General features: G+C 50.7%; 10 protein-coding genes and 1 long non-coding RNA gene across 14 annotated transcripts; 4 read left to right on the plus strand and 7 right to left on the minus strand.

Moving 5' to 3' along the window:
* The first annotated feature begins 1742 nt into the window (after window positions 1-1742).
* Window positions 1743-14881, plus strand: NBL1 (NBL1, DAN family BMP antagonist). Its single transcript, XM_036396242.1, has 4 exons — window positions 1743-1841; window positions 11991-12185; window positions 12360-12471; window positions 13645-14881. Exons 1-4 carry the CDS (start codon window positions 1819-1821, stop codon window positions 13894-13896), a joined length of 582 nt encoding a protein of 193 aa, XP_036252135.1. The 5' UTR covers window positions 1743-1818; the 3' UTR covers window positions 13897-14881.
* Window positions 14882-19406: 4525 nt separating this feature from the next.
* Window positions 19407-24338, plus strand: HTR6 (5-hydroxytryptamine receptor 6). Its single transcript, XM_036396145.2, has 3 exons — window positions 19407-20986; window positions 22498-22656; window positions 22899-24338. The coding sequence occupies exons 1-3, from the start codon at window positions 20261-20263 to the stop codon at window positions 23289-23291; spliced, it is 1278 nt and encodes a 425-aa protein (XP_036252038.1). The 5' UTR covers window positions 19407-20260; the 3' UTR covers window positions 23292-24338.
* A 1760-nt stretch (window positions 24339-26098) lies between these two features.
* Window positions 26099-63591, minus strand: TMCO4 (transmembrane and coiled-coil domains 4). The gene is made up of 13 exons (XM_036396144.2): window positions 63161-63591; window positions 62587-62761; window positions 58696-58723; window positions 56710-56842; window positions 49777-49874; window positions 49112-49255; window positions 48495-48614; window positions 47019-47183; window positions 46397-46533; window positions 44856-44940; window positions 41132-41249; window positions 38151-38268; window positions 26099-26812 (listed from the first exon to the last, which is right to left on the minus strand). The coding sequence occupies exons 1-13, from the start codon at window positions 63565-63567 to the stop codon at window positions 26480-26482; spliced, it is 2061 nt and encodes a 686-aa protein (XP_036252037.2). The 5' UTR covers window positions 63568-63591; the 3' UTR covers window positions 26099-26479.
* A 5139-nt stretch (window positions 63592-68730) lies between these two features.
* RNF186 (ring finger protein 186) lies at window positions 68731-69651 on the minus strand. Its single transcript, XM_036396150.1, has one exon. The coding sequence runs from the start codon at window positions 69649-69651 to the stop codon at window positions 68731-68733; it is 921 nt and encodes a 306-aa protein (XP_036252043.1).
* Window positions 69652-73439: 3788 nt separating this feature from the next.
* On the plus strand, window positions 73440-83095 carry OTUD3 (OTU deubiquitinase 3). 3 transcript variants are annotated; one of them, XM_036396146.1, is made up of 8 exons: window positions 73440-73635; window positions 74605-74753; window positions 75485-75597; window positions 79068-79208; window positions 79899-80024; window positions 80621-80717; window positions 80957-81138; window positions 81470-83095. In XM_036396146.1, exons 1-8 carry the CDS (start codon window positions 73463-73465, stop codon window positions 81641-81643), a joined length of 1155 nt encoding a protein of 384 aa, XP_036252039.1. In that variant the 5' UTR covers window positions 73440-73462; the 3' UTR covers window positions 81644-83095. The 3 variants fall into 3 exon arrangements, with proteins under 3 accessions (XP_036252039.1, XP_036252041.1, XP_036252042.1); XM_036396148.1 differs by having other exon boundaries at window positions 79086-79208; XM_036396149.1 differs by lacking the exon at window positions 73440-73635 and adding an exon at window positions 73696-73725.
* A 2454-nt stretch (window positions 83096-85549) lies between these two features.
* LOC118694977 (basic phospholipase A2 caudoxin-like) lies at window positions 85550-86878 on the minus strand. Its single transcript, XM_036396336.1, has 4 exons — window positions 86822-86878; window positions 86529-86676; window positions 86209-86315; window positions 85550-85692 (listed from the first exon to the last, which is right to left on the minus strand). Exons 1-4 carry the CDS (start codon window positions 86847-86849, stop codon window positions 85550-85552), a joined length of 426 nt encoding a protein of 141 aa, XP_036252229.1. The 5' UTR covers window positions 86850-86878.
* Window positions 86879-90408: 3530 nt separating this feature from the next.
* Window positions 90409-91258, minus strand: LOC118694980 (uncharacterized). Its single transcript, XR_004981494.2, has 3 exons — window positions 91188-91258; window positions 90734-90790; window positions 90409-90558 (listed from the first exon to the last, which is right to left on the minus strand). It is a non-coding gene; the product is annotated as an uncharacterized LOC118694980 (long non-coding RNA).
* A 301-nt stretch (window positions 91259-91559) lies between these two features.
* Window positions 91560-92434, minus strand: LOC118694979 (basic phospholipase A2 homolog). The gene is made up of 4 exons (XM_036396338.1): window positions 92392-92434; window positions 91978-92122; window positions 91761-91867; window positions 91560-91684 (listed from the first exon to the last, which is right to left on the minus strand). The coding sequence occupies exons 1-4, from the start codon at window positions 92429-92431 to the stop codon at window positions 91560-91562; spliced, it is 417 nt and encodes a 138-aa protein (XP_036252231.1). The 5' UTR covers window positions 92432-92434.
* A 2351-nt stretch (window positions 92435-94785) lies between these two features.
* Window positions 94786-96813, minus strand: LOC118694978 (phospholipase A2, membrane associated-like). The gene is made up of 4 exons (XM_036396337.1): window positions 96777-96813; window positions 95946-96090; window positions 95620-95726; window positions 94786-94931 (listed from the first exon to the last, which is right to left on the minus strand). The coding sequence occupies exons 1-4, from the start codon at window positions 96811-96813 to the stop codon at window positions 94786-94788; spliced, it is 435 nt and encodes a 144-aa protein (XP_036252230.1).
* A 4170-nt stretch (window positions 96814-100983) lies between these two features.
* UBXN10 (UBX domain protein 10) lies at window positions 100984-106918 on the plus strand. Of its 2 annotated transcripts, none has more exons than XM_036396196.2 (2): window positions 100984-101018; window positions 104738-106918. In XM_036396196.2, the coding sequence occupies exon 2, from the start codon at window positions 104743-104745 to the stop codon at window positions 105622-105624; it is 882 nt and encodes a 293-aa protein (XP_036252089.1). In that variant the 5' UTR covers window positions 100984-101018; window positions 104738-104742; the 3' UTR covers window positions 105625-106918. The 2 variants fall into 2 exon arrangements, with proteins under 2 accessions (XP_036252089.1, XP_036252087.1); XM_036396194.2 differs by lacking the exon at window positions 100984-101018 and adding an exon at window positions 101295-101369.
* An 894-nt stretch (window positions 106919-107812) lies between these two features.
* On the minus strand, window positions 107813-120262 carry LOC118694885 (ATP-dependent RNA helicase DDX19B). The gene is made up of 12 exons (XM_036396193.2): window positions 120150-120262; window positions 119159-119207; window positions 118692-118745; window positions 117690-117825; window positions 115786-115878; window positions 115101-115203; window positions 114055-114169; window positions 113721-113898; window positions 112460-112697; window positions 111320-111482; window positions 110054-110245; window positions 107813-109650 (listed from the first exon to the last, which is right to left on the minus strand). The coding sequence occupies exons 1-12, from the start codon at window positions 120204-120206 to the stop codon at window positions 109589-109591; spliced, it is 1440 nt and encodes a 479-aa protein (XP_036252086.1). The 5' UTR covers window positions 120207-120262; the 3' UTR covers window positions 107813-109588.
* Window positions 120263-123893: the final 3631 nt, after the last annotated feature.

A 123893-nucleotide genomic window follows, 5' to 3' on the forward strand; every position in this document is an offset into this window, starting at 1 on the left:
CCTCACTCCTGGTTCTGGCTGTGATATCCCATTGCCAAGGAGAAGGGAAAAAGTCTTGGCCCAGGGCTTTGACAGCTTTTCAGCAGCTGCTTTCATCCCCCAGCCAAGGCACTCTGTCCTACAGCACCTCTGCTTGTTCCTCCTGACACCAGAAAACCTGAACCCTGCTCCTCCTGCCTCCCCACCCCCAGATCCACTGATTGCTGCTTCCCTTTCATGCTGTTTACAGAACTGGAACAGGGATGAATAGTAGGAAGCAGTGAATGAACTGCATGCTGGCTCACAGCTCCTTGCAGAGCAATCACACCCCAGTGCTGAGGATCCCACAAATCCCACCCAAATACTGAACCACAGACCCCAAACACTCGGCTGAATTTCACCACAATGCCCATGGTCTGTTGCTGGGTAGCTGGTTGCATCTACATCTTAATTTTCCTTGTGAGAACTTGCTTCAAAGTTTCAGATGTCTCTTATTTCACTCATATTATTCAGAATAAAGCAGGAGTTTACTGCTGGTCAGGCTGGCCATGGGGAGCAGGTAGAGCATTGGTCAAAGGCCTGGGTTCAGCAGTGGGTGAAAATGCTGGGAAAACAGATTTTGGCTCCTGTTGGGGTGTGTGGTCGTGGCTAGAGGCTGTTCCTCTTGTTGGCCTTTTTGGAGTTGAGCAGTGCAGTCCAGTTTGGGGATGGGTAGGTTGCATTTAGCAGGATAAGAAAGCGATTTTGGAAGCAGCTTTTTGCCACCCTGTTTACAAATCCTGTTATCTTGGAGCCGGAAGGAACTGGGCAGCAGGAAACCATTCCTTCAGTGGCAGCCTGCAGCCTCCTCCAGCAAACAGCCAGCCCCAAAGCCTCTCCCCACAGCTGCTGCCAGGGCACTGCCAGCACTTCTCCCAGCACAGCTGCTGCTTCTTGCCATCTCCCCTTCCTGCTTCTCTGATCTCTATGCAAATCCTCGCACCAAAAGCAGCCAGCAAAACCCAGCCAAGCCTGGCAGGTATCTTTTGATTTGGGTAGTGTTTAATGTGGGGGCCTCTTCAGATTAATTGTGCCTTAACAGAAACAGAGCCCTCGGTCTCCAGCAATTATCCTATCTGAAAGAGCCGGGAATGGGGCTTCACTGGGGTTTGGCTGTTTTTTAATGGGAGAGGAAAGAGGGAAAGAAAAAAAAAGAGAAAAGGAGGAGAAAGAGGAAGGGAAAAGAAAGGAAAAGAGAAAACCATCGTCTCTAGAGCTGGAGAACTTTCCCAGTCTTTTCTGCAGCCGGGACTCTGCCCCACGGATTCTCTATCACGAATTTTGTTTGAATAAGAGTTGTTGGCGTTCAGGGAGCCCAGTCCAGACTGTTTATGCCACCGCAGGAGCAAGTGCTGGGACATTCCCTTGGGCTCTCCTGGCCGAGAGAGCCCCCTGGTTTTGTGTCCGGGCGTTTCCAGTGGGCTCTCCCCGTTAGCTCGAGCATTTGCCGGGGGTTCCACAGCGCAGGTCGGTGGGAGAGCTCCGTACCCGGGTTCCTGGGGTCCCGGCTCTCCTCTCCGCGGGGCTCTCGGTGCGCCCGGAGCCCGGCGGGGCGGGCGGGCGCTGCCGCCGCCGCTCCCTCCTCCCGCCGGCCGTCCCTCCCTCCTTTCCCCTCCTTTCCTCTCCCTTCCCAGCCCGATTGTGCAATCGCGAGCGGCGGGGCCGGCGGCACCGCCCGGAGCCCGGCACCGGGGGGAGGGAGGCGGCTGCTCCCGCCCGCCCCGCGCCTCCTCCGTGGCCGCCCCGCCGCGCCGGGGATGCGGCAGCCGCCGGGCACCGCCGGGCCCCGGACCCCATGGGATGCGCCCGCCGTTCCCTGGCTGGTGAGTAGCCCTTGGCTTTGTGTGCCCCCCGCCCCCGCCGCTTTTTCCCCGCACCAGATTTTCCGTCTCTTTTCCTCTCGCTTCTCTTCTCCCCCCCGCCGGTGATGGATGGCCGGGAGGATGAGGATGTTGCCACGGGCAGAAATCGGTTGCAGATGAGGCGGACTTGGGGGGATCTGCTCTGCAATCGTTAAACTATTTCCACCGCCGCTTCAGCTCGAGTAGAATAAAAGCCTGGGAGCCGGGGAGCCGCGCTGTGTCGGTCGCACATCTGTGGTACAGAGTCCTTCCCTCCTTCCCATCCCTGTCGGGGTTTGAAACAAAAGTGCCGAGGGAAGAACGGGAACGCTCAGTATCGATTAACCACACCACCAGCGGACGCAGGGTAGTTCAACGATCATAAAAGGAAGAAGTTTTCCCGATGGCAAGGCAGTAAACTTTTGTTCCTTGAAAAGTTCATCCCGGGGATTAATTTACATCCTTGTTTCATGGAAATACTTTAGGCACTTACTGTAAAAGCTTATATCCAATATATCCCTACCTGTTTTTTGAACCCCAGCATAGCATTTCAATTTGTATCCGTATTTGCAGCAGTTTTTATTTGTTCCATACAATAGTCTCTGCATTTTAAGATCTGTGGGGATTTCTCTTTTTCTCTGGTAGGTGTTTTGGAAACAGAACATGCTTTAGCTTGCTTTTGGGCTGCATTACAGTTGATCTGGACAATCCCTTATTTCCTACTAACATTTCTCTTACGGGGGCACCAGCAAGTTCTGCTCCACTCCACAATCCAACTTTTACATATAGGATTAGCCCCATCAAATTAAAAATTCAGCCTGTGTGAAGTGTTGGTGGATTTAGGAAATGGTAGCTTTTCCAGGCAGGGTTTTTTTGGGAAAAATCTGAACCCTGCTGAAACAAGTGGGAAAGATCCTAGCGAGATGGAGACACACAGATTTTCCCTTGTGTTTTTAGCTGAAGAACTCGGTGCCTTCTTTGCAATGTCCAACCAGTCAAAAATCAGCTGCATCCACTGGGCACTTCTGCCTTTTGAAGGCAGGCTCCCATCTCGTAAAAGGCTGCTCGCCTCAAATTTGCAAACCGCAGGATGGGAAATGGAATTTGCCTTCAGTATAAAAATCCCAAGTGTTTGCAAACAGCCCTGAGAAGAATCCGGGCTCTTGGCGTGACCTCCCAGCGCTGGATTCCAGCTCGGGGAGTTTGCGGTCTCACAAAAAGGGCAAACGAGCAAAGTCCTCCCGAGTGCCCGCTCGTCTTTCCGGAGCAGGGAAAACAGTGGAGCTGGAGGGAATTTTGGGTGCTCTGGAGGTGCAGGATCAGGCCCTGAGCCAAAGGAGCCTTGAAGAGCTGCCCGTGTTGGAGTGACTTTGCTTGCGGCGTGCGTTGGCATTGCCGAGGGCGGATTCGGCTGGTGCAGCCATGGGAAAGCTGCCCAAGGAGCAGAGGAAACTCCTGGGCAGTTATTCCTGCCCTAACTCCGTGCTGTTCCCATTAAAGCTTTAGCAGCTCCTCTGCCAGATCCCATATCCGACCACGGGGCGGGCAGAGCCAGGTTCTTGCTCTGTCCTTGGGCCTTGCTCCTGCTCTTTTTGTTTTGAAGTCCGCTGGAAAAAACCACCCTCCTCTGTGGTTGCACGGGCTCGGAGAGCCCCTGTGACAAAACAAGGAGCACAGTAACAGGGGTCCAGCATGGCTGAGGGCAAAGAAACTTCACACCCGCTCAAACTGGACTCTTAAAAACCTGAACAGCTGATAAAATTGTCCTTCTGGGGGAGTTCTGCAGTGAGAGTCTGGGGTGGTCTGTCCTGTTAGCCCTGGCAGGGCTGTGCTCGCTGCTCTCCAGACCTTTGTTTCTTGTGCAGCGCTGTTTAGGGAGGGAGGGCCGTGGGGGCCAGGGCTTTCCTGGACATAAATTAGCACCGAGGGTGGGAAGGGAACAGCCCAGCACCCATCACAGCAGTTGTGGAGCTGGGCTGGGCTGGGCTGGGCTGATGCCCCGTTCCAGCCAGGATCGCAGCCCTGCAGAGCTGAGCCTTGGAAATGGCGTCAGGATGGAGCCCTTGCCAGGGTCACTCTTAGATGTGGTTTAAGCCTCCTTCTTCTCTGACACAGAGCTCAGGCAACCTGTCCAGAGGGGGGAAGGGAGTGCTGTTGGGGTCGCAGTGGGATTTCTTTGTGGGCCCAATCCTGCAGGTTTAGGAGAAACGGTCTAAATGTCAAGTGTGAGGTCAGCCCTGGTACCGACTGAAAATACCAGCTGGGCTGTGGGCTGTTGCATTACCTCCAAACCCCCCTGGCCTTGCACTTCCATGTGTTTTTCTGCTTTGGCCAGTGCCATGGGTAAATAACACAGACATTGGGTTTGTGCCATCAGAACTGAGGAGGCTCCTGTGGTGTAAAGCAGAGACTAAAAGAGGGCAAAAACGCATCAGGTCAGTGAATTTCTGAAGCTGCTGTAACCAAGATATGGCCCAAACGGGTATGAAGGGAGAGTGAGACAGCAGGGAGGATCCTGAAAGATCCACAGCTCCATCCACAAGCTCTTTTCTCCTTTGCTCTTTCCCCTTCTTGCTCCAGCAGCTGGGAACCTGATCCTGCAGGCGCAACCCCGCTGTGCTGGGATTTTATGCAAGTTTGGTAATGAATGACCGAGCCAGGGAAAGCCAGCGTGGTTGGCATCCGAGAGAGCTCCCCTCGCTGCCTGCAGGAATTAAAAAAATCATCATCCTGGTGGCCACTCTGCACTGGAACTGGTTTTATCTGGTTCCAGTTAGGCTTGTTTTGAGTAAGACAAGCGGTGCCAGATTCTGATCTCATTTGCACCAGTGGAGTCATTTGGAGGAGCCGGTCCCAATTTACCTCACTCTAAGCGAAAGCAGAACGGGCCCTGCTGGGAGAAGCTCTCCCTCCCGGGGCAGTGCCCGGTGCCTGCCCGCAGATCCACCGGGGAAAAGCCGCGGCTCCCGCAGCTCCGGGGCTCTCCTGCCCTCCTCAGAGCTGTGCTCGCACAAGGACGGGCCAGGCTGTGCCTGCGGGGACCCGACTGACCGAGCCCGGTGCTCTGGGGGGTGCTCGGGTGAATGGGGAGGACGGGGAAGAGGAGGAGGAGATCCTCCTGTCTACGCTGGGTGGGGAACTCGCAGGGGTCAAGGATAGCATTGGAGAGAGCAGCACAATCCCTGTTACCCACGGGATTTCCGAAGGAGCTGTTGGACACTCTCGTGCCCGTTGGGCTGCCCTCGGCCCGGGCTGGCTCCGGGCTGGGCCCGGCTCTGAGGGAGCACCAGCCCCGGCTCTGAGGGAGCACCAGCCCCGGCTCTGTGGGGAGCACCAGGCCCGGCTCTGAGGGAGCACCAGCCCCGGCTCTGTGGGGAGCACCAGCCCCGACTCTGTGGGGAGCACCAGCCCCGGCTCTGAGGGAGCACCAGCCCCGGCTCTGAGGGAGCACCAGCCCCGACTCTGTGGGGAGCACCAGCCCCGGCTCTGTGGGAGCACCAGCCCCGGCTCTGAGGGAGCACCAGCCCCGACTCTGTGGGGAGCACCAGCCCCAGCTCTGTGGGGAGCACCAGCCCCGGCTCTGAGGGAGCACCAGGCCCGGCTCTGTGGGGAGCACCAGGCCCGGCTCTGTGGGAGCACCAGCCCCGGCTCTGAGGGAGCACCAGGCCCGGGGAGAGCAGGAGGCAGCCGGGCCCCGCTCAGGCCCGGGCATGCGAGCGAGCCCAGGGCTGGAACGCTGCTCCCAGCTGGGCTGGATCAGCTGCACCGGGCCCGACCTGGCTGGGAATGCTCCAGGCACGGCTCCAGACCGGTCCTGGCCCGTGCAGGGCTTGGGCAGAGCCTGGACCCCCTGCCCAGCCAGCTGGGGCTGCCCAGCCTGCTGCTCCCGGAGCCGCTGGAGGCCGGTCTGGGCTCATTTTCCAGCTCCCCACACAGCTGATCTGGTCCCGGGCTCCTTTTCCAGCTCCCCACACAGCTGATTTAGTCCCAGTCTCATTTTCCAGCTCCCCACAAAGCTGATCTGGTCCCGGGCTCCTTTTCCAGCTCCCCACACAGCTGATTTAGTCCCAGTCTCATTTTCCAGCTCCCCACACAGCTGATCTGGTCCCGGGCTCCTTTTCCAGCTCCCCACACAGCTGATTTAGTCCCAGTCTCATTTTCCAGCTCCCCACAAAGCTGATCTGGTCCCGGGCTCCTTTTCCAGCTCCCCACACAGCTGATTTAGTCCCGGGCTCATTTTCCAGCTCCCCACAAAGCTGATCTGGTCCCGGGCTCCTTTTCCAGCTCCCCACACAGCTGATCTGGTCCTGGGCTCATTTTCCAGCTCCCCACACAGTTGATTTAGTCCCAGTCTCATTTTCCAGCTCCCCACAAAGCTGATCCTTGCTCCCATCCCACTCTTCCAGCTGCTCTTGGGGGCTGTAGAGCCCCACGTGCCTCAGGAAGAGGGGCAGTGGTGGTGTGGGGCCAGGATGTGCTCCTGAGCTTTAGGTTGATGCATTTTCCTGGCCATGATTGTTCTTAATGCTGAAGAAATGAAGCAATTGAAATAAATGACCAGAAACTGTTTATATGACTCTTGCCTCTTCTACAGGCCATTAGTGGGTCCCTTTTCCAGCAGAGCTCCTTCAGGATCCCATCCTAAAACCAAGTCCAGAGGTAGCTTTCCAATGACTTTTGTAGGCAAAGCATCTTGGATTTTTTTTTCCAGCTGCAAAAAATTAGTTTCCCAAGAGCTTAGTTGAGGAGCCAGATTAAAACTCCCAGTGTACCAACATCTTTTCACATTCTGGCCAATGTGGGGAGGGCAGAAGGCTTTAAAAATGCTGCACTGCTTTTCTTTATTTCTGCAAGTTGCCCAACCATGCTTGAGTGGAAATTAATATGTTACAGAAAGGGAAGCTGTAACATCTGCTTCTGAAAGGAGCAGACACAGCCAGGTCTGCAGTGAGAAACAACACAGCTTTTGCTCCACTATCAAAAAGTTCTTAGGATAGATTCTTGTGGTTGTTAAATATCAAATGTCTTCCTGTGGTGGTTCCCTGTTTATTTTTTTGTAATTTCTCCCCAGATTTTGCAGCTCAGCGAAGCAAGACTGGGGCTCTGAGCTTGGAGACATTTCTGTGCTCAGTTAAGCACTCTTGTGTCCTGCTGTCCTGAAGAATTAGCTCCAGACATTCTCAGTGCAGAGTTCTCTTCCCTCTCCCCTGCCCATATCATACCTCAATCAGGTTCTTTTGGGCTGTTACAGTCACTACAGTAAGAGTCCCTAAAATTGTAAAGTTTTAGCTAAATGCAAATTTCAAAAAGGGGGAAGTATTTAATAATAGGTATTAAGTAACATCTGTTGTTTTGATAAATGTTTTTCAATACACTGTGACTTCTCCATTTTTTGCAGTTGAGATTTAAGCTTTCTCTTTTAATAATGCTGGCTTATAAGTTGTTTTGTTCCATGTAAGCAAATATTATTTGAGTTGAGTTTCCTAAGAGCCAGTCCCCAGTGGTGTTCAGCAGTTACAGACCTAATCCTGCCCCTGAGGAGAGCCGTGCCCTGGATCTTCCTGGGATGTTTCTTTCCAGCTGCCACCAAGCAGACACTCTACTCTGGCTTTGCATCCTTTTAGGTGCCTCCATAATGATTTTCCTTTGAGCATTGCCTGCAGTGAGATCTCTCGTGCACACAGAGCAGTGATCCCACAGGGTCCCTGCAGAGCTCCCTGCCCTGCCTGCAGTGCTGTGTCCCGGGGTGACTCCCCCCCACCTGGCTGTCCCCACCTGGCTGTCCCCACCTGGCTGTCCCCACCTGGCTCCCACCTGCCCTGTGCCTTCCCCCTGCCCTTTGCACCCAGGGATGTGGGCTGAGGGCTCTGGCACCAGCCCAGCCCTCCCTGCTGCCCGGGCAGCCCCTTCTCTCCAGGGGAGTTGGGCTCTCCAGACACCTCCCTGTGCTTCCCATCGGCTCCCCTGCTCTTGCAGCCAGGGAAACTGAGGCACAGAGCATCTTTGGGCCCTCCTCTGCTCCGTGTGGCAGCTCTTGTCAAACAGCACAAATAACCAGAGGCACACAGAGGGCTGTGGCTCCTGTCCCACACCAGCCTGGGGTCACTCCTTGGCCCAGCGAGGGCACAGCTGGGTGGGGAGCTGGAAAGGGAAGGACAGGGGAGGGGATCCCAGCTCTGACCCAGACCAGGAGCCAAAACCTTCCCCTTGTCCATCTCTGCTGAGAGCTCATGTGTAAGGGCTGGGATCCCTGAGGCACAGCAGGAGAGGGCCCCATGTCTGTGCTGTGCTCACAGCCTGGGAGCCCCAGTGGTGTTTGGAAAGCTTTGGGGGTTCTTGTCTCCCAGAGCCTGCGGTGCCTCGTGTGTGGCCCTGAGCACAACCTACCTGCGTTTGTGGTTCTCTGTATTTGGCAGAATTGCAAGATTCTGGATAAGAAAAATACCTATAAACACATTAAACAACTCATGAAACATTCCCCATGTCCACCTGCAAGCTTGTCTTGTGTTATGGTGTAAACTTCCCACTGGAAAAAGAGGGTAAAACTGATTAGATCTGTTTTATTTTCCTCCAGAAGTGTTTGGTTTCCAAATGTCTGGGAACAGCTGTGGGCTGGATGGTGGGAACGTGGCCTCCGAGGTAATTCCAGGGATTGTCCTCGGCCCATGGAACGATGGAGATTTTCCCAGCTGCTCCCAGGCGCTGGTGCTGTCCTGCTGGGGGGACTCCTGAGAGTGCTGGGATTGCTGGGATGGGAGAAAGAAGCTCTTCAGGTGACACAGAACATCTGAGGTGGTTCCAGAAGCTCTCCATGCCGGGAAGCTGTTGGTGGAACTGGGGTGGAACCAGTTTGGGGGTGCTGGGGTGGAACCCTGGCCCCAGCCGCCCCTCAGCTCCTCGGGCACGGCTGGAAAAGGCTCCGGAGCACGGGGCTGCAGCTGTGCCTGCGCTGAGAAGTTGTTTGTGCCGGGAGCTGGGATGTGCCAGGTTCAGGGCTGAGTCATTTATTTCCCAAATGCTGCCGGAGGGATGGAGGGGAAGCTGCCATGGGCTCCCTGCAGAGGGAGCGGGGGGAGACCCTCACGGGCCGGTGGCTCTGCCGGAACTGAGCTGAACTTTCTGCTTGAAGAGCTTTGACTAACGGGGAAAAAAATGTGCCTCGGTTCGGGGGAGAGAAAGAAGCCCCTGTGTGCCGGGAAGTGGCTGCTCCCGCCGGGTCAGCCGGGGAACACACTTGTTCCTTTGGGCTGCAACGTGTAATTTAGCTTGTCACGGAGGAATGTGCTCAATGCCTTTATTTAATCGGGAGTTTGCAAACCTGCTCGGGTGCCTCGTCTTCCTTTTTCCCTTCCCAGGCTGGGGGGGAGAAGGAACACGGTGCTTTTGTCTCCGTGGTTGCTGTCAGATGAATGGTGCTGGTGGCAGCTCTGTCCGCATGACTGGTTTGAGCTATGGACACGCTACTCCCAGCCCCGGCTCCCTCCCAAACTCAGCTGCATCAGATGTTTTCCTAGGCACCGGCATAAACCTCGTTACTTACTAGAAAAGTAGCCCTGCGGGTTCCAGGACATTCCTGGGAGAAGGAAAACACCATGTGCTGGGGATGTGGTGTGCTCGGGGCTGCCCGGCAGTGGGGGATGGCAGGGCTGGGGCCAGGGTGCCCTGAGCGATGGGGGACTCTTGGAACTGCTCCAGCTCCAAAGGGGCGCCCCCTTCCCCTGCTGGGAATTCCCCAACTCTCCCCCACCCCTTGCACACGGACAGCAGCCGTGGGGCCCTGGTTACAAACACACCCTGCTCAGGAAAGGAGAAGCTGCAGCACATGTTTAAGTGCTTTCCTGAATCCAGGCCAGGTCCCGTGCTTGAGCAGAGCACAGCCTCACTCATCTTCACAGGATGCTGGGAGAGGATCCCCTGTGCCTGTGGGTCTGCTCTGAGCAGCAGAAGCACCTCCATGGAACACAGACCCCAGGACTTGCCAGCACAGACAGGAATTTTGCCTCTTTGCAGCTGGGTAGAGATGCACAGAAACCTGGAAAAACCCCACCTTTCTTAGGAAAGAAGGAAATTGCTCTCTAATCGGGCATGTGGAAGTGAACTTGTGTGCTGACTCCAGAGGAATTTGGGTTGTTCCCCGGGGGGTTGTGATTGCTCTCTGGGTCACATCCCAGCTCTGATCTCGGACTTGCCTTTGGGAGCAGGATTCCTCAGCACAGAGCTGCTGGCATTTGAGGAATGAGTGATGCTTGTTTCAGAAAGCAAACCAAGTGTGTGTGAGTCTGTGTGTGCAGCTTAGCCATGTTCCTTCAGAAATTGCAGAATTTCCCCCACTGAAATGGGAAAAAAACCTCAGGCACAAGAGTCCTCTTCGGTACAGATGTATTTAACCCCACAACTCTCATTACTGGCAGTGCAAGCTCAGGAGTTAAAACCCTCTGCTTATCTCCAGCCAACACCTGCAAGTCTCCTTTATGCAGGTATTCCCACCAGGGAGCCGTGGGATCCACATCCCACAAGTGCTGGGAGGATTACAAAGCCAGGGCTTTGCAGGTGCTGCTGCATTATATTACCGTGGTTCTTGTATCACCAGAAAATGAGGAAATTTAGCAGAGACCCCACAAGATTCCTCCAGAGATCCCATGAGTGAGGATGCTCTGTTCTGTGTGCCATGGGATGGAAGGCAGGGAAGAATCTTTCTGCTCTGTCTCTTGATTCAGATCCAGGAGGTTGAGCTCAGTGGAGGGATAACAGGGCAAAATCCCATAATGACCTTAAAATCCCTGAGTGCTCAGGAGGTGTCTCAATCATTTAGATAAATCTGATGGTGCTGCAGCCCAGGGGGCGTGGATGAGGGCTCCAGAGGAGCGGGGCATTTTTCCTCTCCTCCCAGCAAGAGTGAGAGGGCTGGGCCCAGGAGCCATGGGAATCAATAGCAGCCTTTCCAGTGTGGGCTGTGCATCATCGTCTGGATAAATAAATAAAAGGAAATAACAAATAACATGGTTCTAACAAATATTTTAGGAAGTATAAATGCCTTTCACCATGACTCCATCCAAACCCCACACAGGAAAAAATCTCCCTGTTTCTGTGCTGCTTTTCCATCTGCCTTTCCCCAGCGACTTGGGGGTGTCAATTCAGGCACCTCGGCTGGAGAGCAGAGCAAGGAAACCTCGGGGGGATTTCTCTGGGGGTGGGCAGCGACCTCCAAGCCCACCACCTTCGTGTCCTTGTGACAGGGCCCCCCCTTGTCCCGTCCTCGGAATAACCCTGAGCAGAATTTGAGTGGCTCTGGATAAATAAACGTGGTATTGTTCCTCCCCGCGGGTTCCCAGCCCTGGGCTGAGGTTTCCCCGTGTCTCTGCTGCTGCCTTGCAGCGACACCTGCTGCGCGCTCCCAGGAGGAGAAGGGTCCCCCACGGCTTCCCAGCTGGGAGAAAAGGAAGGGGAAAGCTCGTTCCTTCCTCAAATAAAAACATTTCTGTGGTGCGGGACTTCCCCAGCCCCGCTCGGCTCGTGGCGGTGACACTTTTGGTTTGCAAAATTCTCCCAGCCCAGCTTTGGGTGGGAAATGAGGAAAAGCCTGGGAGAGGCAAGGCAGGTCTCTGACCAGCCCAGAGCTCATTTGAAAGAGGAAAGAGGCAGAGCAGCACATCCCACTCCCCAGGCAGAGTTCTGGGAGCTGTGCAGGGGGATCATAGGGATCTATCCAAATTGTCTGTGAGAGAGTGCATTTTCCAGATCACAGCTGAAGACATTAATTAAGCCTTCTGCTTAAAGCCCCAGGCAGGCTGACAGAGGAGCAGGGCCCTTGGCGTCATTAAAGAAGGGAAGCAAAAGAAAGTGAATAGGTTGATTAGCAGAAGTGAGGAATTGGTCATACATACAGCAGTGTGATCTAATTACAACAGACTTTTACAATGAAACTTGCAGTGCTGAGGACATAACATTAGGAAATAGCATTAATAATGTGCAGAAAGAAATCCAGTTTGCATGCTGCAAGACCAAACCAGGACACACCAGGTCCAGTGGGGCTGGACCTGTGCTTGTAACACCCAAGAACTCCCTGGGGTAGGAGAAATGGGCTGCTTGGCCAGTTTTCTTTGCTGCTAACGTTGTGCTCTCCATGTGCAGGTGTAGGATTTTGGCAGAGCTGGCCATGATGTTATGGTTCCTGGTGGGGGCCCTGTTCCCAGCGCTGCTCCTGGCTGCCCCACCGCCCATAAACAAGCTCGCCCTCTTCCCCGACAAGAGCGCCTGGTGTGAGGCCAAGAACATCACCCAGATCGTGGGGCACAGCGGCTGCGAGTCCAAATCCATCCAGAACAGGTACAGAGCTGCCCTCAGGCCAGGGCTGGAGGCAGCTGCTGGCACTGCAGTGCCTCTGGGGCTGTGGCTGGCACCAGGCACCGTGTCCTGCCTCTGTCCCAGGGAAGGTCAAATCTCTGCCTTGGCTGGGAAGGGCAGCACCTCCCCTGAGCCCCTCTCCTGCTGTCTTTGCAGGGCCTGTCTGGGACAGTGCTTCAGCTACAGCGTCCCCAACACCTTCCCCCAGTCCACAGAGTCCCTGGTTCACTGCGACTCCTGCATGCCAGCCCAGTCCATGTGGGAAATCGTGAGTATCCTGCTCTGCTCCATGGGGCCCCAGCTCTGCTCTGACACCACCTCAGGGCCCTCCTCCTCCTTCTCTGGGCTTTTCCCACTCAGAGTTTCCTCCCAGGGCATCTCTCAGGTGGCTGTACCATGTCCTGAGATGCCTGGGTGGAAGGAGCTGCTGGAAGCTCTGCTGAATAGTCCATTATCCCTCTATTTGCAGCACCGTCCCCTGTCAGTCCCTGCATTATTTATCCCTATGCTTATCCACATTCCTGCTGTCTCCACTGCTCTCTTTGTCCACCTGCACCCCCTTGGGAGATCTGTCTGTGTTTGATGTCCAGAAGTTCATCCTTAGATCTCACAGTTCTGTGTCACCTCTGATCCTGGCAGAGCCATAAACCCAGGTCTAAGAGCAGCCCAGAGCCCAGGGAACTGGCTCTGCCCTCTGCTTCCCCTTCAGCTCTCATTTGATGAGAGGGTTTAGCCCAAACTGGGCTGCTTGGCATCAGCTCTTGTGGGTGGCCTTTGCTGTCTCAGGGATATTCCAGTGCCTGGGAGCTGAGTCCTGCTGGAGTTGGTGCTGAAGGGTGGGAGTGAGGTGGGGGTTGGTCTCTCCTGCCATGTCTCAGGTGAAAGGAGGAGAGGAAATGGCCTCAGGTTGCACCAAGGGAGGTTCAGATTAGATATAGATAGATACAGATATAAGAAAAAAAATGTCACTGAAAGGTTGGTCAGGCTTTGGAAAAAGTTCCCCAAGGAGGTGGTGGAGTCCCTGTCCCTTGGGGGTGCCCAAGGAATGGCTGGACAGGGCAATCAGTGCTCTGGGCTGGGTGACGAAGTGGGGACGGGTCATAGGCTGGTTTTGATGGTTTTGGAGGTCCTTTCCAATCTTAATGATTCAGTGATTCCATGGTTTAGAGATGACTGTGGTGGTGCTGGGTTGATGGTTTGACTTGATGAGCTTGAAGGTCTCTTCCAGCCTTGATAATTCTGTGATGTTCCCTGAGTGTCTGGAACAAGACATTCCCAGAGAACTCCCACCTTGCAGACTGGCCAGGAGTTTGTTTCTATGGATAGAAACCCATCACATCTGGCCTAAAACCACCCCAAATCTGCAGGGTCTGGGGCAGGTCACACCTCCCACCAGGGGAGCCTGAGCGCTGACCCGCCGTGTCCTTGTCCCGCTGCCCAGGTGACTCTGGACTGCCCAGGCAACGAGGAGATCCCCAGGGTGGACAAGCTGGTGGAGAAGATCCTGCACTGCAGCTGCCAGGCCTGTGGGAAGGAGCCCAGCCACGAGGGAGCCCTGTTCAACGTGTACCTGAACGCCGAGGAGAACATGGCCCACGAGGGGCCCGCGCCCCACCACTACCCCCACCACCAGCAGGAGCTGGAGGAGCCGCCCTCCAGCCACCACCACCACGAGGAGGAGGGCGAGGAGTGACCATGTGGACTGTCCTGGCAGGGCTGTGAGGGCTGGGCCGGGCTTTGGGGAGGGAGGGGGGTGCTGGAGTCTTTCCTGTCAAATCGCTGCCCTCGCGTCGCCCCCGACCCTGCGGGGCACAGGCAGGGCTGAGGCTGGAGCTGCAGGCTGAGACACCAGGGCTTGGCCTTCCCAGATGCACATAATAATAATAATAATGATGATAATATATTGAGAGGAGTGGCATGAGGGGCTCTGGCTGAGAGCAGGGACTGGGCCGGGCTCCTGGGGCTCTCCACAGGCTCCTGGCCCTGGGGGGATCCCTCTGAGTCCTGCTGGGTTCTCCTCATGCCCAGCGTGGAGGAGGAAGGGAAGCAGCCTCTCCACAGCCCCAGGAGGGATCCACATCCCTCTGGGGTGGTGGGACCAGCAGCACCCTCCTGCCTCCTCTCCCCCTGCCTGCCCACAAGGGCTCAGTGTGGACACGCTCCTGGCACCCACAGGATCTTGGTCTGAGCCCAACCCTTTGTATCAGGTGGCTCTTGGGGAGTGTTTTGCCCAGGAGGTGCCTCTGGGGCAATGGAAACCATGGTGGTGCCAACCCTTACCTTGCTGTCCCCAGGGCCACCACGTTGCTCCCTGTGGATGAGGAACTTGGATCGTGAGCACTGGGACTTCATGTTTTGGGGCTGCAGGGGAAGGCCAAGAGCTGAGGGGGGTCTGGGGGCAGTTCCACCCCTGTCTCCCCTCTCCCTGCTGCACTTTCATGGTGGTGGAGGGAGAAGGGGCTGAGGGCTGGAATGTCCCTGTGCAGGGAGTGCTTGGGCAGGGCTGGGGGTTGAGGTGGGCACGGCCTCTGCTGCCCCTCTCTCTGATGTATAAAGCTGATCCCTTGGCATTGTCCTGACAAGAGCTTCCAGAGCTTGTAATCGAATGCCTCCCCCTCCTTTTGACAAGTTTTGGGTTTTTTTTTCTTAAATAAATTAGTTCTGACTTCCACTGCTCAGTGCTCTGACGCCTGTCTGGTTTTTGGCAGCGCTGAGGCCAGGACAGGCAGGAGGCTCCAGGGCAGGGCAGAGCCATGGTTCCCACAGCTTTGAGCCACGTTCCAGCTGGGAAAAGGACGAGAGAGCTGCTGGGAGGAAAAGCGAGTCCAAATGCTGAGGGTATGGGCTGAATGTGCTGGGGGAGCCCGCCCGGCAGCCCTGGGTCCCTCCCGCCTGTGCGGGCGCTGCGGCAGCCCTGGGAGCACGGGTGTGACCGAGTCACAGGGGCTCGAGGATGAGGGAAGAGACCAGGATCTGACTCCATGTTTCAGAAGGCTTGATTTATTATTTTATGATATGTATTATATTAAAACTTTACTAAAAGAATAGAAGAAAGGATTTCCTCAGAAGGCTGGCTAAGAATAGAAAAAGAAAGAATGATAACAAAAGTTTCTGTCTCGGACAGAGAATCTGAGCCAGCTGACTGTGATTGGCCATTAATTAGAAACAACTCTATGAGATCAATTACAGACCCACCTGTTGCATTCCACAGCAGCAGATAACCATTGGTTACATTTTGTTCCTGAGGCCTCTCAGCTCCTCAGGAGGAAAAAATCCTAAGGAAAGGATTTTTCATAAAAGATGTGTGTGACACACGGGAGCCTCCGGGGCTGCTGCTGCCGCTGGGTGACAGCCACTAGGTGCCAGCCGCTGGGTGACAGCCGCTGGGTGCCAGCCGCTGGGTGCCAGCCCCTGGGTGCCAGCCGCTGGGTGACAGCCGCTGGGTGACAGCCGCTGGGTGCCAGCCGCTGGGTGACAGCCGCTAGGTGCCAGCCTCGCTCCGCCGTGTCCCCGGCATCCCCGTGCTCACGGCCCCGGGATGCTCCGGGAGGCCGGCTCGGACAGCACCGGCCACCCCTTCGGGGGACGGAGGGGCACCGTGGCTGGAGCCTGCGGGCTCTTCCCAAGGGGGTTTGGATCGGGCATTCCATGTGCCCATGCAAACCTCTGGTCCCACTGATGCCAGCGTGGATGTGCCCTGAGCAGTGATCAGTGATGCTCTTTGGTCTGAGCCTGGCCCTGAAGGGGCCAGAGGCTGTGCTGGGCCAGCAGACGGCTCTGACTGTCCCTCACTGAGCTCAGCTCTGACTGTCCCTCACTGAGCTCAGCTCTGACTGTCCCTCACTGAGCTCAGCTCTGACTGTCCCTCACTGAGCTCAGCTCTCACTGTCCCCTTTATTGAGCTCAGCTCTCACTGTCCCCTTTATTGAGCTCAGCTCTGACTATCCCCTTTATTGAGCTCAGCTCTCACTGTCCCCTTTATTGAGCTCAGCTCTCACTGTCCCCTTTATTGAGCTCAGCTCTGACTATCCCCTTTATTGAGCTCAGCTCTCACTGTCCCCTTTATTGAGCTCAGCTCTCACTGTCCCTCACTGAGCTCAGCTCTGACTGTCTCCTTTATTGAGCTCAGCTCTGACTGTCCCTCACTGAGCTCAGCTCTGACTGTCTCCTTTATTGAGCTCAGCTCTGACTGTCCCTCACTGAGCTCAGCTCTCACTGTCCCTCACTGAGCTCAGCTCTGACTGTCCCCTTTATTGAGCTCAGCTCTCACTGTCCCCTTTATTGAGCTCAGCTCTGACTGTCCCTCACTGAGCTCAGCTCTGACTGTCCCCTTTATTGAGCTCAGCTCTCACTGTCCCCTTTATTGAGCTCAGCTCTGACTGTCCCTCACTGAGCTCAGCTCTCACTGTCCCCTTTATTGAGCTCAGCTCTGACTGTCCCTCACTGAGCTCAGCTCTGACTGTCCCCTTTATTGAGCTCAGCTCTGACTGTCTCTCACTGAGCTCAGCTCTCACTGCCCCTCACTGAGCTCAGCTCTGACTGTCCCTCAGTGAGCTCAGCTCTCACTGTCCCCTTTATTGAGCTCAGCTCTCACTGCCCCTCACTGAGCTCAGCTCTCATTGCCCCCTCCTTGAGGCTCTGGGGACTCTGCACAGGTTGGGAGAGCAGGTCTGTGCTTTGGGAAGTGGGAGAGGGTTTGCATTAGGCAGGAATTGCCACAGCAGAGGGGCTGGGCTGACCAGGGAGGGCCTGGCAGGGCTAGAGGTGCTCAGTGTGTTACTGTAATGTTTTAGGCTGTGAAGTGTCTTCCCAAGGAAGGGAGCTTTACCTGAGAGCCAGGCAAAGGTGGAGAAGCCTGTGGTGGTCACTGAGCACCATCACGGGGCCCCTTTGCTGGTGTACAGAGGAAACAAGCTGGATTCAGCAGGGGGCTGTTCCTGTAAACTCCAGGAGCTGCAGTTCAAGGTGTTTGGAGCAGGACGTCTCCACCTCCATTCCACACAAGCCGAGCTCCAGCAGAGGCAGGCAGTGAGGGCTGCTGTGCAGATGAAACCATAAACTGAGGCAGTTAGCCAGGCTCTGCCCAAATTCAAACACAGGGAGCCATCCCAGACACAGCCTGGAAGGACATCTCGAGAGAGCATTACAGGGTTGGATGTTTCTGTGCTCAGCCCTGGACTGCTGGAGACTCACTGAAGTCTCTCAGCTCCCAGTTTGACTCTCCCTTTTTTTTTTTTTTTTTTTTTTGCCCTGTTGACACTTGGGTGGCTGTTGACAACCTGGTTTTGCTTTCCCTGCTAGTGGTGCTGGAGAGCAGAGCTGGTGGAGTCCATGATCTCTGCAGATGTGTCCAGAAATGCAGCACAGGGAGAGAGCACAGACAGGCCAGGAGAGCTGCCAGCACAGAGAAGCTTTTGCAGGGACAATGGTAGGATTTGGTCTTCATTTTAAGGCAGGTTTTTTGAAACACATTTTGTTTCAATCAGTTCAGATTTGCTGCCCCAGCCAACACATCCAAACCAAATGTACAAAACCTCCCATGCATGGAGGATGTGCTGTGGATGTTGGGAAGAGGCTGCTCAGAGCAGCTGTGGCTGCCCCTGGATCCCTGGCAGTGCCCAAGGCCAGGCTGGGTGAAGCTCAGAGCACCCTGGGACAGTGGAAGGTGTCCCTGCCATGGCAGGAGTTGGGAATGGAATGAGCTCCACACCCAAACCATTCCAGGACTCCATGATTCTGATCCAGTCTCCCCCTCAGAAGCAAAAGGAGACAATCTGGGATGTTGCTGGTGTGCAGCAGGGCTGAGAAGGAAGGCTGGCTCTGCACTGGGACATCGCTTCCTCCCTGTGCATCCAGCTGGGATCAATCTGAGCTGCTGCCTTCACTCACCCTGCCTGGGGAGGATGCTCAGGGTGGGCTCGGGGTGGGGTTTCTCTCTGCTCCCAGCACAGATGGGAGGTGAGGCTTTCCTGGGGCAAAGGCTTTGCTGAGGAAACCTCCTGCTGCAAACAGAGCCTCACACGTGGTGCTGCCTGGGGACTGCTGCCAGCACACTGTGACACGGAGGTGGCCAGGGAGGTTTGGCTGGGGGCATCCAGGGAGAGGGCCCTGGGCAGAGCCTGTCCTGGCACAAGTGGCAGCAGCTGTTTCCCAGTGGCAGCCTGACCCAGAGATCCTGGGGGGATAACTGTGTGTGTTTGGGCTGGGTCCCTGCCTTCCACCTCCTGAGCCTTGCTCACAGATGGTTTCCAGGCCTGGAATGCCCGTTCAGGCACTGGGAAAAGCACAACAAATGTGTTGGAAAGGTGACTGGAAAAGCAGGACGTGGTAAAGAGGCTGATTTCTGTCCCGGGGTGGGTGGCTGGGGGTGTGGTGTGCACAGCTGGCTCTCACCCACACATCTGCAGCACAACTGCCCAGGGAGGCGTGCCAAGGAAAGCTTTAGTGGGCACTTGGGGAGGGCAGGGCCTGGCCCTGGGAGCACAGGGTGGGTGCCAGGAGCACACCCTCAGCTCTGGTCTGTGCTGGAGCCACTGCTCTCAGCCCCAGTCTCCCCCAGCAGAAATCACAGCCACTGGTTGGGAAAACCCCACCTTTGGGCAGCTGGGTAATTAAAGAACCCCAAGCTGTCCCTGCCCAACCCCCTGAGGTTTTGCCCTGAGTGTGGAGGTGGCAGCGTGGAATCCCCAGCAGCACACAGAGACTCAGAATTTGCTGTGGGGCCATCCAGGATTGCCCCTCAGGCAGGGAGCTGGGCTGCCCCAAGCCAATCCAAATAACCCCGGGGCAGAGGGCCAGGCTCTGCCTTGTCTCTGCTCCTCCATCCCTGGCTGCCGATTGCTGCAGTATCTGCCAGCGAGTCCTCTGGCTGCTGCCTGAGGGCTCTTGTGGGCAGCTGTTTGTTGCTTTTTTATTTGACTTTGCAAAATTTTGCTTTTTATCGCCCAATGTGGAGGGTGGAGCCTGGAACTCGAGCTGCCAGCTGGGTTTGGCCACTGACCTGCTGGCCCAGGTGCCTCCAGCCAGGGCTGCAGCGCTGGCACAGATGGCAGGGATGGCAGAGCACGGGGCTGTCTCTTTAAGGCAGGAACGGGAACTCTCTGGCTGCCACTTTGTGGAGTTTAGCCCAGATCCCCGTTTTCATTAGTGCTTCCATTTCATCTCCTCCTCTCCCCCCCAGCCCCACCTCCTCGATCGGCATTTCTGCATCCTTTGTGTGCATCCACAGCAGCAGGTGAAAGTCGGGCTGGCACCTGCACACACCCACTCCCACCCCTCCCTGTGGGCTGGACGCTCCTCTGCCGCGGCAGAGATCCCTTCCATACTCCGGATCTTCCTCCTCCCGGGCGGGCTCGGCTGGAAGCATCCCGGTCCTCCTCTCCTGAGGCTGCTCTGCCGCTCCTGGCGGCTCCGGCTGCAGCGGCTGCAGCAGCGGAGGAGCTCCGGGACCCTGGGGACAGAGCTCTGCAGGGAGCCCAACACAGCTGCGGGGCGGCGGCTGAGCCTCGGGGGGCCGGAGCATCCCCAGCATTTGGAGCATCCTGGAGTCCAGAGCATCCCCAGCGTCCAGGGTACCCTGGGTACAGAGCAGCCCTGGCATCTGGGATATCCTGGGGTGCAGAGCATCCCCAGCATCTGAAGTGCAGAGCATCCAGAGCATCTCTGTGTTGTATTATTCCTTGGTCCGGTGCATCCAGAGCATCAGGGTATCCAGAGCATCCTGCCATCCCTGGCACCTTGGTTTCCCTGCCTTCCAGCTCGTCCCCAGCGTCCAGAAGCAGCATCCAGGGACACCCCAGAGCAGGGGGATTTACAGGAACTGCTGTGAGTAATGGGGAGGAAACCTTGCTGATCGGCTCCTGGGAACGTCACCCTGCCCTGAGTGCCAGTGAGGAGAGACAGTGGGGGAAGAGAGGGAGAGGAGGAGGAGAGGAGAAGGGAGGACAGACACAGAGCGGAGAGATGATCCTCGTTCCCCAGCCTTGGTGATGATCACGTAGCACGGGCCACGCTGGAGAAGGTGCCCAGCCCAGAGCCAGCCCTGCCCCCGGCTCCTGATGGAGGGGGACCTGGGGGCCCCCAATGCCAGCGTGCTGGGGGAGCACTCCCTGCTCGTGGGCAGCAGCTGGGTGGCCGCCTTCCTCTGCTTCATCATCCTGCTGACCACGGCGGGCAACTTCCTCCTCATCCTCCTCATCGTCACCCAGCGCTCCCTCCGCAACACCTCCAACTACTTCCTGGTGTCCCTGTTCATGTCAGACCTGATGGTGGGGCTGGTGGTGATGCCCCCGGCCATGCTCAACCAGCTCTACGGCCGCTGGGTGCTGCGGGGGGACTTCTGCTCCCTCTGGGCCTCCTTCGACGTCATGTGCTGCAGCGCCTCCATCCTCAACCTGTGCCTCATCAGCCTGGACCGGTACCTGCTCATCACGTCCCCGCTGCGGTACAAGCTGCGCATGACGTCCTGCAGGGCGCTGGCGCTCGTCCTGGCCGCCTGGACCTTGGCGGCGCTGGCCTCCTTCCTGCCCATCAAGATGGGGTGGCACGAGCTGGAGTTCCAGGTGCGGCCCCTGAACGTCACGGGCCGGGGGGACGAGGAGCAGTGCCGGCTGCTGGTCAGCCTGCCCTACGCCCTGGTGGCCTCCTGCCTCACCTTCTTCCTGCCCTCCGCCGCCATCTCCTTCACCTACTGCCGCATCCTGCTGGCGGCGCGCAAGCAGGCCGTGCAGGTGGCCTCCCTGGCCTCCAACGTGGCCACCACCGCCGACGAGGCCACGCCACAGGTAAGGAGCCCACAGGGACGTGACGCCTCTGGCGGACCCCACAATTTGGGTGCCTGGGCTGTTTCTGCCTCCTGGATGGCCTCGGGACTGGAGCCAGCTTTGACAACTGCAGGGAGGGAGATTTTGGGCAACATCCACCTCCCTGACATCCTCTGAGGTGCCCCGTGCCTTGTCCCAGCAATGGAGAGCTCTGAAGCTGCTCATGAGCACAGAAACAGCGTGAGCAGAAGCAGAGAAATAAATAAGATTCAGGTAAAAATGTTCAGCAGTGCAAAATAAACACAGTTTCCCCCCTCTCTTGACTGGCGTCATCCCCGAGGGGTTTAATCTTATCTGACTTTCCACTCATAAATCTTGGCCGTGGTGGGTGTGAGACATACGGGGGAGAAGGATTTTAACTAATAGCAAATGCCAGATTCCCGAGAGCACCTTATTTTGAACAGAAGCTTCTATTTTTGTTACCTGCTCTATAACAGGAGCTGCCAAAGCCCTCCTCGTGTGCTCGCCGGTGGAACCAGAGTGTGTGGGTTTTATAACAAAAACGTGGCTGCACTTGTTTGTATTTCTCCAGGAGAAGGTAATTGCCACTAAATCTAACAGCCTTAATTCCCTGTAATAGGCTTTATTGACCTCATATCCTACAGGGAAAAGGCAAACTTAATTGCCTTTAAATACCTTGATTGAGTTTATTCTCTCCAAGAGCAGAGCCAGAATCCGGCCAGCTCTCCCACAAGTGATAAGCTGGACCAGACTGTCAAAAAGAAAAGGAGAATTAAAGAATAAACACACAATATCATAAAGTGTTTATTTCCTCGCAGGATGCCAGGTTTTTGGACTCCACAGAATCAGGGGATGTTCAGGGCTTTGCTGTGCCATGCAAGAGCAGCATCCATCCCCCTGTCTTTCAGCTGAGGCCCAAAAGGTTCCTTGAAGACCCAAATTGGCTGAGGAACAAGGTGTCAACCAGGGAACCCTCAGATTCATCTTTTAACCTTTTTCATCTTCATCTAATTTTAGAGATTTTTGTTCTCTTTTTGGGCTGGAAGCTGAGTTGCAACTGGGCATAATTTAATTACAGGGGAGGGCTGAGATAATCACTTAATTTTAGATTGCAGGAGGGGACAGAGGGCTGGGTTATGGTGTTTGGAGGCTGAAATGTTTTATGTCCTCCTTTTAAAACCATAATTAGTTTGCTGCTGTAATCAGCAGCTGGAGCTGCCTGTTTAGGGTATGGACTGAGCTGGGTTTTTCTCCAAAGAGCAGCCTAATGACAAACACGCTATTTTACAGTAAATAAAATCATACCCTCAGTGCTGAGGGTTTCTGTTGCTTTCCCCTTCCTAATTTGTGCCTCAGGGCTCGTAGTGTGTGCCCAGCTCCTGCCCCTCGAAGAAGGGAATTACTGGCAGGGGTTTTTGCAGGATCTGGAGCACCAAATGCCACTTTCCTTGAGCAGAGGGCAGTGCTGGTGCCAGGGAGAGCTGCCCACCACTGCCTGTCTCTGGCTGCAGGTCCCATGCGCCCCGAGCCAGCCCCTGGCCGGCAGCGAGAGCAGGAGGTTCACCAACAAGCACAGCAAGAAGGCTCTGAAGGCCAGCCTGACCCTGGGCATCCTCCTGGGCATGTTCTTTGTGGCTTGGCTGCCCTTCTTCATCACCAATGTAGCTCAGGTAAGAGCCTGTGGGGGCTTGATGTTGGGTTTCCAGAAGTTCTCCCTTTGGAATCCAGCTGGGTTCAATTGGAGGCACCAGAAGGTCTTGCTGGACCTCCGGGACCAAGGATGCAATTCCCCAGGGAGGAACAGCAAGGAAAAAACTCTTCAAAAGGGATTTGAAGGTTTCCTTTGAAAGGGGAAACCCCTCTGGGTTGGGGCTGAGGTGGGAGGCTGCTGATCCCTGCTGTGTCCCCCCAGGCAGTTTGTGACTGTGTCCCGGCCGGATTCTTCGATGTGCTCACCTGGCTGGGCTACTGCAACAGCACCATGAACCCCATCATCTACCCGCTCTTCATGAGGGACTTCAAGAGGGCCATGGGCAAATTCCTGCCCTGCTGCCGGCGCTCGGCGGAGCCCCGGCCCAGCGCCATCTCCCTGTCCATGAGGAACTCCAACAGCGGGGCCCGCGCTGCCACCTCCCTCAAGAACGTGCTCACCCTGCAGGCTGAGACCGACTCCATGGACTCCGGGGCCCCGGGCAGTGAGCCCAGGCTGCTCCCGGTGCCGCGGGGCCCTGGCGCTCGCTCCGTCAGCCTCTGGGACACAGAGCCCCCGGGCACGGAGCTGCAGCTCGGCACCCCCGTGGCCTGAGCGGGCACACACAGCTCTGGGTGCTAGGAAGGATCCCTGGGGCCCAACACAAACCCTCTGGGAGCTGATTTGCCACGAGCCATCTCCCCAGATCCCTGTTCCAGCACACGGTGCAGCTCATGGAGGGGATGGTGGCCCTGGCACTACCACAAGGAGGATCAAACCCTGCAAAGCCAGGTGTGGCTGCTGAATTAATCTGCTTTGTCTCTCTCTTTTGTCCCTCCTGTGCTCACCATCACCATCCTCTAACCCTTCCTGTGGCCTTTCCATCTCTGGTGAGTCTGAACCTCGGATTCCAGACTCTGTGTCTCCCTAACCTCAAGCCAAGTCTTGGCTTTGCACACACAGAGCTCAGCAGATCTCCTCCAAGTGCACTGGGGGAAGTGGTGGAAAAACGTCCTGTGGCTCATGGGCAAGAGGTCTGGAGCTGCTTCAACAGGAACACTGAGGTTTGGGGCTGCTTCAGCCCATGAACATCACATCTTCCTGGAGCTGGGGCTGGATCTCCACCCTGGAGCTGGGGCTGGATCTCCACCCTGGAGCTGGGGCTGGATCTCCTCCCTGGAGCTGGGGCTGGATCTCCTCCCTGGAGCTGGGTCTGTCTCAGGTTGCTGTCACACAGTGCACTCCAGCTCAGCGGCCCCGCCGTGGTTTGTCACGCAGAGCTGCACTGTGGGGGCTGAGCTTGGTGCAGAAGGTCCAACACTGATTTCTGGATGTTCAGTGGGGGTGTGGGGTGTGACTCACGGTGGCTCCATGCGTGTCTCGCAGTAGCAATGGGATCAGCTCCTCCCACAGGATCCCCCCATCCCACAGTGCCCACTCCTGGCACACGACCATCTCGCTTCCCTCTGACAATCCATCACGTCCTTGATGGTGCAGTTAGAAATTACACTTTTTCCCCTCCTTCAGATAAGAATCTAAAGGAAAATTGTATTTTAAATGACAATGCCAGCCTCCTCCCCAGAGCCATAAGCAGAGGGAACACTGAGTAAATGTGACAAGTGGGTGCTTCAAAAAGTCAATAAAAGAAATTATTTTAGTAAATTCTTTCTCAAGTGCCTTTGGGCTGGAAGTTGGCTGCTGTGCCCTCCCTGGACCCTTCACTCCAAGTCTTCTGCCTAATTCCAAGACTCTTCTCCTGGAACCTCCTGATACCCAAATGGACACAGCATCCCTGGATACAGGATGCTGGAAGAAGCAGCCACATGCCAGGCCACTTTCAGTTTTCTTTCCATGTTGCCCACGGATGTTCCCGAAATGAACTGGAGTTTGTATGACCAACCCAGCATTTCTTTGCCACAGATCCCTTGGGAGCCAGGGATGAGTGACCAGGACACGCCAAGGGCCAAGCACAGGCTCAAACCTCAAACTGTTCAATGCATTTTGCCACAGATGGAGCTTGGGGCTGGTGTTGAGCACCCAGATCAAGATGTGCATCTTCCCATAATGGTTTCACATGAATACAAGCTTGGACTACAACCCGAGTTAAAAAGGAGCAGAAAAAGGTACTGTGAAGTCTGGAAGTTTGTTAGGTACCAAATCAGCCTTGGGAGACGGACAGAAAGAGAGGGAGAGTCACCTCTTCAAGCCAAATGTTCAAAAGCAATAATTCCTTCCTGTCTCATGCAGGCAGTTCAGTGTAATTAGGTGTTTGCTTGTGGACAAAGCCTCGGATGAGCAGAGGAATCCCATCCCAACCCTGCAGCACCAACAGCAGCTGTCTGAACAGCCCCATCCCTGTGGGATCCCACAGCCAGTCCCTCCTGTCTCTGCAGCAAGGCACCCCTCCAGGCAGAGCTGGCAGGTCTGAGCCCCCTGGGATGCTGGATTTAGGGACAGGAATTGCCAGGCACTGCATCCAAACCACGGTGCTTTGCTGGGTCACAGCATCACCCCCAAACCCAGCCACGTCTGACTCCATGAGGAACGATCTGCAGGTAAGGTTTGCAGGAAGCTGGGAATGGGAGGGGGATTAACATGGCTGTTGGGTCAGTGGGGAGGAGGAGGGGGAGAAACCTGTGTGAACCAAAACTGGAAGGTACAATCCCAGTATTTTCCCTCTCATGAGTCAACAGGAGTCCCCAGATGGAGGTGGGAGAGTTTGAACCCTCCCTAGTGGCAAAGCATAAAACCCCAGAGGGGGGTTACCCTCCTGCCACACTCCTGCCTGATGCACTTGCCTGGGCTCAGCAGCAAAACTGGCCAGAAAAGGGGCTTTTATGGAAGATGTGGATCATTCTCACAAGGCTCTGGAGCTGTGCTGGCAGGGAATGTAGGGCCTGGGTTCTTCCCTCTGCTCTGAGACTGGGGATGAAGAGAGTGGAGCCAACTCACTTTTATGGAAGGAGGCAGAAATCAAACAGACCCATGTTTATCCTGTGCCAAGTATTGGTTTTGTTCTAAGCCAATTAAAAATATGTCTGGATGGAGCTTTTAAGGCTGGAGATGTCTGTGGGACAGAAAAGGAAAGTCTCAGTGGGTTGCTGGCTTGGAGAATCCAGAATTTCATAAACCATCCAAAACCCCTTGGTCTTCCTGCTGCTTACCCCCAGGGTCCCAAACATGTTTCTAACAGGAATAGGGCCTCCAACACCCACCAACCTCAGCCTGGAGACAGGGAAACCATCTTGGAGATGGGAAAGTGCCCGAGCCCTGGCAGTGAACCTGCAGCAGGCAGGGAAGGAAGCCTGGCAGCCTGAGCCTTTCCCCTCCTGGTCAGCAGAGCTGGAGAGCAGATCCAGATCTGTCCAGAGTGGGGCAGGTAGAGCCTGGAACACATCTGAGATCCTCAAACCAGACTCATCTCCAGTGGAAAATGGTTTTAATTTCCTAATAATGAACCCTTCTCTGTGAAATGTTTAAAATCCCCTCAGAGCCACCTGCTTTCCCCAGTCACAGCAGGGACACGGTGCCGAGGGGTGCAGCTGCTTCCTGCAAGGATTTGGATGGGATCTGTCGGATTCCTTGGAGCAGTGCAGACTCCGGCAGGAATGTGCCCTCTCTCGCCTCGGGGAGGTGCCGTGGGCGGCTGCTCCAAGTGCTTTGATCCGGTGCCGTGCCAGGGCCACACTTTTCTCCGGAGGGGCTGGAAACTGCAGCTGCAGCTCCGCCAGCTCCATCCTCTGGGAATCCCCGAGCCACGGATGTGCTGACAGCGGTTTTTGTGCTGGCTGAGCAGCTCTGCCCTAATTTGCTCCCTTCCCCGCTGCCTGGTCCTTGCTGTCTGTGCTGTGTGAGCAGTCTGGGCAGGGAGGAGAGGGTTCTCCCAGGGCAGAGCTGGAGGAATTCTGTCGGTGAGCACAGCCAGCTGGGAGAGCCTCACTCCCAGCCTCATCCTCCTCCTTCCTGGTGTCTTCCTCTCCCTGAGCCTCGCTGCCAGCTGCCCGCTGGGATTTCTTGGCTTGAGGGGAAAAAAGACTGCCACTGCCCCTCTCTTCCAGCTGGCAGTCCTTGGTTTTAATGCCCACAGCTTTTAGGATCGTGTCCATCTGCTTCATGTAGTCCAGGTGGCCCTTGACCTGCAGGGAACAAGGATCCTGTGAGGGGGAACCCACAGGAACCCAGCTCAGCCAAATCCTTCATCCCAACAGCCACCACCACCGAGAGACTTGGGTTTGGCTCTGACAGATGGAAAGAATGAGGTTGGAAAAAATCACAGAATCATGGAATTGTTAAGTTTGGAAAAGATGTTTACGGCCATCAAGTCCATCAGGCTGAGGCCACCACTAACCCATGTCCTGAAGTGCCACATTCACGTGTTTTTCGAACATTTCCAGGAGTGGTGGAATCACCACTGGGTAAGTGTCCATTGACCAGCCTGAAGTGGCTGCAGTGTTTGGGGCACTCTGGTGCTGGATGACTTTTCCTCTGAGAGGTTTAAAAGCCTGGGCCTGGCTGAGTTCCACCCCCCAAATCCCGGGTGCCAGGAGGGTAAAGGAGGAGCTCTGCTGTGGGGAGAGACACCCAGGCAGGAGAGTTCTCTTAGTTCAGTTGCCTGCTCTTGCAAAAGGTGTCCTCCAGGTGCCTCAGCTCCCTCGTAAAAGCCAAGATTATCTTATTTAAATTAAAACAGAGTCATTAAAGCTCACACAACTCCCAAGCTGAGATTCTCAGCTAGGAGCTGCACCGATCCATCCTGCCCTGCATAAAACTGGGAGCCCAGGAGTTATGGGTTCATATACCAATTAAAGGTCAATGGTATGTGTAAAAACCCAGGCAGTTTTATTGTAAAATGAATTCCACGACAAGATAACCCCTTCTGAGAAGGATACTGGAAAGTTTCCTTCCAGTCAGGGCACAGGAGGAGAGGAAATCTCCTCTGCATGTGATTGTTCTTGATGCTAAAGGCCACGTGGCTGGAGAGGCTGAAATTCCTTCTCCATTCCAGGTGTCCCAAGCACTGATGTACCAACAGCATCCCCAGATACTTCAGCCTCTCTGGTAAATCCAATTTTTAGCAGTTTAAACCTTCCTGACCCAGCCAGAGATCTGTCTTGGCCTTTTATTTTTCCAAGCCTTACTGGTAACTAGGGAATTTCCACCGCAGGGAATACCCATAACCTCAGTCCAGGATTCCTGCTTCTCAGACACAGGGATGACACCTCCAGGAAGGGATGATGATGGTAAGAGCTTTTCACAGAGCTCTGTACAGACCCCAGCCCTGGGCCCTCTGCTCATCTCCTGCTTGCTCCTGCCTGGTGCCAGAGCAATCCTTCAGCTGCCCCATCCCTGGCAGTGCCCAAGGCCAGGTTGGACAGGGCTTGGAGCAACCTGGGATCGTGGAAGGTGTCCCTGCCCATGGCAGGGGGTGGCACTGGATGGGTTTTAAGGTCCCTCCCAATGCAAGCCACTGTGGGATTCAGGGCTGTGTCAGCACCAGGGTTCCCAGCACACCTCTCCCAAAGCTAAAGACAACCTTTTCCCCACAGATCCAACCCCCAACCCCCTGAGCTGTTTGTGTGAAGCAGCTTTGGAAGGGCACATTTGGCTGCACTGAGGGCTTGGAGCAAACGGAAGGATTTAATCAGCAGATCAGGAATACAAATATGTGACTTGAATCAGTCCAGATGGCTCAACAGGCTCTGGATGTTTTGAACAGATTAGTTAATTAAAATAATTAACCATGGAAGGGCTGGGAGCTGTGGACATTGTCCCCTGGAAAAGTACAACCCTTTTACTTCTCACTCAGGGGGGCTGTAGGAAGGAATGAGCATGGCCTTGGGCAAAGTGGGCAGAGACAGGAAGGAATTGGAGTTACTGAGAGCAGGGGCTGAAGGCTCTTGGTTTGCTGCATTCAGAACCTCTCCAGTCACACCACTTGCCTGCCCTGCCTTGGGAATGATCAGCCTGCTGTTACTGAGTCATTAGTCAGAGAGAACAAATTTCCTCTGCCACCCTAAGGACTGATTTTCATTACTCCTCAGTATCCAGCAGCTTCCACTAAAACAACAGGGAATTCCTCTTCCCTGAGCACCATGATCCCTGAGAGATGCTGGGTATGAGCCATTCTGAGGAGCTCATGCAGCTGAAGGAAAAGCTGAGACCTCGTGAGAGTCTGTCCCTCTTGCAGCTCTGCTCAATCTCTTCCAAGGAAACTCACAGCTGTCTCTAGGATAGCAGAGGAGAGGATTCCATAAAGCTGGACCAGAGTAACCCCTGAGAAGTGTAGAAGGAGGGAGGACTCTTCTCTGCTGCACTGAGCCACCAGCAAAAGAACAGCAAACAAATTGCCTTGCCTCTTTAAAGGCATCCTGGTGGGAAACTCCAGCAATTCCAGCTCACTAAAGCCTGTTTTCATCTTCAATCTGAAAGCCTGAATTCCTCTGCTGGGCTGGTGGTGCTGGAGATGGGAGGGGAACACCTACAACATTGTCAATAAAAACTTAAAAGGCAAATAAAGAACTATATTTATATTGGTCAGGACAAAGTGCAGGAGGAATTTAGGACAAAAGGAAGTGTGCTTGCACCAGAGCAAATACATTTTTGCTTGTTTTGAGGAAAGCAGTGGGGTGAATTTATTGGGATTGTTTAGGTGACTTGCCCCAGACATATTTGGTTGATTGATCCCAGTCAGCCATTTGACTTTATGGTTGCTTTGACTCACTGGGAGCCACGAGGCAGCTGCCTCTGGCACTGCTGCTGCAGGACTCCAGTGCCACACTGGGGATCTCCAGAGGACAGAGCTGATGGCTTTGCCCAAGGGGATCCATCAGCCAGTCAGCTCAGCATGTTTGGAAAGGTTTTCAAGTGCAAATCCACCCCAAAGTATCAAAAAAGTCCCTGAGAACAATCAGCTGTGATGATTAAACTGCCAGGGCAGTGTTGTTGTTGGATACAGAGGATTAAGAATCCTGGTTTCTCTCTGGTTTGACTGCCAGGAACCCAGCATGTCCTGGAGTGGGTGCTGCCAAGGGAAGGGCAGAGGAAGGACAAGGAGAAAGGAGACATTGCCCGGGATCCTGGAACACCATTGACTCAGGCACAGGCAGGACTCAGTCACAACACTGATATCACAACCCTGGTACCACAACACTGATATCACAACCCTGGTACCACAACACTGATATCACAACCCGGGTATCACAACACTGGTATCACAACACTGATGTCACAACACTGGTATCACAACACTGATGTCATAACAATGATGTCACAGGGACAAGCTCAGTACAGCAAGATAACACTTCATTGCTCACTCCAGAGTCAAGAACCTTCAGATCCCTGTCCAGTGTCCTTCAATAAAAGCTCCTCCACCCATTCCAAGCAGCCAAGACAGGAGTGCACATGGCTCCAAATGCTCTGCAGGGCTATGGAACTGCCAGAGCTCAGCTGAGTGTGCCTCACCCCTCAGCTCCCTGTGGGCAGGGCAGCTCAGCTGGGCCTTCCTCCTGCTCCCCCTCACCAAAGCCCCCTGGATTCACAGGGAATCACTATGGAGGCAGGCAGTGTGCTGGGGAATGCACAGGTTACTCATACACCCAAGAATTTCACTGCTTTGATGTGGTTTAAGCCCATCAAGGTCCACAGCAAAAAACCCCCTTAAGTTCAAACACCTCTGCAGAGCTTGGTTATTTCAGCAGGAGCAGCAACAACCTTGGAGGGGATCCTTCAGGACTCCCTTTTGGCTAGTACTGTCTGTTTTCATAGCAAATGGCATTTTATGGGGGCTGAAGGAGTTCCTGGAGTGAGCTGAAGGTTCTGGAGCTCAGTGGATAATCACAGCTCACCTCCCAGGAGCCCTCACCTGCCCTGGGTGTCACTCAGAGTGAAACCAAAGGGCACAGCCAGCTCAGCCTCTCAGGTATTGCTATTTTTCACTCTCCCTTTCCCAAAGCTGCAGTGAAGGGGATGTCCAGGACAAGCACTGGAGTCCAGCCCTGCTCTGAACTGAGCTGCCAGGTCTGGGAGCTGATGGTGCAGAAGGGAAGAAGCTCAGATGTCCCTGATGCTTTCCAAAAACTCCTCAGTTCTGGATGCTGCCTCAGAACCCACACAGCCCAAATGGTGGCACAGGCTGATGGATTGCAGGGCTCCCAAGCTCTGCCAGGCTCTCCCTCAAGCTCCAGTCAGCTGTGCCAAGCTGGGAGGCTCCTCTGGTCACAGATATTCCCACATGTCACTGAAAGTCTTAATTGTGACTCTGGCCACATCCTGCATGACAAAGGGCATCCACAGAATCCCAGAGTGGTTTGGGCTGCAAGGGACCTTGAAGATCCTCCAATTCCACCCCTGCCATGGCAGGGACACCTCCCACTGTCCCAGGCTGCTCCCAGCCCCATCCAGCCTGGCCTTGGGCACTGCCAGGGAGCCAGGGGCAGCCACAGCTGCTCTGGGCACCCTGTGCCAGGGCCTGCCCACCCTCACAGGAAGGATTCCTTCCCAATATCCCACCTAACCCTGCCCTCTGGCAGTGGAAGCCATTCCCTGTGTCCTGTCCCTCCATCTCTTGTCCCCAGTCCCTTTCCAGCTTTCCTGGAGCCCCTTTAGGCTCTGGAAAGAGCTCTGAGGTCTCCCTGGAGCCTTCTCTTCTCCAGGCTGAACAATCCCCATTCTCAGCCTGGCAGAAAATGTCCTGGGTTTCCCCACAGTTTTCTGATAGCTCATGGCAAAGCCCTGATACTGCCTGGGCAGAGGAGCTGGAAAATCCAGAGACAGCAGGAAACAGAAACCATTCAACATACCCTGACACAGGCTGTGCTGAATGAAGTTAGAATAGGAATAAAATTCTTCTGTTTGGATCCTCAGGAAACAATGTCAAAGTGAGGACAGTGAATACACCCAATAATTCAGAAGCTACAATTTAAATGGATTTATTAAAAAATTGATTCAATTCACCAATTGAATTTGGCACCTGCAGCAATGGTGCATCCTGGGCACCAGCAGTCCTTGAGAAACCAATAAAAATATATTTGAGGAAAATTTGATAGAGCTGAATTTATTTTGGAAATCCTGACAATGCCATTTGCATTATTCTTCTTTAATGTTTCTATTTCTGCTCTGCCAAATTGAGGGAATAAAGAATTATTCTGCTGAGGCTCAGAGGCTTTGCTTTCACATCATCCCTTGGCACAATCACAGTCCTTGTGGACAGAATAAGCCACTCAATTCTTATTTTTCTTCTCATTTCAAAACTCACTTGACTGGTAAAAGTTCTCCTTTCATTGCAGTGATATTTTTTGAGCCAGACTGTAATTTTTCCCTGCAATCATCTTTCAGCCACAACAGATTGATCCAGTCATTGTCACTTCTGGGGTGGTAATTGAGGGATGTTCCCCTCAGACACCCTCAGGCAATTCTACACCAAGGCAAGAGTTTTTTCCAAGAGTTTTTTCCATCAAACTTTGATATGTTTTGTGATCAATGTTGAAAATTCTGAGGAATCATTGGCTTTTGCTGGATTCATCCATTGCTGAAAATCTCTGCCAGCTTTATGCTCAATTTACTTTCAGCAATTCCAAGAGGAAGATGGAGAAGAGTAAAATACAGAATATAACAAGAAAACCCAGGAAGCAAATGGAGGAATCAAGTTCTGAAGGTCTAAGGGACAAATGAAGAGCAGCTGTACATTGATGACAACAGGCAGCACAAAACTGGGAATTAATATTCTGAATTAGTAAAAGATCCTTGAAAGAATTTTAAGGGGAACTGTGCCTTCAGAAATGTCCCTCTGTTGCCAGTAATGCACTCCAAGCCAGCCCCCTGAAGGCAACAGCTCTTCCATTGATTTTTCAGCTGTTTGTGGAGCTGCTGTTGACTATTTTTTGTTGATGCTTTTCCCAACAACTGCCACTCATTTATAAGGTAGCTACAATTAAATACTCATTTTTTGGTGCTAATCCAAGTGGAAATTATTTAAATTCAATGGTTTAAAGAGTGTTTTAAAAGACCCAGTATAAACAGTGCATATAATTATCACTGGGAAATAATTTGGACATAATGTCTTGGGCCATGCAGGACAAGAGATCCCAAAAATAAAGACTGGATTGATACACTGAATTGGAGTGTTCCTAGCAAGAGCTTTGGGGATCCAGGTGTCTGCTACTAGAAACCACAGCAGGCCACTAGTGACCCAAAATACTGAACATATTGATCACACCAGGATTATGGAAAATTCTTCAGGACTCCACACAAGAACACTGAGATGAGGTTTGGTGTCCACAACCAGAGGGATGCATCAGGACCAGCCTGAAGCAGAGGGTGACTCCTGCAACACCCAAAGGGGCTGTCACCCTTCCTCTCCCCATCTTGCTCCAGGAATACACAAGATTTGGCAGCTCAAACATTACCATCTCTGCTGCTTTCAAACCAGGTTCTCAGCCCAACCCCACAAAACAAGGTCTGAGATTAACTAAAGGAATTTTTGCTGATTTTGGGGACAATGATCTGTTCTGACTCATCTCTCATAAGCTGATGGCAATAATGTGTCTGGGCAAGAAGTCTTGGGCATTTGGAAAATTCAAGAGCTGTGGAGCAGTGCCATGTCTCTCCTCAGCAATGTGATATCCTATAAATCCACCTCATGGGGATTTGCAGGAGGTTTAAACCTTCCCCTTCCCCCAGTGTCACCAGGGCAGTGACACCTTCGTGGTATTTCAGTGACATTCAGCTCCTATCAATAATTCAGCTGCTCTAATTGCAGCATCTCAAACACATGATGTGCACAAGGTGTCAGCAAAGTCAGCCTTCCCCCTGATTAACACTTCTAATTGGCTGCTGCACTGGGATTTTGTTTCCATGTTAGCTGAGAAGGTCAGAATGGGAGCTCAAAGGGAGCAGAGAAATAACACAGAATCAGTTTCTGTGTTCCAGCAGAAGACAGGAAATGAAAAGCTGAATTTTCTATCCATTACTATCATTATTACTATTATTATTACTATTATTATTACTACTACTACTACTAATAATAATAATATCCTACCTGTCTGGGCTCTGTGTGGCCATTCCTGAAGAATCCAGCTGAACAGCACTTTGGGAAAACTCCCACTGCTTTGCTCCACAAAGGGCTGGGATGGGGAAAGCTGCCTGCAAAGCCAACAGCTACAGACCTGCCCACTGCAAACCAGGAAAGAACAGGGGGTGCAGTGCCTGCACTTGCAGGAACTGTCCCATTTCCACATGCAAAGTGCTCTAAGGGGGAATAGAAAATCTGTCAAAGGTGATTTGTGATGCCAGTTGTTATGTTCCACGGGAGATAGATGTGCTGGCATCACAACTCTGCTGGCTCTGCAGAGGAACAGTGAATTTCCTCTGCTGGACTGGGTTTGATGGAAATACAGACCACCTGTGAGTCACTCAAACGTGGCACTGGTCCCCTCAGCTCCTCTGGAGCTGGAGGAGAAGCTGCAGTCCCAGGAATTCAGCCCTGCCTAGGGTAGCTGGGGGCTGTGAACACTCTACACACTCCACAGCTGATGTGGGAATCCCCTGTGGAAGGATACACACGTGTTCCAGGCACCAAGGGGGAATGGGAAAATCCCTCCTGTAGATCTGCAGGAAACTGTGGCTCTCTGCTTGTTCCCAGTTGTGGGAATTTGGGAATTTGGGCACCAACCTTATGAAATATGAGTCCTGTAAAATGGTTCTCTGTGCCTTAGAAGCAGCTGAGCATCCCCAGGCTCCCACAAAGCACATCCAGCTCGAGCAGTCTGTGTGTGCTGCAGCAAGGAGGGACATCAGCCTTTGAGGTTTGTCAGCCACAAAGCAAAAACAAACTGCAAGTTATTAATGGCCTCCTTTGCACTTTTCTTTTGGAAAAGCTTTTTCACTTTCTTCCTCTGTTCTAACACAGTGACACTGCCAGCACTCTCTGCTTGTGTCCCAAAGGGAAAAACATACTGAATATGTATTTAATGTGGGATTCTTGGAGCTCCCAAATCAACAGCAATGAGGAGCACAGAAGATGAAGCCACTGATGATTCCAGGGCTGTGGAAGCCATCCCTGTGACCTCACAGCCTAACAGACAGATGGAATTGTTTCCACAAGGCCCTGGATGTTGCCCTGAGGCAGAGGGGCTCTCCCAGCTCCTCCAGGCAGCTGCCTGGAGCCGAGTTCTGCTCCAAACTCTTGTTCCTCTGATCCTGCCCTTGGGGAGGTGGCACAGCTCACTGGGAACAAGTGAAACAAAGGAGCAATGACATACTGGCAACCTTTTTTTGCCTTTCCAACTCCCCAGGGTTCTTAATTAATCCACATTTTGTAACCACAATTAATTCTTTGCTGCAAGTCTTGGGAATACAGTGGGAAAAGCCACAATTTAATGTGCTTGGAGAAAAAAAGCCTGACTCACAGAAGTGACAAATCAATTGGATTTTACAAAATTCAGACTTTCCATCTGCTTGTGGTATTGATGTACCTGACTGCCTTGAAGCTGTCTTCCCTCATAATGGAATTTTGGTCCCTTTTCTGAGAGCTGACAGGAGGTTGGATCCAGGTGGGGGGTTGGTCTCTTCTCCCAGTTGACAAGTGAGAGAACAAGAGGAAACAGCCTCAGTCTGTGCCAGAGGACATTTAGATTGGATATTAGGGGAAATTTCTCCATGGAAAGGGCTGTTCAGCCCTGGCACAGGGCAAGGATGGCATTCCCTTCCCTGGAGGGATTTAAAAGCTGTGTGGATGTAGCACTTGGGGACGTGGGTTAGTGGTGGCCTTGGCAGTGCTGGGGGAACAACTGCCTCAAGGGTCTCTTGAGAGCTTTTCCCCCCTCACCAATTCCACAATTCTAAGATCCATCCCTGCTCTCCCCTGGACTTCCAGCCATGCATCCTCACTGCCTCTAAACCTGCAAGTTCATCCCTAACTGCTGCTGCTGTGAAACTGCCCATTCCTGACTTGTTGCTGACTCCTGAGCCTCCCTGAAGGTGCTCCTTGAGCAGTTCTGCAATATTCAAATATTAATTCAGATTGCACTGAACAAACTCCTCTGGGAACAAACAGCAATCAGGATAATCCCCTGCAGCTCCACAGCTTCCTTGATCTCTAACAGGTGCTGTCAAATAAATCCATAGCATAAATCAGCCCCTTTGTAACCATGAGGAAGGATTTTATAACTGCATTTGCTGAGTGGGAGGATATTTTTCTCTCTGCTTTTTTACTGACAGTCAGATAAAATCACACTAATCAAGAGAGACATGAGATGGAGGCCTTGGAGGTGAATTGCTGTTTATACTGAGGGCTCCTAATCCTCCACTCTTTTGAGAATTCTGGTGCTACAGCAAAGAGAACCAAGCTGGTTGGATACAGACCAGTTTTCATTATGGATGGACCAGAGGATGCCAAAACCAATGATGGTGCTTCATAATATTTTCATGCTGAGCCCTTTGCATCAGCTATACTTTATTGTTCTATCACAGCTTGTCCTTCTCCTGGCAGGACACTCACAGGGACCTCCAACAAGGGCAACTGCAGGAGTGGAGCTGGTCTCCATAAAGAAAATACCTGAATCACTATATATCTCTGAATATCACTTTGTATTTTTTTGTTATGCTACTGCACTGTACTTGCAGCAAAATCCATCTTTGCTTTCTTGCCACTTTAAAAAATATTGCCCCTGGATATTTCCTTCCCCATTCCTGTTCCTTTTATTTCTAAAATGTTCACCAAAATGCACTGTATTTCTTCCCATGGTCTGGAAAATGGATCAAGGCAATGACACCTACTTAACATATATTTTTCCTCCCCAAAGCTTTGCAGTGAGATGAAGGAAGTGTCAATTCCTTCTGAAGGAGAGCAGCACTGGGACTGACTGCTGGCAGCAGGCAGCCAGGATGCAGACACATGGCCCTGGGAGATGAGCAGAGAGCAGCTCTGCAAACCTTATTCATTCAGTGAAATGTAAATCTGCTCCTCTGAGGGAAGTGGAGAAGCTGCTGTGATCCAGGCAGGATAAAGTGTGCAGGCTCCAGGGGTTTTCAGCTTCAGGAGGCAGAGAGTCATGAGAAGGAGGGTCTCTGAAGAGAACTCAGAAAGAGAGGGGTGACATGGACTGACTGACAGGAAATGTAACCCCATGCCACCACTTGGCATCTTGGGCCATTTTCATGCCAGCAACAGATGTCAGAGAGCAAATGAGTACTGGCAGCTCTGGGATGGTGAGAAAATGGATGTGGGAGTGTGGAAATGCTGACAACCCAGAGAGATGCAAAGATGCATGGGCCATGTTTAAAAGCCTCCACGAAACCCCCTCCTCCTGGGAAGCCCCTGTTTTGTTCCTCCAAGGCTCCATTCTCTCTGCTCAGCACCAAGCCCTGCTTGTGCTGCCAAGGGCTGTGCAGAGCTCAGTTATCATGAATGAAATGAGTTGAGAACAGTTGGGTATTTATAGGCTTAGCAAGCTGGTGCTCCAAAAAATCTAAAAGCTCTTCAAAGTGCCTTTAGCTCCAGAGCAGCACTGATGGTCCCTGCCAGCTTGTGGGGACACTTGGGAAGAAGAGCTGACCATGGAAATATCCTGAGCTTTGTGTTGGGCATCTTCCAGTTTGCAGAGAGTAAACAATAAATTAAAACATTAAGAAATGGAAAAAATACAATGGCATGCCCAAGATTTCTGTGGATATGGATACACAAGATAAGCTCTGCCTGGTTTTCTGTGGAAGAGCCAACAACATGGTGATGAGTGTAAGATAATTGAGTTGAATATTGCTTAGATATATTGCCAGATGTTCTAACAGTGGCTTATCACTAATGACACCAGACAGCTTTGAGGAAGTTAAATGTTTCCCAGATATACCAGTGAATCTCTCCCTGTTTCCCGGAGACACACTCTGAAAAGGCAGCAGGACCTGGCAAACCAACAGTTGTTATCACAGAGCTTCTGTAATTCCAAAGCAGTTCCAGCTCCTGCAGCCCTGGGGACCAAGGTACAAGGGCCAGGAGCCTGGCCCTGCCTGAACCTGAGCACTGTGGAGGCTCCACCAAGATAAGATAGTGGGTAGCACCTGCCATGTGCGTGTTTGAGATCCACGTTTTCCAGGTGCTGATCCCACCTCCCCAGGATCCACTCTCACAGGGCTTGGGACTCAGCTCTTTCCAACCCAGACCATTCCATGATTCTCTGACAGCAAGGCCCTTCTTGAGGGCTGACAGAATTTTCGATCTCCACTATGAGATATGTCAGAACCAAAAAAACCCAAACATATCCAACAGGAGAGGCAGAGTCTCATTGTTTTGCTCAGTGTTGAGCACTAGCTGGGCCAACAAAATCCAGAGGGAAGTGTGGATAAGTGTTCTCTCAAAGTCAGGAAAGAGGGACAATGTACCTAGAGGGGCTCTCTTCAGTCCCCAGCTTCCCCAGTGCAGTGTGGGGTTGCAGTGCTGCAGGCAAAGAATGATGGAGAAAAAATGAGAATATGAGAACTTACCACAGAGGAAAGGTCCATGTTCACCATCCTCCTGTCATCCAGGTCGACTGGCTGGAGGCCTGCAACATTGAGCTGGACAGAGGAGGTTCTGTAAACAAAGCTCAGCAGCCAGTCCCCCCTGGAAGCAGAGAAGAGTGGGAATAATCTTGTTGCCCAATCAATGCCATGTGGAATCAAAGAATTCCAGAACAGTTTGAGTTGGAAGGGAGCTTAAAGCTTATCCTGTTCCACCCCCCACCATGGGCAGGGGCTCCTTCCAGTAGATCAGGTTGCTCCAAGCCCTTTCCACCCTGATCTGGAACACTTCCAGCGTGTTACTACTTAGACCATGAGAGTGGAAGTGCTGGGAAGCACAGTGATGTCTGGACCAAGACCTGCTGCAGGTCTGTGTGAGGTAGCAACCACACCAGGAATGACTTGCTGGATTCAGGGCAGGTTCCTGGGACACAGGGGTGTAAGTCTGAACTGAATTCTGATCCATGGCTGTTGTGTCTTTACTGCAGTGAGTTTAAAAATCTGACCCTTCTGTTTATTTCTATGTTTGCTCAGGGTTTGCACATTGACATATTTGATGCTTTTAACGTACTGGTATGTTCTCCAGGCCATAAAGCTGCAAAAGTGATGAGACCTACAACACTGATGTTGTGACATAAATATTGACTGTGAAGCTCCTGGGAGTGCTCCTGATTTATAGGTGCTGTAGAAATACATGGCTTCAGTGACAGAACTAGGAAGGGTTTGTTCCCACTCTAAAGCAGTGCCATAAGTCACTGTGACAGTTTCAGGGTAGACTGTAGCATGAAGAGAGAAGGAAATACAATTCTGAGCTGAGCAACAGCATAAAATCTGGGTACCAAAATGCCACTGTACTCTACAGAGCAGATTTAAGTGGTACATGAGTGAGATTTGTGCTCTGTGATGGCAGCAGGTGAAATGCTCCTGGCAAAGGTGCCCATTCCTGGCTACTCCCAAATAATCCACACTAGGAGTTGTAAGTCTATGCAGAGCCCTCCAAAACCTTTACAACACATTCACACTGCTCAGGTGTTGGTTCTTTCAAAAGCTGAGCCAATCCAACTGATTTGGGTGAGGTTTCCCACTGGGAATTTGCAGCCCTGCTGTTTAAGTGGGAGGGAACAGCTCCAAGAGCTGACAGGGCTCTCACTTGCCCTGTCCCCTCATATTCCAAAGCCAAAGGAGAACAAGAACTGAAGCTCAACAGTTGGGCTCAAATCTGATCTCACAGGAATTCTATTCAGTGTAATTCATCCAACCTAAACAGAGTTACTCCTGAAGTGACAGAATGAGGCCACCCTTTGTGCAAGCAAGAGACCAGAGAAATCAGAATCAGGTGAGGCCTTACCACAAAATGTTTGTATAATCTTTCTCTGTACCTCAATCCTCACAGAAATTCCCTAAATCTCTCAATTCCCTCCTCTAGCTGCCCCTCAGGTTGCCTGAATAACCCTCTGGACGCATACACACTGTATTTCATTCCAACAGCACAGTCAGGATTAGAAACTGTAACAAATCTTTTTTGTGTCTCTGTGTGTGTTATAGGAAATGGATACAATAAGCAGTGATACAGTGAAATTTCTTTTTGTAGAACACAGACAGGAACAATATTTTCTGGGTAAACTCAGTTATATGCAATGATTTCTATGATTTATGGCTTCTTGGAGGAACTCAGAGCACTCCCAGGGAGGCAGCTTTTCCTAATGGTACAGGAAGAAACACTGCAAGTGGTGTTTACATCTGGCATCCCTGAAAATCCTGGGATCCAAAGAGGACAAAAGCAACAATTCCCAGTCTAGCTGAGAGATAGGATTGATAATTTGTTGTTTTAACCTTGAATACTTTTAATTAATTTATTTAATTATTCTTTCTAAGTTCAAACATTCTGTTAAAATCATAGTAACACAGCACTTCCCCACCTTCTATGTACATGTGTAGGCATCCATATGGATGCATGCATGGGAAACACCAGCAGCATTTTCACCTCTCCTTGACCCAAGGGCTCACAGCTTTATAAACTGTCTTGACTTGAAGATTCTTTGCTAATTTTCTTGCCTGGTTATTTCTCAATTTATTTCCCCATGTTCTTAGTCTTCCCCGCTTATTCCTTGGTTTTAATTTCCCCTTATCTAATTGTGCTGGTAAGCAGTGTTCCTGCCACAATTATCTTCCAAGACACAGTCATTAGGTTTGAAGCTGTCACTTGACTACTTAATAGCTTTTCTGAGATTGCTTCAGCTGTTTCAGACCTCTGAACCTCCCTCTTCTCACCCAGCAGCTCCTATAACTCTGCAAACACTTGTCTGCTTTTATTTCTAGAATGTTTTTCAATGTGGTTTTAAAGGGCTGGTATTTGTTTTGAAGGCAATCTTTGTATTCTTTCATATCCTTACTAAATTTGCTACAGCTATTCCAGTTATTCTTCCTTTGCAAGTTAAATATCTTGTTCATGTGGACTGTCTTGTCCAGAAACCCACTCCAGATATAAAACCCTTAAATTTGCTTGAGCTCCTTCCCTTCCATTGTGATTTTCACATATTTTTCCCCATAAGCAGCCACAAGTGAACTGCATCTTAAAGCTTTTACAGATTCTAATTCCCAATCTTTAAGTCAGCAAACTTAACTGCTGTATTTATAGTCCTTGACACAAAGCTGAGATTTAAAGGGCCTTCAGAATACATCAGATTACACACACAAACCCAGCCACTTTAGGCTGTGAGTGGCAGAACACTGTCCCTCTATGAATACAAGTTTCCAGTGGCACAAAGAGCCAAGAGCTGCATCAAACAGCCTCCAGGTGCCTCCTGAAGCTGCCATCTCAAATGGATCTGAGGCAGAGGCCTGGAGGGAGGAGGCTCTGGCACTGCTCAATCAATGTCTCACCAGCACTCACAAAGTGCTTGAAAGGGATAAATGCCCCAAACCATTTCCAGGCTAACAAGGCTGGGCACTGAGCTCCCACTGACCTGCAGAAGCCATTTATGATCCTGCCTGACACCACTCTGGTGAGAGCTCTCCAGTGCTTGGCCTCTCCTTCCACTGGAGCTCCCAGTAAGACAACATCTTCAATGATCCCTTGTGAGTCTGTCAAGGTGAAAGCACAACAGTTCAGATTTAGAAGATGGAACAGAAAATATTCTTATGGGAAGTGTGTTCAGATGTGCACAAAAATAATAATTTAGGTGAAAATCAATTTGATTGAAAGATAGAAACAATGGAAAGGAGGATCATAAATAAAACTTTGCATACATCTTAAGTGTCCACAATTCACCTGGAGTTAGTAAATGTGAAAAACTGAGATCCTCAGACAGTGCAAAGGACCAAGCACTGGAAAGGAGAAGTGGCCTGGCCTCAGCCCAGAAAGGTGCTGTTCAAGCAGCCAGCCTCTGGAAAGGTCTGGAAACCCCTGGAAAGGTCTTTCTGCAGACTCACTGATGTGGGTTTGCACAGAGCTTTGAAACAGGTGAAGGGGTCTGAGATCCCACAGTGTGAGCAAATGTTGTCCTACGTGAAGCATGAGGAGCTCTTGCCACAGCTGATTCTATGAAAAACATGACCTGAACATGCAAGGGGAAATCCCAAATTGTTAATATTGATTTGGAAGTAGCAACAATGGAGGCACTTGCCAATACCCAGTGAAGATCCACCAAACTGCTTTGATTTCCTTCTGCTGTAACCTGAATGCCCAGGGCCTGATTTGCTGAACAGCATTGTTAACTTTTAAGCATAATAAATCTTCCTGACTTACCAGAGAGCTGCAGCTGGGCAATTTCAGGAGGAATAATGATGGAATGAGAGATATTGGGCAGCCCTGCAACTTTCCTAAACTCCTGAACAATATATCAGTATCTTCCATAAATCTTTGTAAAGAGAGATGAATCCTCTGATGCCACAGCAGTTAAATGGAAGACTCATGAGCAGAACATTCCAAATCCATACTCGGCACCTGTGGGAGACCAGGCTAAACCCAACATTTGAGGGAGAGGTTCTGCCTGGGCACTTTTCAAATGCAAATCACTTAGCTTCCTTCCCTGATAGCAGTAAAGGATTGGAGCTGCCTGCAGAGCCTGCATCCTTCTCTGCTGTGTAAATCCCGTGCCTGACAAATTCAAATGAGCTCTCCTGGAATTATTTCTTATTGCAGAGCAATTTTTGCACCAATCAAAAAGAGCAAAGAGCAATTCAATTTTGTGAGTGTAATCTGTGAGCAATAAAGCCCTGTACCCATAATTATGGGCAATGAAAAGGAAGCACAGAGTCTTGCAGGAAGCTTGTCCCAACCAAGGTTCTAAATTCCATGTCTGTGGTGTGAGCCAAGTGAATAAACAAGCAGCTAATTCATCAGGATCCTGAAAGTTTGGGCAAGGTGTTGGAAGCTTTTGTTTCTCCAATCCTTTGTCCAGTTTATTGCTTGCTTAGAACAAAAAAAAAAGTTTAGCCTTGGCTGAAAAATGTTCATTTTCTTTGAAATGTTGACAGGATAGAAACCTGGGAACAGATCACTGGCCTGCAGAGCAGCTGAGGCTCAAGATAAAGGAAATCTATTTCACAGTTTGTAAATCTTTTAGATGATGAGGAACAATAAAGTCTGTAAAAGCAGTGAAAAAAAAATTACTTAACCATTTACCCTCATAGAGAGTGGCTAATGAATAAGGAGTTTTATAAAGGAAAATTTCCAACCAAGTCCAAGCAGGTGAGAACAGAGTGAGAATGAGAGGCCAAAATTCAAACCTGATTAAGATGATTTCTCCAGAAAAGGTGTGGAAGAAAGAAGCTGTCCCAGAGATCATAACCAATTCTGGGAGCTGGGCTTTGCTGTACCCTAGGGATGCAACTCACTGGGAAAGGGAAAGCACCTCAGCACATCAGTCCTGACTGGAGGGAGAACAGCACTGGAATTCAGCTCTGGCTTTGTACAGATGTTCCAGGGCAGAGCTGGCTGCAATATTCCCAACATTGAGCACAGCAGGGATCACAGCCCAGTGGGATACTGGTCACATGAGCTGTGATCAGTACAAACACTCAGTGTGTGACACCTCACCCCTGTCACACACAGCTGGGTTTCAAGGTTTGGTCTCTGCTGGTAACAGCCATTATCAATTTGCATTAGTTTGCTAATTGCTAAGTATTTACTAAAAGGCATGGGAATCACGATGAAGAAATCAGAGCAATGATCCTCCCACTCAGTAACGTGTCTCTGATGGCTCATTGACTCCAGCTCCTGCCATAATGGCATTTTCTGGAAACCTGCTGAGTTCTGGCTCCCGAAGTGATCCGTGATGAAGTATCCCGAGGTTGTTCCATTGCTTTGCACAGAAGCATTTGAACAGAATCTGTGTTTCTGCCATGGTGTTTCACTGGCCAATCCATCATTAGCTCTTTGTCCTCAGAAATGCCAGTGCCATCTGGATGCAGAGCCCTGCATGACGAGGCCGTATGTTCCTTTCGTGTGAGACATCCACGTCCAAACCCAAATCAGTCTCAGCTGTCCCAGGTCCCAGCTCTGCCCCTTCTGTGGCTTGCTCTGGAATGTGCCTGTGAGAACGCCTTGGCAATCTGTGCTAAACATGCTGCTTTTCATCTCACAAACAGCTCAGCTTTCAGAATTCAATTAAAGAACTGAAAAATCAGTGTACAGTGGGAGCTGCTCTGATACATCACCACAGTACTTGGATTTCCTTGCAGTGGCAGCCAACCTTCCAGACCCCTAAGGATTTCCTCCCTAAGCTATGGGATCGTGTCATTCCAGAGCCTGCAGACTGAAATAAAAACCTGGAAATACCTCAGCCCTTGGCATTCTCAGGACACAAAATGTGTAGATCTAGGGCCAGATTAGGATCTGGGTTCTGGCTCCAGTGTAACTCCATAAGGATTATTCTGGATTTGATTATATTTATTTTGAGAACAGAATTCCTGTATTTCAAGACTTTTATCTTAAATCACAAGTGAAGTTCTGGCACACAGCTGTCAATCCTGACCTTCTCCATCCTCACTTGACTCTGTTCCCACCTTCTTGGACTTTACTGGACATTTTCCTTTATAAAATTCCCTAGTTATGATTTACTGTGAAGTAAGTGGTTAATGAGTTCAATTGCTACGTGGGGGGAAGGCAGGCTGCACGCACTCACTGCTGACTCAACTCCAAGATACAATTTTCATCAACTGATCATAATGATTTTACACTTTTCTTTTTTTACTAAATTAAAAATAGAAATCTATTAATAAACAGAACCACAATGGGTAATAAATTGGCAGATGGTTTTATACTTGACTTTGGGGGAAAATTACCATGAAAATAGCAGATGACAGTGGCATTTCAGAGACTTAAATGGAAGGCAGAACTCAGGGAATCAGATACAAGAGCTGCAGAGAGCTCCCAAGAAAGGCAAAGCATCCTCTGCTGGGATCAGGCAGTGCACAGGCAGCTCCAGACTGATCACAAATGTCACGTTGTTGTTCACAGACCAAAATGACCCACTGAAACCCCTCAAGTGAAGACAGCAGATTTTTTCTGCTGGACTGGGGGAAACAACAGAAGAATTTGGCTCCAAAGGCACTTAAACCTTGGGGTTTTTAAAATTTTATTCCCATCCTAAAAGAGCCAAGCTGTATTCTTCCTCTTGGAAGAAAAATTTCTCCACCAGGAGTAAGGAAAATAAAAGAAAAAATGGTTTAGAAAGTGAATGTTACCTTTTTCCTGAGCCATTTCCTGCAGGCAGAAGTAAATGACTCTGGCACCCAGGCTGAAGCCAATCAGAGTGACAGGTCTCTGGCCCTGAGAAAGAAGGAGAGGAAAAAATTGCCACCAAATGGTGTTTTCTCTGGAAAGAGATCAGGCTGGGGATCCCTGAGAGCCTGAGACACAGAGCACCTGCTTGTGAAATAGTGGAGGAATTTGGTCGGTTTCAAAGGCATCAGGTCTCCTCAAAGTTATGCCCAGTTCAATATGAAGAATGCTACATATTTGTATTTTGTATGTTTTGATTTTCAGAAAATCAACTGAAAACAATCTAGTGATCAGAAGTTACAACAAAGGGGATGTTTCAAACAGAACCAAAACAGATGCTGTTGTTGGTTTGAAATTTCCAAAAACCTTATTCAAGGAACAAAATTTTCCTAGAAATGTTTCCATACACAGAAGAAGAAGCTGTAGTACAAAAATACTGACCACTTCCAGATTTCAGGCTGAGTGACAGCAGCAGCATGCGACGGTTATAAAAGATGATTTGGCTTTTAAGCTTTAAGCTTTTATTTTGAACAGCCTAATAAGATTTTCTGTAAGATTAAAGGGAGCCTAATCCCAACATCAATGAAAAATGGTCTTTGTAATATCCAGGGAGCAGGTGTGCAATGGGCACCCCAGACTTCTCATTAACTAGTTTTAGACTCTCCAGCATACTGGAATGTGTGTTTTCACAACAGCAAATGCTTAACAAGCAAGAACCAATGCCCCATAGTAAAAGAAAGGGCTTGTATGAAATAAAGTTTATTGAATTTTCTAGGATTGGGTTTTTATGAGAAATCAAGTTTGTTCCTCCTCTGCTGTTCCACCTTGCTGGGACACATGGCTCTGGGGCCACACCTTGGGCTCCTCTATGATCAGCAGTGCCTGGTGTGAGACAAACACGTGGCCAGCAAACACCAGCTCTGGCCCAGTAAATGATGGCAGGCTCTGGGGGGCAGAAATCTTTTATTGAGCCTTTTCAGAGAAACTTCTGTTACTTCTGTCAGGTACCAGCCCGTTCCCCTTCCCTGCAGGCAAAGCCACAGAGCCACTGGGCATTGGCTGCCACCCACTCTTCTCTCCCGTTGTTTTCCAGGTGCCTCTTAATGATCCATAAATATTTTTTAACACTTTGTATTCTCCCTTCCTTTTCACCCATCCTCACCTCCTGCTCTCTGACTTCCACTTGGTCAGTGGGCCTGGCTGTGTTGTGACATGGTTAAGCCAAGGCTCATTTATGACCTGGATCTCTTCTTCCTCATTGAAAAAAGCTTTAGCTTAAATGGAACAAATCTCAGCAGGATTTCTCTGATCCACTTGGGACCTCCTCCTTTTCCCCATTAAGCCAGATATCTGCTGGTCACCTTCACGCAGCACTCTCTGTGTTTTTGTTTTATTAATTTTTGTACCCTTAGAAAGATACCATTTAACCAGCATGAGTATAAAACTTCACCTCCCTGGGCCAGTCCCTTCCAGCTGTTACTCCTGGATAACTGTAGCCAGTTACCTGCTGTCTGCTGAGCAGGATGTGTGCAAGGTGCTTGCCCACTTCAGCAGAGCGATGCAGACACACTCCCCAGGGGTTGTCAATGACACTGGCAACAGTCAGGAGTGATGCTGGCCAAGTCAAGGCTGTCACAATCCCTGCAACACACACAGAGGTTCCTTAGAAAACATCAAAAGCAAGAGAGTTCACTGAAATTAAAGGCTAAGCCTAGGAGTTTATGTCATTTCCAGCTCTTCTTTCCTAATAGCTGTGTTGAGAAATGCTTTGCTGGACTAAAGATAAGAAAGAATCTGATGCTCTGGCACAGGGGGAATGCGTGCAACCCACATGTTGGGCCGTTTCTGTAGAGCAGTAAATGTGTAATAATAGAGGGAAATGAACAGTCCCAGGTGAAGGAAGGTGTTTCCAGCTGTAACTTGAACAGAATGACGCAATGACATGGTGGCTCAGCAGTCCAGGAAAGCACAGTTAAATTACAGGTGTGGTAGAGGAGGTTCTCAGGTCACTTCTGGGCAATGCCAGCACGGCCTCCTCCAAAACATTCCTTCTTCAGGAAAGCTCCTTTAACACTGAAACTGCACAACAGCCACTCAAGCACATCTGACAGGATTTAGTTTCTTACCTGACAAGACAGTGAATTTTAGGGCTTCTTGAGCCATCATGTTCACAAAGCCATTCAGCAGGGAATCCAAGGCGTTGCCAAGCTCCATCAAGTACTTGGATTCCCAGGCCAGGCAGTACTGCTCACTCGAGTGCAACATGCTGCTCCACGGGGCTGTGAAGCTCCCTGGGAAAGGTTGCAAAGATGGAATTCATGTTGGGAGAGAACACAATGGCTGATTCCTGGCAAGAGGAGCCCAACAGAGGATCAGAACAGAACCTGCAGGACACTGGAATATTCTAGCAATGCTATTAATGACAGATCAACACTGAAGGGCAGAGCAGAACTGTCAATTAATTAAAAGCCTTCCCACATTATTTCTTGCCCAAGCAATGCAGATCAGGTTGAGGCTGCTGATCAAAGTGACACAAGATCCCCACTGTAGTCTGTCTTATTATTACTGGGGACACGTTGATTGGCGACTACTTGCAGCTCCAAAACCACAAGGTGGCAAATTCCATAAAACTCCTGTCCTCAGTCCCTCTGCTTGAAGGAGTGTGTACACAGACAGACACTGCTGTAAGGGGGAAAATGGATGACAACCCTAGTTTTGTTCTTTAAAACATTCTAGCAGATTGCTAGTTATGGAAGAAGAATGTGTGTCATCTGTAACTCCCTTTTACGGGCAAACAGACACAAAACGTTCCTGGAGGAACACACTTGCCTCTCTAACTGTGCCTGGGAGCCCTCCAGCTCTGAGGATTTGGACCTCTGGCAAGTGAAGAGAGAAGCCAAAGCATAGCACTGCAAAATGAGATCTTCCCTGTGACAGCAAGCTGCAGCCTGGCAAGTGACAGGGCGAGGCATCCTTCTGCATTAATGATATCCAGAGTTAATTATGGTGCTTCTCAATAAACTGGCAGCTGTTCAGTCAGCTGAAGCTGAGCACATTAGCAGACAGGTGACATATTTTATATGACAAGCTACACTGGAAAACAAAGCACTACAGACCTATCAAGGTTTCCCCTGTAAGTCACCTCCGGAGTGCTGTCCTTAACAGGATTTACTTGACAGAACTTTCTTGCCAATAAACCTCATTAGCTGGCAGATATGGAGAGAGCAAAACCACACTATTTTCTGTTAATTCCTGGTGGATAAACATAAGGTCTCAGAGACACTTTGTACTAGTGCTGGCAATCATCTTCCAGACAGATCTTTTCTGGCAAAAGCATGCAACAGTTCCTATCAGAAACAATCCTGCTAGGGCTGCTCCCAGTCCTGCTACCACCACCAACAGAACGCCCTCTTTTTGTTTCCTCTGTTTGCCTGGGATTGCAGATTGAGTTGCAAAGTCTTATGGTGAGAATTGATGTGGTTCAGTTATCATGCCATGGAAATGTGGGGCAGATATGGTGCATTTGTGAGCATAAACACAGCCTGGAGTAGGACACAGCCACAGCTCTTGGAGCTCCTCTCAGCTTCTCATCATGCTCTTACCATATTTGCCAGTGCACAGCCATCCAGTGATTGCTATGGTGATGTGGAGCTGCTTCCCTTCCGTAAGTGGGAGGAATTCAAACTCTTCTATGGCTCCCACACGTTTCTTCATTTTGTATCCTACACAGAGCCAGGAAGAAACACACGGCTCAGAGATGGCACAGAAAGGACACCCTCTGCTAACAGTAGGAGTTCGTTAAGAAATTAATTGGGTAATCTGGAGAGGGTTTTTTTCCTTTCCAAAACCCTCAGTCAGCCCATGCATTACTTATAGCATAGTAAGGAGCCAACATGATTTTTCTGAGGTTGTGTGATCTGGGGGAATCCAGCAGAAGGATTTTTTTTTTGCTGTAACAGCTGCTTTTCTCCATGGCAGCATCTTTCTAACCCAAAGCAGGAAGTTTTCATTTCCTTCATTAACCACACACCAAATACTCCTTCCCTATTTGGTCACCAGGGGCTACACAGTACCTTAATCAGCACTGAGACAAAAATCTCACAGATTACACCTCAAATCGCTTCCCTCACTCTGCAGAGAGCTCAGTGGGGTCATTAACTGTGCTTGCAGACATGATCCTGTGCCCCAGTGGCTGAGAATGGTGTGGTCACTCTCTTACCAGTAAGACCAGCTCCTGCTGCTCCAAAAAGGGATGCCATGACAGCAATCCCAGCAGTGGATCCCAAAGCAGCTGCTCCAGCACTCCCGATGATCGTGGCAGCTCCCGCAGCAACCAGAGGGGCAGCCAGGCCTCCTGTCAGACCTGAGGATGCAGCAAGAGATATCACCAAACTATTATCCCCTAAAAACCCCAGGCAGGCATTCCTCTGTGCTGGGAGAGTGCTGCTACTGCTGCTGGAAGAGCTTTTTGCATGTCCAATAAAGAGGCTTTCTGAGACCCTCCCCAGGCCCTGAATCTCTGCCCAAATTCTTTGACTGACTTCAGATAAATGAAGAATAATTTCAAAGTCAAAGGAAGACTATGTGGTGATCTGGGGTGAGCTGTGCTCTGTTTGCTCAGGAAACATTGATCTAATCTCACACTTTTGATTTCAGAGTTGAAGATCTGATCCTCTTATAATATGACAGCAAAAAAGGAGAAAACATTTTTAAGGGGTGACAACCTCAGTTTAATACTTCCCCCAGCTAATGAAGCTACACTGGAATAACTTTTCCAGCTAAGGCTTTCATGTTCATTTTTGTGGGGCTGAAAATACTTTTCTTGGAGTCAGACCCCTCTCTGTCCCTGGTGCTGTGTCCCCAGAAGGCCAAGGGCAGCCTCACCAATCACTGTTCCACCCCCAACAGTTGCCAGACCGATCAGCAGGTATCTCTTCAGCTTTTTCCTTTTTTCCTTCTTTTTTCTTGAGACTTCTGCCGTTCTGTGGGGGGATTAAAAGTACAAACACTAAGGGAAAAGTCCAATGGATAACAATGCTGCATCAGAATCTGCTTTTATTCTCCTCAGTGTAACTTCCCTCCCAGGAACAGTAAAAAGGAACATGCAGGTGTGGACTGTGACAGCACACTGAGATTTATGAGCATGGATTTAGAGATTTAAATTGAATGGATTAAATGGACCACAGATTTAAATTGAAACAATTTAATTGCTGACAAAAGCCAACAGATATTACTTACTCAGAAAACCCTTCCTAATAGGGCTGAAGCTTGTAAAAAAAAAAAAAGAAAGAAACAAAAAGTCAAAAGCATTTCATTAACTATATGCTGCCTAAGTGTCCTAAAAAACCACAAGAAAGCTAAGAAGGAACAGGGAAAAGTGTTTGAAATAAAAGGGAATAGGGGTAATTTGCACTAACAAACAGAGATGCAATTAAACTGTTTTCCAAAAGCAGTGTTTACTACAAGCTGCTTTCTAATTGCACATCACAATATAATAATATAATAGGAATTAAACACAGCCATCAGTGTGCATTTAAGCTGTATTTTAACAAGCTTATCAGAAAGAGGTAAATAAACCAAAAAGGAACAAATACCAGTTATTAGCCACTACTTTTGATTTCTCTCCAGTGTCTTTGTTTTCTGTCTTACAAGAAGTTCTTCCATTTCAGAGGAAAGTGGGAGAAACAGAGGATATTGGAATAAGTTGTTTCAAGAGGAAGGTTCCTTCTGGCCTGTTTACACAGCAGTTAATCCAGGCCTTGAAATGTGACATTTATCTTGCTTCCAAACTTGGATATTTTCGTGTTAATCCTAGCCTAATTTTGGATTTTCATTATCTATATAATTGCTTAATCTTTCCTGGAACCCCCTAAGCACACTGTAATTTTGATTAAGACAATTTTACACGAGTCCCAAACAATATGCAGCTTTGTGAGGCGCAGCAGGAGGGGAATGGAGCTCAGTGGGTGAAATCCCTGAGTCACTGCACTCACTGGCAGAACTCCTAAGGACCTGCACGTCATGGAGACTTTGTCTCCACAGAGCCCCTCCAAAAAACCATTGCTCATTACCTTGTGCAGTTGCAAACATGGTGTCTGCAGAGAGAATCACAGAATAACACAGAATCACTAGATTGGAAGAGACCTTCAAGATCATCCAGTCCAACCCAGCCCCAACACCTCAACTAAACCCTGGCACCCAGTGCCACATCCAGGCTTTGTCAAACACACCCAGGGATGGGGACTCCACCACCTCCCCAGGTGGCCATTCCAGAACTTTATCACCCTTTCTGTAAAAGACTTTTTCCTAATATCCAACCTGTATTTCCCTTGGTGCAGCTTAAGGCTGTGTCCTCTGGTTCTGTCAGTGCTGCCTGGAGAAAGAGCCCAACCCCAGCTGAGCACAGGCACCTTTCAGGAGCTGTGCAGAGTGATGAGGGCAGCCCTGAGTCTCCTTTTCTCCAGGCTGAGCACCCCCAGGTCCCTCAGTGGTTCCTCACAGGGTTTGTGTTCCCAGCCCCTCTCCAGCCCCTTTGCCTCCTCTGGATGTGTCTCAATGTCCTTCCCAAACTGAGGGCCCAGAACTGCACACAGTGCTCAAGGTGTGGCCTCACCAGTGCCAAGTACAGGGGCAGAATGAGCTCCCTGCTCCTGCTGGCCACACCATTCCTGATACAGGCCAGGATGCCATTGGCCTTCTTGGCAAAAAGGCCAATGGCATCCTGGGCACACTGCTGGGCACACTGCTGGGCACACTGCTGGGCACACTGCTGTGGCACACTGCTGGGCACACTGCTGGGCACACTGCTGAGCACACTGCTGAGCACACTCCTGGACACACTGCTGAGCACACTCCTGGACACACTGCTGTGGTACACTGCTGAGCACACTGCTGAGCACACTGCTGAGCACACTGCTGTGGCACACTGCTGGGCATACTCCTGGTCACACTGCTGGGCACACTGCTGGGCACACTGCTGTGGCACACTGCTGGGCATACTCCTGGACACACTGCTGAGCACACTGCTGGGCACACTGCTGTGGCACACTGCTGGGCATACTCCTGGTCACACTGCTGGGCACACTGCTGGGCACACTGCTGTGGCACACTGCTGGGCATACTCCTGGACACACTGCTGGGCACACTGCTGAGCACACTGCTGTGGCACACTGCTGAGCACACTGCTGAGCACACTGCTGTGGCACACTGCTGGGCACACTGCTGTGGCACACTGCTGTGGCACACTGCTGGGCACACTGCTGGGCACACTGCTGAGCACACTGCTGGGCACACTGCTGAGCACACTGCTGTGGCACACTGCTGGGCACACTGCTGAGCACACTGCTGTGGTACACTGCTGAGCACACTGCTGTGGCACACTGCTGAGCACACTGCTGTGGCACACTGCTGAGCACACTGCTGGGCACACTGCTGTGCACACTGCTGAGCACACTGCTGAGCACACTGCTGGGCACACTGCTGGGCACACTGCTGAGCACACTGCTGTGGCACACTGCTGAGCACACTGCTGGGCACACTGCTGGGCACACTGCTGAGCACACTGCTGGGCACACTGCTGGGCACACTGCTGAGCACACTGCTGGGCACACTGCTGAGCACACTGCTGGGCACACTGCTGGGCACACTGCTGTGCACACTGCTGAGCACACTGCTGGGCACACTGCTGGGCACACTGCTGAGCACACTGCTGGGCACACTGCTGAGCACACTGCTGGGCACACTGCTGGGCACACTGCTGTGCACACTGCTGAGCACACTGCTGGGCACACTGCTGGGCACACTGCTGAGCACACTGCTGTGGCACACTGCTGAGCACACTGCTGGGCACACTGCTGGGCACACTGCTGAGCACACTGCTGAGCACACTGCTGAGCACACTGCTGTGGCACACTGCTGGGCACACTGCTGGGCACACTGCTGAGCACACTGCTGGGCACACTGCTGTGGCACACTGCTGTGGCACACTGCTGGGCACACTGCTGAGCACACTGCTGGGCACACTGCCGGGCACACTGCTGGGCACACTGCTGGGCACACTGCTGAGCACACTGCTGTGGCACACTGCTGGGCACACTGCTGGGCACACTGCTGAGCACACTGCTGTGGCACACTGCTGGGCACACTGCTGAGCACACTGCTGTGGTACACTGCTGAGCACACTGCTGTGGCACACTGCTGAGCACACTGCTGTGGCACACTGCTGTGGCACACTGCTGGGCACACTGCTGTGCACACTGCTGAGCACACTGCTGAGCACACTGCTGAGCACACTGCTGTGGCACACTGCTGGGCACACTGCTGGGCACACTGCTGAGCACACTGCTGAGCACACTGCTGGGCACACTGCTGAGCACACTGCTGAGCACACTGCTGGGCACACTGCTGTGGCACACTGCTGTGGCACACTGCTGAGCACACTGCTGGGCACACTGCTGTGGCACACTGCTGTGGCACACTGCTGAGCACACTGCTGGGCACTCTGCTGTGGCACACTGCTGGGCACACTGCTGGGCACTCTGCTGTGGCACACTGCTGGGCACACTGCTGGGCACACTGCTGGGCACACTGCTGGCTCATGTTCAGCTGGCTGTCGAGCTGCACCCCCAGGTCCCTTTCTGCCTGGGCACTGTCCAGCCAAAGCATCCCCAGCCCAGAGTATTGCAGGGGGTTATTGTGGCCAAAATTCAGGACTCAGCACTTGGATTTATTAAGCTTCATCCTGTTAGACTCAGCCCAACTGTTCTAGGTCTCCCTGCAGAGCCATCATATCTTCCAACAGATCGACACACGCTCCCAGCTTAGTGTCATCTGCAAATTTACTAATGAAAGACTCAATCCTCTCATCCATGTCATCAATAAAATATTGAACAGAACTGGTCCCAGCACAGAGCCCCAAGGGACACCCTGGTGCCTGGCTGCCAGCTGGATGCAGCACTGTTCACCACCACTCTCTAGGCCGGCCATGCAGCCAGTTCTGAGCCCAGCACAGAGTGCTCCTGTCCAAGCCATGGGCTGCAGCTTTTCCAGGAGTGTGCTGGGGGAGACAGTGTCAAAGACCTTGGTGGAGTCCAAACAGACACATCCACAGCCTTTCCTGCATCCACCAGGAGTGTCACCTGGTCATAAAAGGAGACCAGGCTGGTCAAACACAACCTACCCTTCCTAAACCCCTGCTGACTAGGTCTGATACCCTGGCCATCCTGTAGATGCTACATGATGACACTCAGTATAAATTGCTCCATTATCTTGCCAGGTACTGAGAGCAACACTTCTTCAATTTCTGCACAGCCACAGCTACTTCTACAGCCTCACAGACAAAGCAGGATTTGGCTATCAGAGAATCATGGAATCCCTGAGGTTGGAAAAGATCCCAGACCATCAAGTCCAAGCTGTGTCCAATGCCCACCCTGTCACCCAGCCCAGAGCACTGAGTGCTATGTCCAGTTGTTCCTTGGACACCTCCAGGGATGGGGACTACACCACCTCCTTGGGAAGCCCCTTCCAATGCCTGACAGCCCTTTCCATGAAGAAATTCCTCCTGATTTAACCTGAACCTTCTCTGGCACAGCCTGAGGTCATTTCCTCTCATCCTTTCCAAATGCTCTACTTTGTGTCTTAGTCACCAGTCTGAATGCTTGGCTTTGGATAAAATTGCTCCTGGAGTTCTTTATATGAGTACTGCAGCCAGGCTGTTCATACCTAAGCTGGCAATACCCAGCAATTTCTGTTCTACATGAGGTTCATCAGCTTTTACAGTCACTGCAGTGTGTCTCAGGCTGACAATAATGACAAGAGAGCTGGAACATGTCTAACTTGGAGTCAGTTGGAATAACGAGCAATTTGAGTTATGTGGGGAGAAAGAGAGTGGCAGCTAAATCCTGCCTGCTGATGCAGTAAATAAAAGAGGTTCTGCCTGTCACTGCTTCCTTCTGGAGCTGCCAGCAGCTGCTTCCTAATGGCTCCTCCATTACCATTATCACTGGATTACCAGACTGCTTTTATCCACTGTGGTAATTAACTGCTGCTCTGGTATTTCTCTACCCTCACTGAGCTCAGATGTGCAGCTTCTAGCCTGAATCACAAGTTATATTCAGAGAGATTGTTATGGGGAATTTCAGGTGATTTTCCAATAAGGAAAGGTACAGGGGCACACATCAGCAAGTGACTGTTGTGATGTTTTCCAGTTTCTTACAGAACTGCGTACAAAAGAAAGGTTCTCACTTGCAGGTCAGAGCACATTTAGTGCAACTAACACAGTTTAAGTGGTTTGAGCATTATTCTTTAGAATATTGTACACTTAATCTCATAGGTTCTGGGCCTCAATCCAACATATCCACATCAGCAAAGGCAGGAGCAAACCTCCTGTTAACAAATATCAGTAAAAACACCTGTGCAGGGGCTGCCAAACCCCTGGTTGGTTATTTCTGTTCCAAAACCTCTTGCTGGTCAAAGCTGGAAGCATCCCAAGCACATAATGGTATTCCCAGCCCCAAAATCTGTGAGGTCAAGGTGGTGACAGGTTTATATTTTGCTTCCTTTCCCCATTGACTCCTGACTTCAAACCAAAGAAAGGGTCATCAGTTCCCCACAAATCTCAGCCTTGTTTAAGCACAGCAGCAACAATGTGTTCACACTGTGGTCTTGGGCCCCTCTCACCATAAGGATTTTTCTTTTGTTTTTATCCAATAGACATTTACTCCCATGGCTGCAATTTGGGCAAAGGACAAGTAGGAATCCCACAGCAGACACAGAGGAAACCCACTGGGCTGGCAGCAGGGTTTGAAATCCACACTGTTCTTTCACTGTTCTTTCACTGTTATCAGACAGTGAAAGGCCCAGCACTGAGTCTGCTTTCACAAACTACAGCAAAACAGTCCCCATTAATACCAACCCTTGCTCCTGCACACCAAATGTTTAGAAGTCCACGATCTTTGAGATTATTCTGACTTTGCCTTTTTACAGTGTGCTGTAAAGTTAAGCATTATTGAAACACAGCTGTTACTGGAAGATACCCATCACATGCTGGACCCCATGGTAAATATCTGAGCTGAACCATGACAAGAGTGTTGATTAAAGACTTTATTAGCATTCAGGGTAATCTCATAACCTGTTTGCTGAGTTGACAGATGAAAATATTTCCCTTGAAAGTTCACTATGGACGTGTTTACTGCCTTAAATATTGCTAAACTGTCACACAATTCCTGCCTGATGAGAGGAATATAAAGATACTACATTTCTTATAGATACCAAGAACTAACCCTATGTTAACAACACAGAATTATGAGCCAGGTCTGTACATATGTGAAGATTCAGCCTGTTGCCCTCAGAAATTTCCCTTCAATAGGAGTTATCCAGCTGTCTCTTAAAGATGCTTAAAGACAGATCCAGAGACAGTGAACAGCTGAGGATCTAACCCTGATTATCTGTAGGAATTTCATTTTGCAAGAGGCAGCTCTATCTGAAGGATATTGGGCCAAGAGACAACAAGATCTGTGTGATGTATTTATGCAAAATCTACAGTCTCTGAGAAGCAACTGGAAAGAGGAAAGGAGGCAGCCCAGAGCAGAACAGCCTTTACCAGTGTGCAAGGCCAGGTCTCAGCTCTGATTTTAAGAATGCTGAGCTTTCTTCTTGTCAATGTTGTGAGGGCTCTGCAACCCTAATCAAGCCATAAATGATTACAATAAAAGCCATGTGGGGAATAATCAGAGACTGGACTTAGGCACAAGTAATTACTGCTAAGTTTTTGAGCACTGGCAGTGTTTTTTGATCCCACATCTACCCAAACATTCTTACTCTGACTCTTCCTCTTTTTGTTCCTTCAGGCTCTCAAGCAGAGATTCCTCCAGGACTTCCAGATCTTCCAAGGGAATTCTCAGCAGCCAGCTGACACGGCAGATCAGCACCCTGGCACGAGCATCATAGGATCCTTGAAGAGAGAAAAGCCCAGGAAATCAGTCTGATCAGTCTGATGACACAGTTTAGTTAAGGAGCAGAGCACTCAAGGAATGTGTCACAGAACAGCTCCTTCCCCTAGGCCCTCCTTTTCTTCCAGGAACATGAGAAGAGACTGATAAATGGAAAATCCTTCTTCCCTGCAAACAGAGCCACCACACCAGGTAATGCCTCTGTGGCAGGAAAAGGATCTCAGATCCTTTGGTCTCCATCCTCTGTGGTAGAGGCTGCTGGCAACTTTGCAACAGAGAAATGCTGCAGCAGGACCACTGCTAACTGGAAATATCAAACATGTCTGTGTGGGTAACTGGGCACAGCCCACCTCAACTGCAGGAAGGTGGCATTTTGTAAAAATTCACCTCCATGCAAAAGCTTTATCTTCTCCTTTGGTGGCAGCAAGAGGCACTCAGGAGTGTAAAGCTACACACTAGCTCCCCCAGCAGCACCACGGACAAATGTTTGCTTTTACACTCCCTGCTGGAGATGCAGAATGCACTCAGACAACAGCAGACAAATGAACTCAATACTCCTGGTTTTGTGAGCAGGTGTTCTTCAAGAAAAGACATCTTAGAAGAAAAAATAGCTTAAATGTAATAGATTTTAAATTATTTGTGCCAACTCTTGCTTTTTTTCATGTGTTTCTCTCAGCAGCATCTACTACTTCCCGATGTTTGGGTTTATAAAGGGTTCTTGGTGCACTCTGGGATGAAAAACACAATTGTTTTTCTCCAGGTGGGTGAAGATACCAGCAAGACCCAATTACAAAGAATGTTTGTGATACCCGCTGCACGTAGATCAAACAGGGCGTTGGGCAATCTATTAGATTGTTTATTTATTACCATCATTACCAAGATACCAAACTAATTCCATAGCTTTCAATGACACTCTTGATCAGGTTTGTGCGTAGTTGAGAAATGAGGACAGGATTTATCTTCACTCCTGCCCGAAATGTGGCACGTCCTGCAAGTCCAGGCAGGTGGAATGAGCCCCCTTCTTTTTTCTGTCTGCTGACACTGCTGGGCTCCTTCCTCACCAGCCTGGTGGGAAGGCAGCGAGGCTTGGAAAGAGATTGCTCCTAAATTCCAGCTTCACAAAATAAGCCATTTTGCAATAACTGACTTGTCAATTTTCCATTAAAAATAAAGCAAGAACAAAACTTGTTTTGTTCTGCAGTGCAACAGGCTATCAGCAACCAGTGAGTTCTTTCCTGTGAGGACATGTTAAAACACAGAGATTTAAAAAATGCAAGTAGTGATAGAATCCAGGCTTCTTTTAGAAATGAACATTCTGTTCAGCAGACAGTCTTTATTTCATTAATTTTATCAGACTAATCCATGTAATGGATTGCAAGCCAGAGAATTGTTTTATGTGTAATATAATATATGAGAAAAATCACATTTATTTATAATGGGCTTCACAGGACACTCTGGAATTTATACCCTGATATTTTTTTTTCTTTTAGGCAACCAGCAGAAAATATTTTAGGCTGAGATTTTCATAACAGCTTTACTACCTTCCTAAAGGAAGAGATCACCTGATTCCCTGGAAACATTGGAGAAAAAACACCCCACTCCACCACTATTTACATCTGCTTGGCAATGTATGGTGTGTGAAGGTAAGGAGGTGAAGAGCTGTTCAATTTTCAGTGGGTATTATCAACCATTCCTAAAAGAAGAGCTGTTTTTCCTGAAGGGGATGCAGGGAAGGAGTGTGCAGGTTTTGCCAGAGAGGAAGCTGAGATGAAATAGGACAGTACCTTTTTGAGCACTTCAAAGTATCAGATGTATACTCAACTATATTATTTTTACAAAGAAAAAGTAAACTTACCATCTTGAAGAGAGAACGATAAAAGGTCCTAAAGAGAAAAAAAAAAAAAAGAATATTCAATTTAAAATTGATAATGTAGGTCTGGAGGGATCAAAATGGAGGCATAAAACCCATCACACTGACTGAATTACTGCAGCAACTCAGTTCATAAGAGGGAAGCAGAAAGTTACAATTCAGTGAGGCAGCAGAGAGCAAAAGCAGTCCAAAATTCTCTGAAGGCCAGTACAAAGGGCTGGACAGAAGCAGATAATGCTTGGTATATGCTAAGGCATCCCACATTTTTTGTTATTTTGTTATGACCCTGATCTTACACCAGACTTTAAAGTTTGGAGGAGCAGGGTTCTAATCCACCCACTCTAATGCTTTCTGCTCCCTACAGTCACATATGCATCATCACTAACAGGTCTGAATGTTCCTCTAATGGCCCCTATTTTCTTTGGCATTCTGGGAATTCACAGCCTTAGGCAGTAAGGCTGAACTGGCATGAAGTTCTTTTGGATTAAGTGAGTTAAAAAACTCAGAATTTATGGACATCTGTCAAGATTGAGGGACTTGACTCCTGTGTTGGCTCTTTACCATAAAAAATGGAAAAACAGATCAATTCAATAGATGGTTTCTGTGGATAAATCCATGAAAAAGAGGCCAGTGTTTTTACAACTGTGTTCTCCTCTTTTATTGCCACTGGACAAATTCTAAGCTCTTTATGTGACTACATTAAGCACCAGCTCAGTTGAGCTGCTTCCCTCTCCTACACACAAGTACAGCACAGCTGAATTTTACACAGAATCCTTTCAGCCCTCTGGGAACACAAAAAATGCAGCCAAAGATGTAGGAGGCTGCCAAAGAGTTTATGATTATTAGTCCTGTAAGCTCCCAAGCACAGTTTGTATAGTAAAAACGTCTCTAACCGGAGAGTCCTACACATGAGGAGTGCAGAATGCAGAACAAACCATCCTGAACCAACCAGAAGAGGGACAAACTGCAGGCTGCTCCCCAGGCTGGCTGGTGGCGTGTGGGAATTGGAGGCACCAGTACAGAGGGAGGAATGTAACTGGTTTCCCAAAGCCTGAGTACTGGGAGTGCCCAGGGATCAACTATGTGTCCACCATCACCTCCTCTCTGGGTGCATTTCTGGGGGAGAGTTGGCACAGAGGTGTCAAAGCCCAGCAGAAGGTGCAGGGCTGGGAGCCTTGAGCAAAAAGCTGACCAAGCAAAGGGCCTCGAGTCTGGAATAAGGTGAAGCTTGTGACCTTGTTGCCACAATCTTCCATGGAGTGCCATAAGCAGCCTCTGGAAGAGGTCATGGCTTGTGAGCAATAAACTCTCCCTGAGTGAGGTCTGGTCCTGTCTGCCCAGTATCATCTGGGGCACCTCATATCAAACCACCCCAAATAAATCTGGCCTAAGCATGTACACATGTGCCTTTCAAAAGGTCAGGGAGGCACGTAAGTAAACAGGTGATAAACTGCAACAACTCTTTTTATGGCATCTGTGCCAGTTAGCAAACTCAAATTTAGGCTGCTGTTTAGGCTGTACACATACTGCACATGCAGGCAGCTGGAATCCTACCAGCAGTGATTAGATTAGTTCACAACTGGCTTGTTTTCCTCCCTAAGCAGCAGTTGTTATATTGCAGCCTTATTGTGAAGTCAGTGTTTTGAATCTCCATGAAAACTCCATGACAGGACAACCACCCATATGACTGAGAAGCCTTACAAAAGAAGGGAGTCTTTATTCAGTCTTTGCCAGCTCTTTCTGAGTTGATGCAAGTTCAAAACCCACTTCCTTAACAACAGAGAGCCTCAAATCCACATTACAGTGAATGTGGGTAGGAAACCACTGGAATATGGGTATTGCAAGTATGCTGAGAGAAAAAACATATTCATAATAAGAATTTCCAACATGTAATCACCTATCACAGCTTCTACACCTCTTTTATTACATTGCCTTCCCATAGGACACCCATAGCCTGCTATGACTACTATCTTTAAAGGATTCAGTTACCACCATCTGCCTGTGTGTTAGTCATCTGCAATGACACAAAAGACACAAAGATAACAATCCATAATCCTCAGATGTTCACTGAATCAATGGTGAGCTCACATCTAATCTCCTGACTTCATGGATCATCTCTTCAGCTCCTTTGACATGAAGAGCCTTCAAAAAATGCAGCATTAGTGCCAGCAAGGCCCTGCACTGAACACGCCGAGCAATTAAAGCAGATACTTAATAAACAGTAAATATTGCATCAGCAGCTGCTGAATACAAAGGAGCACTAGAACCACAAAGCAAGAGATCAATAATTCATAAAGCTTTGTCCTGCAGCTTGTTTATTTCCAGGTAAGAAGGAAAAAGCTGATCTCAGCTTTTTGTTGATGTTCGCCACACACCAGGGTTTTTTCCAGACACACCTCTGCTCCCTTGCTCTACTGAAGTCTTTCGTTCTGCCTCTCCTCTGACAAAATCAATCATCTTTCCCATATGTAGATGACTATGTAAGAGATTGCTGCTGTGGTATTAGACTGATAGTTATTCCTCATCTTTGCTTTCAGCTGATCAAAGCTGTCTATGGTCTCTGTATTCCACCAAAATCCAGGGGATATCCTCAGTTTCCTGTCAGGGCAAAAACCCGTGTGCTTCCACTGATCCAGAGCCACTTTTGTACAAGCACATGGAGCCCTCATGCAGCATAAGCTTGGAGCAAGCACAAGCTAAATTCCATCCTTAATAAACTCAGCAGCAACACAGGAAAATCTGCCTCAATGCAGAGAACCCATCCTGAGGCAGAGAGAATGAGAGAACAATGCAGGAAGCACATCAAGGCTGAAAGAATGAGTGTGGATGTATTGAATTTGAGGAAACAGCATCCAAAGAGGCACTTTTATTTTAGAAGATCTGCTCCAAATTATTAAGATCTCTGTTGCTGTCCCTGTACCATTAGGACTTTGGGCACTGGAACATTTGGACCAGGAGCAGGTTCTCTGAGGCATTTCATGGACTGACAGGAGAGAGAAAGAGGTGGCTGAGGAAATGGGAGCCAGTCAAGGTGACCAGAGAACTTCAGTGCTCTCTTATCTCCCCTAACACAGCCAAGTTCTCACATCTGCTGTTCTGCCAGGCCATTGCTCAAGGTGAGTGTGTGATAGCCCTTAATCAGCCAATATCAGAGCACTGGGTGCCCTTGGGGTGTCTGGCTCAGGGTGACAGTGCCCACGTTCTGTGTGGCACCAGCAGCAGCCTAACACTCTCTTCACCCTGCATGGCATAACATAAGGTTGGATGAGGAGAGATCTTCCCCAGCAAAAGCAAATGCTGCCAAAATGCTCCACCTCTTTTATCTTTCAGCCAGCTTTTACAGCAGAACATTATGGAGCAGTCCCAGTTTCACTTCCTCAGTGAAAGAAAATAAAGTCACAATAATTTCCTTCTGGTCAAAATATACTCTGGGAAAAAAAGACTTTGGAAATTGTGCTCCTTGGAACACGTGTGTGGAGGTGGTTTGTGATACACATATAGTGAAGGGGCTTTCAAACAAGTGAGAATCATGTCTACTATGTTCAGGGTGTCACTAAAATCTGTACAACACGTGTATGAATGGAGACCACTGCAGTAACACAATCAAAGTAAAAACTTTGTCAGCTCTCTGTTCTGTAAAGTGAAACCATCAAATACACAGCTCAGCAGACAGTGACCATGCTTCACGTTCATAATTTCCATGAAGTCTTTATGGATAGACTGCCAGTTCCCCCACAGCTGCTTATAAATAAATGCCTATCAGAAATATTGGTTTTATTTCCCTGACTGCACAAACATCACTTCAGCTGCAAACAGACAGATATGACAAACCTCTTTTGCAAAGCAAACAAGGGTGAGGGGAGCACATGGACTTACCTGGGTAATGAGAAGTGGATTTTCTTTCAAGATGGGATCCTTCAGCAAAATTTCAGTGAAAGTTTCTGTGCCCTCACCTCCCAAGCCATCAGCAAAGGCTGTCATGGCAGGTAAGACAGCATCAGGGAGGTCCAGCCACTTCACAAAGTCCTTGATGAATTCTGTCCTGAAGGAGCTGTAAGGCAACAGAAGCAGATAAGGCTTCACAATTGGGTATTTCAAGGCTTTACAACTGGGTATTTTTGGAAGTTTTGAGCAGTCTTTGGTTTCAAAAATCGGTTCAAACAAAAATCAAAGCATCAGGAGTCAGACAAAGGTGAATTGCTAAACCAACTGGCTAAATAAACAAGGAAACAATCTGAGTGGGACTAGATCTTGCTTCAGAACATGCTTTGATGTCTGCAGTGTTAACAGATGTGTTTTGTGCTGAATTGTAAAAGCCTTACAGGTGCAAGAGAGAAAGGATCTTCCACTCCCCCAACTTCAGAGGATCCCGCACAGAGTGTGATACCAGCTCCGGCTGAGCCACCACCCAAACTCCCCCTGGCCTGCCCAGGCCTGGCTCCACTTGTACCTTTGCTCGTTTTCAGGGAACAGCCAGGCGAGGGATATCCCGCAGAGCGCGGCGTACGCGAACCTGCCGGCCTCGGGCAGCTGCCGGCCCCGGAGCGCGCCCGGCTCCCTGTCCCCGGCGGGCTCAGCCTCCTCCTGCTGCTCCGGAGCGCAGCCTTTCCCCTTCTCCTCCGCAGCCATCTTCACCTGCAAGTTCAAGGAGGAAAAAGCAGCAGAAAAAAAACAGCAACAAACAGTTGGAAACCAGGAAGTGAGGAGACAAATTGCCTTTGTTTTCACTGCCACACTTGCTGCTGGAATTAAGTCAAGTCTGACCAGGTCCAGCCTGTCTGTTGCCCCCAACACACTGCTGTGACCAAAGAAGACACAGGAACAGGACACAGATGAACGCTTCATCAAATTGTTCATCAATTCTCAAACTTTGCACAAAATTAGCTGACAATAAATATTTCAACCTGCAAAAGGACAAGTTCCCCTTGGGTGCAAAAGGACTGAACTCCATTCAGGCCTATCAGTCCCACATTTACTGCAAAAGTAACATGAAAATAAAAGCTTTGCCCCTGGTGTACAGCTGCCTGGGAAATAATTTTCCTCTCTCATCCTCAGCCCAAATTGCTCCTGTTTGTTTTGCTGACAGCATTAAGAAAGTTGAGTCCAGCTGCAGCCTCTGAGAAGGACTTTGATGTGCCCCATGGTCATTGCTGTGCTTTGCTTGTTTATTCCTCCTCTATACAACCTATCACTGCTCTTTCCCTAAAAATAAGATCCCTGCACCACATGGACCACGAGCTGGGCCAAGGCAGTATTTTTTAGAGTGTAGATGTGCACACACTTCCAAGTGATGGGCTTCCAGCTGCTCCCCTGCTGGTGCCAGCAGCAAACTGAGACCTCAGGCAGAGGTGACAAGAGCTAGCTCATTTCAAATTCAACCTGGGTGACAACCTGGTCCAGGGCTCACTTCCATCACCTGGAATTTCTACTGATTACCTTAAGATCCAATCAGTTTCTAAGGGACCCAAATCACCCATTTCATTTTATAGTTCAAATTAAAATGTTTCCTTTCTTCCACACCCTGGCTAAATAGGAATTAGGAGCCCATGACACTACAAGTGACTCTCAGGGGATGCAGACCATTTATGGATTGTTTTAGAGCCCTAAAAGAAAAAACTTCAACAGGAGCTGTTCTTTTTAAAGAGAATTTATTATCTACCTGCCATCTGTCATGGTCCTTTAGGAAAGGTGTCTCTCCTGCCTTCCCACTCAGAAACTCTAAACACCCAAACTTCCAGACCAATTTTCCCAGCAACAATCTAACGCTAAAGTTTCAATAATTTTACAATTATTTGTCATGTCTGCTCACCTCTGGACACATTATGGGAGACAGCACTCCCATATACAAAAAATAAAAACCCCCTTCCCTGAAAGATTTATTGATTTCTTAGCTTGGGCTCATATGAAAAGTGAAGCAGCTAAAAAAGATCCATGAGCAGTACAACTGTTTAACCTAATTTCCTAATAACATAAAACATGGAGCAATAATGGAGCAATACCATGATGGCTCCTGGCATGCAACAAATAATTCAGAGTGCTGATAGCTAAAATACCCAGAGAAGTTTCTGGAAGGCTTTGCTGTGAAGATGTTCAGATCAATGTACTTCCCTCTACACAGGTATCTTTTTCCTTATAAACAGGTAGGAAAAAATGGGCTTGGGATTTTCAGACATACAGCGTAAAAAAGGGGCAGTGTGTGATTTACTAAAGAAAACTTGCGCCAAGAAGTTTTGCCACAAATCCAAGATGAGGGAATTGAGAGTTAGAAACATATTCCAAAAGTTATTTATTCCAAAAGGTTTTAAGTCTCATGGACTGGAATTCCGATCTCTGCCTCAAACAATGTAGTTCAGCAATCAACATCATTGCCATAATCTGAACTGTCACTTGAAGGAGATTTTTTTATCACTTCCAGCTCTCATTTTTCAAACAAAGCTCTTTGTTTTCTTGAGAAATTATGTATTTTATACAGTAAATAACACAATCCTGTTTAGAAAGCAGAAAGATAATTCCTTTGGGGATCTAAAGCTTTACGATACACGTGTTCCCTGCAGCTGAAAGAGGGAATAGAGACAGGCTGGCATCGTGTTTGTACTAAACTGTGACAAAGGCAACCAAGCCATCATATCCACAACCTCCCAAAGTTAATGAGGCATCTCATTAACGGGATGGCCAGAGAGTTCCGTGTAAGGCACAGTGGAGACAGCACAGCCCAGCTGTAGTTACACATCACACACAACGCTGTGGCTGTGGAAACATTTGGGCAAAAGAGATTTTTTGGGGACCTGCACATGGCTCCGGAGGTGCTGGGAGCACCACAGCCTCTGCTTTTAATCTGTACATACGAGGTATAAACACAGAATGCCGTTAATTCAGTTCTGTCTCGATGCAAGAACACATAAATGCGTTATGGATAGGCCACAGGGATCAGAGCTCGAGGGGACAGGGACACGGAGAAGCCCAAAGCTTAAGCGGTTGGAAAAGTGAGCGTGTTTAATTCAGTTAATCCTAAGGGTGGCACAGCAGCGGCTGAGAAGCGATGTCCTCTCAGTGAAGTGAGCAAAGCTGCGGAGAGGGAACAGCACATTGAGAAGCCTGAAGGCAGCACCTCAGCTGGGGAAGCTGCGAGGGCGGACACCGCCACAGCTGCCCGTGTTCACGTTTACCACAAGTCCTTCACGTCTGAATTCTCTGCGGCTCCAACACAGGCACTTATTTACGGAAAGCGGCGCTTCTGGCTACGCCGAGGGGAGGGAAGCAGCGGCCAGAGCAAGGGTGCGGCCGGAGGGAACGGCGCCGCCCGCTCGCCCCTCAGCCCGCGGCGCTTCCCCGCCCAGCCCCTCTCCCACCCACCCGGCTCGACCTGCCGCCGGTCCGGCCGAGTACCGAGCACCGGGAACGGAGCACCGCGAACCGGGAACCGAGCACCGACTACCGCCGCCAGCGCCCGCCCCTTCCTGCCCGGCCCGGCCTGCCTGGCGGCGCTGCGCCATCGGCGCGGCCGAGAGCGTGGGGAGAGCGGGAGCTGCGCTGGGCTGAGGGCATGGAGGGCACTGAGGGGATCACAGAATATTCTGAACGGGAAGGGACCCGCAGTGATCATGAAATCCAACTCCTGAAGTGAATGGCCCACAGAAGGGATCAAACCCACCATCTCGGTGTTGTCAGTACCATGCTCCAACCAACCGAGCTGACCCCGGGATCGCCTGAGGGCATGGTGAGGGCTGAGGGCATGGCGAGGGATGAGTGATGCTGCCGAGCCCCATTTCTCACTATAATTCCCTCTCTCTCAGGGCATAGTGTATTACCCTGTCACTATCCGAAATCAGGAGCTAGCCAGGTAAGGTAAGCAAGGCATGGGACTTCAGAGCTGAAACTTTCTTAACAAAATGACCAGCATGAATTAAACTTGAGTGCAAGCAAATCCTTTACATTTTGGAATAGGAATATAATCCCATTAGCCTTTTCTCTATAAACGTAATTGCCGCTTCAGTCTTGCATGGTTATTGAGCCTAATTATCTTGTCAGATGGGAATGTGTTCAAAAGATAGCAGGTTCCAGAGCCTCATGACTGCCACCAGCATGGGCGAACTCTGAATCACCTGGGTGTTAGTGGCTCTCAGGCTGAAAATCATTTCAGTGGAACTCCTGAAGGAAAACTTAGAAGGTGCTGCACTACAACTCTGTGGATCCATAAGGATTCCTTCAGATGCCAGTCTCACCCTGGAAATCACACTTCTGTATGCTGCCCTTTCCTGTTGACCTTTTTTTTGGGCTCTGTAGAAAGTAGTGTAATAAAACAATTCTTTTGGAAGAGCAGGGTGAAGCATAATAAGAGATTTCACTGGTCATGTTGATTCTGTTTTCATTTCTTCACACCCATGTGCTGAAAACATATATTTGCTTGCAGGATCCCTTGTGAGTGATCTGTTCAGGCCAATATGAATTCATTTGTTACAGACCTTTACAGTACCAGTCACCCACTGGTGTTGGTGAAGGGAACTTGACAAGAATATTCTCTGTGAGCTTTAAGACTTGCCCAGTGTTTTTAAAGTTATTTTCAGTGCAGCTAAATATCTGGTCCGGCCTTTATATTTGGAATTATATAGTATTTGGGTTAAAAACTACCTGCCTTCTTTCCCAGGTGGAAAGCTTTTACCTGGTTGGTTGTTAGCAAGTGTCATATGTATTCTGCAGTAAGCTTGTTGCTGTCCAAAGAGATGAGCAAATCCAAAGGATTTATATCCCCTGAAGGCTCCCGTTCCTGGCAGCAAACAAACCTGTGTTTTCCAAGACTTTAGCTGCACAAGAGCTCTTACCCTCTTTGTCTAATCTGTTTTATCTGCTGTGAGACATTCTGTGTATTTATATACTGAGCAACTGCAGGACATCAGTTTCCATTCTTATCAAACACAAATATTTACCTGATCCAAGGTCTCCTGAGATCCTTGACACTCTTAAACATGCAGTTTAACTAGAGAAATCTATTTTTTCCCTCAGTTTAATTTTAGTTGGGTTTCAGGGTGTTTTCTTAGCAACTAAGTATTTTTTTAAATGCAGGAACACTCCAACACTTCACTGCATTGCTTTACTCACCAGCTCAGCTCTGCACACTCCCTAATACTCTTTCTCAGCTGCAAATCCTGTCAATAAGGAAACTAGGAATTGTTTTGACATTGATTGTCAATGAGGAATTGAAACAAAGAAGTCAATGAGCAATTCATATTATTTAAATTTAATGGAGACATTCCGTTTAAAAATATCACACATGGTGTGGCGCAGCAGTCAGTGGATTTCTGTTTACCTCTGTGAGCATTTTCAAGGCCAATGTTAAGGGGGAAAGAAGAGAGGTCCTGCAGGTTGCCAGATAAAGGAATTCAGGTGAGAGGAACTATTTCAGTGCTAAATAATGTGGGGAATTTGGAGGGTCATGAGGTTTTTGAGCCTTGCCCTTTGCAAGCCACATACCAAGATCAGGAGTGTTGATTTTGCGTCTTCCTCTCCAATTTTGTGTGTCATTTCAAATGACATCAACTGACATCCCCTTTTCCCATCCCTGCCAGGGATTGAGGTGATAATCTGGGTTAAAAAAACTCTCTTCCAAACACCCACTCCCTGATTTAGCAGCCTTATTTCCCACTCTGTCCCAAGGAACGGTGTCCTTGTTTTCAGAGTGCGAGCAGCAACCCCGGGGTTTTGCAGGACATCACCTCCAGGTGTTCCAGATAACATCCTGCAGGACACATCAGGAGGGGACACAGACATGAACAAAATGGCAAAAGCAAACCAACACAATTACAAAAAAAAAAAAAGTGTGAAAACACATAAATATCAACAAATAAATAGTTCATTTTGTTTGCAGTAATGAGATTTAACAACAGTGTGCATTGGCATTGAGCCAGCTCAGCCAACTGTTGAATTTATTCTCTGAGAGATTGTTTTTAAGTCCAAAACTCACTGGTGTGCCCAGCAAGCACCTTGGCCCAGTCCCTGATCTCTGGGACAGGCAGGTTAATTGTTTCAGGCCACAGTAACAACGTGGATCTCCTTGTCACAGGAGGCAGGGGAGTCCTTCTTGCACCTGCAGTGGAATTTAGGAGTGCAGCAAAGCACCATAGACATGAGCAACCCCAAAGTAAGCAGGAGACAGATTACCCATTTCACCGTCCCCGAGTACATGAAGGGGAGGATGAGCATGGCGAGGATCACCCCGAGCAGCAGGAGCAGCAGGAGTCTCTGCACAGCCTGGCTGCTGTGTGCTGGGCTGCTTTCCTCTGGGTTCAAAATGTCCTGGCTGCTCTGAGTCCAGCTGTTGCCATCCAGCCCCATGGCACAGACGTACACCTCAGGGTTTGAGTCCAGGCTCTCCAAGCGCTCCAGGATCTCTTCTTTATTCTGGAGTGTGCGGATGAGCCCTCCTGACACGAAGGTGGGTTTTCTGCAGAGAGGGCAGGTGATTGTCCAGGTGCTCTCCTCTTTCCTGAGGATCAGCTTGAGGCAGACAGCGCAGAAGGTGTGCTGGCAGTCCAGGAGCTTTGGGACTCTGTAGATGCTGTACTTGTTGAAGCAGATCATGCAGTCCATGTCTGGGGTGGCTGTGTCTGAGCACTGGAGGTTCAGGTCCAACGTGCTCATTTCAGGAGAGTTTGTGTCTGTTAGCACAGCAAGCGGCCGTGAGTTTGGAGAGTCTCGTTCCAAACCTGCTGGTTTAAAGGCAGCAGCACTGTCTGTCTCTGTTCCTGAAGGTCTCTCCATTTCTTCAGTACGCTCCTCAGTGAATCTCACTCTCTTCTCATGTTTTGAGTTTTGTGTTACGGATCCTGCTCTGCTGATTTCTGCAGCACCTCTTGCCACGGGCGCTGGACTGTGTGCCTCAGCCTGCAGTACTCCAGGAGCTGACAATCTCTTTTCCTTGTTTGGCTTGTCAGTGGATTTCTCCATGGAGATAAACCTCGGTGCAGCTTGTCTCCCCTTAGCTGAAGGATTTCCCGAGTCTCTGGCTCCTTTTATGTGTTGCTGTATTCCTGCTGTATGCCTGATTGATTAGTGAGAGCCTTAAGCCAGTCATGCTCTTACAATATGATGTTTTTATGACATGGGGACCAGAGTTAATGATTGACTTCCCAGCCAAGACAGTTTACAATGAGTGATAATATCAGTGGGCAATTCCTGTCTGGAAGCAGACTCCATGGCATTAGCAGACCACTCTGACAGCCAGACACTATCATTATTATTAAATTAGAACTCTCTTAGATGAAAGCAATTTCATTGTTCTCCAAAGAGTGCTCTGCTAGACAGTGACAGGCTTGGGGGAATTACCTGTTTCTGACACTGGTGTGCTGAATGCAGTGCTTTGATTAAAGCATATGTATCAACAGCTTTGGGCTCTCTGGGTAGGAAGTTTGCTCTTGGTTTAAAAACACTACCTGACAGCACCAAGTGAAGAATGAGATTGAAATTGCTAATTTGACTGTTGAATGTCCAATTGTTATTAGCTCTTTTATCATAGGGTATCTCTTTTTTCAGCCTAGGATGACTCTTTTGTCCTGTTTGTTTTAGTCATCAGAAGGTTTCCAGTACAAACTGAAGCATGACTGAGGCTCACACAGGGTCTCTCAGAGTCCATGAAAGAGATCAGAAAACTAAAAGTAAGAGCAGTGTCCTAGAGGGTGGAACCATCTTCTTTCCTGTGGTGTTCACCAAACAACCTCATACACTTGGGAATGCCCTTCTTGAGTGATTTTGTGAATATTCATCTCATCTGAAAAAAATGCCTGAACAAAATCCCTCAGTCTCTAATTTCTTTCTGCCTTTTTATTTGAGCAGTAAAATACAGATAGTTTCTCAGCAAGAATCCCATGGAAGGAAGGAATGAAAGAAGGAAGGGAAGGATCAGTAATCCCAAAAAGCCAGATGAGGTCAGTGTTAGCAGCAGAAGACACACAGTACCACACTGGTAGCCTCAAGTGCACCTGAATGCTCACACTGCCCATGCCCCTGAGTCCCAGCCCCTCCACCCCAGAGAGGAGCAGCAGAAAGAAATGAAACAACTGCAGATGAGGAGGGCAAGGAGTTCAGGAAGGCTCTAATCTCATGAACTCGGTGGAGGGGGATGAGGTGAGAAGAACTTGTTCTTATTTGCTGAGAAATAGAAGGTTTGTCGTAAGCAAACTTCGTCAAAGTGCCTGAGCCCTCCTGTGTTTCTGCTGATGTGGCACATGGCGGTGCTTGATGGACTTTTGGATTGCCCCAAATTTTAGGAGCCTGAGTATCTCTCAGTTGCAGAAGCTGGTATCAAAGTGCAGGAATGTCTGGAAGTAGGCTGGTGAACTGCAAGACTCACTTATCTTTAAAAAGAAAATTTTCTTTTGCATTTCATATTCAAAATTGTCTTTGTCAGCAAGTTCATGCTATTAAAAAGATCCGGGAAAGCAGAAAACAGACTTGCCATTATTGCAATAGTTTAGAAACTTCAGATTTTCCCATGTCAAAAATGGAAATGTCTTAAAATCTCCTGATTTGTAATTACTAGAACAATATAAAAACACCTTGCAGATGTTGGAAGTTGGAACAGACACCAAGAGGGACAACTACACTCCCAACATAAAAAGTTTAGAACTGGTTGGGATGAATCTATGCTCCATGTCTATCTGCTCTGTGTTCTAACAGTGGGTGAGGGTGACTTGTCTGTCTTTTGTGCTGGAAAAATTGTTTTTTCTTGTCCTCCACTGACAAAGTTTTCAGCCAAGCCCTGATTCCGGCTCCGCTTTGTCTCTGGTGTCACTGAGTGATGCTCCCTGGCTGGCATGTGCCTTGTGCTTATCTGAATTGCTCACAGCCCATTAATGCTCCTCTGGCTAATTACAGTCTCATTAATCATTTGCAGTCAGTTTATGTACTCATGCTGTTTTCCTGCTTTTAGTGTGTTTGCATAACAAAATGTGTTTCTATGAGATGCTTTATATGGAATTGTTTATAGCAGGAAATAGATATAAAAGAGCAGTTGTGTCATTCCTAGTAAAATCCTCACGTGCCACAAGCCAGACATCCCCCAGAAGATACTGGGGATACTCCTGTGAGCTTCTCCCTGTGCTGAGCTGTGCTTCAGGCTGTCCTGACTCTGGACAAGAGGAACAGAAAAATGACATCCAGCTTAGAAATCCCTGTGGTGTGAAGCCTCTTATTGCATTCCTGGGACTGTTCTGTTAGCATTCCTCACAAAGCTGTTGGGATGTGCCCTCTGAGCTAGGGATTAGAAATTCATAGAATCCCAGATTGGTTTGGGCTGGAAGGGACCTTAAAGCCCATCCAGTGCCACCCCTGCCATGGCAGGGACACCTTCCACTGTCCCAGGTTGCTCCAAGCCCTGTCCAACCTGGCCTTGGACACTTCCAAGAGGATCCAGGGGCAGCCACAGCTGCTCACCTGTGGCTGGGGCCTGCCCACCCTCCCAGGGAAGGATTCCTTCCCAATATCCCATTTGTCCCTGCTCTCTGGCAGTGGAAGCCATTCCCCCTTGTCCTGACACTCCAGGCCTTTGTCCACAGTCTCTCTCCATCTTTCTTGTCAGCTCCCTGACGAGAAAGGTACTGAAAAGCTGCAATTAGGTCACCCTGGAGCCTTCTTTTCTCCAAACTGAACAATCTCAGTTCTCCCAGCCTTCCCTCATGGGAGAGGTGCTCCATCCCTCTGCTCATCTTGGCCTCCTGTGGACTCGATGTGCAGCAGTTCTGACAGCACCGGGCAGTTTTTGTCCCGATGCCAGCAGAGGAACCCAGAGTCACGGGCACAGCAATGCCCTGGTGGCTGCTGCTGCTGCTGCGTGATTCCTTTAACCGGTTCCTGTGGGACACGTGGAAAAGCCAAAGAGCAGGAGGCTGGCAGGGAATCCTCCCCAAGAGCCCTGCTCCAGATAAATCACCCATCTTGCTGTGCCCCTTTTCCAGCATCCTGTGAGGCGTCTCCCTCAGTGCTAGACGAAGCAAGACGCGGAGCCTCAGTTTATTACACTTATCACATTTAATTAATCATCGCTGTCTCGGCTCCGCAACTGCCCTGCCGCCGGTGTCAGCCCTGTTCTCCTGGTGCCACCTCGCGGGTACTCCATCTGCTCAGCTCCCTGTTTGCTGGGGGTTCATTTCGCAGCGGTGATTTGGGGTTGAGCAGCGGGATTGGGGCTGAGCAGCGGTCATTTGGGGTTGAACAGCGCTGATCTGGGCTGAGCACACACGGTGTGCGGTGGCGTGTCCCGGTGCAGAGCGGCAGCAGAAAGCGCCCACCCGTGAGGTCAGAGCCGGGAAATTTGCCGGGCAGCAGGGAAATGCTCTTGGGCGGGGGGAGTGCAATTAGCAGCAGAGGCCAATTAGCGGGAAGCCGGCAGCTTTTGGTACAACATCGGTGACTGTGGCGCTGCTTTCCGCAGCCTCCCCAGCCTTTCCTCGCGGACACGCCGCTCTCAGCACTTGGCTGCGCCGCCCTTCCCTTCGCCGCTCCCGCTTTTCCATGCACAGCCTCAGTTTCCCTGCGGGACCCCTCTGTGCCCTCCCTGCTCCTGCTCCTGCTCCTGCTCCTGCTCCTGCTCCTGCTCCTGCTCCTGCTCCTGCTCCTGCTCCCCTCCCGCGCTCCTTCCTCCTCCTCCTGCTCCTCCTCGAGGCTCCCCGGCCGGGCGGGCGCTCACGTGACCCCGTCCCGGCGCCGCGGTCACGTGAGCCGCGCCCGGTTGCGGTCACGTGGCGCGGCGGCCCCGGCGGGGATGTCACGCAAACAGGCGGGCAAGGCCCGGCCCGCCCCCGCCGCCAGGAAGGGCCGCCGGCCCCGGCATTCCCCCGCCGGACCGGCCCCGGGCTCCGCTGCGGGAGGCAGCGGCGGCCTCGCCGGGCAGCTCCGGGCCCTCGGCCTCAAGCTGCGGGAGGTGCCGGGAGATGGGTGAGCGCCGCGACGGGTGTCGCCAGCAATCCCGGGGATTCTCCCGACATCCAGCCCTGAAGGCTGAGGGCTTCCTCCTCCCCGGGCAATGTGAGCCCGTGTCCCCGGGGCCGAGGGCTTTCATTGATCACACGGGTGTGAGCCCATGTCTCCGGGACCGAGGGCTTTCATTGATCCCGGGGTGGGAGCCCGTGTCCCCGGGGCCGAGGGCTTTCATTGATCACACGGGTGTGAGCCCGTGTCCCCGGGGCCGAGGGCTTTCATTGATCCCGGGGTGGGAGCCCGTGTCCACGGGGCCGAGGGCTTTCATTGATCCCGGGGTGGGAGCCCGTGTCCCCGGGGCCGAGGGCTTTCATTGATCCCGGGGTGGGAGCCCGTGTCCCCGGGGCCGAGGGCTTTCATTGATCCCGGGGTGGGGAGCCCGTGTCCACGGGAACCGAGACCTTTCCTCTCCCGGTTGAAGTGGGCCCTGCGCTCCGCAGGGATGAGGATTTCCCCGCCGTGCCCTCAGGGATCTCTGCTGTTCTCTGCGGTTCTGTCGGGCCGGACGGCTCGGCCAGTCCCGGCCCTGGTACCCAGGGGGCCGGGGGCTCCAGTGTCCAGCGGAACTGAGCACAGGAAGGGCCATAAATGTTCTTAGGGAATACTTTCACCGCGTTTTTTTTCTAGAAGGTGAAAAGGTAGCAAGCGTTCCTGCTGAGAAGTTGCTCAGTGGGGCATTTGTTTGTCCTTCGTTGCTTTATGTCCCTTGTCCGGTGTCAGTGTGGGACAGTTTTACCATGACACGATCACTCAGACCCAGCCATTCAAGGCACAGGGAACGAGCAGGAAATTCAAAGCACAGGGAGCGAGCGCTCCTCCGCATTCACAGCCTCGCTAAACCGGGCAGAATGAGCACAGCCCCTTTCCCTGTGACCTGTATTCCTTCTGCTGCCCCAGACACGGCCACTCCTCATTCCCTCTCTGCAGGAACTGCTTGTTCCGGGCGCTGGGGGATCAGCTGGAGGGGCACTCCCGGAACCACCTGCGCCACCGCCAGGAGACCGTGCAGTTCATGGTGCGGCAGCGTGCCGACTTCGAGCCCTTCGTGGAGGATGATGTGCCCTTTGACAAGCATGGTATGGGCTCCGTGGGACGGCCTGGGAGGCATCCGTGTGTTATGCAGTTCCTTACTAAGCAGTTCCTCATCCCAGAACTACCTTAGGGCTCCTCTCTAGTTTTCAGAAACAGGGACTTCATGTTTATGGCTCTTGTGGTGTTGTGGGAGGGTGAGCTGTTTAATCTTCATTGAATTTGTCCTGGACATTATTTAAATTTGGGAGAAACATGGAGAAGGAAAGAGAGACCAAAAAGGCAAGGAGTAAAAATTAGGTGTTTTCAAAAGGAACTTAAGAAAAATTGTCTCGTTCTCCTTGAATACTGGTGGGTATTTGGCTGTTTTGGTGAGTGGCTGATTTCTTTGGGTTTCTTTCTCCTTGGCACTCAGTATTTCCTCCTGGGAAGTGAAGGGAGGATCCAAACCAGAGACAAAATACAGCCCTTGATGTGTCAGGTACCATGCAGATGATGCACAAAGGTAGTTTGGTCATGCAGTACATGGCACTCCTCCTTCTGAGCTAACAGAGCCAGTGGCCTTGCTTTGTCTAAGGGTGGAGTGCCTTTTTTAGAGATTTCTGTGGTCCTTTAGATGCACTACCTCATGCTGCAGCCAAATTCTTGTTTCACAGGTGGGATTTCCCTTCCAGAATTTCTTGGGCTCATGTTGAAATCTCACCCCTCATTATCCCTCCACTGCTTTTGGAAGTATCAGAAATTAGGTTCCAACTCTTGTGAATGTTTTCTCCTTTAGTTGCCAATTTGGCCAAGCCTGGTACTTTTGCTGGCAATGATGCTATCGTGGCCTTTGCAAGGAACAATCAAATGAATGTGGTTATTCATCAGCTCAACACTCCACTGTGGCAGGTGAGACACAAAGCTTCTACATTTTTGCCTAATTTTTACCTGAGGGATATAAATACTGTGTAAAATTCCTGATTTATTAAAAAAGAGCATTAGCTGCAATGATCTGGGCATGGTGCAGAGCTGTGCTTGGTTTTTGAAGAGAGGAAACACTTGAGATTTTGGCTAGGAGAGAGGGAAAGAAAGAAAGAAAACAGTGAGTGTCTGAGAGATGGGTATGTGGGGGCAGAACAATGTGTTTTACTTGGGTTTTAAGCTATGACCTTCAGTGCCATGCTCTGTCTCCTCAAGGTCAGACTCCATTTGAGCTGACTTTTCTGATAGGAATCCCAGAATGGGTCAGGTTGGAGGGGACCACACTGGATCTCTGGTCCTGTCTCCCAGCCCCAGCTTCCTCAGCCTTTCCTGGGCAGAGAGATGCTCCAGGCCCTTCCTCATCTCTGCAGCCTCCACCGGCCCTGCCCCAGGAGCCCAGGGCTGGACACAGCACTCAGCTGAGTGGGACAGAGGGACAGGGTCACTCCCTGACCTGCTGCCAGTGCTCCTCCCAGTGCACCCCAGGGCCCCCAGGACACTCTGCTGGCTCCAGGACAGCTCATTGACCACCCCAGGTCCTCCCTGCAGAGATGCTCCAGCAGGTCACCCCTGCCTGTGCTGGTACTTGGGGCTGTTCCTCCCCAGGGGCAGGACCTGCATTGATTGCCCTTGTTGAACTTCAGGTGGTTCTTCCCTGCCCATCTCCATCCTGGTGAGTCCTTCTGAAGAGCAGCAAACCCTGGAGTTTGAGCTAGGCTTAAGGAAACCTGTGCAATAAGACTCAGGAAGGTGGAAATGAAGGCATAGCAGGGCATGCACTGTGTTGGAGTGAAGCTCCATCAATTCTGCATGGGATGTGGAATGCCAAGGTTTCTGACAGATAGAGAAATGAGGTTTTAAAATAATTTTTAAAACCTTAAAGTGGTGTTTAATCAACTCATGGAAAGAACTGTGTGGTGTGTTTCCTCTGACAGGGACACTGAAACAAGTAATCCATCAGGTCCCTTGTTTTCTCTTTGTTGTTGTTTTTCCATGGCAGGTGGAATGGGTCCATGCTCAGTCAGCCTGGTCTGCAAGTGAGAATCTGTATTCAAGCCAGGATTGTTTCTGGCCTCTATTTACAGACAGAACCAATGAAGTGTATAGATTAAACAGGGCAGTAAAGATAAAAAACCAGATGAAAGCTGTCAGTAACATCTTAACTGCATTTAAAACAGCCTCACGTGGATTCCTGAAATGAAACAAGTTTTAAACTCTCATTTATGGGTAGCCATGGGCAGAGGGACAGGTGGGTGAAGTACCTGCAGGGGAGGTCACAGGGGTGGTTTTCATGTGTTGTTCCTCAGTGTTATCACTTACTGCAGTTTTGTTGTCCTTGATTCTTTCATCTCCTCTCAGTGCCCATGTCAGGGTGTCAGTACAGAGTTTGTGATGAGGTTCTGTCCTGCCTGAGCAGTGCTGTTAGTGAAGGGTTGTGTCAGGCCCTTGAGAATGGTGTGAGTTAGGAGAAGTCTCATGAAAAGCTCTTTGCAGGTGGACATCTCTGTATAGAATTGTTTGGTCTTTGAACACCCCTTAACTTTTTTGATAGTGACTGTAAGTTATAGAACTGTTAAAGTTGGAAAAGACCTTTAAAATCATGGAGTTCAACTGTAGACTCAAGTTAGCTGAGATTTGTAGGTTATTTATTTATTTATTGGCTTTTTGGATAACAGGCTTGGTTTTTTCCCCTCTGTTTTTAATCTGCAGCTCTAATTTATGTACCAGTTTTAGTGTGTTCATAGAATGAGAGGATCCTGGGTTGGTTTGGGTTGGGAGGGACCTTAAAGCTCATTCAGTGCCACCCCCTGCCATGGGCAGGAGCATCTTCCACTGTCCCAGGCTGCTCCAGGCCCTTTCCAGCCTGGACTTGGGCACTGCCAGGGTTAGGGTTAGGGTTTAGGGTTAGGGGTCCCTGCCAGGGAGCCAGGGGCAGCCACAGCTGCTCTGGGCACCTGTGCCAGGGCCTGCCCACCCTCACAGGGAGGAATTCCTTCCCAATATCCCATCTAATCCTGCCCTCTGGCAGTGGGAGCCATTCCCCCTTGTCCTGACACTCCAGGCCCTTGCCCACAGTCTCTCTCCACCTTTCCTGTCAGCTTCTTCAGGCACTGGAAGGTCACACTTAGGTCACCCTGGAGCCTTCTCTTCTCCAAGCTGGACAATCCCAATTCTCCCAGCCTTTCCTCATAGGAGAGCTGCTCCATCCCTCTAAATCAATATGGTGGCCTCTTCTGGGCCCACTCTAGAGTGGAAAGAGGCTTCCCTAATGAGAGCTAAATTGGCTCATTTTCAAATCTTTCAAGAGCTTTGGGAGTTGTTAGATACCTGTTCAAGCTCTGGCAGAGGAGAAATGTTTAAAATAAATCTTACCAAGTTTCTGCAGTGGAATAATTTAATAGAATAGAAAGCAGGAGTTAAGTGTAACCAAGTTTTGGGTTGGAACCTGAAGGTAAGCAAGGGTAAAATATAAAATAGATGAATGGAGAATTATTTGTTGGAAAAAAACCTGATGTCATTAGTGCAGCACAGACTGCAGGCAGGGCTGAAAGGTGCCTTGGTGGGTGGTCTGGGAGCTGAGATAAGGCAGTTCACAGACGTAAAAGGGTTGGGAAACTCTGGAGCCCTGAGCAAGGAGTTCTGGTCCTTTGCTTGCTGACGTCTGGAGAGCTTTGGGTGAACTTGGGCTGGCAGGTCAAGCCAAGCTGGTCTGCAAGTGCAGTGGGATTTTCTGCATTCCTGGCAGGAGCTGGAATGGTGTATAACTCTTATCTAATAGTTTGAGACACTGATAATCAGGGTAGGAACTATTCTCACATCAGTACAGATAATACTCAGAGCAGGAATTTTCTGTGGAAATTGCTGTAACTTGGTGCTGACAAAGCAAAGCAACATTTGGTTGTTAAACAGTGTTCCTGAATGGAGTTAATACATTTTCATGGATTTGCTTTCTTTTAAAAACAAAACACAGCTGCTTGGAATGCTGTTAAAACAGCATCTTGTCCCAACATCAAAATTTACTCTGAGTGACTGTTTCCACTGTTGCTGTCACTTGAATAGCCTCTCTTCCCTCATATTTGAGAGTAAAATGACACGGTACATTCCCTGGGAGATCTTGCTGAAGCTGGTTCTGGGAAGATGATCAGAAAACAGATAGCTCCTGAGGAAAGTTCAGGAAATAGTTCTGAGCTTTCCAGAAAAATATTTTCATTCCACATTTTGTTTATTCTGATGTAAGTGCCCGATATTTTACATCTGGCTTTCATACCTCCTTCTCTTCCTGCTTCAAATGCTCAGCAGCCACGCACTTGCCTCCTTCCTGGTGTTTGCCATCGCTGCAAAAAACGAATACTCTGAGAAATCAGGTGCTGAAGCTGATTCCAAATGCTCATTTGCAGTTTGTTTCTTTTGTCGAGATCCGGGGCACGGACAGGAGCGGCGCCAGGGAGCTGCACATCGCCTACAGGCACGGGGAGCACTACGACAGCGTCCGCAGGCTCAGCGACGACTCGGAGGCGCCGGCCCACCTTCGGATGGAGGTGGGCTCTGCTGGAATGAGCCAGCTGGGGGTGGCACACGGGGCTGGGCAATGCTGCCACTTGATTTCCACTCTCATTTGGGAGGGAGGGAGGAGCGGGGTCGCCGTGTTGTGCTGGGAGAGCAAAGCCCTGAGGTTGTAGCTCATGCTGCTGGCTCTCTCAGAGGGGCTGTGAAGGAGGATTCAGTCTCTGGGCTGGAAATGGAATCAAAGCTGATGCTGTGATGTGGGCTGTTTGGAAGCAACTTCATCTAAATGATGCAATCGTGCACCTCAAATGGAAAAACAGAGGGAAGGGAGGAAAGAGCTGGAAATGCAACAGAGCTGGATGTAGTTGTCTTCCTCATACCTCCTTTTTTGATGTTGAGGAGTAATTGTGCTGTGCTTGAGGTTCTCTGCACACAGCTGAGGTGTGGTATTGTATTGAAAATATTCAATTTAAAAGCTCATTTATTGTGATTAATGATGTTGTAGTGCACTGGAGTTTGTTCAGCAGTGCAGGAGATAAGGGAAGCTCTCAGCCATGGTGGAAGTTACACAGTTTCCAAGAGGGTTTGACACGGGATGTTCCCAAGAAAAGTGTGCCATGATGATTACTGTTGCTAGGATGTCAGACTTTGTTGGATTGCATGCTTGTGTGATCTGCTGGGTGTGTGATCTGTGTGATCTGCTGGGCTTTGCTCTTCTTCAGATGCTTTGCAAGAACGATTCCAATAAGCCAGAGGAAGTGAAGCCACAGAAGGGCAACTCCGAAGATGAGACTGAGGTGGAGATGGAAGATGCTGTACAAAAAGTGTGCAGTGCAAGTGGGTGTTCAGTAAGTATCAAGGAGCCATTCTGGGCTTAATGTTCAAACCTTGATACATGGAAGTAGTCCTGGGAAAAGTTGTAAAAACCACTCATCTTGTACAAACTTGTACATCTTGTACAAACCATGGCCATCAATCAGGGTGCATCTCATCCTAGAATCAGCCCTTAAATGCAGGTGAAATACCAACTTTTTTGTGAATACTTGATAATTTTGGAAGGTTTGTCTTGAGGTTCTCATAAAAATTCACTTGGAAACAAATCCTGTAAGTTCTGAAATCCTTTGGGGGTATTGAAGATCCCTGATAAGTGGATAATCTGTGACTCTTGGCTGTTGGCACTGTGCAGGTGCATAGAACAGAAAGGGCCAAGAGGGAAGCATAGCTGTTTTCAGTGTAAGCTTTTTCTGATAGCTTCAGGAATTTAAGGTTTTTTCTGATAGCTTCAGGAATTTAAGGTTTTCCCCCCTCACCCTTTCAGAAATGAAGCACAGACCAACTGAATGATCATAAAAGCAGCAGCCCCCTTTCAGTGGTGCAGGTGTTAAGTGTATGTGGGTCAGAGATTTGAACTTCCTCAGTGTTCTCCTTCCCCTCTTGTGGACAGGACATGGATTTAGTAAGCCACGTTCTTGAGGTGGAGGACTACAACGTGGAGTCTGCAATATTTGCCATCTTGCAGATGAAGGAAGGGGAAGGAATAGGTGAGTGCACAGTTTGTCACCGGGGGCTTTGGTGACTGTGATGTTGGTGTTTGGGACAGGAGCAGGAGAGGTGGGGTTTGTGTGCTGCCACTTCAGCCCCCTGTGCTCAGGAAGGTTGTTAGTGAGGGCAGCTTCAATCCAGCTTCCAAAAAGCCCCAGGATTTCTGGGGAAAAGAATTGGCTGACAGTGCAACAGCTCCTGGGTAGAGCATGTCTGAGGAAACCTCTGCTGTTGGCAGGTGCTGAGGAGCAGCAGGAGCCCCTGGGGAGGGAGCAGAAATCCTGCAGCAGGACACTGTGGGAAGAGAATGGAACTGGTTCAAGAATCTTTGGAAATCAGAGCTTCCATCAAGGTGAAGCAGAGACCAACAAGGGACAAGCTGGATCCAGGGAAGAGAACCGAGCCAGCAGAAACCCAAAGGTGTGTGAGGGGTTTGGCAGCAATGTGAGCACCCCTCAAAGACTGGGGGATGCCTTAGCATTGCTTCCCCAGCAGCTCTCTTCTCCTTTCAGTTAAAAAGAGCTTCTGCTCACTGCATTTTGTCACTGCTGCAGCTGTGAGTGCTCTGCCACAAACATTTCCTGGTGACACGCAGCACTCTTCCCTAAACAACTTGGAATAAAGTCCTGATAAATAGTTAGGAATGTCCTCTGGCAGCTGCCTTGCTATCTGCCTGTCTCCTTTATTACTTTTCCCTGGCTGAGCAGAGCACGTGTGGTTTGAACTTTGTGTTTTCATCCTTCCCTTCCAGGTGGCCAAGAAGCAAAGGAAGGAGCAGCAGCGGCTGGAGAAGAAGAAGCGGCAGGAGGAGAGGCACCGGCAGAAGGTCCTGGCCACCAAGAGGGACAGTGCAGACACCAGGACAGAGACAGAACCAGCCAGCCATGTCACCCTGGTCAAGGCCATGGCTGCCCTAAACATATGACTCAGTGCTCTGATGAGAAAAGCAAATAAAACTGATGAAGACAAAATTCCCCCAGGAGAATTTCCAGGCACCCCTGTTTATCTTGAAATCCATCTCTGCTGGGATTTCCAAACACAAGAGAACTTCCTCTTCCTTTGCTTGTGGGGAGGACAATTGTTCATTGATTCTGCATCAACCTGTGGTGAGAAAAGTTGTTTAAACTTTTAAGAGGAAGTAGAGACTTGGGTCTGTAATCTTGGAGTCACAGGAAGGTCTGGACCTTTTCTTCACGCAACAGTGTCAGATTTATTTTGACAGCTCTTGATGTGCCTGGTTTTGTTTTGTTTTGGTTTTTTTTTTCTTTTATTTGGTTATGCCTGGAGGACCTTTATTTTACCTTGCTGTCAGGGTGTCAGACAATCTCTTAACAAATCTCAACTCAGGAATATCTCTAGTGGATCTTTTTATATTTAAATTCAAATAAAGTAAGAAAACAGAGTCCCAGAATCCTTTCCAAAGCAAAGTGTGTCAGCCAGCACTCATGTCTCAAACATGACATTCCTCTTTTGTTTGCCATGCAGGAATACAGTGACAAGTTTTAATCTCACTAGAACTGCTGGCATTGCACTGAGCAGGTTCAGAAGTGATGAATACATGGAGGGGAGATGGGGATTGCTGCATCCATGCTTGCTGGGGTTTGGGATCAGCTACTTTATGATGAGACCTGTAGGAGGGAAAAAAACCCCAAAACAATAATCCCAGTGGACTCAAGAATGCAGAGCTGACTCTTCTGACCTGGTAAAATGTGACAGGAACAGGCTTCAAGTTTCTGATGAGTGGTGTTACTTGGACACCTGGAATCTTGTCCCCTTTGCCCTTTCTAGAGCTTTTGGGCCACTCCAGGGCTTTAGTCCAAGTCAGGAGCTGGATAGGTGTCAGTCTCCAAATGAAATTAGTACAGCCAAAGGACCAAGAGTCCTGGGAAGAACCTCCCAAGCAGCAGTGATCCCTGGGAAACCTGCCTATTTCACTTCAGAAATCAAGCTTTTTTCCAGGGTAGGTTTTTTTTCTTCTTAAATTCCATTTTAGTGAGGTCACCAAGTAGGATGACAGCTTGATTCTTGTGATGTTTTCCACTGTAGGACTGAGAATTTGGATAGAGGTGAAAGGACTGTGGGATTGATCAGCCTTTGATTTATAGCTCACAGGGTTTCAGCTCCACTCAGGTTTTTGGGCTTGTAACAAGCACTAAGCTTGAAGAAAGCACATGTGCACTTACACACTGAGACACCTCATCAGCCAGGGCAGAGGTGAAAGGGATTTTTTAAAAGTGGGGAGTGTTGCATTTGAAAAACTTGTCTGTGCTTAAAAGTTTAAAAAATCAGCATGGAACTATTAATGGGTTTTTTACTGAACTGCCAAGAACTGGGCTGATACTTGAAGAATAAAAAGGAAGGACCTCTCCTGTAAGAACTGGTGGTGTAGGAATTCCTTTTTCTCCAAGACAGTCATTTTTACAGTAGTGGGAAGGGAGGTGAGTCACAGCTTAGTGGGGAGAAAGTGCAAGTTCTTTCAGGGGGTGATGAATTGTGGCAGCAGGTTTGGCAAGGCAGTGCAGGTGACTCTGTCACCTGTGTCCTGCCCTGTCCTGTGTTTTGGTCTGAAAGGCAGCTGTGTTCTGCAGGTTTGAAGAGATAAGAAATTGCAGTTGTGCACTGTGAGTTAGAGTTTTGATCTCAATGAATTGGGGTTTTGTCCTGTGGAGCCAGAGCTGATAAGACATTTGTTGTTGGCTGGAGGCCAAGGAGGGAACCCAAACCTCACCCCATGGTGTGCAGGGTGAAAGGAGGGTCTGCAACAGCAGCACCAACAGCAAAGGGAGAGACTGGCCCACAGCTCGTGGCCTCTGATACATGGAACAAAATCTGGGGCTGAAAATGCTTTCATTTCCAAGTGTAATATGATTAAAATAAACTCTTAATGTGCTGGGCTCATAAATCTTGACAAACCAGTCAAATTCCCTTTATCTTGCCAGGGTAGCTTTGTGCCTGCACAGCCATTCCATAGCCAAAGATGTTAAAACTGATTTTGTCCATTTCACATTTTTCCCGTTGAAATTTCCACATTCCCAATGTATTTTTTTTTTTCCTAGGGAATCTTTGTGCAGCATTCTTCACAGAACTCAGTTTCTGCAGTGAATTTGCTTTAAAAACTGATGGTGGGTTTTCCTGGGAGGAGGAAGGCAGGCAAGAGAGCAGAGCAGAACAACTGTGATTCATCCATGGTGTGTGTTTACTCCTTGGTGGAGCTGAGTGCTCCGTAATCCACGGGCCAGGGGTGGACAATAAGCCCTGGATGTTCCCCTGGGCTCTGAGGAGGATGACTGTTTGTTCTTAGCAGCTGGCTGACAAATATGAGGGTGTTTTGGCTGTTGCTGCAGCAGGGTCACTGTGAGCCTCTCAAGGGCAAATCCGCAGCAGGAGGATGTAGAAAACCACTGTCCCTGCCTCCTGTCTCCCTCCATCATCTTCCCTGGACTTATTTTCCCAAATCCTGCCCCTGCAGGTCAGGAATTCAGTTGAACTGGAAGTTGTAAGCATTTGGGCAGGTTCTGGCTGACCTCCATTAGCCTGGCTGTGTATGGGAAGGGTTTTCTGCCCGTGCTGTTCTGTGTCTCCTTTCCCTTGTTCCTACGTAGGAGCTGCCTTCTGGTTTATCTCACAGCTTTGCCACATTTGCACCCATGGCCTCCATGCCTGCAGAGCTTTGGGAGCTGCAGAAAGGGAGAGAAATTGGGCATGAAGAATGCTCCATAATCCAGAGTGGGATAAAAGAACAGAAAAGGGAGAGAAAGGGAGAGAAATTGGGCATGAAGAATGCTCCATAATCCAGAGTGGGATAAAAGAAGATGGTTTGTGCTGGTGTTGAGCTATGGTGGTTCCTTGGAGCTTCCTGGGTGTAAGCAGCAGCCTTAGAAGGCAGCATTGGCTCTGTCTCAGCTTCTAGAATCCTTATTGCCTGTAGAAAATGAGAAGAAATGGGTGGTTTGGAGTTATAAAGATACCACATTTACTGCAGGAGCTTGAAGCAGGGGTGCTGTTGCTTGTAGTGAAACACTTAACCAAGGCAGGAGCCCTCAGCACTGATGTGGGAATCAAATAAATTACCCTTAAAACTCCTTTATTTTAGGCCAATCACATCTCACACCTCCATTACAGCTGGAGGTGCCTCCATTGAGGCCCAGGGTACAGCCAGCCCTGGCTTGTTAGAGGTAATTAGGGCTAATTTGGGATCATGTGCTGCTGTGGTGTGGGACAAGGTGGCTGCATGGAGCTGCAGCCTGAGGAGACATCTGTGTGCAAGAAAGAGCCACCCAAGCCTCTGAGACCCCCCCACTGGGCTCCCCTGTGCCTGCAGTGTGTGTTAATTGCTATAAAAGTCATTAGAAACGGGATGGGGCTGGATTGTGGATTGAGGCTGAGCTCCTGGAGAGAAGCTGGCCTTGGAGCCTGCTTTGGGTTTGGGGTGCAGCAGCCACTTGCTGTTTCTGTGGGCTTTTTTTTTTCCTCTGGAGCTTTTAAGATTTACTGGTTGGCCGCTAGAATGTTACTTCTGGTCATTTTTAAAGAGAAAGTATATGCAGGAAGGAACATTTTCTTCAAAAAATCAGCCCTCAAGCTCCATGCTGTTACCTACCCCTTCCACCACTGATTCCCAAAACACAACACTGGCCACAGTTTTGAAACATATCTTTATTTGCAGGGTTTACCTGATTTTTATGAGTTATTCAACCATGGGAAGCAGGTTTTCCCCGTGCTAAGGCTCTGGGGAAAGGTGCTGGACAATTCTTCAGTGCCCCAGGGAAGGCAGAACCCCCCAGTTCTGATGGTTCCTGCCAGGTTTGGAGCTGGGCCATGGCAGGAGTGCCTAGCAGGAGGGTGTCTTGCCCCTGCACTTGGAGTTGGGGTAGTTGCTGTAGGATTTGCGGTAGGAGCTGGCTGCCCTCTTGAAGCACTCCACCGCCCTCTTGTCGCACGCACACGTCCGCTTCTGGCACGAGTTCCCCTTTCCTGGAAGAAAATTGGGGGCAATGGAGGCAGCTGAAGGGTGTGAGGGTCAGGGGGTGTTTTTTGACCGTCCTCACAGCCCCTCTGTTGAGTTTGGGGTGTCTCAGGTGGTCTCGTGTCTGGGGTGTGGAGCATTCACTTCACTTTGTCTCTGATGTGTCTGTGGGTGTTTCCCTGGGTCTCTGGGATGTGCTTTGCTGTGGTCTGTGCAACAATGAGCACTCAGGGCAGCTGTGCCAGGTCCCCATCCAGCATGGGAGGCTCCTCTCAAACCCTTGGTGTTTGGCCTCTTGGGAAGGACAAGGCCCCTCCTCAGGGAAGTCCCCAAGCTCTAAACTTCACCATAATCCAGCAGATACTTATTTGCCTTATTCCTGGCACTTTTCCTGTATTTCCACCCACTTCACTGTGTGTGATTTCCAGGCCAGGATGATCTAAAGGGGATGTTGGAAGCCAAGCTCCCCGAGTGTGGGTGGCTGTGCCTCCCTGCTCAGAGCTCTGCCCCCGCCCCGCTCTCACCGCAGGTGATTTGGTTTCTTCGGAAGCTGTAATTGTAGGTGGTCGTTTTGGGGCTGCAGCCGGACGCGACCAATTTCTTGTAGCAGCAGTCGTGGGCGTGGCAGCACCTGGGGGCAGGAGAGCCGAGGTCAGGGACAGGTGGGACAATAAGGTAAAACATCAACCACTGCATCTTTGCTGCCGCTGCACCGCTTCTACCGAGGCTTTAAGGACAAGCAACAATTTTCTCATTGCTAATTCCCCCCTCAGGAGCAGGACCCAGATTGCAGTGCTGTACCCAGGGAGGTGAGGAGGGCTGGGGCTCTGCCTTGTGCCAGTACCTGTCAGTGGCATCCAGGGGCTGTTTGGAGCCGCCCCAGCCGCAGTAGCAGCCGTACCCGTTGTAAGCCAGCGCCGATTTCCCCGTCTTCTGCTTAATCATCACTGCAAACTGGGCCAGGTTGCAGCTGGCAAGGGCCAGTCCTAGGACTGCATAAGGGAGGGTTAAAAGCACCAGGAAAAGCAACCTCCCATCCCACCTTTCCACAGCAAAAATGGGATCTCACCATCCCCACCTGGCTGTGGACAGGGCCTGGGAGCTTTCCCGGGGTGGGAGCTGGTGGGGGATACTCACAGAAGAGGAGCAGCGAGAGGAGCTTCATCCTGGCACTGGCAGCTCTGGGGTTTGGTGAGCCCAAGGTGCTGCTGGTCACACCTTTTATGGCTGTGCACCCTCAGCAGGGCCCCTCCTCTGGGGAGCCCAAAGTGGGCAAATATTGACAATCCTCACCATACTGGTCCCGCTGCTGTGCAGGTGTCCTGGCACTGCTGGAGGCTGTGGGATGCCTTATATGGTGGAGCTCTTGGCAGGAGGGTTTGGATGTGTGGGGTCTTGGCAGGAGGTTTTGGATGTGTGGAGCAGCCTGGGGCTGAGTCTGTGCATGGCTCTGGGCGTCTCAGCGTTCCCAGTGCTTCCCTGAGTAAAATGAGAGAACTTGAGGGAGAACAGGAACCATTTAGTATGAGGTGTCCTTGCCCATGGCAGGGGGTGGAATGAGGTTGTCTGAGGAGTCTGTGATTCCATGATCCACTTTCTTCCTGGATGACAGATTTTTTTTATGCCTTGGCTAGAAAACCCCGTTCTGTGTCTTACTGTTTCCATCCTGACTTAGCTGGGCAGGGAGAAAATGCAGCCAGTGCAAAGATTCCTCCCCTTCCAACTTACCAGAGTGGCTGAGATGCAGCATTGGGAGTGGAGGAAGGTCCCATGGTCTCCAGAATGGCTGTTGCTGGAGATGGAGCTGAGCAGAGGCCATGGTTGGTGGTTTTCTTGCTAGTGGGGCTTTTTCAGTGCCCAGTTCCCTCCTGCATGTGGGGATGCTCCATCCCTTTCCCCATGTGTGCTGGGCACGGTGTTTTGCTCTCAAATACCTCATGGCATGAGGTGTGTGGTTCACCTTTATTTAGAAGCAAGATAAGGCAAATGGCAGAGAAGAAAAAATGCAAGTGATGTATGATGGCAAGTGTGGGAAAAGAGGCTGCTTGTGTCGTTTGCTTGGGGAGAATCTCTGATTAAATTGGTGGTACTGAGCAATCAGTTAGCAGATATCTTCTGGCAGAGATTGCAGCTGCTTTGTGGTGCTTTTTGGGGAACCCCAGCATGGGCTAGCACTGAGGCAGGGGAGGAAATCCCCACAGGGCTGGCAGGGAAACTGAGGCAGGGAACAAGGATGCAACTTGTGTGGGAATCAGAGAGATGCTGAGAGAAGGGAACTCAGCTCAGCAAAATCTCTTCCCCCCTCTGGCATGGGCCCTTTGCCTCATCAGCTCTCTGGGCTAATTTAAGTAGTCTCCTGGGGTGGTGTTGAGTTAATTGGCTAAACCAGGATTTGCCATAATTCAGGGTTTTCCAAGTCCACAACCTGTTTTATCACAGGGCAATAAGGGATATTCTTGTCCATCAAAGTGGCTGAGCTCCACTGAGAGTCTCTCCACCCCAGCCCCTCTACCTGTGGCAGGTTTGCAGGATCCCTTCCCCAAATGGGAAATAATTCCCCCCCCCAAGCCAAATGCCTCCTGGGAAGCTGTGGATTTTGTTTCATAGTATGAAAACCACAACTCTTGCAGCCCAGTTTATTGCAATGCTCTGTGGGGGTGCAGCATCTGAGCCAAACCATCAGCATTTGGAAGATTTGTATGAATGGATTTGTACAGCCGGATGTCCAAGCAGGAAAATTCACGGATGGTTAAAATTCACCCAGAATTTACAAAGGGAGAGTGTGATTCAGTTTGTCCCAGCCTGCAATCTGTCTGGGCTGTCTGTGCTCTCGGTGAGGATTTGATCCTTGATTTATGCCCTGCAATTATCAGCTGTGGGCACAGGGCTCCTTCCTCCTCTCCCCCGGGACTGCACACGGAGATTCCCTGATTCCTGGCTGGCATCGCTGATTTCAGGGCTATTTCCTGGTGCCATTGATTGCAGCTATGGGGCAATCCAAGATGGGAATTCCAGCTGGGTATCAGCCCCTGAGGAAAGTGTTTTGTTGCCGTTTCTGTGGCTTTATTTCCTTGCTGAGCCCCCCTAAGGTGGTTTGGAGCCTGGAGACCTGCCGGGGTCAGCACCCCAAGGCACAAAACCTGGGGATGCTGAAGTGGGGGGAAGCAGCCGCTGCCTGAGCTGCCTTTTCCTAAGGAATGTGCTCAGGGTTATTGCAGAATTGGGCCAAAACATTCTTTTCTGGTGAGATCTCTGTTTTGCTCAGCACTGGGTGTGACGCAAGCTCCCGGCCATGGTGTCACAGCAGAGATTTAGGGGATCACAGAATGTCTTGAGCTGGAAGGGACCCACAAGGATCATCCAGGTCCAAGCCTGGCCCTCCCACGCCATCGTGCCTGCCCCCAGCCCTTCCACCAGCCTCATTCTCCCTCTCTCAGGAAAACTGGACCTTTTCAGAGCCTGAAGGTTTAGAGCTGAGTTGGGGCAGTTCGGGGGTGAGTTGTGTCACCTCTCAAGTGTCGTTTTTGCTGGGTTTCAACAGGAAACCTGTCTGAGAGGTGAAGGGTGGTCACTGGGCTCAGCTGAATCACTGCACGCTGTGAACCGGTGCTTTGGGCTCTCTGGTTTTATTTTGGAGCAACAGGAGGGAATTTGCTGAGAAGAAGAAGCGGAGGGAGCGGACAGGCTGCCAAGGGGACGCTTCCCATCCCGCCCCTCCCGGGACAGGGGCAGGGGTCCCCTCCTCCCTTGTTTTGCTGTGCTGGACCTCAGGGAGCGCCGCTCCCCCTCCTCGCATGCGGCTTCACCGGAGGGTTCCTGTCCTCGCCTGGAAGCCAAAAGGCCCCGAGGGGGAGACTCGCCAGGGCTGGGAGGCGCTGCCGGCGCCGTCCCTTCGCCGATCAGCCCGGAGATGGTTCCGCAAAGGGAGTTCTTGCTTCAGCAGCGCCCGGCTCGTCCCCGGCACCCGGCGCGGCGGCGGAGCTGAGCCCGGCCCAGCCGAGCCCGGCCCAGCCGAGCCCGGCACAGCAGCATCGCCCTCTCGCACCTGCAGGCGCCTCGCTGGCAGCGCGTCCCCGAACCTGCGGCACCGACAGCGAGCCTGAGAGCTCCGAGCAGCCCGGGAAGGGGGCCGCGGACAGGGGATGGTGCGGGAAGGGGCGTCCCGAGCCCCTTTGGGCGAGCACTCACTGCAGGACGGGATCCCCGCCCGGGGCGCAGACAGGGCCTGGGCCGGTCCCGCCGGGCACCGCCGCGCTGCCAGCCTGGCATAGCAGCAGGCTCGGAGCAGGCAGCACCTGCGGGAGGAGCAGAGCCTGGGCTCGTCGGGAATGTGGCACCGGCTGCTGCCGCCCCAGCTGCCACAGGCTCTGCCAGCCGGGCGGGAGAGCCGCCAGCTCTGCTTCCTCCTGCTCTGGATCGCCCAGAAGCTTCTGTGTCCTGCCCGTTCCCACGCCAAGGCTCTGCCTCCCCGTGCAGGCCCTGCCCCGCATCCCGGCTTCAGGAACGTCCCCCTGCTCTGGTGCCATCCCACGGACCGGGCAGCTGTCACTGGCACCGCCCTGCCCACTCCGGGATGGAGTTAGGGGTGAACCCTGCATCACTTTCCCTGCTTCCCGAAAACCTGACTCCTTCCTGCTGCTGCCAAGCACCCGGTCTGCATTTTGCAAAGCTTCAGCGGGGGCTGCTGGGGTGGTGCAGAGCCCCGGGGTTACCCAGCGTTAGCCCTCTGGGGCAGCGTTGCCTGTACCGATCCACCGAAGCCCTCGAGGTGCCCCATCCCCTGTAGCATCCATGGGCAGTCAGGTTTCCTACGGTGCTTCCCTCGAGTCCCGGTGTGAATGGGCGTGGGTGCTTCCCGTGCGCTGTGAACACACCTAGAGTGACCGTAAAATGTGATTTTTTTTTTTTTTGTAAGTTATGTGCCTCTTATGAGTTATGAGGCCTGGGGAACTGGGGAGCGAAGGAGGCTTTGCTGGGAGTCCCCCTGAGGAGTGCACAGGAGTTTGGGGATGAGCCTGGCTCTCGTCTGTGGGTCAGGGATGCACTTACAGCAGGCAAACAGCGTCATCAGCACCAGCAGGACCTTCATCTTCCTCTCACCTGGGCCTGGGAGGAGAAACAGGGGACAGGCTCAGCCAGGCAGCATGGCCAGTTTGATAGGAGCAGCCGTGAGAAGCTTCCTCTGAAATCGGATCAACGCCAACATCTGGAGGGAGGAAAGCAGCTGTGCCCCCTCGCATCAGCGTTGCTGCCTCTTGGCCGAGAGCGAGTGGTGTCACCTGAGCATCGCCCAGCTCCTGTCCCACCCCTCCAGCACCTCTCACCTCCCGTCCCACCGCTTTTGGCCCCCAGTGCAGCTCTCCCGGCGCAGGGCAGCCTCGCACCGCTTCCATTTGGAAGCGATTTCACTTTTCCTACCGGCACGGGCCGCTCGCTGCCTCCTCCCAACATCCCCCCCGGATTTTTCTGTCCACAGCAGCGGAGTGAGGGGGGTGTCGCTCACCAGGGATGGTGCTCGCTGTCCGTCTGTCCTCCCGGGGAGAGCCTGCCCTCCGTGCGCAGCCCGCGAGCTCCAACTGGAAGCTCCAAGAGGATTCGTCTGTCCCAAAGCCAGGAGCGCTACGCCCCTTCCCCCGGCCAGCCCCCCTCTGCCGCGGCTGACGCAGGGGCCGAGCCCGAGTTCTTGGAAAGTTTTGGGAAGATGTTGATTATTTACGGGGATTTCTCTCCCTGCCCAGCAGCAGCTCTCAGAGGACCGGGGACGTTGAACACGAGCATTGTTTATTTCCGCGCTGATTTAATTTACAGCGGCTCTGGTGTGGCCAGCACAGGCAGAGGGATGAAGGGCGATCCCGGCGCCGCATCCCAGCTCCCATCACCGGCACAGCCAGTTGGGGTAGAGCCGGTAGCGTTTCTTGTAGCTCCTGGCGTTTCTCCTCAGGCACAGCGCCAGGCTGCGGTCGCACTCACAGGACAAGAAGGAGCACCGGGAGTCCTGACCTGCGGGACGAGGGGAGCCCAGGGTCAGCCCCGGCTTTGAGGGGGCTGGCACCCCCTTTTCCAGGGCCCTACTCACCGCAGGAGAGGCTGCCGTAGTGCCAGCTGTAGGAGTAGGGGCGTGTCTTGGCATCGCAGTGGTACCTCTGGAGGTTCTCGTAGCAAGCATCATGCAGCTGGCAGCATCTGCACAGGAGATTGAAGCTTTAGGGGATGGCATTTTCTCCCCCTCATGCCACAAATTTAAAAATATTCAAGAACGTGTCTATGCAGGGGGTTTTTAAGTGGATTCTCACCTGTCTGTAGCATCCTTGGGCTGCCCCCTGCCCCCCAGCCCACAGTAGCAGCCGTAGAAGCCGTAATACAGAAAAGCGTTTTTCCCTGTTGCCTCTGAGATCATCTGGTGCAGCTGCAAGAGGTTCCCGTGGGCTGGGGACAAGCCTGGAGGGGGGAAATCAGGGAGACCACGCTGATTCCCTGCCCCCTCAAGAGCAGCTCCATCCCTCCAGCCCCCAAACTGGCACCAGGGTGGGGATGTCTTAGAAATTATAACACAACAGAGAGGAAATGTGTTCCCAGCTTGGCACGGGAGAGCTGTGGCATATCTGGGAGAGCTGGTGATGGGGAGAGGTGGAGAAATCACCAGCCTGGTCCTAATTTCAATGGATGTAACTGCACAGAGAGCCTTGGGGCTGAGAGAGGACACTTACCCCACACAAACAGCACGGAGAGGCCGAGGAGAGAGTTCATCCTTCTGATGGCTCTGGGAGAGAAAACCAAACCATTCTCTGTTATTCCAACCACCTTCTTTCTTTCCTCATCATCCAGGAGCAGAGGTTCTCCCTCTCTCTGGGGAGTAGGAGCAACGAGGGGGTAAAGATGCCCCCTTGTTTCAGCACAAAGCATCAGGGATGGGAAGCAATGGGAATCAGATGGGGGAGAGGTGAGAAAAAGCAGAATCAGGAGAAAGGAAAAAATTGGGGGGATATTCAGCCCTCAAGGGCTGCACCTACTGCTCTTCTGGGCTGGCATCTCAGGCAGCATCTCCTGCAATCCTGCTTCCCAGCATGGCACTTGCCCAGCTTCTGGTGGAAGGAGGAAAAGAGGGAAAGCAATCCTCCATCCCCACTTACCTTGGGAAAGCCCTGCTGGCCTGCAGTGCCCTGCAGCCAGCTGTGCTTCCTTTATATACCTTGCTCCCATCTGCCTGGGTCTCCTTTGACCCAAGTCTTGCTGACTGGGCTTCCCTGCAATGGAGAAGGTGCCATCCTTCCCCTTCTGAGGAATGCCTGAAATCCCCTGAGGGCCCAGCCCCGTACCCCACGCACGGGGTGGGTGCTGGGTGGGATGAGGTGGAAAAGCAGCGTCACTTCCAGCCTGAGGAGGAAGCAAACACACTCTGCCTCGGTCAGAGATGCCTCCTCCTCTGCCCTTCCCCGCACCAAGGAGCCACATCAGGGGGGAAAAGAACAGCTCTGGCTCAAGCTGGGCATGGACACAACAAGTTTGGGGCTTTCAAGGAGGTGTAAGGTGGCTCAAGGAGAGTTATCACTTCTTTGGGCAGCACTGAAAGCATCTCTAAATGTGCAGTTCCCAGAGTCACGAGGCTGGGCAGACACTGGATGATTATACCCTCACTCACTATGAGAAAACAGAAGCAAAATTAATCTTCTGAGGTGAGAAAGTCCAACTTCCCTTTATTTCTCTCCTTGTGGTTTTTCCACCCCCTCATTACACCCTCCTGCAGGAGCCATTCAGTCATCAACTGCCCTCCTAAATTAGCACTTGTCTAATAATGTAAGTGGTCAAGGCTTTGAAATCTTCCTTCCTCTGTGGATGATTATTCTTTAACCCTTATTTCCAAGAATTATGGAATCCCAGAGTGATTTGGTTTGGGAAGGACATTAAGGAAGGAAGGTGACTTGTCTGGTTTTTGTCTTTTGTGCTGGAAAAATTGTTTTTTGTTGTCCTCCACTGACAAAGTTTTCAGCCAAGCCCTGATTCCGGCTCCGCTTTGTCTCTGGTGTCACTGAGTGATGCTCCCTGGCTGGCATGTGCCTTGTGCTTATCTGAATTGCTCACAGCCCATTAATGCTCCTCTGGCTAATTACTGCCTCATTAATAATTTACAATTAATTTATGTACTCATGCTTTTTTCCTGCTTTTAGTGTGTTTGCATAACAAAATGTGTTTCTATGAGATGCTTTATATGGAATTGTTTATAGCAGGAAATAGATGTAAAAGAGCAGTTGTGTCATTCCTAGTAAAATCCTCACGTGCCACAAGCCAGACATCCCAGAAGATACTGGGGATACTCCTGTGAGCTTCTCCCTGTGCTGAGCTGTGCTTCAGGCTGTCCTGACTCTGGACAAGAGGAACAGAAAAATGACATCCAGCTTAGAAATCCCTGTGGTGTGAAGCCTCTTATTGCATTCCTGGGACTGTTCTGTTAGCGTTCCTCACAAAGCTGTTGGGATGTGCCCTCTGAGCTAGGGATTAGAAATTCATAGAATCCCAGATTGGTTTGGGCTGGAAGGGACCTTAAAGCCCATCCAGTGCCACCCCTGCCATGGCAGGGACACCTTCCACTGTCCCAGGTTGCTCCAAGCCCTGTCCAACCTGGCCTTGGACATTTCCAAGAGGATCCAGGGGCAGCCACAGCTGCTCTGGGCACCCTGTTCCCCAAACTTCTAGCTCCACATTGGGATAGATGTGTGAATTACAGCCCTGTTGGGACCATGGGAGTTTTGGGGTGTCAGGCAGATGGTGTGGCTGAGGGATGTGGAAGTGCTCCCCAAACTGGGCAGCCACCATTGCAGCCCTTACAGAAAAACACCATGGAGAACCAGTTTGCATCCCTTTTATTGTATCTGATATCTTTGCCGGGAAATGAAATCAAGAGAGGAGGAAGGGACACAAAAGAGGAAGCTGGTGCGTCTTTCCAGGAACTGGTGGGGTCTCCATCCGTGGTGTGTGTCGCCTTCTCACCCTGAGCTGCACCTCACAGGGAGCCTCGGGGGCTCTGCCTTTAGTGAGCCCCCAGCCCAAGCTTTTCTTGCTGGGGAAAAGCAAAACCTGGAACTCAGTGTGCAGATTCGCCCTCCTCAGCACTGGAGCTTGCTGCCTTGGCACTTGAGCTTGAAGTAGAAGCGGTAGGAATTGTTGTAGGAGTGCAGGGAGCTGGCGAAGCACGAGGCCACCGCGGTGTCGCACAGGCAGGTCTCCCTCTGGCACCAGCTCTGCTCGGTACCTGCGGGGCGAGCACGGAGCCCTGCGGCGCCTTTTCCCCGGGGCAAGGGGAAAGAGCAGCGTGTGCCGGGACTCGCCCTGCCCACACCCTCAAAGCCAGTTTAATCATCGTGGCCGGGGGACGGGGCTGGATTCAGCCGGGCGGGAACGGGGATGGATTCAGCCGGGCGGGAACGGGGATGGATTCAAACGGGGAAGCCCCTGTGTGTGCTCTGCTCCGGGGATGGGGATGGGATGGGGATGGGGATAGGGATAAGGATAGGGATAGAGATAGGGATGAGATGGGATGGGGCTGGGGATGGGGATTGGGATGGGGATGAGAATGGGAATGGGAATGAGGATGGGGCTGGGATGAGGATGGGGATGGGGCTGGGCATGGGCCTGGGGATGGGGATGGGGCTGGGATGGGGAAGGGATGAGGATGGGGATGGGAATGGGGATGGGAACTGGGATAAGGATGGGGCTGGGGATGGGATTGGGGCTGAGACTGGGATGGGCCTGGGCATGGGCCTGGGGATGGGGCTGGGATGGGCATAGGGATGGGGCTGGGAATGGGGATGGGGACTGGGCCTGGGATGGGGCTGGGATAGGGAAGGGATGAGGATGGGGCTGGGAATGGGGATGGGGACTGGGCCTGGGAGGGGGCTGGGGGTGGTGCTGCTGCTGCCCACTGCCTGGTCAGCACTCACTGCAGGTGATGTTCCCATCGCTGGAGGTGAAGCTGTACGGGGTGATCAGGGGGCTGCAGCTGCCCTCCCTCAGCCTCCTGTAGCAGCAGTCGTGGGCTTGGCAGCACCTGCGGGGACACCAGGTCAAAGCGCGGCCCCCAGAGCCCCCCTCGGCCCAGCTGGAGGCCAGGGGAAGGTCCAGCCTCAAACTGAAGGCGACGAGCAAGAGGAGGTGGCAAGGGAACGGCGGGAGCTGGCTGGGGAGCGGTGCAAACCCCTCAGCGCTGGGAGGCAGCCAGCGAGCGCCTCCTCGGGAGCTGGGGGCGTGGGCCCGCTCCGGTACTCACCGGTCGGTGGCATCCACGGGGCTCCCGGAGCCGCCGATGCCGCAGAAGCAGCCGTACCAGCTGTAGGACAGCAGGGCGCTCCTGCCCGTGGCCGCCCGGATCATCCGCTCCAGCTCCAGCACGCTGCCTCCGGCCCCGAGCAGCCCTGGGGGCACAGCGGGGCTGCGGCAGGGCAGGGAGCCCGCGGGCATCCCTGCACCTCGCACCAGGCACGGGCATCACCCTGCGCTGGCACTGCCCAAACGGGTGCGTTCAGGAGTGGAATCGTGAGAGGCTTTATCCCCTCCTCCAGAATTACGGGATCATGGAATGGTTTGGGCTGGAAGGAACCTCCAAGCCCATCTGGCTTTGCTCCACCTCCTGCCATGGACAGGGACCCCTTCCACTGTCCCAGCTTGCTCCAAGCCTTGTCCAACCTGGTCTTGGACACTTCTAGGATGGGGGCAGCCACAGCCAAAGCCTCCTCTCAGCCACAGCCTCCTCTCAGGGAGGATGGCTTTTTCAGTCTGGCTTTTACAGCCTCTGGATTTGGTCTGGCACAAGATATTTTAGCCCCTAGTCCGGCTCTGTCGTGCTGCAAACTGCAATCCCCCATCACCAGGATCAGCCATGGGCCTGGCACAGGCAGGAAAGGTGACAAAGGCTCCAGCGCCTCCCAAAAGAAATCTGCACATCCCAAAGGCTCCCCTTCCCCAGCCCTCCAGGACTGCAGCAGCTCTACACGAAGCACTGGAGAGAAACTGCCAGATTTAAACAAAAACCTGAACTGTGCACAAAGGCTCAGGGTTTGTAGGTGGATTCTGGCCTGGCCAGGGACAGCAGGGCACTTACCACAAGCCAGGAGCACGGCAAGGAGGAGATTCCTCATCCTGGGGCTGCCCTGGAGAGGGAACAACAAGGATGGGTGATGATCCAGGGCAGACAGAAGCTTCTCCAGTGCCCAGAGGAGCTGGGTGCACCCAGGCAGTGCCTCAGGTGACGTTGCTGTCACTGTGGGTGCACAGCCCTGGAAGCATCCCCGGGTGAATCCTGGCTGCTCTGTATCCCAGTTTGGGATGTGGGGCTTGGCAGGGACCCAGTGCTTTGTCCTGCCTGGGGCTGCTGGAGCAGCTCAGGCCCTGCAGCCTTCCCCCCATGGCCTGAGCTGCCTGATGAGCACCAGGGCAGTGAAATCCCCTCTTCTTACCCTGCCTGGACCTGCAGTGCAGCGCTGCCAGCTCAGCAGGGTGGGTTTATATCCCTGTGAGGCCCACCCCCTCTCTGTCTGTGCTGATGGTGTCAGTTGTCCTAAGCCAGGCTTGCCAGGAACAGGGAGCTGATTCCCATCCTTCTCTTCCCCAAAAAACATGAGTTTTCCCACTGCAGTGAGCACCAACTCTTCCTCCATCATCTTGCTCATCACTGGGCATGAGGCCATCTCCATCCCTGCATGAGGCCACTCAAGGCCTTGGCCATGGCCATGGTTTTAAAATCCATGGGATTTGGTGGCTGGAGAAGTGGGACAAAAGTGATTTACACTCAGGATGGCACCTCAGAGGACGTTGAATCCTTGTTCCAGGTGTGGAGGCAGCACTTTGGGCTCAGTATTTCCTCAGTTTTGCCAACTCACCCCCTGAAGCCTCAAAGATTTCTCTTGGCTCCTTGCAACTGCCCCCCCCCCCCCAAATCCATGGCTGCATTCAAATCCAGCTGTGCCAAATTGCAAGGGAGAACAGCAAACACCAGGACTGCAGATCCTGGGTCTGCAGTTTTCCTGTCCTGCCCTCAGGTTTTCAAGGCAAGGGGTCTGTGAAGTAATACCACCAGCAGCAAAGGCTGAAAAAGCCATGAAAACCCGACTTGGAATGCTTTGGGAATACAGTTTATTTAATTACCACAGCCCAAGCATGACACAGAGACACGGGGGAGACAGAAAAGCGGAGAAGATAAGGAACAAAAGCTGCTGTTTTCCCTTGAAACCGTGGGGCCAAGAGCAAACACAGACACAAATGCAGGTTTCAGGCAGTATGCAGGGCCCCACCCTCAGGGATTAACCACACTCCTGGAGAGGGGAATTTGGGGTAGGGAATTGTGAAGAAATGACCTCCAGACTGGTCTGGAGTCGAGAAACCTTTGTTGAAATTCCTGAGAGCCACCAAAGCTGACACTGGAAGGGATGTCACCTCTCAGCTGCCCTCCAGGGTGGCAGAGCTGTCTGTCCCAGGGTTTTCCTTCCCTCTAACCCTTTATTTCCTGCTGCAAGTGGAATAAAACCCCATGCAAGCCTGTTAAGGATGGGGAGTGACATCTCACCTGCCTCCCTACTCGCCATCTGCACAATAAACCACTCCAAAATACCCCAACCCCTGCTTTCCCCACCTGACTTTTAAAACCAGGGCATCCCTAATAATAAATTAATCAATCCTTTCCCCCCTTCCTCCACAAAATACTTCCAAAACTGCAGAAGGTTTTCCCTACTGTGGTAGCTGCTGTCTGTGCTGCACCTGCTTTGGCAGGCCCTTGGATTTGGGGGGGAAATCTGGGGTTTTGCTGTAGAGTTTTGATGAATCTGTGTGGAAAGCATTGTCCAGAGACATAAATGGAGAGCAGAGAGCTGGGATCATGTGGATTTGGGATCCCATCGTGGTTTTAACCAAATACTCTCATTTAAAACCCTCCTTCTCTGTGGAGGACCCATTCAGGGGAGTGCCCACATGAAGCTAAACCCTGTCTTTAACTAACCCACAAACTCGAGGCCTTAAAAACCACCTGTGGAAGTTATTATCCCATTGGAAATGTGGAACTTTTCAGCCTTCCTGTGGAGCAAGGAGAGCTGGGTATCACCCACCCATCTGTTTGCTCAGGCCCTTACTGAAGTGCAAACACCCCGTGTGCTTTGATCTGCAACATTGCTAAACATCCTGGGCTGGGGTGAGCTGATAGGAAACTATTTCCCTACTTATTTTATTTCTTTTTAGTGCACAGGTTGGCCTTGATCCTCCCACCCTGCAGGGTGGAGACCCCAGGTTTATGGTGGAAATTTATTGCTTGTTTCTTGCTGCCTTCGATGGGCATCTGTCAGTGGGAGCAGCAGCTGCTTAAGTAGGAGTGGGTTTAGGAAGGGATTAATGGGGGGAGATGGAAAAGGTTGGTGTAATGTGGAGTGTTCCGAGAAGGAAAACTGGGATGTTTCCCAGAAGACAAACTGACTCAGGGATCATTTGTAGCCAGGGGGGATCAGGAGGACTCCCCCTCCCTCCCAGCTGCAGCTTTCCCAGCACGAAGAAACTCCCCCAAAAGAGTTGTTTTAGGTCCCTTGTGATCTTGTGTGTAAAGTGTAATTTTAGAAAGGTGTTTTCCTCAGAATTCATGAGTTTGGGGTTATTTGTCTGGTTTGATTCAGTGGCCACTGAATCACAGGGAGGTTAAAGCCAGTCTTGTGCTCCCATCCTGCTGCCTTTGCTCAGGAGGGGCTGTAGCACCTTGGTTTTAAACTGTTGGGGCTAAACCCCAAAGATTTGGGTGTTTCAGCAGGGTGACACCGCTGTGGTTTTGCTTTGGGTGAGTTGGAGGAATGGGAATTCCTGCAGGCGGGCTGGGACACCCCAGCACCAGCGTCACCTCTGGCTGGAGTTTGTGAGAGCCCTGAAGCACCCCCTGCTCCCCGCACTCCATGTCCGGCAGGGCAAAGCTTCCAGAACCTTCCCAAAGTCACGGGGCTGCTCCTGTGCCACGCCAGGCCTGGGGCCGTGTCACAGAGCCCACAGTGGGTCACAGCTGTCCCTGAGGCTGGGGACATCCCCAGGACCCCCTGGGACAGCACAGCCCTGGTTCCATCCACCCGGGACAGCCTGGTTGTCCCCATCCCTGTATCCACACCAGGACATCCCAGCCATTCCCAGCCCTGGGTCCACCCGGGAACATCCCAGCTGCCCCATCCCTGGGTCTGTCCCTGGATCCATCCCAGGACATCCTGACCATTCCTCCCCCCCCGCCCCCTGATCCCGGGATCCGTCCTGGGACATCCCAACTGCCCCACTCCTGCCTGTTTCCATCTCCATTCCCATCCATCCCTGTTCTGTCTCGCATTCCTATCCCTGTACCCTTTCCTGTTCCCATCACCGTTTCCATCCGTCCTGGTTCCCATTCCCCACTCTCATTCCCCATTCCCATTCCCCATTCCTATTCCCGTCCTCATTCCTATTCCCTGTTCCCATCCCCATTTCCTGTTCCCATTCCCTATTCCCATTCCCATCCCCATTTTCGTTCCCATTCCCTTCCCCATTCCCTGTCCCTGTACCTGTTCCCATTCCCTGTCCAGGTTCCCATCCCCATTCCCTATCACCATTCCCTTCCCATTCCCATCCCCGTTCCCGTTCCCATCCCCATTCCTCATCCCTATCCCCGTTCCCCATTCTCCATTCCCATCCCTATCCCTGTTCTCCATTCCCATTCCCTGCTCCCATTCCTGTTCCCCGTTCCCATTCCCGTTCCCTGTTCCCATTCCCCATCCCCATCCCCATTCCCCATACCCTGTTCCTATTCCCATTCCCATCCCCATTCCCATCCCTATCCTCGTTCCCATTCCCGTTCCCGTTCCCTGTCTCCGTTCCCGTTCCCTGTCTCCGTTCCCATTCCCCATTCCCTGTCCCCTTTCCCGTTCCCATTCCCGCTCCCCGTTCCTGTTCCCATTCCCTGTCCCCATTCCTGTTCCCGTTCCCTGTCCCCGTTCCCATTCCCCATTCCGTGTCCCCATTCCCGTTCCCATTCCCTGTCCCTATCCCCGTTCCCGTTCCCATTCCCTGTCCCCATTCCTGTTCCCGTTCCCTGTCTCCGTTCCCATTCCCCATTCCGTGTCCCCATTCCCGTTCCCATTCCCTGTCCCTATCCCCATTCCCGTTCCCATTCCCTCTCCCCATTCCCGTTCCCATTCCCGCTCCCCGTTCCCGTTCCCACGGGCGGGGCTGGGGCCGGCTCGCGGCGGGGGCGGGGCCGTGGCCGTGGGCGGGGCCGTGGCTGTGGGCGGGGCGTGGCGCGCGCCCGGCAGCGCCGCGGTGGCCGCGGTAACGGCGCCGTGAGGCGGGCGCGGGGCAGGTGAGGGGCGGCGGGGCCGCTGCGGGACCGGCACCGGCACCGGCACCGGCACCGGCACCGGCACCGGGGGAGGGAGCGGGGGCTGCTTCTGGGGCTCTGGAGCCGCGCTACAGGGCCCCGCTCTGCCGGCGGGGCTGCGCTCCTGCCGTGGGCCCGGCCGTGGACTCAGCCCCCGACCCAGCTGTGGGCCCGGCCGGGCTGTGGCACCGAGGGCTCTCGTGGGGCTGGGCCAGCCCTCACCAGGACAAGGGCAGTGGGCAGGGAGTGATGCCCGCGAAGTTCCACCTGAGCATGAGGAAGGACTTCTTTAAACACCTGGAATACATTGCCCAGAGAGTGTCCCTGACAGAGGTATCCCAGACCCGTCTGCCCACAGCCCTGTGCCTTGTGCCCCGTGCCCTGTGCCTTGTGCCCCGTGCTCTGTGCTCTGTGCCCCGTGCCCCGTGCCCCGTGCTCTGTGCCCTGTGCCTTGTGCCCCCTGCCCTGTGCCCCGTGCTCTGTGCTCTGTGCCCCGTGCCCCGTGCCCTGTGCCTTGTGCCCTGTGCTCTGTGCCCTGTGCCCCGTGCTTTGTGCTCTGTGCCATGTGCCCCATTCCCTGTGCTCTGTGCCCCGTGCTTTGTGCTCTGTGCCCTGTGCTCTGTGCCCTGTGCCCCGTGCTCTGTGCCCCGTGCTCTGTGCCCTGTGCTTTGTGCTCTGTGCCCTGTGCTCGTGCTCTGTGCCCTGTGCTCTGTGCCCCATGCTTTGTGCTCTGTGCCCTGTGCCCCGTGCTTTGTGCTCTGTGCCATGTGCCCCATTCCCTGTGCCCCGTGCTTTGTGCTCTGTGCCCTGTGCCCCGTGCTCTGTGCCCTGTGCCCTGTGCCCTGTGCCCCGTGCCTTGTGCCCTGTGCCCCGTGCCTTGTGCCCCGTGCTCTGTGCCCTGTGCCCCATGCCCTGCTGTGCTCTGTGCTCTGTGCCCTGGGCTGGCCCTGCTGGGGCAGGGAGGTAGCACCACCTGAGCTGCCCTTGTCCCTTGCAGCCTGGCCCAGCTGGGATCCCGTGCTGTGGGTCAGGGCTGTGCAGTGCCCAGCCTCCCAGGCCCTGGGGGCATAGCCCTCCCTGGCTGTGGTTCCTCATGCCAGCCCTCACCAGACCCGGTTTTCAGCCTGTCCCCTCTGTCATGCACCGTGCTGGGGCAGTACAGGCACTCACGGAGGGCCCCACCAAGGCTTCTGCCAGGTTGGTTGGCTGGGGGTTCATTCTTGGCAGTGGCAGCATGGCTGGGGATATTTGTCAGCGCTCCCGGGTGCTTGGGAGTTGTGCCTCAGTGCCTTGTTGCCTTGGAGTTTAGTTGTTAGCAGCAGTAAGGAGGAGGTGCAGCCCCTGTCCCTCCCACGGGCTCCTGGGAAGCTGGGATGAGTCACCTGGGCCACTGTCCCTGTCCCCTTCCGCTGGAGGCTCAGGAGGGACAGGTCTGTCAGCTGGGGCTGGGCAGGGTGTGCTGGGACTCTGCCTTGGCCGTGCTGAGCTGGAGGAGAAATGAAATGTTAGATAGCAAACACATCCCTGGCAAAGTGCCACAGGGGCTGTTCTCTCTGTTTGGTTTAGAATAGAATCCCAGAAGGGTTTGGGTTGGAAGGGAACTTAAAGAACATCTTGTCCCACCCCTGCCATGGCAGGGACACCTTCCACTGTCCCAGGCTGCTCCAAGCCCTGTCCAACCTGGCCTTGGGCACTGCCAGGGATCCAGGGGCAGCCACAGCTGCTCTGGGCACCCTGTGCTAGGACCTCCCCTGCTCTCCCAGGGAACAATTTAATCCAAGATCTCATGTAACCCTGCCCTCTGTCAGTGGGAAGCCATTCCCTGTGTCCTGGCACTCCAGGCCCTTGCCCACAGTCTCTCTCCATCTTTCCCATTAGTTCCCTTCAGGTACTGGAAGGCCACAATGAGGTCACCCAGGAGCCTCCTCTCTCCAGGCTGAACAATCTCAATTCTCTCAGCCTGTCCTCCCAGCAGAGCTGCTCCATCCCTCTGCTCATCCTGGTGCCTCCTCTGGGCTCTCTCCAGCAGCTCCAGGTCCTTCCAGGGCTGGGGACCCCTGCGGGTCATTCTTCTCCGAGAGTTGTTCTTCATCCCTCCTCCACCCAGGTGTGCCTGGGATTGCCCCAGCCCAGGTGTAAGGTTTTGCCCTTGGCTTTGCTGAATTCCTGAGGTTTGCACTGAGCAATGCACTGCTGGGGGACAAACAGCAGCTGAATGTGACTGTCATTTCTGGAGAATGCCAAGCAATCCAAGGTGACCTTCCCCCCCCCCCACCTTGGTAAATGCTGCCACAAAACCCACAGGAATGGAAGAGGAGGTTCCCTGTGGCACTTCTCCAAAGCGTTGTTGTGAGGTTGTGACCCAGGGGATGGGCTGTCTGTCCTGGCAGAGCTGAGAGCTCCAGGCACAGCTTCCTCTGGGAAACACGCAGCAGAACGTGGCTTCCTCCTCAGTGGAGGTTGTATCACAGGATCATGGAATATCCTGAGCTGGGAGGGACCCACAGGGATCATCCAGCCCAGCTCCTGGCCCTGCACACACACTCCAACAATCCCATCCTGTGCTTCCCTCAGGGCCTTGTCCAAATGCTGCTGTGGCAGCCTCGGGGCTGTGCCCATTCCCTGGGGAGCCTGGGCAGTGCCTGCATCCTCTGGGGAAAGAACCTTTCCCTGATATCCAGCCTAAACCTGACACAGCTCCAGCCGTTCCCTCAGGTAAATCATTCTCTGTTGAGAAAATTTTGGGCACTTTTGGACCAAACTTTTGGTCTCTGGAGAGTCAGAACAGGTTTATGTGTATTGAATCAGGGTTTTTCAATCTCAATGGTCTTGAGATAGATCTAAAATATGAAGTGAAGTCAGTCTTATCCCAAAATCCACAACGGGAACTGAATCTGCCATTGCAGGAACAGTGCAAAGGCCAGAGCTATGCTCTGAGCTTCACTCCTCTCCCATTTCACAGAGTTTCCAGCTTCAGAAGAAAGAAATTGTTCTTTCCATCAAAAACTTACATTCAGTGGCAAAGAGCACAACTCCCCAAAGCTCCGGGTCAGCTTCGCACAATTCCTGCCAAAGCCAGTCCCTCCAAAGAACACATCTCCCACCCTCTGGGACTCAGCCCTTACTGCACAGCAGGGTTGCAGTGGCGCCCAGTGATGCCCAGTGACACCCAGTGATGCTCAGGGATGCCCAGTGACACCCAGTGATGCTCAGTGATTACCCAGTGATGCCCAGGTGATACCCAGTGATATTCAGTGATGCCCAGTGATGCCCATGCAGTGATACCCATGTGATGCCCAGTGCTGCCCAGTGATACCCAGTGATGCCCATGTGATATCCAGTGATGGCCAGTGATGCCTAGTGATACCCAGTGATGTCCATGTGATATCCAGTGATGCCCATGTGATACCAGTGATGCCCAGTGATATCCATGTGATACCAGTGATGCCCATGTGATTGATACCTAGTGATATCCAGTGATGCCCAGTGATGCCCAAGTGATAGATACCCAGTGATACCCAGTGATACCCATGTGATACCCATGTGATACCCAGTGATACCCAAGTGATTGATACCCAGTGGTGTCCATGCAGTGATACCCCAGATTTATTACCTGACACAGAGCACAGTGTGGGAGCCTCAGGGAGGCTGGAGACTCCTGGCCAGTCCCTGTAACCTTTCCCTCTGCTCCTGCCCCACAGGTGCGATGGCCACAGCGGCTTTCCAGGACTCAGCACCAGCTCAGCTCCGCTTCCCTCTGGGCACAGCCACTCTGCCGTGGGGCAGCACCATCACCATGCACGTCTCCAGGCCCAAATCTGCCAAGGGACAGAGGCCAAGCTTGAGCCACTGTCAGGGCACGGAAGCCTGTCCGTGCCACGTGCCAAGTTCCCTGCCGGCAGCCTCTCCTCGGGAACTGGTGAAGAGCCGGAGAGCGCCGCTCACAAAAGCAGCGTTCCCTCCTGCCAAGGTGTCTCCTGGGAAAATCCCAAAGCTCCTGCAGCAAGTGCCTTTGAAGACCTCCTCCTCCTCCTCCTCCTCCTCCCTGAACAGGTACCGGGTGCTCCCCTCCATCAGCCAGAAGGGCGCAGGGAGCAGCGCCGTGGAAGCCTTGGCTGAACGCACCAACCGGCTGGGAGTGAGCGAGGGCCAGGAGGATGCTCCAAAAGCCACCAAGGCTTTTTCTGGAGGACAGGGATCTGCCAGCACACTGTCAGGAAGTGGCATTCCCACTGAAGAGAGCTCACACGTGCACTGTGCCCCTGAGCAGTGGGGAGGGCAGGGGAGGCAGGAGGGCCCCTGGGTGCTCCCTGCAAGCCTGGAAGAGCCGCACGTGCTGCTCGCTGTCCGGTCTCCCTCTGGGCAGAGGTTTGAGCACCACTTCAAGCCCTCTGACAGCCTCCAGACCGTCCTTGCTGTGGCAGGACAGAAACTGTTGGCCAACTACCAACACTGCAGCCTTGAAACCATGGAGGTGCCCCGGAGGAGCTTCTCTGACCTTACAAAGTCCCTTCAGGAGTGCAGGATCCTGCCCAAGTCCGTGCTGTGCATCCGACAGGACGAGCAGCACGATGCAGCAGATCTTTAGGCACACAGAGACACTGTGGTCCTTCTGCTCAGTGAGCTGCATTGCTTCTTCAAAAAACTGAGAGTCTGATGCTTCCTGCACCTAGTTCTTAATCTTCTATCTCCCACAAAATCCCCAGGAAGAAGAGTTAGGGATATCTAATAGTACTTGAAATAGTATTTCAGAAAATAGTATTTCAGATGCATTAACCTGATTCATACAGAACAGCCTGTGTCACCTGTGCCATCACAAATTTCTGCCTCAGCACCATCAACCTTCAGCCTTTCTGGTTTGTTGAAGTTCCCGATGTTCTTTGAAAACTCAGGTTTCCAAGACCTCTCCTCTTGTCCTTTTCCATGTTTTGGGAAGGTACCACTTCTCTGAATGCAGAAGCACCATTTGGGAAGGTAGAAACAGAACTGGTTTAGCTACAGGACCACCTTCAATAGCTTATCATTATCCTAAATGTCTTCTCAAGAGACTGAAAAGGAGATCAAACCCCAAACCCATCTGGAAATAACAGTAGTAACACAGGAATGAGTTATTGTGAAGTATTAAATTGCAAGACTGGTTGTAAAATAGCTGTGAGGACTCAGGTCTTTCTGGGTAACCTCAGTCCAGCTCTAACTGTGACTAAATCATCTTTTTAAGAACAAATAATTATTAATTTGGATGTCTTTGGGAGCAACAGGATTTTCTCCTTAGTTTTCCTTCTCTTATTTGGCTCATGTGATCTATAGGTAAGAAGAGGTGGATAGTTAAGAAGGGATGTTACAGATAATTCCATTTAACCCCTTACACTGAAGTGAGTTAGTCCAAGGAGCAAGTGCTGCTTTGGGGATTTTTAAATAAGATATTAATGGGATTTGACTGGGATCTGGCTCAAAGAGTAAGCCATCTTTTACTGCACCATCTTTAAAAGGCTGGTTGGGTGACTCAGCATGTTTAGGCAAACACAATGTGCTTGTGCTAAAAAAAGAGAAATATCTTCTAGTTTCTAGTGGAACTTCAAAGGCAGTAATTTCTAATCTCCTTTAACAATGGACACTTGCCACACAGATGAGTGAGTTTAAATGTTTTGAGGCAAACCAAATTTATTTTGAAGCTCAGTGTAAATGCCAAACCAACTCTGCACAGGAGCAGAAAGCTGTTTGCTGGTGCTGGCTCTGAGTGTGGTACCTGATGCTAAACCAAGTGTTCAGAGTCCAGCAGCTTTGTAAAACCAGCATCTGATGGAACAGTGGTCCCTGCTGCTGTTGGTGATGGGAATGACTCAGCAGCAGTCACAGATATCAAAACATATGGATGCCTTCAACAGAACCAGAAGTAATCACTTGCTTCAGGAAAAGGGACCATTTTCCAGGTTTCCTTCAGAGTTAGGTAGTTAATTCCCTATTTCTCCTGTTGTGGGTACTGTTACTCCTGTGTTTCAGAGTATTTCCATCCTGTGTTAAATAAAACCTTTTAGGCTGAAACTTGAACTTTAAATGATTTACATGAGCTGAGGTTTATCCATCACACCTGCTTTAAAGAAACCTCCAATTTGACGGCAAATACCTCAGGGGCTGCCCCAATCAGCCTTTGGATGGTCAGCTGCCTCCACACCACCTTCCTGAAGTTTGTACCTGCACCCTGTGCTCAACACAAGCCTGCAGCCAAGGAGGAAGCACTCTCCATCCATCAGTGACAAGCTGTGACCTGAGCTGGGGAGCACCAGGCAGCTGTGAGAGCACAGGGGCTCTGAGCAAGAACAGAACAATCAGACAGTTCAGAGTAACTTGGCTCACAGTGGATTTCTCATGCTGCAGGATGTTCCTCCTGGATGAGTTTGGTTCTAATCACCTCACCCAGGCTACAGCATCTCCAAAGATGGGCAAAAAGTATCAAGTTTTGATCTAGGCAAGCACAGCACAGGGAAAACACCTCTTTTCTCCCTCAGTTCTTCTCTTCCTATCAGACCTGTTCTGGGGAGATTTTAGCAGCAATTCTAAGTCCAGCATAAGAAGCAGGGGGGGAAGAACAATATTTATCTGACCTCATTTATTGTGTGGCATCATTTAACAAACTTCTTAGTGGGAATCTTTTACGAATTTCAGCATTAAAATTAATTCTGTCACAAATATAAAACTTAGCAGGACTTTTGACTGAGAATGTCCTTACTGAGGCTTTTAAACACCAACAAAGTATTCAAGCAAGAAGTCAGCAAAGGGATTGTTCAGTATGTGTTCTTTAATTCCAATTAAAAGTACATTAGAAACAGCACACAGGACCAGCAGCAGCTTCCATGACAATTCAACCCAATACTCTGCTGTCACCAGGTCATTCAACTGTACTAGGAAAGTAGGTGATTAAATCAAGTCTTCCACTCCACACGCAAGCACTCACTCACCTGCCACTTTAAATAGGATTCCAACAGAATAAAAATAGATACACCCCAGAATACAAAAAGTTTAATTTTAAGCTGTTTTTTTTTTCTTCACTAAAGCCTTTATACAAATTGATAAAAGGGTGCACAATTTCCTAAAATTTTAGGTACATTTTAAATGAGCCTTTTTTTACTTGGTAAAAGGATCCATATTCCTGTCTTTGAACAGAATATGATGGCCAAAATTGCAAAGAAAACAATTCAGTTTAAATTTACAATTTATACATTTGTTTTGACATGATTCCCACGCTGAGTAGCAGGCCCATGGCTGCTCATGCATGTCCCATTTCCCCCCAACAAAGAGCTGTGCACCCTAAGTTCTGGTTCAGGAGCCTCCTTCTCCTGGAGACTGGGCTGGGGGACAGCCCACAGTGTCCAGCTGTGTGCACAAGAGTGGTCCCAACACACAGGAGGCATCATCCTTCCTTCTCCAGGAGCTGTGAATCCTTCCTTCTCCATGGAACACCCTGGGGCAGGGACCAACAACCTATTTTGCACTATGGAGCACTTCCCACCTGCAATTTGGCTGAGCAATTTGACTCAAAACTCTGGTACTGAAATGTACTGCAACAGGTAAATTTGGTGTACTAAGGGTACATTTTTCTGGTCAGTCCAGGCTATCATGATTTGTTTGTTCTTTCAATCCTGTATCTGATGGGTGAAGCCCAACAGCTCTGTACATTACCCATGCTGAGCTTCAGAGCATGGTGCATTTAATCACATGGTGAATTTCATTCACAGAGGTGAATTTAATCAGGCAATCCATTAGTACAGTTCCCTTCATACTGCCCCTCCCACCCCACCCAACCACACCATAGCCAGGTTAAACACTTGGGATGAACTTCTGTAGTGTCACCACCACCCACATTACACAGAGAGGCCATCCCAACAAATCCAGGACAAAGGAAAAGAAAACACTGCCCAGCAAAGCCACACGGCACCTGTGTTTGCAAGTAGGAGCTACTGGAGACATCCTCAGGACAATTTATGGAAGGAAAAGCAGGGCAAATCCATCAGAAAGCCAGAAATGAGTCTTAAAGAGCTCAGGGGAGCGCCAAAGAGAATGACATCCTAGTTTGTACAAGTTAAGTATTTAGCCAAAAACCAGCTGCCTTGTTTGGGGTTTTTAGTTTGGTTTTTTTTTTAATTTTTTTTCCTTTCCTTATGTCCGTTATATATTCAGCTGTTGGATTTAAACTGATCAGGTTAATGCTGTACATTATTCCAATTAAAGATAATAATTTTTTTTTTCCTTTTAAAATTTTAGGTATTCCCTATTGCCTCTCTTTTGGCAAGTGTATTTCTCAGAATTCCAAAGATCATCCCATTTTAAGGCTAAACTAAGAAATGTTAAAAGCTTCTGTAAACATTTCCTCTTCCTCCGCATAGTTGCACAATTTGAAGTCCAACTGCAATTTTGAACATGAGGTAATTTTTGTGTACTCATATCTTGAAGAGTCCTTTTCGGGACGAGCCGAGAGGCTGTGCCAATCCAAACGCTGATCCAATTGTAGTGGGAGAGCTTCCACAGCAGGGCACACACCAGTTCCAGCAGCTATTTCAGTTATTTATCTTCTCAATTTCATCCAAGTCATCAGTATCCAATTTGTTTATCTTTTTGTCTGGGAAAGAAGAGAAATAAGTCAGATTTCTTAACACTGAGCAGAGAAGGGAACGCTGTTCTCCTCAGCTGGACCCGAGTTCTGGTTTATCAGGGAATGTTCAGTCAGGTTTTAAAAAGACAAATTAAAACTGTTCCCTTTTATCAAAGGCCCATCTGGGTACTCCAGAACATCCACTTCAAGGACTATCCAGGCAGACAGCAAACACAGCCTGATTTATTCTGCTCCTGTCCCAGGCAGCAGGTCACAATCCCAAGTGATGCTACACCAAACACTCCTGCTGTGCTCCTCTGCCACCCATTTAAGGCTCAACAAACACCCTGAGACCTGCTCAGCATCCAACAAATCAAATTCTGCAATGATTCAACAGCTCAGAGAAAGGAGAAAGCCTGAGGGTACGTACTGAAATGTTCCTGGATTCTGTTGAGGATGTTCATGCTGTGCTTGCTGTCCACCATGTTAATGGCCAGCCCTCGCTTGCCGAAGCGGCCGGTGCGGCCGATGCGGTGCAGGTAGGTCTCGTTGTCTGGATTGCCATCCTTATCCACAGGCAGGTCAAAATTGATAACAACAGACACCTGCTCGACATCAATCCCTGGCAAAAAGAGAGCATCGGGTTACACAACTTCACTTAAATCTTTTTGCAGCAGGAACAGCCTCCTCACACTCTGAAATGGAGCTTTTCCACAGTATCCTCATGGGGTGGAAATAAAAACTATTGAGCTTTAGGGAAGAGAGTCCCACTGAAACAGCCAAAGGCACTTAAATATTCTGGAAATTCTACCAGCACTCAAGTATGTCAGAAACTTTCCCCTTCCCTGCAAAGCTCTAAAGACCACTTGTTTTTTTTTCAAGTATTATCCTGTCTTAACTGTTCTAGGATGTCAAATTACACCACAAATTCCTACTGGGAAAGTGAACTGGATTTCACTGGTTTTCATTTTTCCGTACTTGGGCACATGTTCACTGCAAACTCTGAATGTCAGCAGCACAAGGCAGGCTTGGTGCCAGACTCTCACAGGATGGACTTTTCCATCTCAAGCAGCAGGAAGCCAACAAGCAATCCTGTGTTTGCCCACAGGCACACAGTGTAAGAACACCAATTTCTCCCAACTGGAACACCTGAGGATGTGAATTCTTCCTGTGAGCTGGCCAGGGGTATGTGTTATCTTAGGAAGTGCTGCTTGCAGCTCTCCCTGGGATGCCTTTCCAGGCCACCTAAAAACAGAGGCCAGACAAAATAAAGGGAATAAAAAGTGGGTGTATTTATTGAAGTGCCTTCAGGTACATCTCAGGCAGACAAAGCTCCCCAGAGGCCACACTCAAAAATGGACCACAGGTTTTCACTTTTCACTTTTATAAATTTGGTTCATTTGCATATTGGGGGTTAATCCTCCAATTACAGCTTCAGGTAATGAAGTCATTTACCCCAAGTTTGCTCCCCCCAGCTCCCTTTTGTTTAATTTCTTGGAGCCTGAGGCAGTGAGGTGTCCTTGACTGCCAGGCCTGGAGAGGAATTGTTGTGTCTGCCCCAAACGGGAGAACAGCAGCTGGCACTGCGTGTGGGGTTTGGAGTTACACACTAAAGAACTGCAGGATCACAAATACATGAAAAATATAAAAGCTCAAACCCTAGAGCATCACCTGGCCCCACTCCTCCATATCCTACCTCTGGCACAGACGTTTGTGGTCACCAGCACCTTCTCCTTGCCCTCCCGGAAGCGCTCGATGACGGCCGCTCTCTGCTCCACCATCATCTCCCCGCTGAGCAAGGCCACCTGATGGCCCTCCCTGGACAGCTCGGCCGCCAGCCACCCCGCCGTCTTCCGGGTCTGCAACACACAGCAGATGGGGTTCTACTGCTGGAAAAGTGACAATGAACCTCTCTGGGGGCCCACTGAAAGCTCTGTGGCTGCTCTGTTTTTGTCTCACTTACAAACTGTGTAAGAAGGAGGACAATACACCTCAGCCACCACAGGAGCCCCTGATTAATAAGACACCTTTTCTTTGTGCTCTGTTCCTTGGATTTCACTCTGCTGGAGACTGACACTACATGTGTACACTGAAAACTCATGAAACTTGTCACAAAACCACAACTACTCAGCTTGGAAAATGGCAGGGTCAGACCTGAATGTAGTTGTGAAATCCCACAGAGCTCTGCACAGCCTTGAATTAAACAGTTTTTTGAGCTCCAATTATGTCTTGAGACAGCCTAAAAGCACACTGCTGCAGCAGATTCCAAACACTTTCATCCTGTCTGAGCTCACTTTGCCTGGCTGTTTGGTGCTGTCAGTATTGATTTTTCCCTAAAAATTATTATGGCAGCTTCCAGAAAAAGAAAACCAAGTCTCAGTATGATTCACAGTGAGATCCCAGAGGTGTATCCTCAATTACCTGAGGGAAATGAAGTCCCAGGAACAGCTCTGTATCAGCTAGAGAAGCAAAAGACTTCCCAATCCCTCATTATGGCCTATTTTCATCCATTTTCCAACCCCACTTTTTTTTCCTTTTCAGTTCAGAGTTTTGGAATAATGTGCACTACTCTGATCTTTGCTTCCGAGGACTTCAGGGATAACAGTGACCAATCAGGAATAAAAAAGTCCAATGTTGTCTCCTGGATGGACAAACCCAGGGAATCAAACCAGCCAGCACTAACGTGGCTTTTGGGATTTCCCTTAAAGATGGAGCCAGAGAAGCCAAAAAGGGCAATTTTGTTCTCAGTTCCTTTCTAGAAACCGTGTCTGGCTTGGTTTTAGCACTTGCAGACTCTGAGGGGTCACTAGGACTAACATTCCTTGGAAGCACTCACATGGCAGAAGATCATGGCCTGGGCGATGGTGATGGCCCCGTAGATGTTACAGAGAGCCCGGAACTTCTCATCTCTGTTATTGCACAGGACATAATACTGCTTGATGGTGTCCAGGGTCTCCTCCTCACGCTTCAGTTTGATAATGTTTGGGTCAGGAACAACTTTTTGAGCAAACTTCCACACAGAATCCTCAAAAGTGGCTGAAAACAGGAGCATCTGGCAGTCCCTGGGGAGCATTCTGAAAGAGAGAGAGAAATAGGGAAGGTTCCCACACGATACTGTCACCTCCTGATATCCTGTGGAATTCATGCTACAGGCAAAGGAAAACCATAGCCCTGGAACCAGTTATTTCATTGGCTGGAAAGACTAAAACCAATCTTCCCCACCCATGATCACTCCCTCATGGATCACAAGCATCCAGACTTATCTTCTTAAAGAGGAATAAACCCTGCTCCAGGGACAGGATTTTTATTCTGTAAGGTGGCCAAGAAGGCCAATGGCATGCTGGCCTGCATCAGGAATGGTGTGGCCAGCAGGAGCAGGGAGCTCATTCTGTCCCTGTATTTGGCACAGGGCTGCACCTCTGCGCAGCCCCATATCCTTGGTGAGGCTGCACCTTGAGCACTGTGTGCAGTTCTGGGCCCTCAGTTTGGGAAGAACATCGAGATGCCTGAGTGCATCCAAAGGAGGGAAACGAGGCTGGAGAGGGGCTGGGAACACAAGCCCTGTGAGGAATGACTGAGGGAGCTGGGGGTGCTCAGCCTGAGAAAAGGAGACTCAGGGCTGCCCTCATCACTCTGCACAGCTCCTGAAAGGTGCCTGTGCTCAGCTGGGGCTGGGCTCTTTCTCCAGGCAGCACTGACACAACCAGAGGACACAGCCCTAAGCTGCACCAAGGGAAATACAGGTTGGATATTAGGAAAAAGTCCTTTTACGGAAAGGGTGATAAAGTTCTGGAATGGCCACCTGGGGAGGTGGTGGAGTCCGCATCCCTGGGTGTGTTTGACAAAGCCTGGATGTGGCACTGGGTGCCAGGGTTTAGTTGAGGTGTTGGGGCTAGGTTGGACTGGATGATCTTGAAGGTCTCTTCAAATCTTGTGATTCTGTGTTATTCTATGAAATGAAACTGCTTGTCATCCCCTGACATTGTGCCTCTAAGAACCCCCTGGACTAGAGCTAATCTGTCATTTCAGTCTTGTTGTTTCACTGGTGAGGACGCCAATCCCGACTGCAGCCCCACTGTCCGTGTGTCCCTCCGTACCTCTGAATGCGGATGCTCTGGTCCTGGTGGCCCTGGGTGGCGATCATCACATCTGCCTCATCCAACACAAACACTTTGATCTTCTTGGGATCGATGAACTTCAGTTTGGAACACCAGTCCAGCACGGTGCCGGGCGTACCGATTACGATCTGCTCCGAGATCTTCTGCCCTCTCTCCACTGCCGAGACAGAAGGAAGGGCTGCTCTAGGGGGGCTCTGCAGACAGGGAAATGTTTCGGCCCTCTCTGACCGAGCCATTTCACCACCTGACTGCTCTGGTGCACCTGAGGAGCATCATTCCCTCAGTCCTGTTTGTGGTGTTTCCCCTTACTCACGTTTGTTGCCTCGGACAGCATACGCAAGTTTCAGCTCCGGGTAGAAGTTTCCCATCTGTTCAATCACTTTTCCTGTTTGAAGTGCCAGCTCGTATGTTGGGGAAAGGCACAAACACTGGAGGAACAGAAGGATAATGAGTGAGGTGATCAACATCCAGGGCAACACTATCACACTTGCTTTTTAAAATCCTTGTTGAAGTTTTCTTCAAGACAAATATGCAAGTGGCTGAACAGTTTCTCAATCATCTCATGAGGAAATCTGATTTAAAAAGTCCCTCTCCAGGCATTGTCTGCTCTGTTGTCACAGTTACCTTCTCTTCCACCCCAAAGCCACTTAACCAACCTCCTTCAGCCTGCACTATTTCTCTGATTTAAGTCCTCGCAGAAAAATTTAATTCCTGACATGTGGGAAATGGATTTGTAGAAAATTCTCAAAGTTTGATAGAAGGTTCACATAGTATACATTTGTATGTAAACATATATTGCTTAAAAATTTTATAAAATAGGATAAACATTGTTGAGAGAGAAATGGAATGAGAAACAAGTTTTTAAAAATGACTTTATAAATAAGAGTAAATATTTTGGAGAAATAGAACTATGAAAGATATATTGTAGTAAGACTTATGGGGGTAATTTTAGATGATTAGTTTTAAGGTATTAGTAGTATGGTGTGATAAAAGCTGATAAGCTAAGAAATGCTTATAATGTATTGTAATTAAGAAATAGCTTCTGATTGTGATAGTGTGAATTATAACATCTGTATTATCTCACCCTTCACAGACTCGCAGAGCAATAGCATCCTGTGTGATGCACAGAAAGGACTGACAGGAACAAGCTTTGAGCAAAATCCACATCTTTTGCACTGAAGGCATTTTGGTAAATCCCCAAACCTCCATCCTCTCTAAGCAGTTTAAAGAAATAACACCACGGCTCCATCAAGCCATGGATTTACATCTGAAGGCCTCCAGCAGCTCAGGTTCCTCACTAGATGGCACTGCACGGCCAGGGTGAGGCACGCCCCGGCACAGCCCCATGCCAGAGTTTACCTGTGGATACTTGTTCCCAGGCTCGACCCTGCTGAGCATGGCCAGCACGAAGGCAGCTGTCTTGCCGGTCCCGGACTGCGACTGCGCGATGAGGTTCTGCGGGCTGGGGGCACAGCAGGCACAGCTCAGAGGGTGAAGCACCACGGGGGCACCTGAATCCTGTCACATTCACCCCTGCTCTGCAGGCATGGCCAACCTGACCAGCTACGCTCCAAGGGGCAGGAATTTCTTCCTGCCCAACACTCTCCTCCTGTGTTTCTCAGTTATGGAGATTTGGAAGGCGAGCTGTGGTTATCTCTCAGTCATTTCCCATTTCACACTTCCTCCCCAGTGTCTCAGTACCTCACATGTTCCAGCTCAGGGTTGCGGAGAGGAAAATCAGCACCTCAGCTACTCCTACCCACCCAGGATTTCTGAGCCATTTTGTATTATTTCTTCCCAAACTAATGAGGAAATTGGCAACAACGTCCCAAACCCCACAGCACTGCATGCTCAGTACAAGCCCTGGGAAAAGGAAAAATCCAGGGCTGCTGTCACATAGTTAATAACCACAGAAACACTGTGACATTTCTCCATCCCCTGGGAGTTTCTCCATCACCCTCCTCCCACCCAAAATTCAGGAGCAGCACACTGAACCTTTCAAATCCTTCTATTCTGGTAGAGAGTAGGAAGAATGTGTACATACGGTTCAGCAAGCATCATGGGCAGGGCATTCTCTTGGATCTTAGATGGTCTGTTGAAGCCCATGGCATAGACTCCCTGCAGGAGCTGTGGTTTCCTGAAAAGAGAAATTTTCATATCACGACCTATTTAAATTCATCTAGTTTTCACTTGCGTACAAAAAGGTGAGAAAAACCCTCAAGAAGACATCCTAGAGCTGTCTCTGCTACAACCCCACCCCTGAAACAACTGTGGTCAGCATCTGGAACCTGGAATAAGTGACAACAGGAAGTCTAGACAGGGAGCTTTGCAAAAACCCCTGGATTTAATAAGTCAGCCTGCCTGTCCCAGCTCGAGGGCAAAGCCTGTGTCTAAAGCCAGCACTGTTTGTTCCAAAGCAGCTTTTCAGACAATCCAGGAATCACAGAGCAGAAAGTGTTAATCCTGTCCTTCAGGCCAGTCCCATTTCCTCAGCCATGCCTAATCTTGGTGCCAAAATTATCACTCCTCGATGACTCAAACGTGGGACAAAGCGTGAGGAACAGGATGAAGGATCATGAGATCCTTGCAAGGACTTCAGCAGGTTGTGTGGATTCTGTACTACAGCTGAGTGATGCTGGCTCAGGTAAATGACTGATAATTAGCTCAGTTTGCTGTGACTACACCTTGTGATCTGTGGCTGCAAGCCAGCCCTCACACCCAGAACTGTGTGGTGACACTGCTGGCTAGCAAACTCTCATCTGCTGCTTTCTCTCCAGGGAGTTTTCTGCTCTCAGCAGACACTTGTGTAGACAAGGAGACCCCAGAACAACCTAAATCCGGGTTATGGTGCTGGAAATTCTCAGCTGATGACCCCCAGGTGCTCCCTGGATGCTGTGAGTGCTCTCAGAAGAGCTCTCCTTTCCAAGCAGGTTACAGGTCTCCTGCCCACATTTCCCACTGCAGTAACTTCCCATTCAGCACAATATAATTTTGCAAAAATCCTGTATTGCTTTCCAACGATGGCTGGAACAAAAGCTCTTTGAAAACGTAACCTTGTGCTGCTCCAAGCAAGGACAGACAAAGCCCAACTCTGCACCAGTTGCCAAGGATACCCCGAGTCATAACAAAATGAAGACTCAATTAGGCTGGCTGTCCCTGTCATTAACTCCCTGGGATTGTTTGCCTTTTGAAACACAGGAATGAATTAGTCTAACAGGCACTGCAGGACCTCAGCTTCTTTTTGCAGACACTCAACCACAAACACTAACAAAGCAAAACATCCTGGCATTTCATGGGGAGAAGGCTCTTTAGCTCCATTTTGCTGCAGAGCTTGTAGAGCAACAAACCTGAGATCAATACAAACACAACAATTCCAACAGAATGTACCCTTCAGGATATTAATACATATATCCATCAACCATGCCTTAAACACAGTTATCATCCCTTGAAAGCTGCACTGGTAGAGGCTGTCAAAGGGAAGGAAGTCAGAAAATACTGATGTCTCCAGTACATAAATCCAGTGTTGCTGGAAAAGATAAGCTGTTCCCTTTGTGCTGTTCACTGCTGTTGTTTCAGATGGAAACCCCTACCAGGCACCCAGATAAACCAACTCTCCTTGCACTTAAATAATACAAATGATACGGTCACTTATTAATGACAGGTTGGCAGTAACCTGATACACAAACCCTTGTACTTTTAGGTGGTATCTCCTATGCCACCAAAGAATTTTTCAGGACATGAGGGAGAGGTTCCAACTACCTGATGGGCTCCAAACTCATATCTGTTCTGCCAGTTACAGCAAAACTTCTCTCTCTCAGAGGTTAAAAATAAGGCTCCCCATGACAAACTGAAAAATCCAGTTATAAGGGAGGCTATTTAATAGATCTGATCCCAGGATTTGACAGCTCCATGAAGAGAAGGCTCTGGCTCCTCCCAGCAGGCACTTACAGGCGCAGCTCCTCGAAAGACTTCACAGAGTAGAGGGGTGATGTGGGGTCCCTCTGCAGCACCTCCACCTGATTTGTGGTGTCAACCAGGTTACTGCGGATCAGCTTGTTCAGTAAGGACTGGGCAGCTCTGTCCTCTGGGAAAGGAGGTGGAAAACATGAATCCAACAGTCACAGCCTGTTCCAGGTCTCGCTCCCACTGAACTCCTGAGACACTTAAAAGGGACAAAATCCCTCCAAATACTGAAATTCTTCATTAGAGTGTAATGGCTTGAAGAGCCCAAATCTCCTGGATGAGACATTGAGAGATCCCAGAGATTCCCCCATTTAACACCCAGGAAGACAAATCAAACGAGCACTGTTCTAAGGGGGACTTTAACACATCCAGATCTCTGCTTATTAAGATTCTTTTAGCTTAGCATCTACCTGGGACAGGATAAGGCCTCCTCAACCCTCACTCTGACATGTGGGCAGACACCTCCCAAGGTTTTATTTTTAAGGAAGGTTTGAGGATAAACAGTACTTTAAAAGATTTCAGAGCTGAATCACAAGGGTTGAGGATACGAGAGATCCAAATGAGGTTAAACTGCTGCACTTTGGGGTTTTGCTACTAATTCTGTTTCCTAAAACACCTTCTGAAAGAATGTGAGCCTTTACCCACCTCTCAGCAGCCACTGCATAAAGGCAACTTGTTGGTTGCTACAGCAATCCCAGCTCCAGGTTATCCAACTGCTCCTGTATCCAGTCCTGCCTTGAGGACACTGCTATCCCCTTATTTCTCTCCACTCTAATCCAGGAGTCTCCCAAGTTATTACAGGACACAATGCCTTTAAAAGTGTTATGGAGGTAGGACATGTCTTACAATTAAGTCCTTGGGGCAGGATACAAGATCAGCGGTCCTGAGACATAAGGCAGACTTACTTTAAGTATATATTAAATCAATAAAATTATAATTAAATTAAATTAATTTCCTTGCCAAAGCTTTTTTCGGGAAGGTACTTACCCTTCTCCTCATCCTCTGTCTTCTCCACATTGTCATCTGCCTTGACAACGGCACCTGGATGGGAACAGGTTGGGGGCACAGGTGAGCTCAGGCCTCGGGGGCAGCCCACACCCCCAGAGCTTTGGAACATCCTGGGAAAAGCTACAAACAGCTCATTTTCCTGAGGAGCTGTTTGGAACATCCTGAAAATCTACAAACAGCTCATTTTCCTAAGGAGAACTGCCCTGCTCCACTGCTGTGCAGAGGAAACCCAAGCACCAGCTCCAAGTGCAGTTTAGCAATCACACCAACGGATTTTGCTCACACAGCTCCCTGAGACACCAAAATATTTAGTCTGTGCTGCTGTTTAATCTCAGCTCTCCTGGAATCTCACGATTTACCAGGAATTTACTTTGGCAGCAGTGCTCTGAACCCCCACAGGGAAACATTCCCACCTTTCCAAGCCCATCTGAGCAGCTGGAACTCACCATTGGCATCTGGTTTGGTTTTTTCATCCTTCAGGTGTAAAGTGCTCAACTAGAAATGAGGAAAAACACTAAATCAGAGAAATTCAAATATAGCTCCCTACATTCTAATTCCAGACAGGAAAACCTGAGCTTTGGATTTGTCAAGTATCGCACAAACCCTGCTCAACTGGAAGGGATGAAGACACAAGAGGAACCTGATTTCAAGAGTTTTAATATAACTATTTCTAAGCAGGAGTTTTAACAGAAATACAAGTTTTTTAAATTGTAATGACAACACAGGGAAGGGGTTTTCTGTCCTGTAGCCTCCACTCCCCAATAGCTCTGCTGATGCAAAATGGGAGAAAATCAGCATTCCAGGATGGAAATAGGATCTGTGCCCTGTCCTGGCTGGCACAAGCTGCCCCAGGATGAATTTGTTTCACCACCTGAAATGTGCAGGGAGAGCAGCCCTGAGGATCTTCCCCACATCCTCAGTTAGTGTTTGGTGCCCAAGCACAGAAAAAACAGAAAACGATTTTTCTGAGGTACAAAGTTACATCTTTTCATTAAAAAAATATGAGAGAAAGAGGAATTTTTTTGGATGCTGGAAGACAGAGCTGAGGCTGGGTGAGTGCCTGAAGCGGTGCAGTGTCTGGATGGAGGGTGAGGGGGATCGCAAGGATGTCTCTGCCCTTTGGATACGCAAAAAAAATGAATGAAGGCGAAGAAATTTTAAAAATAATGGTAAGTAAGTAAATAAATAAATAAATATATAAATAAATAAAAATTTGGGGTTTTGCTTATAAAGAAAGAGCCCAAGCCCAGGGACAATCGGATACCCCGGGCCCTCCCTGCCGCCACGGCAGAAAATGGGGCGAAAAGGGTTTCTGCCATCGCTGTTTTCTGTGAGGAGGCGGCGGGGGCCGCGCGGCCCGGGGGACCCCGCGCCGCTGGACCGGGCCGGGTCGGGCCGGGCCATCCCGAGCCCCCGCGGGCCCCGGCGCGCACTCACCGACTCGGCCGCCGCCTCCTGCTCGTCCACGGCCAGGGCCCACGAGTCGGTGGCCATGGCCGGCCCGGGGTGGCCGCAACAGCCGCGATGGCGCCGGGCGGGAGCGGCGCCTGCGCGCCCGCGGCACCGCCCCGGCACCGCCCGGACCCGCGAACCGCGGCCGCGCACCGGCGTTCCGGGGACAGCGCGTTCCGGGGGCGGCGGGAGAGGGGACGGGGCGTGAGGAGTGACAGCGGGGTGTCTGAGCTGGGGACAGGTGACACGGGGTGGGGTGAGGCTGTGACCCTGTGGGGCTGTGGCCCTGTGGGGCGAGGCTGGGAGCCCTGTGGGGCTGTGAGCTCTGTGGGGTGAGGCTGTGACCCTGTGGGGCTGGGAGCCCTGTGGGGCTGTGGGCTCTGTGGGGTGAGGCTGGGAGCCCTCTGGGGCTGTGAGGCTGTGACCCTGTGGGGCTGTGAGCTCTGTGTACCCTGTGTGCAGTAGTGGGACTGTGAGCTCTGTGGGGTGAGGCTGTGAGCCCTGCGTGGACTGAGGTTGTGACACTGTGGGGCTGTAACCTTGTGGGGCTGTGACCTTGTGGGCTGTGAGCCCTGTGGGGCTGTGAGCTCTGTGTGGGATGAGGCTGTGGGCCCTGTGCTTTGTGGAGCTGTGAGCCTTGTGGGGCTGTGAGCCCTGTGAGCTCTGTGGAGCTGTGAGCCCTGTGCAGATTGGGGCTATGGTCTCTGTGGGGCTGTGAGCCCTGTGCAGTGTGGGGCTGTGAGCCTGTGTGGCCTGTGGGGCTGTGAGCCCTGCAGTGGGGCTGGGTGCCCTGTGGGGCTGTGAGCCCTGTGCAGTGTGGGGCTGGGTGCCCTGTGGGGCTGTGAGCCCTGTGCAGTGTGGGGCTGGGTGTTCAGGTCCCCTGTATGTTGAGGGGCACTGTGGTCAGGTCAGGGGCCTGGTGCCCTGAATGCTGTGGGGCTGAGATCAGGACCCCGCTATGATCTGGGGGTCAGCCTGTGTCTCACATGATGTGGGGCTCAGTCCCCTGTGTGATGTGGCCATCCCTGGGGGTCAGGCCCTCCATGTGGGGTGGGACTGGGGCTGTGCCCCATGTCTGGTTTGGGGCTGGGGATCAGGCCCTGCTGTGCCATCTGGTGTGAGGCTGCAGCTTCTGTTTCCCATGGAATGGAGTCCGTTTGGGAGCCAGGGCTGGGGGAGAATCACGCAGACACTGTGACATTTGTGAGGGAACTGCAGCTCCGTCTGTGGAACAGGGGTGGAGGTGAAAACAAGGTAGGAGAATGAGTCATGGAGGTCTAGAAGTGACAGGAGCTGCAAGAGTAATTTCCGTCCTGGCTCGTGCTGTAGGGCAGGAGCCAGCTTAGACTTGGTATCAAACCTGTTCTTTAAAGGTCCTGGAATAAAGAGGAGTAAAAGGGAAAGTAGAAATGAAAGAAGTGTGGGAAGAGCCTGTGGGATTTCCTTGCTGGGCTGCTATTCCCTTCCTTGAGCCTTGTTTGACAGAGCAGCTCTCAAGGATGGTCTGAATTTGTGTTTTTATTCCATGCAGTAGAACTAGTAAAATGGCCAAGCCTGCAGGCATCAGCCACAAGTTCCCAAACCAAGGATTATTTCCCTGTCTCAGTATTCCCCATTCCCTTTAATGGAGACAGTTCATTTGTTCCCACAGCCTGAAACTTCCAACTGAGCTGTTATTTCTTTCTGTGCTGAGAAATCTTATCCCAGGTGGGGCTGGACCCTTCACTGTTGCTCTCTTCATACCAACCATGGTTGGTTTTTTCCTTAAACTAAACCCTGTTATTATCAAATATTATCATCTGATATTTTTCCATCTAATTCAGTTTCCTGCATGGAGGTGATAGCCCCATGTCCCTCAGTCTGTGGGGATCCCTCCCCAGCCCCACACGTGAACTTTGGGGTCTGTATTTGGAGCTGTATTTGTGGAGGTGACATCATGGCGTTTTTTTCCATGGCAACAGGAGGATGCTGAACACTGGAGCTGAACGCAAGGAGATTTTCAATGGCAACAGAGCAGGCAGCCAAAGGCAAGTCTGAGATGTTAATTAGTTAATTAGGGTAAAAATAAAGATGAATGTGGGAAATCCCAGAGGCTGACAGGCTCATGCTTCCAGTTTAATGTTTTCTTGCAGACACACCTCCCATAAATACATTTAATCAGGATTAGTCCCATTTTAGAGAGGGGAAAACAGAGGTACTGAGAAGAAGACAACTGTCATCAGACAACATTGGCTGGGGGCAGATCCTTCCAACACCTCCTTTCTGCTCCTTGACCTTGGCTGCAATCATTCCTTGGGATTTTCAGGGCTGTGCAGCCTGTCAGTGAGGTGTGACTGTGCTGGGTGTTTCTCTGTTCTGTCCATGAGGAAGGACTTTTCTCCTCAGTCTCTGGAGCAGGGACAGGCTCCTGGAGGTGTGGGTTTCCTGTGGGTTCCATGCAGGGTCCTTGAATTTGCTGGAGACTCTGCTGTCATACAATTACATATTTATTCATTTAAACATGAGATAAATATTCAGATTCGTTTAAATAAACGCTTATTTATTTAAACCAGCAGACTTTGGCTGTGCTGGAATGAGAGAGCTCACAATGGTGGAGGTTGGACAGTGGAATTTCATTGAAATTACCTCTGGTCCTTACACCCCAAACAGGTCAGAATCTTCCTTGCCCACACACAGACCTGCTGCAAGGAGGAGGAAGAGGAAGAAGGAAGAGGAAAGGAGGAGAAGGAGGAGGCAGTCCCTGCCCAGCCCTGTACCATCACTTTTTAATCATCACAGTCTCCCAACAGAGTGATTATTTCTTTCTTCAGAGCATTCCAGGCTGAGGAAAATGGCATTTACATACAGAACACACATGGAGATCATGGGAAGTGCTCGTTGCTGTCCATCCAGCAGGAGATTTGGTTTAGTATTGGTTTTTTCTGGGTTTTATTTGTAAGTTTTGAGCCCATCTGAATCTCCCAGCACAAGAGCACCACACTTGCACAGCTTGGGTGAGCTGGGTAATGAGCCTGGAAAGCCTGTCCTGTGCTTGGCCAGTCCCAGAATCCACCCAGGCATGAACCAGGACTGGAAATCTTCCTCTGTGGTGGTTGGAGGTGCTGCTGTTGCCTGGCCCCAGGTGGGTAAAGCCACAAGCTTTGAGATGGCACTTAGGTGACTTCAAATGCTACTTCTAGCTTGTCCCCTCCCCAGTTTTGCCTCATTTATACCCATCCCATTCCCCCTGCTGCTCCCTGGGAGGGGCTGGCCCTCATCCATGCTGGGGTGTCCTGGGCAAAGCCAGCCTGGAGAAGATGAGGGGTAACAAACACCTGCTGGAGGCCCCTGTGAGCTGTTCTGGGCAGCACTTTTGATCACTGTGGTGATGCAGCTTCAGCATCAGCACTAAATATTAATTCCCCCCAAACAACTCTGTATGTGTCTTCCTGAGGTCTCACACTTGCCTCATCCACCATATCAGATGTTGCTTTATCTTCTAAACAAATACCCTGCTGCTACCACATTTGTTGGTTTGAATCCCAGGATTTCTCCTGGCATATGTTATTTTCTTCCCAGAAGCCACAAGCTGTGGTAAACAAACATTTACAGGCACTGGGAACACGGGACCTGTGTTTTTCCATGGCTGACTTATTTGTCTGGCAAGAACCATAAATTCTGGAGGGTCAGGGCTGAAGTCAGCCCCGGGAGCTGGGCTTAGGAAAAAATTCTTGATCAGGCATTTGTTTG

This window comes from Molothrus ater, chromosome 23 (assembly GCF_012460135.2).
Source record: "Molothrus ater isolate BHLD 08-10-18 breed brown headed cowbird chromosome 23, BPBGC_Mater_1.1, whole genome shotgun sequence".
NCBI classification, from domain to species: domain Eukaryota; kingdom Metazoa; phylum Chordata; class Aves; order Passeriformes; family Icteridae; genus Molothrus; species Molothrus ater.

Coding starts and splice junctions, on each gene's coding strand:
- NBL1 (XM_036396242.1), top strand. CDS start 1,819: ATGCGCCCGCCGTTCCCTGGCTG. Junction 12,186..12,359: donor TCCAAATCCATCCAGAACAG/GTACAGAGCTGC, acceptor CTGTCTTTGCAG/GGCCTGTCTGGGACAGTGCT. Junction 12,472..13,644: donor CCCAGTCCATGTGGGAAATC/GTGAGTATCCTG, acceptor CCCGCTGCCCAG/GTGACTCTGGACTGCCCAGG.
- HTR6 (XM_036396145.2), top strand. CDS start 20,261: ATGGAGGGGGACCTGGGGGCCCCCAATGCCAGCGTGCTGGGGGAGCAC. Junction 20,987..22,497: donor CCGACGAGGCCACGCCACAG/GTAAGGAGCCCA, acceptor CTCTGGCTGCAG/GTCCCATGCGCCCCGAGCCA. Junction 22,657..22,898: donor TCATCACCAATGTAGCTCAG/GTAAGAGCCTGT, acceptor GTGTCCCCCCAG/GCAGTTTGTGACTGTGTCCC.
- TMCO4 (XM_036396144.2), bottom strand. CDS start 63,567: ATGAACAATTTGATGAAGCGTTCATCTGTGTCCTGTTCCTGTGTCTTC. Junction 49,875..56,709: donor CAAAAAGAGGAAGAGTCAGA/GTAAGAATGTTT, acceptor ATCCCCCCACAG/AACGGCAGAAGTCTCAAGAA. Junction 26,813..38,150: donor ACATGGACCTTTCCTCTGTG/GTAAGTTCTCAT, acceptor TGTTCCCTGCAG/GTCAAGGGCCACCTGGACTA.
- RNF186 (XM_036396150.1), bottom strand. CDS start 69,651: ATGGAGAAATCCACTGACAAGCCAAACAAGGAAAAGAGATTGTCAGCT.
- OTUD3 (XM_036396146.1), top strand. CDS start 73,463: ATGTCACGCAAACAGGCGGGCAAGGCCCGGCCCGCCCCCGCCGCCAGG. Junction 74,754..75,484: donor TGTGCCCTTTGACAAGCATG/GTATGGGCTCCG, acceptor TTTCTCCTTTAG/TTGCCAATTTGGCCAAGCCT. Junction 75,598..79,067: donor TCAACACTCCACTGTGGCAG/GTGAGACACAAA, acceptor GCTCATTTGCAG/TTTGTTTCTTTTGTCGAGAT.
- LOC118694977 (XM_036396336.1), bottom strand. CDS start 86,849: ATGAAGCTCCTCTCGCTGCTCCTCTTCT. Junction 86,316..86,528: donor CCCCTGGATGCCACTGACAG/GTACTGGCACAA, acceptor TCCTGCCCCCAG/GTGCTGCCACGCCCACGACT. Junction 85,693..86,208: donor AAGAAACCAAATCACCTGCG/GTGAGAGCGGGG, acceptor ATTTTCTTCCAG/GAAAGGGGAACTCGTGCCAG.
- LOC118694979 (XM_036396338.1), bottom strand. CDS start 92,431: ATGAACTCTCTCCTCGGCCTCTCCGTGCTGTTTGTGTGGG. Junction 92,123..92,391: donor CTCCGTGCTGTTTGTGTGGG/GTAAGTGTCCTC, acceptor TCCCCCCTCCAG/GCTTGTCCCCAGCCCACGGG. Junction 91,868..91,977: donor CCCAAGGATGCTACAGACAG/GTGAGAATCCAC, acceptor TCTCCTGTGCAG/ATGCTGCCAGCTGCATGATG.
- LOC118694978 (XM_036396337.1), bottom strand. CDS start 96,813: ATGAGGAATCTCCTCCTTGCCGTGCTCCTGGCTTGTG. Junction 96,091..96,776: donor TGCCGTGCTCCTGGCTTGTG/GTAAGTGCCCTG, acceptor CTGTGCCCCCAG/GGCTGCTCGGGGCCGGAGGC. Junction 94,932..95,619: donor CGATGGGAACATCACCTGCA/GTGAGTGCTGAC, acceptor CTCGCCCCGCAG/GTACCGAGCAGAGCTGGTGC.
- UBXN10 (XM_036396196.2), top strand. CDS start 104,743: ATGGCCACAGCGGCTTTCCAGGACTCAGCACCAGCTCAGCTCCGCTTC.
- LOC118694885 (XM_036396193.2), bottom strand. CDS start 120,206: ATGGCCACCGACTCGTGGGCCCTGGCCGTGGACGAGCAGGAGGCGGCG. Junction 119,208..120,149: donor AGGAGGCGGCGGCCGAGTCG/GTGAGTGCGCGC, acceptor CCTCATTTCTAG/TTGAGCACTTTACACCTGAA. Junction 117,826..118,691: donor GACAGAGGATGAGGAGAAGG/GTAAGTACCTTC, acceptor CTCCTTTCCCAG/AGGACAGAGCTGCCCAGTCC.